The sequence below is a fragment of the Mya arenaria genome, chromosome 2, assembly GCF_026914265.1.
Source record: "Mya arenaria isolate MELC-2E11 chromosome 2, ASM2691426v1".
NCBI classification, from domain to species: Eukaryota; Metazoa; Mollusca; class Bivalvia; order Myida; family Myidae; genus Mya; species Mya arenaria.
In genome coordinates, this window is record NC_069123.1 from 61,155,175 (window position 1) to 61,275,722 (window position 120,548).

The 120,548-nt window shown below is 35.0% G+C and overlaps 6 protein-coding genes across 29 annotated transcripts; 2 read left to right on the plus strand and 4 right to left on the minus strand.

The window, feature by feature from the left end:
- Positions 1-12,797: 12,797 nt before the first annotated feature.
- LOC128243521 (uncharacterized) lies at positions 12,798-15,564 on the minus strand. The gene is made up of 2 exons (XM_052961341.1): positions 14,651-15,564; positions 12,798-13,628 (listed from the first exon to the last, which is right to left on the minus strand). Exons 1-2 carry the CDS (start codon positions 14,706-14,708, stop codon positions 13,225-13,227), a joined length of 462 nt encoding a protein of 153 aa, XP_052817301.1. The 5' UTR covers positions 14,709-15,564; the 3' UTR covers positions 12,798-13,224.
- Positions 15,565-15,868: 304 nt separating this feature from the next.
- On the minus strand, positions 15,869-42,157 carry LOC128207964 (small G protein signaling modulator 3-like). Of its 3 annotated transcripts, none has more exons than XM_052911204.1 (20): positions 41,858-42,157; positions 38,726-38,904; positions 38,192-38,258; positions 37,494-37,624; positions 31,938-32,132; positions 31,544-31,678; positions 30,908-31,024; positions 29,287-29,365; positions 28,744-28,889; positions 28,097-28,192; positions 27,547-27,678; positions 27,142-27,327; positions 26,661-26,816; positions 26,266-26,429; positions 24,719-24,812; positions 24,377-24,447; positions 23,909-23,957; positions 23,578-23,663; positions 20,835-20,957; positions 15,869-17,001 (listed from the first exon to the last, which is right to left on the minus strand). In XM_052911204.1, the coding sequence occupies exons 1-20, from the start codon at positions 41,922-41,924 to the stop codon at positions 16,866-16,868; spliced, it is 2,409 nt and encodes an 802-aa protein (XP_052767164.1). In that variant the 5' UTR covers positions 41,925-42,157; the 3' UTR covers positions 15,869-16,865. The 3 variants fall into 3 exon arrangements, with proteins under 3 accessions (XP_052767164.1, XP_052767155.1, XP_052767173.1); XM_052911195.1 differs by lacking the exon at positions 15,869-17,001 and adding an exon at positions 17,011-18,166; XM_052911213.1 differs by lacking the exon at positions 15,869-17,001 and adding an exon at positions 18,694-20,371.
- A 2,057-nt stretch (positions 42,158-44,214) lies between these two features.
- On the plus strand, positions 44,215-68,616 carry LOC128217471 (uncharacterized). 16 transcript variants are annotated; one of them, XM_052924750.1, is made up of 28 exons: positions 44,215-44,307; positions 44,515-44,579; positions 45,398-45,488; positions 47,591-47,686; positions 49,254-49,325; positions 49,952-50,098; positions 52,022-52,128; positions 52,482-52,590; positions 52,853-52,924; positions 53,155-53,190; positions 54,983-55,051; positions 55,856-55,903; positions 56,053-56,094; positions 56,890-56,924; positions 57,124-57,150; positions 57,799-58,027; positions 58,320-58,502; positions 58,775-58,853; positions 59,006-59,158; positions 59,689-59,883; positions 60,167-60,345; positions 60,670-60,830; positions 61,177-61,345; positions 63,106-63,182; positions 63,460-63,654; positions 63,791-63,854; positions 64,217-64,266; positions 65,982-68,616. In XM_052924750.1, exons 2-27 carry the CDS (start codon positions 44,539-44,541, stop codon positions 64,238-64,240), a joined length of 2,700 nt encoding a protein of 899 aa, XP_052780710.1. In that variant the 5' UTR covers positions 44,215-44,307; positions 44,515-44,538; the 3' UTR covers positions 64,241-64,266; positions 65,982-68,616. The 16 variants fall into 16 exon arrangements, with proteins under 16 accessions (XP_052780710.1, XP_052780636.1, XP_052780588.1 ...); XM_052924676.1 differs by lacking the exon at positions 64,217-64,266 and adding an exon at positions 64,973-65,059; XM_052924628.1 differs by lacking the exon at positions 64,217-64,266 and having other exon boundaries at positions 64,973-68,616.
- Positions 68,617-70,267: 1,651 nt separating this feature from the next.
- LOC128203817 (transmembrane channel-like protein 5) lies at positions 70,268-100,601 on the minus strand. Of its 4 annotated transcripts, none has more exons than XM_052905353.1 (22): positions 100,481-100,601; positions 97,140-97,222; positions 95,961-96,176; positions 94,979-95,189; positions 93,750-93,822; positions 93,421-93,546; positions 90,890-91,036; positions 89,617-89,765; positions 89,051-89,201; positions 88,240-88,398; positions 85,757-85,899; positions 84,846-84,918; positions 84,347-84,441; positions 84,049-84,063; positions 80,016-80,111; positions 79,547-79,622; positions 78,863-78,993; positions 78,236-78,400; positions 77,533-77,611; positions 77,104-77,242; positions 74,459-74,551; positions 72,936-73,076 (listed from the first exon to the last, which is right to left on the minus strand). In XM_052905353.1, exons 2-21 carry the CDS (start codon positions 97,198-97,200, stop codon positions 74,496-74,498), a joined length of 2,361 nt encoding a protein of 786 aa, XP_052761313.1. In that variant the 5' UTR covers positions 97,201-97,222; positions 100,481-100,601; the 3' UTR covers positions 72,936-73,076; positions 74,459-74,495. The 4 variants fall into 4 exon arrangements, with proteins under 4 accessions (XP_052761310.1, XP_052761311.1, XP_052761313.1 ...); XM_052905352.1 differs by having other exon boundaries at positions 72,939-73,076; positions 74,455-74,551; XM_052905350.1 differs by lacking the exon at positions 74,459-74,551 and having other exon boundaries at positions 70,268-73,076; positions 100,481-100,600.
- A 183-nt stretch (positions 100,602-100,784) lies between these two features.
- On the plus strand, positions 100,785-105,792 carry LOC128220136 (uncharacterized). 4 transcript variants are annotated; one of them, XM_052928420.1, is made up of 9 exons: positions 100,785-100,851; positions 101,395-101,507; positions 101,731-101,855; positions 102,310-102,415; positions 102,677-102,765; positions 103,132-103,189; positions 103,858-103,985; positions 104,395-104,616; positions 104,853-105,792. In XM_052928420.1, exons 2-9 carry the CDS (start codon positions 101,399-101,401, stop codon positions 104,973-104,975), a joined length of 960 nt encoding a protein of 319 aa, XP_052784380.1. In that variant the 5' UTR covers positions 100,785-100,851; positions 101,395-101,398; the 3' UTR covers positions 104,976-105,792. The 4 variants fall into 4 exon arrangements, with proteins under 4 accessions (XP_052784380.1, XP_052784394.1, XP_052784387.1 ...); XM_052928434.1 differs by having other exon boundaries at positions 100,793-100,801; XM_052928427.1 differs by having other exon boundaries at positions 100,810-100,845.
- A 747-nt stretch (positions 105,793-106,539) lies between these two features.
- Positions 106,540-118,449, minus strand: LOC128221088 (dual adapter for phosphotyrosine and 3-phosphotyrosine and 3-phosphoinositide-like). The gene is made up of 9 exons (XM_052929539.1): positions 118,368-118,449; positions 117,307-117,399; positions 116,813-116,938; positions 115,912-116,045; positions 115,321-115,448; positions 114,622-114,669; positions 113,797-113,948; positions 111,260-111,347; positions 106,540-110,136 (listed from the first exon to the last, which is right to left on the minus strand). Exons 2-9 carry the CDS (start codon positions 117,348-117,350, stop codon positions 110,116-110,118), a joined length of 741 nt encoding a protein of 246 aa, XP_052785499.1. The 5' UTR covers positions 117,351-117,399; positions 118,368-118,449; the 3' UTR covers positions 106,540-110,115.
- Positions 118,450-120,548: the final 2,099 nt, after the last annotated feature.

The window sequence follows — 120,548 nt, forward strand, 5'->3', positions numbered from 1 at the left end:
GTTGTTGTAGCTTGTCTGTCTTGAACAAAAAGGTCCCGGTAGTGTCATAGCCTTGGTGTTGTCAGTGTCCGCACTGTTAGGCAAAAACTTAAAGCATGACCAGAACTCAAAAAGCATTCGAGATGATTAATAATGTTCTGCTGCTAGAAGTTACCTTATGCACATGTATAGCAATGAGCATGGACCATAAGTCTGCCTTTATTCATTGTTAAATACACTTTTATCATTACACTAAACTCAAAAGTGCACATGTACACATGTGAAGTAAGGTCTACAGGTCCTTGTTTTCTGTGATTTTTATAGCCGATACTTGATTATGTTCCCTATCATCAGCATTGACAAAAAGCGTGCTGTTTTTCCCCAAATGTAGATAAAAAAATTGTAAATGTTCTTGTCTCATCTATCGCTTTATAAATTTTCAAGTAATAATTCTTCATTTGATGAAAAATTCCTGCAAAATGTTAACCTTAAAGAGCTCAACAACTGTTCAACATACACATATTTTGCTCAACAACTGTTCAACATACATGTATTCAATCACACTGCTCAACAACTGTCCAACATACATGTACCAGTATTCAATCACACTGCTCAACAACTGTCCAACATACATGTACATGTATTCAATCACACTGCTCAACAACTGTCTAACATACATGTACCAGTATTCAATCACACTGCTCAACAACTGTCCAACATACATGTACCAGTATTCAATCACACTGCTCAACAACTGTCCAACATACATGTACCAGTATTCAATCACACTGCTCAACAACTGTCCAACATACATGTACAGTGGAACCTCGCTAAACCGGATCTCCACAAAACCGGAATCCTCGGGATACCGGACTTTTTTCAGAGTCCCGATTTTTCCCTTATATACTTTTCAATGTAAAATAATCCCCACAAAACCGGAATTCCGGATACCGGACAAAAAAATCGAGAAAATTTGTTAGTTGTCAACGTAATTTTACCTCGCATAACCGGACGTTTATTTGTTCAAACATGTCAAAATGATTTTGTGTATTAGGAATTCGCGAATCGCGTGTCACTTTGTTTTGACAGCCGGTGCGTCGTTAAATATTGCACCTTTGATGTTGTGATAACTCGATAATCGATAATGATGATTCCGCTGTGGATTGACTGCCGCGCGATAATCAAACGTTAATCAAACTTGTGAAAAGAAAAATTGCTTGAGACATTAATTTGTTTGTTGTAGAAAATAAAGAACTAGAAACGGTTATTAAGTGATCACTTTGGGGGGTTGTTTTATCTAAAGAATTCTATGAGTGAATCAAATAAGAGCGGTGCGTTGATTAAAATATCAATATACTTAACAAGCATTAAATTACGCGAGTTGTTTTATTTTTTTAGACTCGGAAAAAAGATGATTATAAAAACGCAGAAATATGTTTATCACTTTTGCATGTGCTTTAATCATGTCTCAACCGCCGTCTAAACTTACTCCGTACATCAAATCCTCACTAAACCGGAATCCTCACTAAACCGGAAATTTTCCCCGGTCCGGACCTTGTCCGGTTTAGTGAGTTTTCACTGTATCAGTATTCAATCAGACTGCTCAACAACTGTCTAACATACATGTACCAGTATTCAATCAAACTGCTCAATAACTGTCCAACATACATGTACATGTATTTAATCACACTGCTCAACAACTGTCCAACATACATTTACATGTATTCAATCACACTGCTCAACAACTGTCCAACATACATGTACCAGTATTCAATCACACTGCTCAACAACTGTCCAACATATATGTACATGTATTCAATCACACTGCTCAACAACTGTCCAACATACATGTATCAGTATTCAATCAGACTGCTCAACAACTGTCCAACATACATGTACAGTGGAACCTCGCTAAACCGGATCTCCACAAAACCGGAATCCTCGGGATACCGGACTTTTTTCAGAGTCCCGATTTTTCCCTTATATACTTTTCAATGTAAAATAATCCCCACAAAACCGGAATTCCGGATACCGGACAAAAAAATCGAGAAAATTTGTTAGTTGTCAACGTAATTTTACCTCGCATAACCGGACGTTTATTTGTTCAAACATGTCAAAATGATTTTGTGTATTAGGAATTCGCGAATCGCGTGTCACTTTGTTTTGACAGCCGGTGCGTCGTTAAATATTGCACCTTTGATGTTGTGATAACTCGATAATCGATAATGATGATTCCGCTGTGGATTGACTGCCGCGCGATAATCAAACGTTAATCAAACTTGTGAAAAGAAAAATTGCTTGAGACATTAATTTGTTTGTTGTAGAAAATAAAGAACTAGAAACGGTTATTAAGTGATCACTTTGGGGGGTTGTTTTATCTAAAGAATTCTATGAGTGAATCAAATAAGAGCGGTGCGTTGATTAAAATATCAATATACTTAACAAGCATTAAATTACGCGAGTTGTTTTATTTTTTTAGACTCGGAAAAAAGATGATTATAAAAACGCAGAAATATGTTTATCACTTTTGCATGTGCTTTAATCATGTCTCAACCGCCGTCTAAACTTACTCCGTACATCAAATCCTCACTAAACCGGAATCCTCACTAAACCGGAAATTTTCCCCGGTCCGGACCTTGTCCGGTTTAGTGAGTTTTCGCTGTATCAGTATTCAATCAGACTGCTCAACAACTGTCTAACATACATGTACCAGTATTCAATCAAACTGCTCAATAACTGTCCAACATACATGTACGTGTATTTAATCACACTGCTCAACAACTGTCCAACATACATTTACATGTATTCAATCACACTGCTCAACAACTGTCCAACATACATGTACCAGTATTCAATCACACTGCTCAACAACTGTCCAACATATATGTACATGTATTCAATCACACTGCTCAACAACTGTCCAACATACATGTATCAGTATTCAATCAGACTGCTCAACAACTGTCCAACATACATGTACATGTATTCAATCACACTGCTCAACAACTGTCCAACATACATGTACATGTATTCAATCACACTGCTCAACAACTGTCCAACATACATGTACATGTATTCAATCAGACTGCTCAACTGTCCAACATACATGTACATGTATTCAAACACACTGCTCAACAACTGTCCAACATACATGTGCATGTATTCAATCACACTGCTCAACAACTGTCCAACATACATGTACCAGTATTCAATCACACTGCTCAACAACTGTCCAACATACATGTACATGTATTCAATCACACTGCTCAACTGTCCAACATGCATGTACATGTATTCAATCACACTGCTCAACAACTGTCCAACATACATGTGCATGTATTCAATCACACTGCTCAACAACTGTCCAACATACATGTATCAGTATTCAATCACACTGCTCAACAACTGTCCAACATACATGAACCAGTATTCAATCACACTGCTCAACAACTGTCCAACATACATGTACATGTATTCAATCAGACTGCTCAACAACTGTCCAACATACATGTATCAGTATTCAATCAGACTGCTCAACAACTGTCCAACATACATGTGCATGTATTCAATCACACTGCTCAACAACTGTCCAACATACATGTACCAGTATTCAATCACACTGCTCAACAACTGTCCAACATACATGTACATGTATTCAATCAGACTGCTCAACAACTGTCCAACATACATGTACCAGTATTCAATCACACTGCTCAACAACTGTCCAACATACATTTACATGTATTCAATCACACTGCTCAACAACTGTCCAACATACATGTACATGTATTCAATCACACTGCTCAACAACTGTCCAACATACATGTACATGTATTCAATCACACTGCTCAACAACTGTCCAACATACATGTACCAGTATTCAGTCAGACTGCTCAACAACTGTCCAACATACATGTACCAGTATTTAATCACACTGCTCAACAACTGTCCAACATACATGTACCAGTATTTAATCACACTGCTCAACAACTGTCCAACATACATGTACATGTATTCAATCAGACTGCTCAACAACTGTCCAACATACATGTACCAGTATTCAATCACACTGCTCAACAACTGTCCAACATATATGTACATGTATTCAATCACACTGCTCAACAACTGTCCAACATACATGTATCAGTATTCAATCAGACTGCTCAACAACTGTCCAACATACATGTACATGTATTCAATCACACTGCTCAACAACTGTCCAACATACATGTACCAGTATTCAATCACACTGCTCAACAACTGTCCAACATATATGTACATGTATTCAATCACACTGCTCAACAACTGTCCAACATACATGTATCAGTATTCAATCAGACTGCTCAACAACTGTCCAACATACATGTGCATGTATTCAATCACACTGCTCAACAACTGTCCAACATACATGTACCAGTATTCAATCACACTGCTCAACAACTGTCCAACATACTTGTACATGTATTCAATCACACTGCTCAACTGTCCAACATGCATGTACATGTATTCAATCACACTGCTCAACAACTGTCCAACATACATGTGCATGTATTCAATCACACTGCTCAACAACTGTCCAACATACATGTACCAGTATTCAGTCAGACTGCTCAACAACTGTCCAACATACATGAACCAGTATTCAATCACACTGCTCAACAACTGTCCAACATACATGTACATGTATTCAATCAGACTGCTCAACATCTGTCCAACATACATGTATCAGTATTCAATCAGACTGCTCAACAACTGTCCAACATACATGTGCATGTATTCAATCACACTGCTCAACAACTGTCCAACATACATGTACCAGTATTCAATCACACTGCTCAACAACTGTCCAACATACATGTACAAGTATTCAATCACACTGCTCAACAACTGTCCAACATATATGTACATGTATTCAATCACACTGCTCAACAACTGTCCAACATACATGTACCAGTATTCAGTCAGACTGCTCAACAACTGTCCAACATACATGTACCAGTATTTAATCACACTGCTCAACAACTGTCCAACATACATGTACCAGTATTTAATCACACTGCTCAACAACTGTCCAACATACATGTACATGTATTCAATCAGACTGCTCAACAACTGTCCAACATACATGTACATGTATTCAATCAGACTGCTCAACAACTGTCCAACATACATGTACCAGTATTCAATCACACTGCTCAACAACTGTCCAACATATATGTACATGTATTCAATCACACTGCTCAACAACTGTCCAACATACATGTATCAGTATTCAATCAGACTGCTCAACAACTGTCCAACATACATGTACATGTATTCAATCACACTGCTCAACAACTGTCCAACATACATGTACATTTATTCAATCAGACTGCTCAACAACTGTCCAACATACATGTACCAGTATTCAATCACACTGCTCAACTGTCCAACATGCATGTACATGTATTCAATCACACTGCTCAACAACTGTCCAACATACATGTGCATGTATTCAATCTAGGGATGCAAACGAATGTCAAAATTGATATTCGAATATTCGGTAATTCTTTCGAACGAATATTCGAATATTCGATTACCAAAATACATCTTTTAAAAGTTGTAGTAAACTTTTATAATATTCTCTAAAGTAATAGCCGGGGCATTTTAGCTTTTCCTTGTCGTAATAACTACGCGTGGCGGACCCTGAATAACACCAAATGAGCCTCTGAAATTCTTCATTTCAGAAAGACAAAAAGTCATACTTTATCAACAGAGAAAAATTAACAAAAACTTTTTATTAATATTCCTCTGCCTTCATATTTGTAAACAACGTGAACCTAGATGGATTTTTGGTCAAATGGCGTTATGTGCCAATGGAGAGTCTCCGTAGGACGAGCAGCCTCGTTCTGGGATTGACCTATAATATATAAACTACGGAAAAACTAAACCAACTTGGGAACTAGTCTATTTTAGATTTTCTTAATTGGTAGAAGCAATTTACCTAAAATAATTGGATTTTTTTCTGTCACTTGTCGTTTTCTGTCACTCCCCGTGTTTTTAGATTAAGCTAGTTATTGTAAAAACACGGGGACTTTTTATAGTACCCGACGATATGTCCCTAAATGATACATGCCGCGTGTTTAGTGTATTGTCATCACATTCACACCTCTGGCATTATGGGCCAATCGTTGTTTAAACAAGACAAACGAATCTTAAATACAACAACATAGTTGTAGGCAAAATATTTATTATTATTATTATTCAACAAAAAAAACATCGAATATTCGAATACCAATTTTGACATTCGAATACCAAACGTTTGATCGAATATTCGAATATTCGTTTGCATCCCTAATTCAATCACACTGCTCAACAACTGTCCAACATACATGTACCAGCATTCAATCAGACTGCTCAACAACTGTCCAACATACATGTACCAGTATTCAATCACACTGCTCAACAACTGTCCAACATACATGAACCAGTATTCAATCACACTGCTCAACAACTGTCCAACATGCATGTACATGTATTCAATCAGACTGCTCAACATCTGTCCAACATACATGTATCAGTATTCAATCAGACTGCTCAACAACTGTCCAACATACATGTGCATGTATTCAATCACACTGCTCAACAACTGTCCAACATACATGTACCAGTATTCAATCAGACTGCTCAACAACTGTCCAACATACATGTACATGTATTCAATCAGACTGCTCAACAACTGTCCAACATACATGTACCAGTATTCAATCACACTGCTCAACAACTGTCCAACATACATTTACATGTATTCAATCACACTGCTCAACAACTGTCCAACATACATGTACAAGTATTCAATCACACTGCTCAACAACTGTCCAACATATATGTACCAGTATTCAGTCAGACTGCTCAACAACTGTCCAACATACATGTACCAGTATTTAATCACACTGCTCAACAACTGTCCAACATACATGTACCAGTATTTAATCACACTGCTCAACAACTGTCCAACATACATGTACATGTATTCAATCAGACTGCTCAACAACTGTCCAACATACATGTACATGTATTCAATCAGACTGCTCAACGACTGTCCAACATACATGTACCAGTATTCAATCGGACTAAGTACACATACTGCCAGAGATGATAAGCGCAAGTTTAGCAAGGCCTAATGATCTCACTTGAATAATATTCGAGTAATGTCCCTTTTTATATTAACCTTTTCAAAAGCATTTAGTAAAGTGCAAGTTTAACATGAACCTTGGTACACAGTTGTTAAAACAATGGCAATAGACACATTTGTAAGTAGACTTATGAGCATTTACCATCGACTTAAATTGCTTTTATTTCTCTTCCAAATGTATGCAAGTACTGAGGTTTAAGCTGCATGAAGATTCTGGTTTGCAAATAATGCAAACCTGTGATTTTCCAACAAAATCTAAATAACTAAAAATAAATGATATGGTGAATGGTTCAATGGTTGTTTAGTCTTGAACTGTAGAGCCAATGTATCGACAAGCTGTCCTGTTACCAATTAGTTTTCTTTAATTGTACATATTAATTAGTCAAGTGGCATTTTCAGCTGTAAAGATCAAGAAAAACAAGGATAATGTGAAGTTCAAGGTGCGCTGTAGCCGCTTCCTCTACACACTGGTCATCTCTGACCGGGAAAAGGCAGAAAAGCTGCGCCAGTCTTTACCTCCTGGTAAGTTTATGTCTACAAAACAATTTTGTACGTCAGAAGAACATTTTAAAATTATCAGTCAAACATCGGGTGATTTCATAGGTTTAATGCCATAAGGTACCAAGCAATATAAAACTGTACAAGGTGTTGGTACATTCTAGCTTTGAACTGTAGCATGGCAAACAATGCAGGTAATGACGCTTGTTGTCCATTGTCCGAATTGAAATTTCTAATGTGTTTTGTGTTCAAAAACACTTAAAACAAGATTACAAACATAATTCTAAATAATACATGATGATCAAAGTCCAAAACAAAGTGGATGATTGCAGTTTGAAAATGTTAAGTTATGTAAATGGTTCTCAATCTCTTTTTTAAGTTGGAGTTAAAAATGCATGCCAGTCAAAATTTATTTCTATGCAGTTGCACAACCATTTACTTTGGTAAAAAAGCATACTAATAACATTGATCTGTTATTACATTTGATTTTATTTTTTGTCTACTGACCCAGCCTCTGTTTAATTACACAAATTCAACGGATTAAAATCGATAATGGCTGACTGCTGATATATTAAGATAAATGTAGATCAGATTTGAAAAAAACCTCATCCCTTTAGACAAAATATAATTTTGACCACTAATAAACATTCATGCTTCATTTTGAAAGTTTAGTAAAGTAAATACAGCCATGTACTTTATCAGGCCATTATTAAGCAATGGACTTAATTTCTCCCTGCTTTGTCCGAAACTGCTGACTTTTTATAGCCAAAAAAAAAAAAAAATGTGATAATTGTTCAAGACAAAAGATGTAATGACTGCTTTTATCGTTTCAGGTCTGGCTGTTAAAGAATTGAAATAAACTGTTAGATGTCGAAATAAAAAGAGAAAAATCCAAAGCAGAGTTGTATTTTGTGTGTGGTAACTTGATTTGTCTTGTTAATCTGGCAGTGGTGAATTCAAGAAGTCTGCTTCATGCAAACTTAAAAAAATGAGACACTATTTAAACGGTAATGCTCAAGCATAATCTAAGATATTGTGATGACCCATTCCTGAATTGCCAAAGGTTAAACACAACAAATAGGAGGCAGGAAGAAATTGCACTGGACGTTTGTCTGCTTTGTTCACCTTTTCCCAAACATTGCTTAGTTACCATTTATGGGATTTTTATCAAACTTCACAGGAATGGGAAGGTCCAGCCTTGGAAGTCAACCCAAAAGGGATGCAAGAGCAATCCTTGACTTAGTTATCTACAAGGTGATAGTAATGACTCTTCGACATGTGCATAATCAGTTTTTATCAGATCAATGAATTACTTGGAGGTCAATGCAATCCAAAATGATGCAACAGTCATGAGTGAAGACTAAAAAAAAATTCTGTTCACAAAGGATTTGTTTAAATAATTACATTGTAATACTGAAACTGAATGGTTATCAAGTCTGGCAGCAAAGCATGTTTCGCCATAAATGGTCTGCAAGAAAGAACGTTGCAACAAACTATGATCTGCTTTTTCAACTTTAGTCGTGTGACAGTAAAGTCTTGTGGTTAAATATTCACTGCTATATATGTTGCTGTGAAGTATCTCGACTAGTCTTTAAACTTGAATAAACCGCGAGGCAATTGTTTGATAATGAAACATGATCATGGGCTATCAGTGTCTACTTCATTGATGTAAATGTGGAAATAAACTTGTTTGTTCCGAGTCAGTAATCGGACATTGTCATATAGCAAGCTTTTTGATTGGGTGTTTGCCGTCATATACAACCAACGTTACCTGCCACATTCATACCCCTTCATCAAACTGGGCTCGCACATTTTTATGGCCATGAAAAATTAACTTGGACAAATCTGATCTCCAATACAAATCATGACCCTTAATTCACTTAAGAGGTGTGCTATAAGTCTGGAGGGGGCAAGTGGTCATCGTTAGTCTTGTCTCCCAAACTGTTCATTCAATGGTCTTGATTCTTCACACTTGTTCAGGGTCATCTGACAGTTAAGTTGGATAACTTTTATGATTACCAATACAAATAATGGCCCCTGATAAATCTAGAAAATTGGTTAAAGATAGTCGGCACGGGACTAGATCATCTCTCAAAAAAAAAATCAGTTTACTTCATACTTCACACCCATCAGACAATTAAGTTTGGACAACATTATTATCCTGTATGCAAATCATGGCCCGGTTGACTTGTTCTGGCTGCAACTTTGTCAAACATTGAGGTTTTTATTACTTGAAATGTTCACCATGAGAAGCTGATGTGTTACGTGCATGACGTATGTCACACTTCGGGGTCATTGGTCAAATCCCTTGTATTTTGGCTTTTCATGGCTTTAACCTGGCCATGCTTTGCATGATTTTAAAGTAACTTGGCACAAATGTTTCAATCCATATCAATGTTCAGGGTCAAGGTCTCATTGATGGGACATTGGTCAGATACACTTGTATAATCGCCTTTTTCGACATATCTGTTATGCATAGCATCCAAGTTTCCACCGATTACATTACCAGTCAAAGAACAATACGAGTTCCATGTGCGAAAGAACACCTTGATATTTACTTCAAGAATTTCACATAACTTATATCATTACTATTCAGCGGCAGACTCGAGGTTGATGGAATATGTCAATATTGTTCGATAATGAGTAATATCTAGTCAAAAAGTTTGTCACTGGGTCAAATGTTTGAAAGAATAAAACACTTTGTAAACAATGTCAACATTTCCTACCTAATCTACGAAACTTGGGATGTTTATCAATATCTTTATAAAATCTTTGTCAACTTCATGGGCCGTTTCTGACTTAACAACCTTGATAATAAATAGTAAGATGACTCCTTATAATTTAGTATCAACTTACCATACACTTGGTCAGAATTAACGTTGTTTATTGGCTGATTGCTGTGAAAATATACGCCTATATATGGCTTTGAAATAGTTTTTTACATTCTATATGCCTCATGTGTTACTTAACTAAGAATGAAACCGTAGGCCCGGTACAAAAATAGGATCGGTCGGGTCAGCGGAAGTAAACAACGATACGCGTACTCGTATATAATACGGTGAATTATAATTTGAATATCTGAAGTCTGTTGACTCTACCTTTCTGTCAAAGTCAACTTAATGATGTTAAAGCATAGGCGTAGGGGCCGTAACTACATTGACCGCGGCACCAATATTTCGGCAAGTCTCGCGGCTTTAGGAATATTGAAGCATTGATGGATCGCGCGTCCTGTCCTTCCTCAACAACTTATCACTAACAAGCAGTGCCAGTGGTCCTTAAATTTAGCATTTTCGTGCTAGTAAGGGTCCCAATTGCTCCAACCTGTCATGGACGTTCCGGTCAGCCCGAGGAAATTTCTTCCCAATTTCCCGAATCGTTACAAAACTGCAGCAGTTCGTAATTGTATGTAATATAGATATACGTTAAGAGAGAGTAAATAAATCATACTTAATTGGTATTCGGAGTCCAGTTCAAAATTAAGCGGTATTCCGGATGACGGTTCAAATTTAAGCGGTATTCCGGAATCCAGTTAACAATTAAGCGGTATTCTGGATGTCAGTTCAAAATTCAGCGGTATTCCGGATTCCAGTTCAAAATTCAGCGGTATTCCGGATTCCAGTTAAAAAAAATCAGCGGTATTCCGGATGTCAGTTCAAAATTCAGCGGTATTCCGGATTCCAGTAAAAAAAAAAAAAAACAGCGGTATTCCGGATTCCATTTCAAAATTCAGCGGTATTCCGGATTCCAATTCAAAATTCAGCGGTATTCCTGATGTCAGTTCAAAATTAAGCGGTTTTCCGGATGACAGTTTAAAACTAAGCGGTGTTCCGGATGTCAGTTAAAAATTAAGCGGTACTCCGGATGTCCGTTCAAAATTAAACGGTATTTCGGATGTCCGTTCAAAATAAAGCGATATTCTGGACGTCAGTTTAAAATTAAGAGGTATTCCGGATGTCTTTTCAAAATTTAGCGATTTTCCGGATGTCAGGACAAAATTAAATGGTATTCCGGATTCCAGTTCAAAAATACGTGGTATTGCCAGAGCCACTAAGAAATGCTACATCCGAAATATATAAGCTCTTGGCTAGGCCGGGCGGGGCCTGTTTTGACCCCATTGTCACGACTTGAATAATTTTGGTAGAAGACCACTACCAGGTAGACAATGCCATATATCACATATCATAGCTCTAACCATTGCAGATTAGAAGAAGAAGAGGGTTTTTTTCCTATATAGCAGTGTTCGCTAGGCCAAAGCCAATTTTGACAGGGTCACCATTTTATGACTCGCCCGAGTGCCACTAGACAATTAAATATACCACATATATTATCTCTAGCCATTATGGTTCATAAGAAGATTGTCTGTTTCCAATATAAGACTATATAGAGCCAGTGACATTTATGAAGAGGCCACTTTGTACCTCATTATCACCATTTGAACAAACTAAGAAGACCTTTAGACCAAAAACCATAGCCATTTTGGTTCATGTATATAGGATTTTTAGATGTGTTGACCCCATGATCACCATGCATCTCACCAAATTTGTTAAAGGACCACTTAACTTCAATGCTATACATTGTCGTTAATGAGAAGACGATTTTCGAAGTTCCTTTCTTGTATCAGTCTGTAAAACAGGTGGTTTCTACGACTTTGCTCGTTTTGATCCCAGGGTCGCCATTTGAACAAACTTGGTTGAGTAGTTTTAGACAACGCTAATACATGTATATGTAAAAGCTTTTTTTGCAACATAATTTCTGCGATCTAATTTTTGTCAGCAATCTTATATAACTGGTGTCCATGCATTCTCGCAGAAACTGGATCGTTCCAAGACAAACATAAATTTTTTTGTCAAAACGTTCAATCTGTGAGAGTGCAGCTTTTATCACCCAAAATGCAAATGTCTTAAAAATTGACATGAATTTATAAAAAAAAGAATTGTGCGAAATATAAGTAATATGTTTGTGCTATTTAAGTCTTGTTATGTGACGCCCATAAATCTCAAAATCGTAAGATCTTTTGTACCAACGTTGAGCTCATATGCATGCATATATATATAGCATGTTAACGTGATCAGCACGTGTTCATATTACTTTATCAGGATATTATGTATACAAGTATATACTATATAAACCTGTACAAAGACTGGCGTGATATTTTAGCGTAAATTTATTAACAAGGTCGTCCAAAAAACACCATCGTTTGTCATTATGACATGTATATATAATTTTATGTGTCTCTGCTCTGACAGACGGCGTTAACAACGATGTCTTTGTCAAATGAATAACTTTGAAATGAAACTAAACGAAACGTGAACGAATGATGGAATGCGAACAATAAATAACATGCAAACATATATACAGATGACAATGAATGATTTGAACACGCTGAACACGTGAAATTATCAAAATTGCCTGCCAATCGCATGCAGTCTCAAATAAAATTACATGTAATTGCATCTTTTCACAATGTTGTGGAATATTTTATATAATAATAACAGCAACAATATGTTGCCTTCTCAAATACAAACAAGTCTTTGGCACCATCAGTTTTCGTGACCTTATACTCAAGGTGAAGGTCAGCCGCTATGGTAACGGTCACGAATACTTCCTTTGCAGCGCGTTCTGTCCTGCCGCGTGGGGAGTCGTCTGCACCTTCGCCTGTCGTTCAAGTAAACAGTCCTCAAGTTACAAGCATGCTCGAAATATTTGGAATACTCAAAAGAGCACTGACTGATTTTCTGCGCTATGTCCCAAAGCTCGGTGTCATCTTCACTAGGGATAATTCGGGACATGTGAACTCGATTTGACAGAGTTTCATAAAAGTTAACGTCGGCTGCGCATGAAACACGTTTCCTTGCCGCATGCTCGCCAACACGTCGGCACCGCCTCGCCGACGGGATGAAAACCCCGCCATCATCATCCGCCTCTGATGAATCAACGATTTTAGCCTTCACCAGATGATGGGGGTCGATTGCGCTCACTGAAAACAACGTCATATGCGTAATGTTTAATCAAATAAATAAACTAGTTATTTATGACTCAGTACTCTACGAAATGGCCTGCTGCTTCAGCCAATCACTGTCATAGCTTGTTGATTCATGATTGTTAAAGTATGGGATTGATATCATGACTGGAAATCACACAATCACATGCAGGCCTATCCTTTCAGTTTTGAGAGCAGAATCTCGACTAAATACTTTCAAAAAAATCCTGGTTGACTTTCAAACTTCTCCGAGAAGATGAAAATCCTCTTTGTATAAATGGTTGAACTATTAAACGTCGATGGCTTTCTTTCTTTTTAAAAAGTTTTTTGTCGGTCGCCAGTGTAATTACATATTACAGTTTCTGGTGTAACATTTGATATTTTGGGAAATAGTATTTTAAAACATGCACAGTTTTTCCTGAAGCAAATTTTCATGGAATTAGTTATTCGATTAAAACTTGTCTAAGAACTCAGTATCCATATTTTCTTTTTATATGCAACAGGAAAAAATACCCTAGAAGCTAGTTATTCTCAGTATTTGAAGAGGAATAATTAGTCCATAAAACAAGGTCGCGCTTACTGGTGCCAAGAAAATCAGCTGCTGTTGAGGAAGAAAATGTTCGCACTCATATCTAGTTCAGTCGTTATAATATATGTTCGAATAGTTTACAACCTCTTCGATCTGAAAATTTCATGATTGAATTGTGTAAGCATTTTTTTTTAAGAATTAAAGCACATGCGGCGCACATGCACGGTCCATTTGATTAAAAAATAGCCCGAAAGAACAGTTTCAAGAACAGAAATTGAGTAATATTTAATTAAAAAAACTATGAAACTAAACCATGGCAGAACATTTCTAGAACGACACACCGGCATCTATTATATTCGACATTTATGGTTGAATTTTTAAAGATGTATTTAGAAATACATTGAATATTAACAGTAAATATTAACGCTTACGTAATTGAATAAATAAATATAAAAATGCTTTGATTAAATAAATTCTATGAAATAATTACCTGTAAAGGCCAATCCCAGCATCAAGATGCATGTGGCCACAGATACAGATACTTCCATGGTAGACAATAATTATGATATGCAGCTCGCTCTGTTGGTCGATGGGTGATTGATAATTTCTCTCTATTTCTCTCCTGAAGAATTCCGGCTTTTAACTTCTGTCAGTTTCCTCCACCTTTTACACGTTAGAGTTTTGCAAATAAAAACAACTGTTTGAAGCCTTCTTCCAGTGTCTTAAATATATACTTACTGCGTTTTCTCACGCTATCCGGCCTATCATTCTGGTATTTGTATTGTTGAAGTTAGAAATTAATATCTTAGATATCAAAGCAATCTGTTGATATGTGTCAGGTGACAAATCGTACGATGTTAGGCTTGTTACTTCAGCACTAGTTACAAAATGCAGTGTTTTCATTCACCTGTAATAGTTCAGTAGCGACTTAAGGCACTTTATCCGGTGTTAGCAGGTTAAGGTCACACGATCACAACAACCGGATTATATTTATGTCCAAAACAAATAATAAACACTTGGTAGAAAATAACAAACTTAAGAAGTGTTTATGAGGTTTGTGGGTTCGCTAATATCATAACACAAATGAATGCCACTCCTTACTGTTCATTCATACTACGTGTATAAACTTCCTTCGCGTCCCAATGGCGCGTGTCGAGCAATCGAACGAGCGAGTCGCGTGAGTTGATCGCAACAGCTGATTGGCTGACAAGATTGGCTAATTTAACTCGGGTACTAGGATATGGGTGATGTAACTATGTTTGTTTAAAATGATTCATTTCACAACTATTGCAATATCTCCGGCAATGGACAAGCTTCTTTTTTTTTAAATCCAACAAAAGTAAATCTGTGTAGAGCGGTGCCTTAATAAAGCCATACATATTCAGATGTGCCACCTTAAAGCAGGGTTTGTTCGCTTGCGCGTCTGTATCCTCATTCGAATAAAGTGTTTTGATGGAATTATGATATTGACATTGGCACACGTTAAAACCTGGCTATCAGTGTTACGGGTACATTCCGATGAAAGCTAATTTCACGTGCATTCAATGCTCGTGACGAGGGCGGAAAATAAACACAATTTAAGATAGTCAATAACTTGTTTATTTCTTTAACAACGGTTACAACGGGCAATATATCAGTTGTATATATATATATATATATATATATATATATATATATATATATATATATATATATATATATATATATATTATTTAGTATATCATTTTTTTTCTCACGAGGGGTATTTGTAACATCATTTCAGTAATAATAAATAAATAAACATCGTCAATTTATAATATGGTAGAAACTCGGCAACAACAAAATGCTCTTGATTTTAAACTGCTTGAATTAACTTTGCTATAACCTTTACGTTAACAGTAGTCAGGCGACAGCAAGAATGAACACGGTTATATGAAAACTGTCACCATCCAAGAAACTTAAAACTTGTATTAATCAATATATTTCTAAAGCTAAATTCCCAAAACCAGCGTAAATATAGTTTGTCTTAAACGTGAAAGAATGAATTAAAGCGTAGTATCTATAAAGCTAAAGGAGAAATTATACCAGGGGCCAGTTTGGGGATAATTTCAAACACGATCGGCTTCCATACATGGTAGCACAGGTAATAGCAAAAACACCACCAAGTTGGTGAAACAAGTTTTTAAATGTTGTATTTTCATTTATATTTCCTTCGAACTTATCGCAAGAGTTCAAGTAAAAATATTTTTATTACAGTTTGCTAAACATTTTCGCTGACGCACCTCACGCTTTGTCAGAAACATATGAAGTGAAGAACGGACAAAGTTTTCCTTAGACTGTTGACCGTGACCTTGACTTTTAATATACTATTCCCCCTATATAATGTTTAACTAGTCAAGGACAACATACCACTGACGCTCCATTGTCTTTGGTCAAACACGTCATGTACTAACTATTGTTCGGACAAAGTTCTAATAAGAATGTTGAACGTAAACTTGACATTTGGCCTAAAAACAATAGCGGCCAGCTTATGGCCAGAGGCCTCTGAAGTTTCATGGTCCAATGTCAAACCATTCACGGGTTATTGTGCGGACCAGACATGGTATTTACACAGACTTGCTGACCGACATTAGCAAACCTATATGCCGCATTATTCCTCCTCGAAGGGAGTTGATTATACGACGGCGAGGCTACAGAACAACAGAGTTATAAAGCGGCGGGGCCTGCTACAAGTCCCAGCTGAACAGGTGATGTTTAACAAGCATGTCCTTGACCCCTTCCTTGAGGGGTCGCGCCGTCGGTTCCGTTTTCCGGGGCAGCTCCCAGTCCAGCGACAGGTTGTACGCATACTGCGAGATTAACCTGAAACATCGCAAATGACATCTTCAGAGTGCACCCTCCACCGTTAGCTTTATATAAAGCGCCCTTGCACCAAACACTAGGCTTTTATGGGTGCATGTCAGCAAGAAAAAGCATGAGGAAGAACTAGTTCTTTTTTGCCTCCGTATTTTGCATTAAACTACATAAAAATATGGGAATGTAAACGCATTAAAAAAAATCTGTAGAATATATTAAAGTTTTAGAAAGTTAACTACCGAACTAATTATCATACTGGAACTTCTTTTAAAAGTACTTATTTTATAATGGTATGGTGGACTGGTTCGTCTATCTGATCATAAGGCAGAGTAATAGGTAAGTGGGGTGTTGGTGTTTTTTATGAAAGAAAATGTAGGCCATGGTCAGATTAATATCTTAACCGTATTTTGAAGATGAAAACAAAAATAAAAGTAGATGTTTTTCTAAGTTGAAATGGTGTGAAATGGATATATCAGATATAATCATAGCTATCATGACATTGTCAATATTAACATGATCGGTTATCAGTTAAGCCCAGTACCGTTATCACCCAAGGGATATCGCGTCGGTTTTAAAATGATAAATAGATGAAAGAATGCACTGGAATGCAAATACGCTCTGACACCATTCTAGCAATTCACGCGCGCCCCAGTTACCCATACGCACCATAATAAAACAAGACCTAGTAAAAACGGAGCATGCGAAGATAATCATACTTCTACGTCGGAATAATTTGTTTACAATGTTTGAGAATTTAGACAGATCTACGCCTTATTTTCATATGCATATATTGTTCAGAATGTCAAGATCTGACGTCTGGCACGGAGTAACCGTGTCATGTTCTTGAATGCATGCACTTGTTTACAAACATGTAATAATTCATCACCCAGTACAACAAACAAAACACTAAAGAAGCAACAAATAAAACTAAGCAGTGTGACTCATGCTAGCTAACAGTGTGTCTATGACGACGCGGCAGCTGTTGTAGCTACAGTAGAGCACGGCATTCCCAGTCCTGCTCGGGCGGGTCTAGAGGTCCCAGCTAAACAGGTGGTGCTTGATAAGCATGTCTCGGACGCCCTCCTTAAGGAGGCTCGAGCGCGGACGACCGTCTTTTCCGGTGGGAAGTTCCCGGGCCGCCGACAGCGTGAAGCCGAATTGCGAGAGAAGTCTGCAACAGAGCGCGCAGGGTGCAACACAACACAGTCACAACATGGGGGATATCGGTGCAATGAAATGATTTCATTTATATATGGTATTTTGAGGAAATGAACAAGATTAACAGGAATACATGCGATTATAAATACAAGGGTTAACGCCGAGTCCAGAGCCTGTTACGTCTGCTGTGATGGGACCGAAGCGCACAAGTGGTCATTTGCGTATTTCAGCTGTACATTTAGACAATAGAGGTTGCGAAACACGACGTGCATGTGTATGTGTAGCTACCAGTACATGTAAACGTTGCTGTTGAGTTTCAAAGTAGTATGCGAACTTTCACCTCAAGCTCGCGGATACTCACAAAGACCACTTTCCCCATGATTCCGTACATGTCATTCTACACTAAGACAACGCACAGTACCTGGATGACGTTGTGGGCAAAAAGTAGCCCACACATACACGCACCCGTACAAGTTGTGTTTGGCAACCTCTCTTATAACTCAAATTCCAGGAAGCTTAATTCGAGTAACGAAACACACACAACATCTATAGACTTTATTTCCACCATAACAAAGGAATAATAAGTAAGGAAAAAATGTTATAACAAATGAAAAGTAAAGCTGGAATTCTACAAGTACTACAAAACCAACATATCCATTAGGCAAAAAAAAAAAAAAATGCTTAACATAAATACATGTAAAACAGATCAGATCGAAAACGAGGTTTCAAAGTAACAAAACAGAATGTAAATAGTGTCAATCTCCTCTAGAAGTAAATATAACCAGTAGCAAACAAAACAAAATTGGACATGGTTAACATGCTAGAACATAAAAAGGTTGATTTTGCACCAACAAAAAGAAATGTGGAAGAAATTAAAATAGGTATTACAGAGCGAATCTTGATTTCAAAAATAAAAACATTATTTTTTAAGTATTATAAACTTAAACTCTTTACTCAGACCATTGTATAAACAAATGTTAACAAGCTTTGCTGGTGCGGAGTTGTCTGTTCTAGATACTGTACAGAAATAATTCTCATCAATGATATTTGTATAAAAACCTGGCACAATCGTAATATTGCACTGTTAACAGGGCATTAAATGCATTCAATGAAGGAAACAATTAAAACACACTGTTTACATTATGGAAGAGTTTGTGTGTTTTTTGTTCACAGCATCATTCAGCGCACACACACTTTTCATGCAAAATGAAAGGAACACTCATGACTTTCACATGTGCAAGGTATTCTATGTTCTATTGCTTGTGGGCCCGTTTCTCATTCAGAGATTTTATTGCACAAAGGAGAAAGCCTGCAGTATATTGACAACCAGCCTTATGATTTATAGCCAGAGGATGGCAAGGTACATACACTCTGTGAAGTGCCCATCTTGTAAATGTTTAGTTTACTTCAAGCGGTGACTGACTGGCACATTTATGTACACTTTGTGATGGTTTAATTTTCACAACAATTCACTAATCAGGCTGTAAATTAAAAACAGAGAGAAGAATTCAATTCACTTAAATTGCTTCATAAAAGAATAAATAATTTGGTAGTGAATTTTAAAGCTTTTCAAATTGGTAAAACATAACAAAAAATATGCTGAAGAACTCTTGAAAATAAATAATTCTCCAGTAATTATGACAAATGGCAGATAAACACAATAGTGTAGTTTTTACAGTTGTGCTGTAGTTGATTATATCACATTTATTAGTAAAATTAAGAAAAATGCAAGAAAACAATGTGACTGGCCAGCAGCCATCTACGGATTTCGTACATGATAAAACGCATCAAGAAAAATATTATGTTATATCATGTCAAACTCGAGACCTCTTCTACCCTACATGTAGCCCTATCTGTCATGAAAGGCATGAAGGTCATGAGAATACAACAATCAAACTTAAATAAAATGTAGGTGAAAAACAGTTTTTTAAATGAACACAACCAAATTGCTATAGTAAAATAAATAAAATTTAGCTCTACAATAAATGCAAATGAAGAAAAATTAAAATGCACATTGAAAAACTTCTTTATCTCCAACAACCAGAGAGACAATAGAAAAAAACTAAGGTATAGAGTTAGCATGTATCACATTTCCCAGGAGAAGAGATGGTGTGTTATAAGTATGTCTTTGACAGAGTCAGTGATGGCCCGCTCTGGGTTACTCTTCTTGATCAGCTCGTATGTGTACTCCAGGTTGAAACTAAACTTTGCTAGAGCTCTGAAATACAAGGTCCCCCAAGATATCACAACATTAAACACAAAAGCAGACATGCAGTAATAAACAGAGTATGAATTACAACAAAATATTAATTAGCATTGAGACAACTTTTATTTCCACAAAATAGGTGAACTGAAAATGTACAATATCCTGTTCCACTTGCATAGACAGATTATTTAAAAACAATTTTTGTTTCATTTTCATGATTTGAGCTAAATATAATTATGTTTGTGTGAATGAAAAAATAATAATTAACAAAAGGCAATTCATGATCCCCCATACAACATGCCTTATGAAATTAGGAGGGAAGTCTCATTTTCAGTACAACTAGCAAGCAAGCAATAGACAACAGAAAGTCACCACAAAACAACAAGTACAAATTAAAATCAAGCTAATAGATGGATGGAAATTCAAAATAAACTTTGTAATATTGAGTCAGCTTCAGTCGTACAACACAAGTTACCTGAGTTCACACTTGATCTGTACCCAGCCGGGGCTGCGCATGAATGACCATGGGTGGTACCACTTCTCCACAACCTCCGTACATGAACACAAGGTCTCCAGCCACAGGTGTAACACCTGCTCACTGTTAACATACACCATAACATATAGAATCACACCTGCTCACTGTCAACATACACCATACCATATAGAATTGCACCTGTTCACTGCAAACATACCCTATACCATATTGAATCACACCTGCTCACTGTAAACATACACCATACCATATTGAATCACACCTGCTCACTGTAAACATACCCTATACCATATTGAATAACACCTGCTCACTGTAAACATACCCTATACCATATTGAATCACACCTGTTCACTGCAAACATACCCTATACCATATTGAATCACACCTGCTCACTGTAAACATACCCTATACCATATTGAATCACACCTGCTGACTGTAAACATTCACCATACCTAATGAAACACTCCTGCTCACTGTTAACATACACCATACCATATTGAATCATACCTGCTTACTGCAAACATACCCTATACCATATTGAATAACACCTGCTCACTGTAAACATACCCTATTGAATCACACCTGCTCACTGTAAACATTCACCATACCATAGTGAATCACACCTGCTCACTGTAAACATAAACCATACCATATTGAATCACACCTGCTCACTGTAAACATACACCATACCATATTGAATCACACCAGCTCACTGTAAACATTCACCATACCATATTGAATCACACCTGCTCACTGTAAACATTCACCATACCATATTGAATCAGACCTGCTCACTGCAAACATACCCTGTACCATATTGAATCACACCTGCTCACTGTAAACATACACCATACCATATTGAATAACACCTGCTCACTGTAAACATACCCTATACCATATTGAATCACACCTGCTCACTGTAAACATACACCATACCATATTGAATAACACCTGCTCACTGTAAACATACCCTATACCATATTGAATCACAGCTGCTCACTGTAAACATACACCATACCATATTGAATCACAGCTGCTCACTGTAAACATTCACCATACCATATTGAATCACACCTGCTCACTGTAAACATACACCATACCATGTTGAATCACAGCTGCTCACTGTAAACATACACCATACCATATTGAATTACAGCTGCTCACTGTAAACATTCACCATACCATATTGAATCGCACCTGCTCACTGTAAACTTACACCATACTATATTGAATCACAGCTGCTCACTGTAAACATTCACCATACCATATTGAATCGCACCTGCTCACTGTAAACATTCACCATACCATATTGAATCACAGCTGCTCACTGTAAACATTCACCATACCATATTGAATCACACCTGCTCACTGTTAACATACACCATACCATATTGAATCACACCTGCTCACTGCAAACATACACCATACCATATTGAATCACACCTGCTCACTGTAAACATACACCATACCATATTGAATCACACCTGCTCACTGTAAACATACACCATACCATAGTGAATCACACCTGCTCACTGTAAACATAAACCATACCATATTGAATCACACCTGCTCACTGTAAACATTCACCATACCATATTGAATCACACCTGCTCACTGTAAACATACACCATACCATATTGAATCACACCTGTTCACCATACCATATTGAATCACACCTGCTCACTGCATACATACACCATACCATATTGAATCACACCTGCTCACGGTAAACATACACCATACCATATTGAATCACAGCTGCTCACTGTAAACATACACCATACCATAGTGAATCACAGCTGCTCACTGTAAACATACACCATACCATATTGAATCACAGCTGCTCACTGTAAACATACACCATACCATATTGAATCACACCTGCTCACTGTAAACATACACCATACCATATTGAATCACACCTGCTCACTGTAAACATACACCATACCATATTGAATAACACCTGCTCACTGCAAACATACCCTTTACCATATTGAATCACACCTGCTCACTGTAAACATTCACCATACCATATTGAATCACACCTGCTCACTGTAAACATACACCATACCATATTGAATCACACCCTCTTTTCTAGATTTTATTGTGCATCATGATAAAACAATGAATATAGAATAATGTGTTACAAATATGTAACACTTTAATGTAAATTGTGAGTTGATAGACATAAAGCAAAAAAAAATCCTATTGAAGTTCAAGATGGGTTTTAAATAGTTGCAATTTCAAATTACTGCCGATTTTTTGTATTTGTGACAGGTATTTTATGCTAATGTACACCAAATTAGTAAGTTAAAGAGAGTAGAGAAAAAAAGCTTTTTGTCAGTAAAAAGCTATACATAGCTAATGTTTCAAATATTATATATGGAATCTGACAATAAACAAATATTGACTTGACTTGACTTGAAACATTGACAATGTCAAAATGCAGGTGGAAACTCAGCATTAACAAGAGATGTTTGTCAAACATTATGCCCCCTTGAGCACAATGTTGTCAAGAATATTTGGACAATTGAATGGAAGATGCATGGACTGAAATGACAGTTGATTTGTCATTGACATTGGATGCTTTTGAGGCAGTTATAATTTCAACTACAGACATCGATTAACAGGTTTATGATACAAGATGGGATTCATAAATTTAAGTGAACATTATTAATTCTGTAAATCCCTGCAAGCATTTTTACTATTAATACGATTAACCTACTTGAGACCACAACACATGAGGGATCTGAGTTTGACGTCCATCTGGGCATGCACGGCATCATGGGAAATATTCACGGCTTGGACAGCCTGCAGAAGAGGTAATTCAATTAAGAGAAATAATACATGTGAACATGTCATAGAAGAAACAATATTAAATGCATCCCTGATTCTTCTATCTTTACTTAAATGAACCATATGTTCCTGAAAATAGATGGATGTCTTGCTTTTAGTTCTTAATTGTTTATTAAACACTATCTAAAGTCGCCCTTTCTCATTTTGTGTGAAATGTAAATAGAAAAAAAATGGTTTACAAAGATTGGTCATCAACTCACCCTGTACAGAATCTCTTCTGGGGTAAGGACCTTCCCATCCTCATCCAGTCTGAATAAGCAGAACACATATATCAATACATGTTTATTTTCTTATAAATATTCTTACATATTCTTACATCAGTTTATATTTTGATTCAAATGTAAATAGCTATACTTAGCAGTGTGATTTGCAAGTATTTCAAGCAAATGTTTCATTTATTGAGTATTTAATTTGTAATCTGATAATTTTTTCTTGTAATGAAAGTCATCTCCAAAATCCCCAAATAAATTTATATGAAATGGACAATATTCCCCCCCCCTCCATAAAATAAGTTTTTTTGCCATTATCAAAGGTTATTTATGTTACAACACTTATTTTCAAAACCAACAGGGGGAGGGGGTCCTAGGTCATCTGAAGCCCCCTGACATATGCCTACTATAACACAAACATATTAATCTTGAGAAATAACAACATGACAGCTGTCTCACCTGAATGTTTTACACAGCACTAATCTGGAGTAGACTGACTGGAAGTCCTTTTCAACCTCATGAGATGCTGCCTGCAATAGATATATACTTATACAATCATGGGCTACATTTTTAATGTGTTCGGGTAAAAGAAGTGAATCAAATAACTTCTGTTTCTAAATAGGCAACTGTTCAACTGAAATAATCTGAGGGTGTTGACATAGCTTCTATTCTGATACAACTTCTGCACAGTCAGATGGATGTCTTTAAACCAAGAAAACGGAAGTCCATGGCTGATATCCATCAATAGTCAGTCCAATACATTTATAAGTCATGCATTAAGTGATTGTAATTTCTACTCACCTCTTCAATGAAGAGCCATGGGTGACAAATACTGCCCAGTAAAGAGTGTCTCTTTAGACCGTGTTCAAATACTGCTTTCAATGCCGGGCACAACCTGAAAATAGAAAACCGGCCATAATAAGCTGAAAATACATATACTAGCAGCAGGTCATTCCAAGAGTACACATGTTAATGCAACTACAAACCCTTGCTTTAACCCTTTAGCGCATGTATACGAGATAGGCCGCCATAGCTCATTAGCAGATGCAAACGCATCTGGCCGACCCTATACACTACTGGATGTATACGCATCTCCCGCATATTTCAATAGGGTCATTTCAATACTTCAATTTTGCATCTTTCTTTTTGTAAACAATATCCCGGATGTTTATAAAGCTAAAGTTTAACCTTTTGTGTATTGATTTTCCCTCGAAAATGTTGTCTGCTAAAACTTGAAGGTTATTATTTATACTGCCAATCACAGGTGTGAGATCCCACTGTGACGTAATAAAACCTCAAGGAATAGCAGTACTGTACAGTATGGAATTTCCCCAAAAACATTTATGCGTAAATCATTGAATATATTATGTCAGTTGAATAAACCATAAAAATCAATAAAGATTATAATTATTTGTAGATAATATTTTGTGTTACAAACAATAGAAACAATAAATAGCTGAGAAAATGATGAGTAAATTTTCTGCTGAGCTAATTGATGGCCAGCATGGTTCCGGTCGTAAAATAAGTCAAGTAAACAAATTTGTGCAAGTGTTTGATGATTTACCGTAGCTCTTTTTTATTCATTACTTTGAAAACATTTCCCGGCTTTCTTTTTGTAAAGAATTTTATGAGGGGGTAATAAAGTTAAACAGACACTCTGGCCTGGATCTCTCAGCTGGATGACACCAGATATTCCTGCCACATTTCTGTGTATTATACACAAGAACATCAATTGTCGGATTTTTAATCCATATGGGTCTTTTTTATGATAGGGGTAATAAAATTTAGATCGATCCCAGCATTTTACTACCCTTTGATTTAATGCAATTATGACATTTCAAAGAAATTTTACAATTCCATCTTGGAAATGCATTCACAGACGAAATAAAATAATTTTATATGTCATCATTGACACCATTTATTAGATAATTTAATTATCTATAAAAATGTATGCACATAAAAAAAATTTGGAAACAATTATTTGGAGTAATATTGATTTTAAGGTCATACTGCTGTATTCATTTGCTCATTTTCAAATATCCTGAAAAGTACCTATGTAGATAAGGACTGCTTATCAGTAAGTTGGCTAATGACTGGGAGGTGAAATCTGGCCACTTGTCTATGTGCTAAAGGGTTAAAAAGTCTTAATACATGTAGCTAGAAAACTAAAATCCAACTATCTAAATATGTAAGTATTAAGTGCTGTATATTTCAATTATATGCTCAGCACATTAATAACTTATTAAAACTTCACATGATGTTGGTTACTTTTAAAAGTTTCCTTATTTCTTCAACCTATCAATTCAGAGTGCAAAATAATTGGAACAAAAACAAATAAGTAGCCATACGTTCCCCTGACGAGGTCGGTGATGGCCTCTGACACGCCGTCATCCCCAGCAAGGGAGTAACTCTTGCTGCGCTCATCCAGCAGCTCAACAAACTTGGCAGGGAACCAGCCCCGCAGGCCGTTCAGCTCTCCCACCCAACAGTGTTCATCTTTCATAGAGATTATCTAAAATAAGGAAAATTGATATTTGATAACAAAATTGCTTTTGCTTTAAGCTCAAATTTGATTTGAAAAAGACCTGAAAACAACTCTTTGGTGCCATTTTCCCAAAAGATTTTCTCACAAAAGTTGTCTCTGATGTACTTGGACATGAGAAACTCAGTAAGTCACTATAAACTTAACATGCTATGACAATTTTCAGAAAAATACGGATGTCTAATACACAACAGCACTAACGGTTATGACATCATTTTTCCTGAAGCCAAGTTCATCATCGTCATGCCTCTCAAAGTCCAGGAGAGCCTTGGCCCTGCGTCGCCGGTTCCTGGCCACATTCACATAATTCTCCAGGTCCTTGGCATGGCTCTCCATGGAATAGTCAGCTTGTAATGTCTGGAAATACCATGCTTTAGTACAATACATCTTATTTTGAACACATATCTACATTGCATATGTGAAATTTATCATATATCAATAAAGTCTTTTTCTTCTATCTGCATTTTAAACAGAAACTGAAGATTGAACAAGAATGCTTTGTAATTATAACAGTTAAACTCAGATTAAATTCATGTAAATTCTTAAGATTCCTGAAGATCCCTCAGATGAACCTAATTAAACATTGCTTGTTATTTACTATACTGTATTGCAAAAGTACCTCAATCTTTTTTCTCGTTCATTTCTCCCTACTATTACTACAATATACACGCTGCTCACATACCACTCTCGTGTTCTTAGGGTCAAGGGACTGGAAGTGTCTGGCCACCTGCAGTATGGCCTCTCGCAGGTCAACAAGGAGCTCAGTCTGTCGAATGTTCTTTGCCTTCCCATCGTCATCCTCTCCTTCCCCCCACAACAACAATGATACCAGAGACTTGGTCCGACGCAGGTGACGACGATTCAGTTGCTAAAATGAGAAGCTAACATGAATAAAAAATATCAATGAAAGTAAATAAATGTATTTGTTGTAATTGTAACATTTGAATAGCAACTATTAAAATATGTCATCTTCTTTGTTTATGCATTCACATACAAACATTGGAGGTTCTTTCTATTCAATTATTTAACTAAGTGCTAATATGTAGGTTCTCACTCACAAACTGACCCCTTGACCAGCCTAACACACCTGTTTTGGCAAGTTTTTTGCAGACTCCGGATTGACGAGGGCTCCCTGGTCAGCCATAAGATAAGCAAGGTGTTTCCGGCGACTGGTGTCCACAACAATATCTGTGAGAGACCCGCACACTCTGTATGCCAACTGAAGTATAAGGGTATATGTCCTTTATAATCTGTTTAACACTTATCACAGAAAAAAACACTCAAGTTTCTACATATGCCATAGTACTAAATAAACTTTGTTTAGCCTTCAGGTGCTAGACATTTCAGTAATACAGGTGCACATCTCTTAAGGATTTTTATAAAATTCCTACAAAGAATCACTTTCGTCTGGTCAGGTGGTTTTATATTGTGAACATAAAATTGCAAATTTTACTGTAAAGCGGTACAGTTCTCACTAATCAGCACAGTCCCCAGACAAACAGAAGTGACATGACTTTGTGTCAAATGCCAAAAAGTATTTATGTGGCTGTATCTGCATAAGGTTAATTATGTATCACTAACAAGCAGTAAACAAATATTTGTAGAATCAATGTAGCCTCACTGGTCTATGAAATTACCTCAATCAGTTCATCGACATCTTGTACATCCCCAGGAACATCAGACAGGGCGTTGAAAATCTGAGCCGAGTTATCAAATGTCTTCAGCTCAGGTTCCTGTTTAGAGGTATACATGTATGCAAAAATAACTCCGTGATTTATTGTTATTTATAACACACTTGACCAATGAACAAAAATATTATAAGAGAACTACTTCTTGAATGAATTCTGCTTCTTTCACTGCACTTACATTTTTTCTGACTACAAGGATTGCACATAAATTAGCATCATATAGATTCAAAAGCTTAAGCAATGGTTTGTGAACAATTAGTGAAGTTGTAAAGTAGTATAAAACATTTTAATCTATCAAATAGATAATTAGAGCAGACATAATCAATATTCTGATAATGTATCATTACATTTTTATCCATATCTTTATGTATACTTATGAGATAATGAAATCTCAGGTAACCATGAAAAGAAATCTTGACAGCTTTTAGCCCCCGTGCATTGAAGGTAGTACCTCATGCGCTCTTGATACAAAAGCTTTACTGCCAAGTATTTCATAGTGAGTTTGTTAGTACATGAACCCAGATGCAAATCACTTCAAACTCCATAGCACACGGGCAAACAGTTGCAAATGTGGAGTTAGTGTGATGATCAAGTACCTTGAGTCTGAGCATGCCCATGGTAACCTGGAAGAGAACAGTGGATCCCTCGTAGAAGAAAAGGTCCCAGAGACGGAGAAGCACCTTCATGTGGACGACGCTTGCAAACAGTGTCAGGAACCAGTGCAGGCTGATCAGGGATAGCTCTGGAATGGCAGGCCATGCTTACATGCAGGAAGGGGCCAGGGGAGGGTTTGGTAGTATGATATACATGTACTGAAGGCTGAGGTTTCAAAGGCATTCATCAACCATAATTGCTTTACTCAAAACTCTATAAATATAAGAGAAGAATGAAATTTATTACTTAAATAAAGGTTTTGAGCAAAACAAGCCATAATGAGTTTGACTCCGAAACTATCATAAGATTAACATTGTGGATTTTGTTGATAACAAGCAATTTTACATAAGCCAACTCCAGTCTGTAATGATGATTTATTGTGCAACTAACACATTTGGTTAGTTTGTATTAGTAGGAATCCTATTTCCAATGCCAACACATCATTCCTGTGCAAATGAGATATGTGTTAGTGCCTGTATACCTACCTATGTCATGTTGCTTGAGGACGATGTCTGTGTCAGGAAGGTAGCTCATGATTAACTGTCGTAACACTCTCTGATCTGCCTGCAAGCCACCAAGAAAAAACATCCGTATTAGCCACTATCCTATTAAATCCCCATAAAAGATTTCTTTCATATATATGGAAATAATGATGATAATGATCTCAAATTAGGTACAGCCCTATATGTTATCTATTTTTGTATACATTGTATACAGCAAAAAATGGTTTAAACAGTATTTATTTTTGTGATACATAATATATATATAAATTTATAACAATACATAGTTAGGATTGCGGCGAAAGCTGCGGGCTTATATTGAACCCCTTTTCTTGCTATGAGCAAACATAAGAATTGATGAAATCCAGTGAAAAGCATTTATATACTGTATTAAATGAAAAATAAATTATGTATGTTTAAAAAGGTAAACATAGTATAAATCTTGCTAGAAACATACTACAAATGTTTATACATGACAGAGACATAATAGAAATGTAGAATAGTAAATACTATATTAAGTGTAATTATAGTTACAGTACATGTACCATATTGTATTAATAAATACCTACGGTATCTAGGAATCATGTTACTCGTTTGAGTATATTAAAGCTATACAGTATTTTGCTATGGTATTGTAGATCCATGGGGAGGCGCACCTGGCGATGGCCACTCTAAATTAAAATAATCCAAGTTTACTTTTTATTTCAATATACTAGAACTTTCAATATAGGAGAAAAAAAGTAATCAAATATTCCAAAAATGCATCATTTCGGACTAAATTTTTTTGTTTTCTTTTAAAACACCTTTAACCAAATTATTTTTTGTTCCAAGAGAGATGCAGGTTAAAAGCTGGCACCCATAAGTTACCATGCTCTACCCTGCTCTATTGTCAAATCGCTGTTGATTTTGAAGTAACATTTAAGATTGGTGGAAATATGTTAAAACAGAAGGTGAGATGAAAAAGAGAGCAGAAAAGGAAAGCGAAATATGGTCACTTAGCCCCACAGGTCAGCAAAAGCCTTCCAGAAGATAGTGTGCAGTTGTCTCAACTTCACCTTCATACAACATGGGTCTTTAATAATGTTTTTAGAGATAAGATCAAATTGCTACAATGAGTTCTGAGCCTTGTATGCTGAATATTCGGGAAGTGTTGACCATAGTAAAATGTGATGGAATCAAAGTTGTTCCGAAGTGACTAAAGGAATTTATAAGCATCCAACCGGCAAAGAGGATAAAGTAATGGTAGACGTGTGTTTGTTTGTGTGCGTGTCCGGACAATCTTGTCCGAAGCATAACTTAAGAATTCTTTGAGGTATTTACTTCATATCCAGATACATCTCATTGAGGAGAAGTGCAGCGCACAAGGAACATAACTCTGAATGCAGTATTTTTTAGTTATTGCCCTTTGTTAAAATACAGACATATTTTTTGTCCTGAGTGTAACTTAAGTCATAAAGGTAATAGGAGGTGTGCAGCAGGTGATGGTACACATCGCCCAGAATACCATCATGAGCTACCTGCATACACAGGAGGGTGCCGGAGTAGTAGGGTGGGAAGCATGTCTTATATGATGGCACAAATCATCTAGAATACAATCACGACCTACCTGTATACCAAGGAGGGTGCTGGAGTAGTAAGAGGCAGGCAGCAGGTCCTCAATGATGGCACACATCATCCAAAATGTGTCCTCTTCTTCCATGAACAACAATAGGGAGGCCGCAATCTGTGGGGAAAAAAATACATGTTCAGCAAAATATACACTTGTATATTTTTCATATTTGGTATGCTAAAAGTAGGAGGAATTAGATCAGTTTGGCAATAAACATGTCCTAATTTATTTGTTGTACCGTACTATCCAGGCATTTTATTGAACTGGCAGATGAAGGGTTGAATCCATTTTGTTTATGGGTTCTGTGGGCATTTTAACCTCCCAAAGTGGATTAAAGGGTGTGAAGCACCCTGCCGCAGAAGCAAAACTGGCTTGTCAGATGCCCTTTTGAGGGCCCATCTGACTTAAAATTTGAAGAAAACTGAAATGTCAATACTCACAACAAATAGTAGCAACTAAAATCAATCTGTCAACTTCTTTTTTTAAATCAGATTATAAAAAATGTTTATATGGGGGTCCTCGAAGTCCTTGGATCAGTGTTAATCTTATATAAGATAACAAAATAAAATCCATCAGTATGCTACTAAAATTTAATTACAACAGTTCCAGATAGAACAGAATAGAAAAGCATACCACGCCAGTGCCCTGACAGTATCCTATGTCTGGGTAAAGCCACGCCAGTCCTCGCAGTATCCGTCTCAACCTTGGTATTCCTGTACTGTGGATGTTGCAGTAGCATGCATTGCTCGGCATTGTCCGTAACAGATCCTGAAATAAACTCTAGCTTGAATACCTTGGCAAGCTAAGTGTTTTTAACTTACATTATTTCCTATGTTCACAACCAGAATGAAAAAATATATCATGTTCTAAAAATCTGTATTTGTTTGGAATATAATTTTTGAATGTTAATGAAACACTTACCTTAGTGCAGGTTGTAGTTGTGAACATATTATTAACCCACTGTTAATATTGCTGCATTCAATAAAAAGATAACTGATCGCCTAGCTCTTATGTATGCAGAACAAACCTTCTCAATTTGCTTAGAAGTCATTAGGTGGTCACTAGAGCTGGCCTTAACAATATCCTTGTATGTCAGATCTGATTTGCGCTTCTTGTCGAGAGCTCCGGAGAGGCGTATCCACATGTGGGGCCTGAGAGAGTGCGGGATTCCCGCACGGTTCATCTGGCGGAGCTTCTCTGTCCTCTGGAGACGGCTGTCAACCTGATAAGGCAATACATGTATCAACATAATTATGGGTCATATATGTGAACATGACTGTCATTTCTTTGTGGTTGGCAAACATAAAACGCAATCAAGCACAAAGTTAAGACTTCCCAAAAAACATACTAGACTACCATTTTTCAGTCAGGAAGTTGGATGTGATACATGAATGTCTGAGACCAGCAGAATGGAAGGCCTGATGGGTGTGATACATGAATGTCTGAGACCAGCGGAACGGAAGGCCTGTTGGGTGTGATACATGAATGTCTGAGACCAGCAGAATGGAAGGCCTGATGGGTGTGATACATGAATGTCTGAGACCAGCGAAACAGAAGGCCTGATGGGTGTGACCAATGAATGTCTGAGACCAGCAGAATGGAAGGCCTGATGGGTGTGATATCATACATGAATGTCTGAGACCAGCAGAATGGAAGGCCTGATGGGTATGTTACATGAATGACTGAGACCAGCAGAATGGAAGGCCTGATGGGTGTGATACATGAATGTCTGAGACCAGCAGAATGGAAGGCCTGATGGGTGTGATACATGAATGTCTGAGACCAGCAGAATGGAAGGCCTGATGGGTGTGATACATTAATGTCTGAGACCAGCAGAATGGAAGGCCTGATGAGTGTGATACATGAATGTCTGAAACCAGCAGAATGGAAGGCCTGATGGGTGTGATATCATACATGAATGTCTGAGACCAGCAGAATGGAAGGCCTGATGGGTGTGATACATGAATGTCTGAGACCAGCAGAATGGAAGGCCTGATGGGTGTGATACATGAATGTCTGAGACCAGAAAAATGGAAGGCCTGATGGGTGTGATACATGAATGTCTGAGACCAGCAGAATGGAAGGCCTGATGGGTGTGATACATGAATGTCTGAGACCAGCAGAATGGCCTGATGGGTGTGATACATGATTGTCTGAGACCAGCAGAATGGAGACCTGATGGGTGTGATCCATGAATGTCTGAGACCAGCAAAATGGAAGGCCTGATGGGTGTGTTACATGAATGTCTGAGACCAGCAGAATGGAAGGCCTGATGGGTGTGATCCATGAATGTCTGAGACCAGCAGAATGGCCTGATGGGTGTGATACATGAATGTCTGAGACCAGCAGAATGGCCTGATGGGTGTGATACATGATTGTCTGAGAGAAGCAGAATGGAAGACCTGTTGGGTGTGATACATGATTGTCTGAGAGAAGCAGAATGGAAGACCTGTTGGGTGTGATACATGAATGTCTGAGACCAACAGAATGGCCTGATGGGTGTGATACATGATTGTCTGAGACCAACAGAATGGCCTGATGGGTGTGATACATGATTGTCTGAGAGAAGCAGAATGGAAGACCTGTTGGGTGTGATACATGATTGTCTGAGAGAAGCAGAATGGAAGACCTGTTGGGTGTGATACATGAATGTCTGAGACCAACAGAATGGCCGGATGGGTGTGATACATGATTGTCTGAGAGAAGCAGAATGGAAGACCTGTTGGGTGTGATACATGATTGTCTGAGAGAAGCAGAATGGAAGACCTGATGGGTGTGATACATGAATGTCTGAGACCAACAGAATGGCCTGATGGGTGTGATACATGATTGTCTGAGAGAAGCAGAATGGAAGACCTGTTGAGTGTGATACATGATTGTCTGAGAGAAGCAGAATGGAAGACCTGTTGGGTGTGATCCATGAATGTCTGAGACCAACAGAATGGCCTGATGGGTGTGATACATGAATGTCTGAGACCAGCAGAATGGAAGGCCTGATGGGTGTGACCAATGAATGTCTGAGACCAGCAGAATGGAAGGCCTGATGGGTGTGATACATGATTGTCTGAGACCAGCAGAATGGAAGGCCTGATGGGTGTGATACATGAATGTCTGAGACCAGCAGAATGGAAGGCCTGATGGGTGTGATACATGCATGTCTGTGACCAGCGAAACGGAAGGCCTGATGGGTGTGATACATGAATCTCTGAGACCAGCAGAATGGAAGGCCTGATGAGTGTGTTACATGAATGTCTGAGACCAGCAGAATGGAAGGCCTGATGGGTGTGATACATGAATGTCTGAGACCAGCAGAATGGAAGGCCTGATGGGTGTGATACATGAATGTCTGAGACCAGCAGAATGGAAGGCCTGATGGGTGTGATATCATACATGAATGTCTGAGACCAGCAGAATGGAAGGCCTGATGGGTGTGATACATGAATGTCTGAGACCAGCATAATGGAAGGCCTGATGGGTGTGATACATGAATGTCTGAGACCAGCAGAATGGAAGGCCTGATGGGTGTGATATCATACATGAATGTCTGAGACCAGCAGAATGGAAGGCCTGATGTGTGATACATGAATGTCTGAGACCAGCAGAATTGAAGGCCTGATGGGTGTGATACATGAATGTCTGAGACCAGCAGAATGGAAGGTCTGATGGGTGTGATACATGAATGTCTGAGACCAGCAGAATGGAAGGCCTGATGGGTGTGATACATGAATGTCTGAGACCAGCAGAATGGAAGGCCTGTTGGGTGTGATATCATACATGAATGTCTGAGACCAGCAGAATGGAAGGACTGATGGGTGTGATACATGATTGTCTGAGACCAGCAGAATGGAAGGCCTGATGGGTGTGTTACATTAATGTCTGAGACCAGCAGAATGGAAGGCCTGATGGTGTGATACATGAATGTCTGAGACCAGCAGAATGGAAGGCCTGTTGGGTGTGGTACATGCATGTCTGAGACCAGCAATATGGAAGGCCTGATGGGTGTGTTACATGAATGTCTGAGACCAGCAGAATGGAAGGCCTAATGGGTGTGATACATGAATGTCTGAGACCAGCAGAATGGAAGGCCTGATGGGTGTGTTACATGAATGTCTGAGACCAGCAGAATGGAAGGCCTGATGGGTGTGATACATGAATGTCTGAGACCAGCAGAATGGAAGGCCTGATGGGTGTGATACATGAATGTCTGAGACCAGCAGAATGGAAGGTCTGATGGGTGTGATACATGAATGTCTGAGACCAGCAGAATGGCTTGTTGGGTGTGATACATGAATGTCTAAGACCAGCAGAATGGAAGGCCTGAGGTGTGATACATTAATGTCTGAGACCAGCAATATGGAAGGCCTGATGGGTGTGATACATGAATGTCTGAGACCAGCAGAATGGAAGGTCTGATGGGTGTGATACATGAATGTCTGAGACCAGCAGAATGGCTTGTTGGGTGTGATACATGAATGTCTAAGACCAGCAGAATGGAAGGCCTGAGGTGTGATACATTAATGTCTGAGACCAGCAATATGGAAGGCCTGATGGGTGTGATACATGAATGTCTGAGACCAGCAGAATGGAAGGCCTGATGGGTGTGATACATGAATGTCTGAGACCAGCAGAATGGAAGGCCTGATGGGTGTGATATCATACATTAATTTCTAAGACCAGCAGAATGGAAGGCCTGATGGGTGTGATACATAAATGTCTGAGACCAGCAGAATAAAAGACCTATTCACACACCTGGAACCAAATTATATGATATTTTTGAAGGCATGTCACTTACTTTTTATCATGTGACCAGTAGGATACTCTATCACCAAAAAATTGGTGGGTGTCATGCAAAATTTCGCCAAAACAGCAACATGTGTTTAAACATTAATTTATCATTTTACAATTAATTTAGAATAAATTTGTAGGCTTTGTGAAGCCTTTTTCTAGTCTATTTTTTCATTATTGGAAAATGGCCCTTAGCATCATGAGCACCACTTATCGATTATTCATAAAATTAAATACTGACAATTATCTTACACATGACAATCACTTAAATAACACAAATAAAAATAACTACAGCATTATTTAATGGAGACTTGCTTCTATGTATGTACTTAATTAACCAAAGCCTGCAGATGACATGCAGAGGACACTGCCCCAGACATTGGGTTTTAGTACATTCAATGATGTCACACTAGGGTGAGTCTGCTATTTACATAAAGAATTGCTAATTTATCAGTATAGGGCAAAGAATTACAGCATTATTGCAGTGGCTAAATGTTTCTATTTGGTGACCCTGCAGGTTCCCTAGCCAATTGACTGTGGTAATCCTATCAGTATATTGGGTGTAACGCGTCACCAGTAACTGTAAGTGTCAAGCTCTGCTTTTATCAGTTGCCCACAGGTTGCAAGTACTGGTATATTTGGGGAGAGTTTGCACATTTAGACTCTTTTTATGCATTTTTGGTGAAATATCATGAATTTTCTTAGCTGTTATTTTCAATGCAGTGAAAATATTAATTTGACATTTTTATTGCTCTTATAGATCAAGGTTTTCGATTTGTTTAACAAAATTTGGGTTGAAAATGTTTGAAATGACGTGGCAACAGTATGTAAATCTTGCATTTTTTCAGTTAACACCAAAAAAATAATTTTTATTCTAATTTTTACTAAAACAAAAACAGGACAAATGTCTTAAATTGGTGTAAGATCAGAACTTATTTCACTCATACACTTTTACTCATGGTTGCACCACTTGAGTAAATATGGCTTAAATTTCGATCTTGAACCAAATTTAAACAGAAATTTATTATCTATTTAATTGGTGAATGTAATTTATAATTTCATAAATATAATCAACTCAAAAACATTGCAGATTAAACATAGCAGAAGCATATATGCCAGCTGCTGATCATGCAATATTTTACCTCCTTATCATAACTTAAAATGTTCTAACTTGTTCAATCTGACTAAACTCTCATTCCTGATACTTATCATGCCATGCTGATAATTGCACAACAATAATGTTATACAGCTTAACAAAGGACATCAGTGGAACCATGAGAACTGTGATATCAACCATTTCCAATAATGTCTTCCTCTATCGCACATTTTCACTTGTGAATATGACCATGCCTAGATATGGACCATTTGATATTTGTTTGTACCCCCCTCTCCTCCCTGCATAGACAAAAGGCCTCAATGATTCTATAATGGAATAAGATGTCTATCTTTGATTTCCCTAGGTCAAAACTGTTTCATTTAAAACTTATATTTCTTTGAAGTGTAATGGTGTTCAGAAACAAGAGGTAATGAAAATATTTTTTATATGATGCTTAATCAAAGAACGGTACATTGTCATCTTCAATGGCAAAACAAATACAATACCAAAACTTCAAAACAAATACAATACCTCCAATACTTTTGAAGTCTCAAACAATATACATTACCAGTATTAACATAACATACATTTTATTGCTATGATCCTACCATACAAATTTTTCGAACCATGCAAGCAAAGAAAATCAAAACACACCTTTTGAAACCTTCCTTCTTTTCACTATGCAACACAAAGTAAATGTACCTTATCCCATGTGAGGTCCTCCACCTCTTCATTGTGCGTGAACTCGAGGTATGCCACCCAGCGGAGCCGGTGACTGGGGTCCTCCACAAATGGCGTGCTTAACAGCTTACTTGAGTTCTCCTCAGGACCATCTGTAAGGTAACAATTCACCACGGTCTGATATTTACTTCCTGATGTCTTTTTTCAAACAATTTGACATATATGTCACGTTCATAAAAGGAGACTTACCATCCAGGGCAGGTCGTGTGCTACTACAGGGGCAAATATGTGTATATAAACCAAATTACCTCAGTAGGCAAAATTTCCAATTATCTGGAAGTGAATTTGCCCACCATGGGTATTTCATGTCATATAAACGCAAAAACTGATCATCCCTCAGAGGCATTTTGATTTTGGCAGGGGTTAACAATAAATATTTGGCAAAAAAAAAAAAAAAAAGATATTGAAAGGAAATTGTTATAAATACAAAACAATTGTTTGAATTTCTTAAATGGCATCTACACCAAGAGGCAAATACTTGGAAAATATATACAGCAAGAGTGATAAACCTGCTGTCTATATTTACATGTAAATCACACATATTAAACAAAACTCAAAATTACCAAATGAAACTCATTTATAATTAACAATTAAAGATTATCCTGTTTGCTAGCAATATTATTCTGATTGATTATAAAAGTGGTCAACTATATACAGACCTTCTTCTTCCACCTTGAAACCAAATTCATCATACCGGTAATCAAGCTGCCCATTGCTATCCTCAGGCTGAAATGACAAAATACACAATGCTTGTAAATATTTTTTACATAACAGAACAAACTTGGGCTGCAATGTACATAGACTCTTTCTAGACATGGTGAGCAGTCATCGAAACTAGACTTTTGGATGAAAAACCTGATTTCTTATACTATTGCTTAGCATCAAATTTTTTAACCAGCCTCGCTATATAAAATTGAGAATTTTAGCAAGCCCGGATGACATTTTACCAGTGCAGGGCTCGTCGGCTTGTGTTAATTCTGACTATTGCATGAGGAGGAAACTTATTTGCAAGCTTAATTATGAACAGTGTATGTACCACCCACATTTAAGACATAATAAAACTGGAAGAGTTACAGTTTTACACAAAAAACATAGTTATTTTTATTTGCGCAATGTCTGTTACTTAATATCAAGAATAAGAACTGGGTGGAAAGGTCATAATGAATCAGTATGCCAGCAGCAGATAAACATACCGGGTTTGAGAGTTTCACCATGATGTCCTGGGGCCACATAGATGGGGTGAGGGCAGAGAATGGTCCCCCTGGGGTGGGGCTGAACTCAGACGAGCTCTTGTATGGATAGGTGGTTGACACACTCACACATTCTGTAAAACCTTCAACCATATCTTCCTCATCCTCCGATAGAGTATCCACTGAAAGAGAAGATAAAAATCAAGAATCAAAACTTCTCCTTATGGTGAAGACATAAAATATTATAGTATTTAATTTTCATTTAAAAAAACAACATGAAATAATGTTTGAATAATGTTTTTAAAATCATCAATGTATCTGCACATAAATACAGGCTTAAACTTTTAAATCCATTTTTTAATACTAAATACTGAATAAGTACTTACAGTGTTTTTTCTGGCCAATTTGGGGGTATATAAAATTATACATATTTATTTCCTCAAATTATGAAGAGCAAAACAAATTTACAATTGATAAACACTTATAATATAATAATGTTACATAATATAGGCGTACAGTACATGTTTGAGCTGTTAAATATTTATATAAGCAATTTAATGTGGTTGATAATTATGCAACTCTACACATCTAATAATACAAAATACAGTATTGCATAATTTTTATGTGATATGGTACAACGCACACTCGTAAATTCAATGAGGCGCTATAGTTTAAGCATAACACTGCTAAAACATATACTTTTTTCCCCAAATGTGAAAATCAAATTCTCAGTTATTGCTTTAAACGAAAAAGTGGACCATTCTTTGGGAGAGTTGAAACAAACTTTATCTCATTCTTTTAACTTTTCTGTCTGTTTTTTTTTAACGCATCCTTCTTCACTTCTATGCAAAATTTTCCTATCTGAAAGGTTGCAGCCCCATTCCCAAGATGGTAAGAGAAAAAACACAAGCCTCATTCAGGACACTTAATGAATGTGGATAGAACAATCATGACTGTGACATTTTACCTAATAATATTGGGTTCATATTTCACATTTTCTAAAAGATTTCAAAACATTGCTCAGCATTTTTTCATATTAAGCTAGATAGCATACCGTGTGTAGCGTAGTGCCTAAATATTTGGATAAAGTTATTCAAACCTTTTATTCAACAAACACCACTGTTGTATAATGGGACCTTTATCCTTAGTTACAATCGCATATGATTGCGAAGTAAACAGTAAGTCTTAATTGATTTGGGTAACATAAATTTAGAGTCATATTTTTTTGTTAATTGATCCCGATTCTGTTTCATAATTGTCCTTTTATTTACCAAAAATCAAATTGCAATTGAGAACCATGGGTGAAGAAAAGATGATACCTTTTATTTTTCTACTAATTTTGATTAAAGATAAATAAATCTTAAGAGACACATTTGCATTACCCTAAAATCAAGCCAACCCGCCTTTAAATGATTAACTGTTGCAGCTTAAAATGCACGCAAGTGCAGTCTCCTTACATGAAAAGCTAAAGGTCATAGTATAGTTGCCGTAATTTTTGATGATTTTACCCAACCCAGTGCTCCAGCTTGGTCCAAAAAGCAGATAAATAAATCAAAATTATTTTCACATTAGCCAAGGTATTCATAACAATTAGAATTGAAAGAAGTTACAACACATGCTCAATTTGTAAAACAAATACCAATTGAAAATTGGCCCTTGCTGTTGCTCCAGGCTCATTAAATGCCCATCAAAAGTGCCCTTTCTGACCTAGAACACTGCCCTTTTCAAATCCTGGATGGAGCACTGCAACCTCTTACTGGTAATAACCTTGATGTCATAATTCAAGCGCTCCACACTTTTGTGTTCCAGCAAGAAGAAGGTTTTACAAATTTTGCTGTGATTGCACCAGTTTGATTAATTACTAAATACTAAAGTAAAAGAATTGACAACGAGGGGGGGGGGGGGGTCACACCATTCTCGAACCCTCCCCTCCCGAAACACCTTATGATATTTTTGGCGGAAATCCTGATGTACATGCATATTTCAATGCTCGAGATAAGATTTGAAGCAATTGGGTATGTCACTCAAAACTAAGTGAAAATCAAATAACAAGACACTAAGTGAGTTGTTTTGCATTTAAAAAATGAAATCATTATCTATTCAAAATCAGTACTGTGGTTTACATCTGAACAATCGGGGGTCCCTCTCATGGCCACACATTCCAAGTTTATGTTTTTGTACATTACTCAGATTTCAGATAGTCATTGTTAGTTAAAACCAACCATGAGAAAGACTGCTTCCAAGACTTGGGGGTTTTAATATCCTTTTTTTCGCAATCCTGCTTTTTGTTTTTGTACGAGATATTTTTTCCGTATCAACTGCTTTAGTGATAATGTCATTTAAAAGTAAACTTAACTAAAGACTAATTGGAGCACTCTGCAGCTGATCTCTCAAATATTTTTTTGAAATGTTCATCCTTATCTGTTATGATTGAATACATTGTTTATTGAAGCGTTTCAACATTATTTCTTTTCAATTAGTCAATGCATACTCAAAATCTGTGTATGAATCCTGGGTAAACACTCGCTTAATAGCAATTTTTTTAATCGCCTTCATTTATGAGCATCTGCATGTGTGATACAAAAACTGATGTGTTCTGGAAGCAAGCATAGCAGGCTTTTATTAACTAAGTTTGTTTCTACACATGAATTGGCAATAAATCGGGTGAATTTAAAATGTTTTATTTTAAAATGTTTTACATTTCTTAGCTCCTTGATGAAATAAATTGCGTATTTGGCAATTTCTATTGAGTGAAATATGCAGCTTATCTCTGGATTGGTATTGATTTTGTATGTATATATAACCGAATAATACTCATGAATCATAACATATTATTTCAATATGCCACATTTTTATTGATTTTAAGTAAATATTTTAAGCCATTCTTAGTTATACGCTTCCAGCTTTCACAGCCTGGCATCACTGCATCTTTTATACTTAATAAAAACCTTTTTCCTTGGGAGGATTTTCATAAAATAATAAATATCTTAAGACAAGATACAGAAAAAACATGTGAAATTTGCAGTATAATATATTATTGCAGATAGGATGCTGACCCTGCTGCTGTGTCACAATATTTACATTATTGTCAATAGAAAAACATGTTAAAATTAACCAAACTCTTAACGTATTTACCCTTGGTTGCCTTATCGGTGTAACCATCACCAGGTCTCATTCCAAAAACTGTTTTTGCTATTTCCATTATTAGTGTATGTATGTTTACTTGGAAAGATAATTTAATTCATTTTGTGATTTGCCATAAATCGTGTGGGAGGCTGAGTGCGTAGTAATATTCAATAAAATAAAAACAAATACGATGCAAACTGAATAAAATAATGATTAGTTCCACATCAATCATATTTAGCATGAATTAACTAAATATTGATGTTATTGGAGTTTAAATAATAATTGAGAGGAGGTCACGAGTATTTTACAAGGAACTATTTTTTAATACAGACTGGTTTTCCATTTGGATCTACTTTGCAAACGTCACAATAGTAAATCTCGTTACATAAATGGGACACACAATACCTTTTTCAAACACAACACTGGGCATTGTGTACACACCGGTCTTACTGAGACTATTTTTGAGACCGGTGTGTACACATTGCAACCCTGGGCCGACTCTCTTTCCTGTATACAGTAAATGTAATTATGCTGGCATGCACAAAGCGTGTTGATGATCAAAATTACGCGACATGATTTTTGTTATTTTCGCCAAAATTAACCCTATTTTCAGATGAATGTAGGACGAAGTGAACGACTTCCCAAGTGAACCAGGACTAAGTGAACCACTTGATGAGACGTAGTGAACCATCTATATGTTATATAGGGAATATTGTCTTAATGTTATATTATGTTGGTGAGACGTAGTGAACCATCTATATGTTATATAGGGAATATTGTCTTAATGTTATATAATGTTTCAGAGTTTATTTTCCTGGTTATAAATGATATAATAGGTTATATGAATACATTTTTAATCATATCAAAGTTTTTAATTATTAGAATTTTGTATTTTGATATAACAATGTTTTGAAAAAAGAAAAGAAAAATGAAAACAAAATACCCTTTTTATTCAAATTCTTATAATGAAAATATTATCAATACATCCTACTTTGTTGAATATACTCATTTTATTTATGTTACTATCATAAAGTGAAAATCAGTACTATTTTAATTGTCATAAAGCTTAAAAGTCTTAGGTTTCAATTTCTAACAGCTTAATAAACATCTTTAACGGTGTATAGCAAATGTGTGAAGTCTTGCATTCAAATGGCGATAATTACTAGTTATTATCACCTTTCAGGCAGTGTGCCATCACACAATAGCCACTATATAATGCATATGTGGTTCACTTGGTCCTGAAATGGTACACTTAGACACTGGTTCACTTGTGAAATGGTTCACTTCGTCCTGCACCCTTTTCAGATTACCTATTCATATTCGTGAAAAATAGCCTATTTGAGTCATACCCTTGTGAATGTATTGCTTTACCTGAGACAGTCTCTTTTACAAAGCGGTAAAGACCAAAAACATAAATGTCATGCAACAAAATACTACTAAATTGGAATGAAATGCACTGTCAGGGTGTCGAAAAGAACAAGGTGATCAGGGAGACGAATCAGTTTTTAGGACTAATAACAAATGGTAACAACATTGATGCCTTGAAAATCTTGTCGACTTCTGTCTTTAGTACAGTGAATTTACGTGTGCATTTTTCAGTCTGTCTTATGCACCAGTCAATTAATTGTTACTATGCCACCCCACCCCCAGGTCCGGCGAATAACGGGGACTTTGACTTTCAGTCCAGCCAACCCCTGGTAAAATCCCCGCCCTGCGGGGACGAACTGATGGTAAAATCCCCGCCAAATGCCCCCGCACCCAAAGGACCCTAGGTCCATTCCCCGCTATATTTTGCGCGAAGACAAAACCACCGCATTCACCCGGCATTGCGGGGCCACCAGAAAGGTAAAAACACGGCCCATTTCCACGGTTATCCCCGGTATACCCTCGGACCTTGGGGCCGTGGCTACAATTGACTGATGCATTATCCTAGATTGATTTTATCTTTGATTTACTTTAATGCAATACGCTTGTTGTTGTTTCTAAATTATTTTAGATTTATTTTTTGTATTATTTTATATTCCAGCTTTTTACTGTGCTGTATGGTATGTATAAATATAATTCGTAATTAAACTGTATATACATATCATGGATAATATTCTAGGAAAACAGAGTTTGATATGATTAACTTAAACTGAAATTTTAGTTTGTTATTGCATGGTCCCTGTTTGAATTATTGATCTTCACCAAAATTTTGTAGAAAAAAATATTAATAAAAACAGTGATTCTTCTTTGATAGGTCAATTAAAAAATCTATCGTTTGTTTTCTTATGAAAGAGAAATTGAGATACAAAAAAGTCTTTGAACAAATGTTTAAGTTTAAGCTCATGTGTTATTGTCATCGAAATGAAACTGTTGTCTGCTACCAAAAATGGCATAACCAGTCATTCTTCATAGAAACCAAAACAATAATATTATTTTCTTTATAATGTTAAAAGTTGTCCAAATCGATATCTAAGGTATTGATTTACAGATATACTTCTACATTCCAGTTAATGATATCAATTATAATTGACGGTATTTATCGCATGTTTCGAAAGTATACGCGCACTATTTTGTTGCATGTGTTTTTTGCGGAAGCTGCTGTATACACTTGATGAGTGCAATGTCTGAAAGGAATTATTTTTGACATGTGTGATATTTTCTATATTTGTGTATCATTATAGGTCGGATAATTCTCAAGGAATACAATGTCCTCAGAAACAGTGGCTAAAACTGTCGGCAAAAAGCTGTAAGTATATATTTCTTGTTTCAATTTGTTAATTGAATGAGATATTCCAATAATTCATAAGATTTAATTGACAATTATATGCATTCATTGTCTCTCATCATAAATGTACATCTATACATGTCAATATGAAGGTATATAAAATTATTGTTGTGGAAACTTAAAAGAACGAATGTGATTATGCTGCCTTTACATGACTTCATTTAAAAATGCAATTGAAATGACTAGTCTAAAATAATAGACCTGTTATACGGGATTCTTCCAATCCCTAACTTTGTGATGGATTTGCCATATCAAATATCGTAAAAAAAATCCGGCAATGTACAACATTTGGACTATCGAAATGACCAAGTGATAAATGTACATGTATGGTATGGACTCATTACATGTATGTTATTTATATATGTTTATATTATATATTATATCAATTTATATATTCATGAAAATATAGCTTTGATTTATAGTGAAATGCCATTCAAAGTGATGTGTTAGCTATCAGGTGACTTTCCTCTGGTGTGGTTTATCAAGGAACAGCATAATATTCCTTTATGTACAAAGTTTAAAATATATGCATGACAAAGCTATGAAATTAGATAGTGTTTGGAATTAAACTAAAAAAAATATATCAAATTATCAGAGATTGAATACGTGTTTTTACTTTGGCTGGTTAATACCAAAGAAATGTATATTTTGCATTTATAAATAATGTGCATAGTTTTATCTATAAAATCAGTAAATAACACATCTGTTTTTAGACCTTGAGCATTATATCAAATTGAAATAGTACATTACAGCATTAATCAACAGTATTTATATTCCAGGCGATATTACTTCGAGGTGAAGAGACTGGAAGATGGCTTTGACCTGTCTGGTACCCATTCTCCACAGCTGAATCACCCACCATTAAAATCAGTAAGTCTGACTAACTGTAACTTATATGCTGTTGCTCGAAGGATTTTCATGGTGCATATCAACCCTTACATAGATATTCAAAACTGTTAAACCAATGAAAATATTTATTAAAAAGACAAATGATAACCCTGGAAAAAATGCATATGGCCTTGGATAAAACATATTCTTTTGTGAAACAAAGTAAGTACATAAAAATGTTACAAGTTATCGAAAGCGGTCGTAATCCATTTTAATTATTGACGTACAAGTATTATCGTACTCATTTAAGGCAGTAAAAGTAGTTTGATCTGTGTTATATTTATAATTAGTTCTCCAGAAATAGGTTCTTAAGATGTATTGGTGTTGTCATGGTTATATAATATCAGGTAACAAAGTTGTAGAAATCATAAGTCTTGTCATTGAGTGTTTAAACTTTGCGAATAAATGGGACACTCATGTAATAGGATTTTTTTACCTCCCCTCTATAAAATACCTAAATTTGTGGTTTAGGGGAATATTGCTAGCTACATGTATATTTGCCAGTGGGGAATTTCAAATTTATGTACATGTGCTTTAGAGAATTATCTTAAAATCAAAATGTATGGCATTAGCTACTCATATTGCAAGTAGACATAACATACTTAAAGTATTGTTGATGCATACATACATGAGATTTACAACTTGTATATTTCTTTAGAAAACATTATCTACATTTTAAGCCAATGAAATCATTTTAAGTTCTTGACTTATTCATTATTTCACATTTAACGGGTGTTTAAAGGTCCTCCCACTACAACTCATCCGATACACACTCCCTGCATCAGATTTTGCTATGCTCACTCCGCCCATTCTTATTCATTAAGAATTTACCTCACTTAGATTTTTACTTAGATTAGTTATTTAAACTAAATTATCTCCCTTTAAGTCATTTAAAAATCTACAAACAACTTACATACACATTCTGTAAAGATTGATACTCTTTTACTGGTGTCAATTGATAAAGTTTATTGCATGTTGTACAGAGGCGCAAATGGGACAATGTAGTTCAATCATCTCCGTACAAAGAAAATCTAGTTTACCACGTCAAAAGGTCTTACAGTTTTACACAGGTTTGTTCAACACACAGGAACTTGAAGCACCATTGAGTGAGTGAATTGCCTGAAACATTGGGTGTAATTTGGGTTCTCTGCATTTTGCACTAGTATATACCATTAATCATGGCCATGTAACTGTGTTTGTCTGGTTGTGAATATTTGTATTATGAAAGAAATAATAGCTCATTTGCTGCTATTTTTGTTATTGTTAAGCCTACAGAAATTGAAACATACTATTATAGCTTCTGATATCTTGTGTTTTTAAAGAATGACAGTATTCCTTATATTATAAAAGTTAATTTTATATGGCACAAAATTGCCAGTTTCTTTACTAAGAAGCTTACCCTTTGATTTAAAGACTTTTGGTAGATGGATTCTAATTTAATTATTTAGAAAGCCTCTGATGAAAACTATCACTTATTCATCAATTAATTTTCTTAATTGAGTTATTTACTCATTCTCAATTATATATCAGTTCCAGTATGCTCATAATTAAATATAGTAGAGGTTTTGAAACTTGACGTGTACAGGTTATTATACAAAAAACTTTGCGTTCATGTAAAAGTTCAGCTTACTTGAAATGGCGTTTTCGAAATTTGACTTTCACAACTTGTACTTTTAGGATTGCTGTTACTTGCATTTGTTATGAGTTTCTCATGGTACATGCCATACTAATCTTGTGCACAGACCTAAATGATATAGTGCACAAAACACAGCCTTCATGTACCTGTACAATTAGTTTTCCAAGCCCTCTCTATGAAAACACCTATGCAAACACTTAAAACACAAGACAACATGATTGTTATGTCATATAAAGTGGCCATTGAACCAAATAAAGATCATTTTTATTGTTTGTTATTGATTGTTTCATCAAAATTAAATATTTACATAATTAAACTTGACCTTGCTTGATAATGACCCAAAGCAAGTTGTACAAAAAATGCCTGTGAATGTACATTTGTGAGATGTTTTTGGTGTGTCATGGTGTGGTATTGCACAATTGTGTGAGCGTGTGCCGTGCTGTTTCAGCGCCCGACCCTCCAGTATGACGGGCTTCATGACCGGGCTCTTAAGCACTATTTCAGCCAACCAGATGTGAAAACTCGGCTCACACAGATGCACCCGGTAACTATATGGAAATTTATGCACTCCTTTTGATTATTTCATTTTTTTTGTTTTGGTTGTAATTTTAATGTTATAAGTATTATTTCTTTTTAAGTACAATGTTTTTTTCATTGTTGTTTGGGGTTCGGGTTTTTGTTTATTCATGAAGCACAAATAATATCTTTGTTTGTTTAATATTGTTTCTGACTCTTGTGTTTATTTAACATTTTGCATGTGTGAGAAATGTTTTTATAAGTTTGGAAAGTAAAATCTTAATCAGATTGAACCAGATTAAACACAAGCAATGACTACGCAATGACCTTGTATTCCCATTAAATCAAGTCTTGATCAATAAAAACAGAATAAAACTGATTTAAATAGCACAATGTTGATGCTGTTATTGTGTTTCCGACACTGTCACGGCAGTTGCTGAGAAGCAAATAAAGATTGCTGTATTGTTTGTTAACGCTTCCATAGATCGACCCTTCTTTGTTTGCTGTATACTCTCGACTTACCAATGCTCGAACAGAATGAAATTCCTGTTGTTTGCCTGATTGGTATATGAAGACATTGATCTTTGGTGGAACTTTGTATTGAATGTATAAACTGGTGCAGGATTAATTTATCAATCTTCAAACAGTGTTTTTAACACTTTAACACACTTTTTTTACAAACTTACATCAAATGTGAATTGAGTCCGCCTTATAATTGATAAGATAAATGGCTTATTTTGAAAGCTGTGAACTTTACATTGATATCAGACTAATACCTTGAAATTTAATGTGGCTGAAAACTTAATAGTTTCTGTATGCATTTAAGTTTCATGTCTTTCTACATTTGAATAATCAGAAACACAATGAACTGAGGTTATTTTGTTTTATGTTTTGATAACTTATATTTTCATTGTAAGAATGAGTTGTTTCTAGGCATTGTTTTACTGATGATGTCATCTTGTTATGTCTTGGCAACATTTTGTCTTCATGTTGGCGTCATCTTGTTACATCTGGTCAAGACTGTGTTGAGAAGAGTGGGGCCTTACTTACTATTCGGATGTATTACTAATAATGAAATGATTTTGTAAAATTTCCTCTGGCAAAGTGTTTTTAAAAATGAAAGTAATGAATGATGTTTAAAGCTGCACTCTCACAGATTGACCATTTTAACAATTTTTTTATTTTTTGTCTTGAAAAGTGCAAATTTTTGCGTAAATATCTGCAAACCAATGATAGAAGATTGCTGACAAAAATCAGATCGTAGATTTTCATATTTTTGTTCGAAAATAAATGTTTAATGGCGTAAACCGTTACTAACGGTTTAAGAAAAATGCATAAAACATCATTTTTTGTACTTAAATATAAAAATCTGCGATCTGATTTTTCGTCAGCAGTCTTACATAACTGGTTTCTATGGATTTTTGCAAAAATTCGCTCGTTCCAAGGCAAACAATAAAAAAGTCAAAACGTTCAATCTGTGAGAGTGCAGCTTTAAGTGTTATAAGAAGCCGGTGTAACATTCAATTATGCCCTTAAGCTCCATATCAATGTTTGAATACCAGTGTTCTGTTATGTTGATTGGTTCTTCATTGCAGACGGGAGGTGACTTACGTGAAGATGATCTTAGACAGCTTCTCAAACGATACATGTACAAATATAGGTTCATTGTAAGTCAGATTTGGACTTATGTAATTATTTTCCCCCACCGCATCAGCTCTTTTCTGTTAGAAATAGTAAAGGTAATACTAACTCTGACCAAAAACTAAACACTTTAGCGTACATTTATAGTATTTTTAGCATTCTCATATTCTTTTAAAAAATATTTTTTATGAGCTGAGATTCTGCTGTTTTTAATCTTACTGGAAATCATTTTTCCCATCTTCTTTACTTCATTAAACATGAACTATTTTCCATATTCTGTAGTTATGCTATGAAAAGTATAGAAGCAGCTTGTATAGATTGCTATTGACATGCCTTCTGATACTTACCGTAGTCTAAAGTCCCTCTTGAGACTTCATATAATTGTGTTTGTTAGAAGCTGATGTTTATCAGAAGTAGTTTACTATTAATATTTCATAAACCCACATAAATGAAACTCTGACCGCCATTTGAACTGTCTCTAACGTTCTTAGACTGTTCATAAAGTTTTTTTCCAATTATGCTATTATCACACATTTTTTTATAAAACTTTTTAGTTTTCATGAAAAACTGTAATGATCATGACAGTCTATTTAACACTCAGTGTACAGTGTCACTTCCAATAACCGCATGTTTCACTTATCACCATGCTAAGACTTCCCAAGATGAGAGCACCAAGTTACAGGTTAACCAACCACTGAAACTGGTGGGATTTGACAACCCACCAAAGAAGCCTGATAACCATGGCAACAAGAGGTTTCCATGGCAACGGCCTTGGGAGCAGCAGCCGGCACACAACAAGGTTTAAACTGCAAGCCTGAATGTGGCAGGGGCAAACATACTTGTATCATTGTTAATCATTTACTGTATTTAGTCAGTGTTCTAGCATGTTTGTTTTTTGAGAATACTGTGAATGCATTAATCTCAGATAATACTTTCGATAAATTTTAAGTCGCAACTATGAGACTGCAATATAATCAAATTTATGTTTCTATAGAGATATTCTGTATCTTTTTGTGACCTTCCTGTACTCACAGTATTCGCGTTGTCTCTTTTCAGAGTATATCGAATGTCTTTCTGCACGTGTTTATACTTTTTTGTACATTCCATCAAGAGCATGCAAATATTTCATTTGCTAATTATAACAATTTTGTACCAAACCTTTACCTTGTTGGTTTTACCTCAAAAGTTTGCCTGATATTTTAAATTAACTAAGACTAAAGGCTATGAAGCCTACGATGTATTGGTATAAGTTTACTTCTATAATTGTTGTCAGAAATATAATGTAATTGATATATCATTGGAAAGAGCTTTTTGCAGCATTTACTGAAATAGTAGAGAGTTTAGAAATATGACATGTATGTGTACATGTAGCTCTGTTTCATTCTAAATGTGTACAATGTGCATATACCTTGCTGACTTTGTTGATTGCTCAACTTAATAAGATTAAATTGGATTACAACCAATGTAATGTTACCATCAGCTAGTGTAGTATAAACTATATAAGATTGAATAAGAAACAGCTATAAGCAACTGGCCGAAAGCGTTCAAAAAGAAGTCCACAGGTACACGTACAAGTTATATTTCTCAACCTCTCATCGTTTCTTCATAGGTTTGTACAGCATGAATCAAAAGAGATGATATGTTTTTTATTCAGAAATGGTTCCTTGCCCAGATGTTGTGTTTGTTTTATTTGTAACTAAACAGAAAAGCCCCTGTTTTTGCCCTTAATCATGTATCTTGCTATATGAACATGGCATGCTGATTGTAATCCATTTCACAAATCTAGAATATTTAATATAACTGAAAAAATGTCAGGTAAAACCATTGTTTGAACTCTTTAGAATCATCTTTACAATTATGTTTTTGTTATTATTTGCTTAAATCCTCTGGGTATTTAAAATTGATCTCTACTTCATGTTCAACCGACTGTTACTTGATTCATACTTCTTTAATAGTTACAAAACATCCTGTTATATGTCCATTTCAAATTGAATAGAAGTCTGTTTTGGTGATTTTTCTCTCCAATTTTCTCATTAAATTTTAAAGATGCATCAATTGTTTATTGGGTTTGATCCCCGACTGGAGAGTTTGGTTGTAGACAGTGAACATAGGAGTTTAAGCAATGTCTCCGTATTAAAACTAACTGTTTATTGGGTGATATGACTGTAAATTGTAATATATATTGCATCATACTTTAAAAACTTTAATTAACTTTAAGTTTAAATGGCTAAGATATTAAGTAGGCACAGTTGAAATCATTTTAAAATTAGCTCCCATGCAACGTAAAAATCATTGCACGGTTAATTTGCTTAAAGGCATGATATTCCTTTATTGATATTTCTTCTATTTCGATATATTTTAATGTTAACATTACTTTCAGTGTATTTGCATTTCACCTGATTCTCAAAGGGGAAGGATATCTCTAACAAATGTGTCTTAATTAAATTTCCATTTAAGGAAAGGGTATGGCAGGTAACACTGATAAAAAATAAATATTCTATTTCAGTGAAATAAATTGATTATGTATCTAGTCATATTTATAATAAACCAATTATAAACCTGAAATAATCCAAAGCATAAGAACTAAATCTTCAGCAATTTTTCTATAATTCATGAGTTTTACACCATATGTATTGACAGTTTATAAAGTACACTATGCATATATTTTTATCATTTGTTACAATATCAAAATACACCACCATCACCATTTTGTTAATTTTAGCACCCGACAATGCCAGAGTGGATGTATCGCAACCATCCAACACAGGGGCGGACCATCAAACCAGAGTTGGTTGGCTTTGGAGTCGGTCTCAAGTCTCAAAAACACAAGTATGCCATTCCATTTAAGGAGATACAAATCTCAAGATACTCCTTGCAGATGCACGTCTTCTTTACATTCATGTCAGTGACAAGTGATTGTTAGTGTGCACCTAGATACAATTGGTGAAATTGAAAGGAATCAAAGATAACAGATAATGAGATTGAATGAAATGTTTACAGGATCAAGTCACACTTGATTTAAAACAATAAACCTAGAGAACTACACTGATTTTGGAGTGCTGAAAAAAATGGCTTAACAAATTTATTCATATTTCTACATTGAATCTTTCTTATACTTATACTTTTCAAAAAAACAAACAATCATGTAATTTTAAATGCTATAAATTTTGCTCATTTTTCAGGCGTATCAAAGGTGGTTTTCCTGTGATGCGCTCTGTGCCGAGCAGTAAGGTTACGAGGGGAGAGGCCCACAGACTCATTGATGTGGCAACAAAGATACTCGTTGCTACAGTAGGTTTATTGATTGTATTTAACTGTGATTATTTCTGATGTATTTCGTCACCTCATGAAGTAAACATTAACTTTTGTGTATAAAAATAGCTGGCCCTACAAATATCGTTAAACAGTAGTTCTAGACAAAGAATTACCTTTGTCAGGGGGTTCTGTTTCTAAGCAATAGGATATGTTATGGTTACTGGAGAAGTACAATTGAAAGTGCTAGGTATCTTATATAATGCCACTTATATACATTTGTTGGTATGTTTTCTTGCAGGAGCGTGTTCAAGACATGAAATCCCGGCCTGGCAGCCCCACACGGAAACCTGCTGCTCCAGCACCGTTTGAGGTATACAATATGTAGTAGTCTCTTAACATTTGACTATAATAATGTAGTATACTGTAGAAATTCCCTTTCTTCTGTTCACTCAACTACAGTTTCCAGGTTTACACTGTTCTGTACTTTATACATGTACAGATATTCTTTTCTTAACAATAGAAGCATAATCTCTGTTAACACTTTTGATTAGAATGTTTTAGTTTATGTTCATCATATAATTTCCCTCATTTTGTTACCAGACCAGTAAGCCCCTTCCAGATAATACACGAGGACAGGTAAAGCTCCCACATTTGAACCAGAGTCTTGTGTGCTCCTAACTTTACATGTTTGTAGCTGCAGCCTTGGGCCAAATCTATACGTATAACGTTATGCAATACATTTTATAAAGTAAATTGATTAAAATGTAGTAATTTGGAATAACTGTTTTCCTTTAAACTTGTTTTTAAGGGTTGGCAAGAATTTTACATTTTATGTGTGTGTTTTTTTTGCTCGCTTTGTTTAATACAGCAGAAATTTGTGCTTGTTAACATACTTGAAGTTTTGAAACATTAGAAACATTTTAATCATTTTAAAATAAAAACACTTTTAACCCAAGGCTGTACATTGACAATGATTAATTGAAGTATATTCAAATATTGACTAAAGAGAAGGCATTTGGGCAAATATTTGGTAGTTGACATCTTGATTAGATATATCTATCTAACTTCAAACTGGATTAGACTTTTTGTCAGTTTATTTTTCTATTTAAGGTATCATTTTATCGAGCGAGAATTCTTAATTTTGATAGCTGATGACTTGGTATTATTTGAAAGGGTATTACTTACTGATTATTAATACGTACACTTAAAGATTGAAAATACACTGTTGTTAAAGCTATTGCAGTTTTAATTCTTTATTTCAACTGCACTCTTACATGAAAACTAGCTATTTTTCAAATTCTTAAGGTCAAGAATACTTAAATGTTGAAATAAAATTGGAATGTTTGTAAACATTCTTTCTATACATAAAACCCTTTCAAATGAAACCCAAATAATATGGTGACACCAGGCATCCGAAATTCACATACTTGTACATGGGATACTGCAATATTTTGCTAAATGATGAAAACAGTAAATTTATGCATATGTGTGTTGTCCTTAAATGCCTTTCTTCTTTTGTGCTAATAAGACCACTACAATAAAATGATATTAGTATGTGCTTGTTGTACACTGTAAAGAAGTATGCTAAGGTGTTGGAAAACTGTATGTGTATTATTCATGTTATTATACGATGTAGGGTTTGTCTTCGATCATCAAAAACACAAATAAAACAATGCATTAACAGAAATAATCTGAAAAAAGAGAGTTTTTGTTAGGTTTTATTCACAAAGATGTGGAATGGTCATTAATAGTTAAGTTCTATGAATTTTGATATGTTGAGCAATTTTGTGATCCTTTAACAGTTGTGCAAGATTGAAATTAAAATGCAAATAAGCTCAAGTCTCATAAAAGAATTTTTGTGTCTATCTCAATTTGTACATGTTCACTTTATTATGCGTTTAATTTGTTCCAATATATGCAGACACCGTTGCTAATAAAAATCTCCTATAATTCATTTGATACAATTGAAATGTTTATTTTGTCATCAATCTCCAATATAAAGTGGTTTTAAATCCAATCCTTGCTATAAAATTGTAATTCTAAAATGTTATTTGTCAGATCACTATCAACATTTTATGGTGTAGCTTTCGATAAATATTTATAATTTGCTTTGTCAATATACATTTGCTGGGTTCATATTTAATGAAGGACTTACGAAGCTTAACCCTTCAAGATAAATGGTTAATCAATATGTGTTTTGAAACATGTTCATTATTTTATTCCAGGGGAGTTTTAAGTATTATAAACATTTTTGTGTTGCCTGTTATAACTCAAAAAGATGTATACTCACTCACATAAACAGAACATTTTACCGTATCACTTATCATTAAATAATTTATGAAAAAATATAAACGCCCCCTCGAACATTTAGATTCTGTATTTACTTAAGTGATACTTTTTGAGTCTAAAGGCATTTTTTTATTTACAGAGGAAGAAGCGACCTTCAACAGCCAAGTACTCGTGGGATATACATGGCAGAAGGCATGTCAGGGTCAAGGTCAGTACTGCTGGGCATTTACTAGTATGCTTGGGGAAGAGCTGTCACAATATATATCATATATTCTCCTTATTAGCTATGAAATAATTTATTTGCAGAAGTAATACTAGAAACTGACCTTTTAAATAATGAGTAACACTTCTAGAAAATATCCTCATTGCATGTAGATAGTAAATTTCTCCCACCTCAGATAAGTAGATCTAAAAATTTGGCCATGCTGGAAATTCTTACCTTGCCCATGGGCTAAGATAAAACGAGTACCTGTATGGAACTTTTTTATTGTCATCACACAATTACCTCCCTTGTTGACTGTTGTCTGTAGCATCATGGAAACCTTGTCTTGTGGCAATATTTAAAATCCTAATTAATTATTTCTCGCTTCAAATGACACCATACAAACTGTTTTCACGCTTCTTTCAAGAAATAATGCTGCTCTCCTCAGAACTATTTAAGGAACAATTTGACTATTTGCATAATCTGAATCACTGCGCGCATATCCATGACAGCCAAGAATTATCACATTTCTGTACGCAGATTATTTTCACTACGCACAAAAGAGATTCAGCAAAAAAATACATTTTTACTTTTATATATTGTTTTTCTGATGATGGAGGAAAGCATCTACCATAGCCCTTTGTGCAAGATAGGTTCATCCCAACCCTTGCGCAAGGTGTTGTGCGAAAACTCCGTAAAACACCAACTTGGGTTTGAATGAACCTATCTCACACTCTTGAGCATGGAAGATACTTATAATCTACAATACAGGAACATGTAGTGGTAAGTTGCCATGGAAACCTTTTTCAGGAAGAGGAAGCAGAAGATGGGAACCATCCTCATTCTGACAGACCTCGGGTATTCAGATATTGTACACTTAACTGCACAATCTTTATTTCATGTCTAGTGACTGATATGCTTTTTTTATTTCAACAATCATATTTGTACATTTTAAGTTGTGTTGACCTAGTTCTCCTAGCATCCGTTGTCATGGAAACATATTTCAGGATAAAGATGACAAGGACCGGCCATTATCAGATAGACCCAGGGTACTTTGTCTGTAGAACTCATACAATAACTTTTTCACAGTGAAGCGTAGTATATGTCCTGTTGTTCTCACTTCAATATTCACATCAGTTGACCATGCTTTTAAGCTGCCGCGTTGTGTTCATCAGTTTTCAAATTCATCATCTTATCATAAACCTTTTATAGACTTGATAATTGAGCGAAATGTCTATTTTTATTGATGATTGTTTTACATGGAAAGTCAGATCATCTTCTTTAGGGTGTAACCTCATTGGTTTAATCGCATTCTTTTATGTTTCTTGGTTACCTATCAGAAAAAATGATAAAATCTCTGTCATTGAGAAGTATAAAAACTTAAGTAGCTTAATTGTATTTTATGGATGCTCACAGCGTGAATGTCTTATCAGTGTAAACAGTATTATGTTATGTTGCTTTAATTTAACATTTATTTTGCTTAGACAACACTCACTGCTGTAGCTTGACCACACAACACTAGAATTATTTATTTAATATTTTTATAAGTATTTAATAAACCATTCACAAATGTGTCCTTTTTGTATCTATGTTTAAACAACTGTACTGTTCTATCTATCTATCTATCTATCTATCTGTATAACAGAATGAACACATTGGTAGGCAATATCAAGAGACAAAACAAAATCTGAACTTACGTCTTGTTCATCCTTTTTTCATTGTAAAAGTTAATTTTTATTTCACTTGGTATTGTATTTGTACTTAATACAGTCATTTGTTAAAGGTTTTGGGAGTTAAAAAACAAGTGAATGCAGAGTTGAAAAACAGTCTTTCTGTATTTTCAGTCTTACGATGACAGCTTCATTCCTGACTGGATCATGTAAGTTTTCAATGGTCTTTTCCTTCTATGTGATACTGTTGTTGTTTGGTTAATTTACATGAAAGTATATCTTGCATGATATCAACATCGCCACCTAAAGCATGGTCCATGTTTGAATGTAGTAGGGGCATTATTGGTAAATACCATTTGTAACTGTCATAGATTCCGCATGAAATCTAAAACTGAAGACCTATTACAGAAAAGATATGTTCGCTTCCCGAAAAAGGTAAAACAGTTTAATACACAAGGTGCATGGCATTTTCTGCATTATAATTACTCTTAAGATAGTCGGTGTGCTTCATCCATTGTATTTATGTGCCAAGTCTATGTTACTGATTTATATTGAATGATAGAACAGAGAAGTATATATAATGCCTCACCCATGTTTTCTGCTTGCTGTTGCATGTCCTAGAATGAATTATATTTTGTCATAAACATTCTGGAAAGAATGTTCAATCATTCCGTGTGACATACATTGTGCATACCGCCATTTTTCTGTGCAGCTTCTGTTGAATGGGGCTTGTAGTCTTATGCTTATTATTACTCAGGGACATGTTCTGTGTGTGTGCTTGTTTCCATTCTTGGAGATGCAGACACTTTAATTATGCGGCTTGTTCCCTTCAATGTTTTTAATGACAATCTTTTCTTTTGGATTTTATCTGAATTTTGTACATAAGTGTTCAAAACCACATCGGTGGACTTGCTCTAAAGATGAAGGAAAATATATTCTGATTTTTCTTAACAAGTAGATATTTAAGCACTTTTAAGAAGGACACATTTGAAGAATGACTTCAAAGCATACAAATATTTTAAAGATAAATGATACCTTTCGAGAAAAAAACCTTAAGTATAAAAATGCAAAATGTTTTGATAGGACACAGAAGAAGGAGCACCCAGAGCCTCCTAAAGAAGAGCGTCCCAAAACACCCGAACCAAAACCTTCCCCACGCCCAAGGTCGGCCAAGTATCGTCATCGGGAAGCCACAGTGATTAATGTCCCAGAGCCATCAGTAAGGCGAGAGGTTGTAGTGAACCAGGGATCGCAGACGGCTGATGATGTTGGCATACAGACGGAGAAGAAACTACTGGAGGAATATGATCATGTATGTCTGCTTTTTTTCAAATTTCTTCTAATTTACTTGACTTAAGTCATTGAAAAGTTCTGCACACTGCACAGTTTAAGGCAGTCTCACAAAATGTTATTCTTTTCATATGAGACAATTTCAATTAAGATGTAAAAATAGTATGACCTATAATTGAAATGTGATCAGCGAAAATCGGTCCTTGAAAATATTTTCATGTGATCAATTTAAGACACAAATTTTTTCAAATGATTTTCTGCTTATGAGCCACCATACTTCAAAAGCTGAAATCATCACTTTTTTCTCCATCCAGCAAGAGGATGAGGTAAAGGATGGGCCATGGAGCGAGTACCAGGTATACGTCAGGACAGGTGACAGGGTTGGGGCCGCCACCAAGGCAGATGTGCGTATCACACTGTACGGGGAGCGTGGACGTACAAAGGAGATTTGTCTCGGCAACTCCTCCAGGAATAAGGTCAAGTTCCAGAGGGGAAAGGTAAGCATATCATTATATCTCCTTAAACAAATTCTGTTTCACAAAGATAATAGTCTAGATTTTGTCATAGCAATGAATATTGATATCATTATCACCTTGACAAAAGAAACATTTGTAGCAAGTCCCATAACTCTGGCTATAATATTTGGTGTAGATATGTCCCTAAATTGACTGAAAAAAGGACAAGCACTTTCATTCATTGCAGTGCAAAGATATGGCATTAACATCTCACTCAATTATGTGTAACTTTTTTCACATTTTTACATTTGCAGGAGGACATATTTTTGTTCCCAGCTCACCATGTTGGAAAACTTAGGAAAATCAAAATTGGACATGACAGACCAGATCTTAGTAAGTAATCATTCATTAAAGTCCAACTAATGTATTTAATTGTTTAACTTTTTAATTTTGTGCCAAGAAACCTTTCTGTGATATACAAGCAGTGTTTTTTTACATACAATTTTTTTTATAAACTTATAATCATTGACTTTGATATTTTCTAGGTTTTGCTTGGTTTTTGGACGGAGTATCTGTCTATGACATGCATGAGAAGCGGATATATGAGTTTGTGTGCGCCGATTGGCTATCAGGGCGTGATGGAGACAGACAGACATACAAGGAGCTGAAACTGGACTGTGAGAGGGCTTTTGTTGAAGGTACTCATAATACTATCAAGATTTTTTAACTATTTTTAACATGTTTTACAAAAATCCTGGTACTGGAATAATGTGCATATCTGAATCTACATGTATTTTACCATGTTTGAGCCTGTTTCCTTTGTTTTTGCCCAAACATTGTCTCCCATATTGGAATGGTGGCAAGCAGGCGGAGCTTAATCATTCTGTAATTAGCATGCAGTGAAATTACACTGCTATTCACTTCTACTTCATGTTAGTTATTGAATGTTGTCCTTGACGAATCATGACGAAGGTGTTACACCTATGACCCTCGTGATTAGAATTATACACTTATTTTAAAGAATGTATAATTCCAATAGCTCGGGTTGGAGATGCAGTAACTATTACTTAAACAATGATTAGCATCAATCTTAAATTCTTTGATTAAAATGTTTTGTTATTTAAAAGTATGTCTATGTTCCTTTTAGAATGAAATCTGTTGAGCCATTTTAGATAAAAGCAAGTTACCTCACAAGATTTTCTTTTAAATTATATTGCAACATTTGTAGCATATGATGATGTGCGTGAACGGTCGTACCCACAAGCTGGGCGAGACAGGAGAAAAGATGAGAACTCGAATGAGAGTAAGGCATCAAAAAATGACAAGCGCAGTGTGGAGTCCATACAGGGTAGTCGTGGTGAGCGACACAGTGACAGCGATGACACATCAACCTCATATTCCTCATCCAGCTCATCAAATTCAGGTAGACATTGGAAATGAATGATGCAGCTTTAATATTCAGTATACGCTCATGACTTAAGTGGCAGATTTATATTAAGTAAGAATTTATATCAAGTTGAAACTCATTTTATACAATTTTGTTTTATTATAAAAAGAAATGCTTTGCTTTGACATGACTTTTGAAGATGTTCAATGTAAGGGATAGATATTTTAGGTTTGTGAAGTTGGTAGTCAATCTTCCCTTGAAATGTTTAATTGTAATTAAACATGAGTAAAGTAAAACCTATTACTGAATTATATTGCAGGTAGAGGACGAAGATTATCTCCTCGTTCCAAAACTCCAACCAAACCCAGGGAACCATCCCCACCAAGACAGGCAGCAAAGGACGACTTTTTCGATGCCAAAGTATCAGGCCCAACATTTACGTTCCGCAGCTCGAAGGAGGATGAAGTTATACAGGAGGAATATCTATCTGGGTACAAGGTGGGTACATACATACGGCCTACTAATGAAATACGCCAAAATAGAGAAGCGCTCAGGATTTATTTGTTAGAAATTTGTGAGCAGTATTTTGATGATTTAAATCTAATTAGAGGGTCGGATACACATTATTGAGCCTGATAAGGTCTGATATTGCTTCCTGTATCTCTCAACATAACGGCACAAAAAAATAACTGAACTGATATACAAACTTTTATTTGGAAATAAATATTATTTCCACTAAATAATATCAATGTAAAAAAAATCGTAATAAATGGGGTATGTTGTTTGAAAAGATGGGGCCTATAATCTTCAATGCACACACAGGCTGGTCTGAATGCAGCATCAGCGGAACAGAAGCAGGAGCACAAGAAAGAGGATGCTGCCAAGAAAAGTGTACTGAAGGGGCCCACTGTGCATGATGCAGCACGCTCTGGAGACCTTGACAGGATGCAGACACTCCTCAACTACTATCCTGAGATGAAAGAGTAAGCATTATATGAATAGTTCATAGGGGAAGAGAATATTGCAAATAAAGTTACCCTTAAGGTGAAACTCTAATATTTTGCCTACATGGCGAATTTGAATTGATAAATAGAATTTCTAAAGTGAATTAAGTATTCATGTATTCATATAAGAATATCCCAAAGAGTCCATGTTTGGTAATGGTTATAGAAAAAAAAGAATTAATAATCTGGAAAAATTAGCTCTACACTTATTTATCTCAAAGAGGATTTAGGATTTTTCTAGAAGATTTAATGTAACCTATAAAAGTTTTTACAGTCTGTCTTATTCAAATGTACTTTAGACCACTTTATGGAAAATTTCTTCCAGGGCCAAAGATGAGTCAGGATTAACTCCCCTGCATGTGTCGACCCAGCAGGGCCGACTGGATATCGTCAAGTGGTTAACTGCCCTTGGAATCAACCTCAACACTGAGACCCAAACTGGTTACACTGCCATCCACCTCGCTGCAATGAATGGACACCTCAACTGCATGATTGTAAGTCTAGTTCACAAATGGGCAGCTGTGAGTTTGGTTTGTGGTCACCAAGCCAGACAAATGAGTTTCTTCCCTGAGTACTCTGGTTGCCCCACAACACAAGACCACACTATATTGTCGTCACCAAGCCAGACAAGTGAGTTTTTTCCCTGAGTACTCTGGTTGCCCCACAACACAAGACCACACTATATTGTCGTCACCAAGCCAGACAAGTGAGTTTCTTCCCTGAGTACTCTGGTTGCCCTACAACACAAGACCACACTATATTGTCGTCACCAAGCCAGACAAGTGAGTTTCTTCCCTGAGTACTCTGGTTGCCCTACAACACAAGACCACACTATATTGTCGTCACCAAGCCAGACAAGTGAGTTTCTTCCCTGAGTACTCTGGTTGCCCCACAACACAAGACCACACTATATTGTCGTCACCAAGCCACACAAGTGAGTTTCTTCCCTGACTACTCTGGTTGCCCCACAACACAAGACCACACTATATTGTCGTCACCAAGCCAGACAAGTGAGTTTCTTCCCTGAGTACTCTGGTTGCCCCACAACACAAGACCACACTATATTGTCGTCACCAAGCCAGACAAGTGAGTTTCTTCCCTGACTACTCTGGTTGCCCCACAACACAAGACCACACTATATTGTCGTCACCAAGCCAGACAAGTGAGTTTCTTCCCTGAGTACTCTGGTTGCCCCACAACACAAGACCACACTATATTGTCGTCACCAAGCCAGACAAGTGAGTTTCTTCCCTGAGTACTCTGGTTGCCCCACAACACAAGACCACACTATATTGTCGTCACCAAGCCAGTCAAGTGAGTTTCTTCCCTGAGTACTCTGGTTGCCCCACAACACAAGACCACACTATATTGTCGTCACCAAGCCAGACAAGTGAGTTTCTTCCCTGAGTACTCTGGTTGCCCCACAACACAAGACCACACTATATTGTCGTCACCAAGCCAGACAAGTGAGTTTCTTCCCTGAGTACTCTGGTTGCCCCACAACACAAGACCACACTATATTGTCGTCACCAAGCCAGACAAGTGAGTTTCTTCCCTGAGTACTCTGGTTGCCCCACAACACAAGACCACACTATATTGTTGTCACCAAGCCAGACAAGTGAGTTTCTTCCCTGACTACTCTGGTTGCCCCACAACACAAGACCACACTATATTGTGGTCACCAAGCCAGACAAGTGAGTTTCTTCCCTGAGTACTCTGGTTGCCCCACAACACAAGACCACACTATATTGTCGTCACCAAGCCAGACAGGTGAGTTTCTTCCCTGAGTACTCTGGTTGCCCCACAACACAAGACCACACTATTGTGGTCACCAAGCCAGACAAGTGAGTTTCTTCCCTGAGTACTCTGGTTGCCCCACAACACAGACAAGTGAGTTTCTTCCCTGAGTACTCTGGTTGCCCCACAACACAAGACCAGACTCTCGCATAATATCTTGACCATGAGAGTGATAAATATAAGACTGTAATAACTTTTTTCACAATCTTTGGAACGAAATAAACTATAAAACTATATTGAGTTTAAAATTAATGCAAATTTATTTTGCAAAGATCTAATTCGTAACAGCAAGTGCATTATGAATTGCTTTCCGTTAATTCCTAATATATTAACAGCCTGAAACAAATTGCAGCCATAATTGCAGTGACTGGATAAATGCTTTAATCATATAGAACCAAAACATATACAATTGAGATTCCAGTTTGAGAAATATACAACTTGTTTGCCATGTGTTTAGGTTCTGGCCGCTATGGGAGCTGCCCTGACCTGTAGATCTGTGGACAAACAGACACCGCTCCATGTGGCCGCTATGAAGTGAGTTGTGTACTACAGTTGGTTAATCTCTGTCATATCCTTCCAATTATCAGCGTATGCTTACAAGCCACTGTATTCAATAAAGCAAAATAAATAGAAGTTTTAGAATGCAATATTTCAGCATCCATATGAAGTTGGTGTGTTTTGAAAGTATTTTTTATAATCATTATGATGCTAATATTTTTTAAGAAAAAGAAATAAAACTTTATTCTTTATGTTGTGCAGTGATAAGAAAATAATTTGATAAAAGTGTATACAAACATTTTCTGTTGTTCAGTGGTCACCTGGAATGTGTGAAGTGGCTGATAGCAAACCGGGCAAGCTTGACAACGGAGGACCAGCTGGGACGGACGGCCCTCGCCCTTGCTGATGAGTACCAGCACAAGGAGGTGGCTGAGTTCATACAGAAGTGTATTGACGAGGCTCGCGACCCCAGCAGCAGCCTCTATGCCATGAGGTCATCCAGGAAAGGGTAGGAGCATTTTGATGCTTAGATGTTACTGCTTCTTTATGCATTAAATAAGTTAAGTTGTATAATACATATATCCTTCCTAGAATATAATAAAATATGACATGCCTAAATTTATATATTTCATTGCGTATTTCAGGCTGGGTACAATAGAGGAGGACAGCAGTCCCCGGCAAGAGCGCAGCACTATGTGGCAAAATGATGTAAGTTACTTCCCTTCCTTTCAACTGCACTTCATACTTTTTTCTTTTATTAATGTATTTAGAGCATCAATTTTTCTTTAAATCACCTTAATTCTCTAAAAATCTCTTGTTAGAAATTTTATGCATAAATTATTGAATAGAATATACAACTTTTATTTGTAGACAATTATTATTCATAGAGAATTACTTCATTAATAGGATTAATCATGTAGTGTAGAGGATTGAGGAATATAGCAACTGTTTTATACAAACAAATAGGTAAAAGATGAAAATAAGATTAGTTTGATACATTTTAAAAATGTTTATTTAATGATTTAAAAAAGAAATGATTAAAGGTAAAGGGAATTCATTTTGAATTATAGAAAGAAGGCTTGCAAAGACATTGAAAGTAAATGAGCAATAGAAATACATGGTATACTTTTAAACAGAGTTTTGCTAGTGTGGCTTTTATGCAATTTTTGTGCCATTTTTGCACAGAATATGGTGTTGTGGCTATAGGGTTTTATATGTGTTAGAATTAATGATATTATTTACATGCATGCATAAATGTTGCTAGATACCAGTTTGTATAGATTGTCTTGATCTCTGGGTTGTTTTTTTCAAAATATTAGCTAGAAATTTAAACATTCTTGCATAAAAGTATTAGATAGTGAAGGCATCTGCATAATGGAAATTATGTGATCAGGTTCTGGTTTGAAAATAAATTTCCCAAAATGAACAGTATAGAGTATTTAGATCATTTTAATTTAGATACATACTTAAATGAATATACTTTTGCTCTCCAATTCTATAATTACTATCAGATTTCTTGTTTCCTGTCTGTGTTTTATGAAACACTGCTGCCTCACACTAATACATACAGTTTATATGGTCCTGTAATGTACTGTAGTCTCAAAGATAAAAAAAAAAACAAATTCCATGTCTTGCTCAACAATAGAAACGTTTTGGCGTTATTATTATTATAAACATTATACATTTACATGTACCCCCAATTTTTAGCTTACCGTACGTAGAAAGACTTATTATGTCTTATATTATTGAAAGACAATAATAGAGAGGAAAGAGCATTTCAGCTGCAAACTAATGGCTGGGTGTTTTTTTGGCTTGCTCTTTTACAGACTAACCCAGACTCTGCATGCGCAAATGTGGGCAGTGAGTCTGAAGGTAGAAAAGCACGAGAAAAACATAATTCTCAGTCTGTACAGGTCGGTCACTGTTGTACACGTTGTGCACTTTGTTTGTGTAAGGCACATTTTGTATCAGTTTATATAAATGTATTGAATGAACATTATATTATTACCCATCATGTTGAGTTTCACATTTTCACGGACATATTCCAGAACACCACCTTTTGGTTTCATGATGTAATTGTTTAAAGACATGATACCTTTCCTAGATTTGTTTCACTTCCCTCCTTCAAATTTAAGTACTGATATCTAACATTTATAAGTATGCTTTACATATTGTAGTTACTTTTTCCTTTTCAATAGCAATGAAATCATCTTCATGTATTTCATGAGTTGAGTGAAAAGCTTGCTAAGGAGAGGAACTTATTATCGGCATGTTCCGGCTGGTGATTTTTCACCTCTCTAATTGTATATCAGAAGTCATTTACATTATTAATGTTGAGGCTGTTTTTTAGCAACTACATGCTTCAATTCAATGAAACTACTTAAATAGGAAATGTGCATATTATCAGTACATTACAGTCTTATAATTTTTCACTGAGTTATTGCCGTTTTAATTACAATATATTGTGATTTTGGTCCTTTCTTGTCTGGACTGTTTCTCAGCAACTACCAGTTTAAACTTAATGAAACTTTAATGGGAAGCTTTACTCACATGATATGTGCATATTATCAGCTTCTTCCCTCTTAACGAGTTTATACATACAGCATTTGCATGGATAACCTTGTTTTGTTACTTTCAGTGAAATTTAGATAACATTTAACATCTTTTCTTTCATATTTTAAAAATAAGTAATGACATTTGGGAAATATCAACTGCTATTTGACAGTACTTTAGCAAAGCTTTTTATTCTTTAAACTACTAAGTTTTATTTTAAGCGGCTCTTAATAGTATTAGATTGTCCAACCTGTATTTAAGAGTAATTTTTGTGTATTGTAGAAGCGTCGCCTGTATGAGGATCAGCAACGCCGCATGGAGAGTACTCACACATCCTTTCTTGACTCAATACGCTCCGAGGCCACAGAGTGATGCAGCCTAGGACACAACAATTAGCCACCCCTGCAAGGCACCTCCAGACACACACCCTTGACAAGCCTCCATGACATGCCCACATGATATGCTCACCAGACAAACCATTGATTTCTGACATGAACACATGACACTTTATTAATACCTATTTTGCTGGCATTCCTGCATTCACATGGACTGTTAATGTTATTTAAGGTATTTTCAATGTTAAGCTTTAAAGATAAGTGGGCATTACATATTATAATTCTTTTAAACTATAAATAAAATATAAAGTAAAAGTAATTTCATTGAAGATTTGACTGATTTTTAAATGCAAACAGCATCACTGACTTCCTATAAAATGAATGTCAACAGTTGATGAATTAAAATAGTTTAAGATCTTGGATAGAAAAACTCTACTTAGTTTTTATGTATTTGTTCATTTAAGTAGTATGTCTCCAACATGTTTATTCTCTTACGCAAATCATTTCTTGTTTGAATGTTTTGTATCAATTTTTGACTGATATTGTTCAGATAATTGCATTTATTTCATTTAGTGAACACAAATATTTTGCATCAGTGACAAATTATATTGATGTTCTATACATGTACTTTAGATGGTTATTGGAAGTTTACATATCTATAAAGTAGTATTTGTTTTTTTACATACAGATCTTTTATTGAAGAAATTTAAATATTTGCTGTAGAGTTTTTGAGAATATTGTATTAAGTAGTTTATTTTATTTTTAATACAACTATTTGGATATAATCAAAGTGTGGGACTCTTGTTTGTCGCTCTGTTTAGTTTAATTTTAGTCCATGTTTTCATAGAAGGAAGTCTGTCCTTGCTCACGAGGTTTGTTCACTATACAGTGTATATGTACAATTCCGTTTGTTAATATTTACTAGCGGAAAAAAGTAACTGTGCATTACAAGATTTCCATGAAATAGAAGCATGAGAATAAATGCTTTTTTGGAGTTATTTTAGAACTCGTATGGTTTGGTATGCACAGTTGACTTTATTCTGCTAGTTTAATTTACAGTATTTTCAGGAGGAATGTCTGTTATTTGTTACTTGTTATATTTTGTTTTGCGCTCATTACTATGACATTACGTAGATGTACATATTTAGTATCAGGTACTGTAGATATATCTTGCCTCAAACAACTTTAATTGTTTTGTTTGGCTAACATTCTGTGATATACATGTACATTGTACACATAATTTTCTTTAATAAACTATTTGCATATTTTGTTTAGGCTTATGAAAGATTTACATTCAATAGAGTATGTTTCAAATATGTTTCGAAGCAGTCAGTAGGTTTTTTTGATCAAAAGAACAACATGACAAGTGTTATGAATATCATGCAGTTTAAGGAGCCATTGACCCAGTACTTAATAAGGTAATATGATCTTTCAGGGATATTTCTGAAAGATATACAATTCATTTTATGTGTTGGAAGATGTCTACAAAAACTTTCATCTTGTTCGAAGCTTAGTTGTTATTAATGTTTCATTTCTATGTGAATTCGGATGTATGGGTTTTGCAATATACTTGCACACAAGGTACAGTTATGGTTGCGGTCTACTAAATTGAACAAATGATGATTTATAATCTATTGCCAGTGTTATATTTTACATGGAATGTGTTGTTTTCTATTTCATTAACCCTGTGGTGGACATGATCCCTATGTTGTGGACATGATCCCTATGTTGTGGACATGATCCCTATGTTGTGGACATGATCCCTGTGTTGTAGGCATGTAAACAAACATGTTATTGAAAGAAGTAGAAACAAATATAATAAATTATTGTCTTAGCTACTTAGTTTATTGCTTTTTTCACAAAACTGAAATATTTCGCAGTGACTTTATAATGCTTATTAGTTGCATTCTGGGTAGGAAATGTTATATATTTATCAAAAGCTCTTTATTTAATCAGCGTATTTCAGTATTATTTAATTTATTATCTTTTTTTCTAACTTGGTTTTACGCATAGTATAATTGTGAGCGTTTCATTTATGAGGAGAGATTGTTTTGGGTAGTCTATTTCTATTAGAGTTTACTGTTACTTTATGATTGTTTACAAAGCTGTTAGATTTATATGATTACGACTAAGAATCACTGTTTTGAACAAAAACATTTTTAAATCTGTTAGATTTATTCGGTTATGACAAAAGCATCATAATTTTGAACAAACTTCTTTTTAATATGGAATCACATGTTTCCATTTCTAGTGTTTGTTGAATGCACAAATCAAACTGTTTATTAGTTTGATAATTCAATTCTGTCCAACACAGTGATGTTGAGGAAATGTTGGGTTTCTGAAAATGATGTTAACAGATTAAAAAGATATACTCATACATATGATCTTACTAAATGTATTTTATATTTATTTATCCATGAAGAGTTAAAATAATAGAATTGAAAATGTTATACAAGGAATCTTTTGTTAAAGATGTGATATGTATATTTGAACTTTTTGACTGTTTTATAGCGTCAAATTGTAAATTTAGATTTCGTTTTATTCTTTTGTCTTTATAGGAATATTAATAAAAACTTAAAAAAACTAAACAGCTTTGGCTTGTTTTTGTTGCATTGCATAATTATATTGTACAATATGGCAATAGTTTCAACTGTTTCACATTCAGAATTCTTAATAGTACTCGGTGGTTATGTATCATTAAAAAGTTAAAGAAAACTAAAGAAGGAAAACATATTGGAAAAAAAAGTTCTGTCAAACATGAAATGTACAAATATTGTCAGAACTATTCAATTAAGGTAACAGCCAAACACTTTATGATTTCGAAATCCCTTTGGTTGTAAAGTTGCAGGGCAGACGAGAATATTTACTGTCTGACCTTTCACCCTTGGCCATGACCTTGACCTTGAAGGTACATAAACTTAAAAATCTTGAAAATTTGTGCCAAGATTATTTGTTAAAGAGTTTAGGAGTGAACATGAAAGACCCTTAAATGTTACTTTGACCTTAAAGTATGTTGCCCAAACATGAGAATTACATGTCCGCTTTGTTAGCATAACATAAAATTTGCGTATTCATGTACGTAATGTTCAATGAGAGCATTTAAGGATACCATTTCAACTCGTGAATTATTAAGCCATTGAATATATGTGGGATGCATTTGTTTCTGTTTTTGCCGATAACCAGACACATGCTAGGGTCTTTTCCATATATTCATGTATGTAATCCACATATCCATTGAAAAACAGTTCATTTTTTATGAAAAATGATCTTAAGTATGAGGAAGTGCATACACCTTAAGACAACAAACAAACAACTAGGAAATGTAATTTCTGAAAGAGATATATTAGTAAGTATAGGAAATGAAATCATATTGTGCTCAATCTATTGATAATGTTTCAATGTATATAATGCACACAACCCTGATATGTATCCTGGAAGTTGTCATAATAGTTAATGCATTCAAAATTATTTTATTGTTTGGCCATATCAATTTCCAAATTCCCATCTGCAACTGTTTCGTTTCTTCAAAAGAGCAAATATTTGGCAAATCTGCAATTCCTCACAGAAGGTGTATCATAACCCGAACAGGTGACAGACTTATGAAAAGCCCCTGCAATTTCTTCTCAGGTGATATTTTACAACACCAACAGTGATGTGGACTACCAACACATTCTGATTTATTAAAAAAAAAAATAGTTCACATCTCAAGAGACAAAACAGCATTACAGCTGAAAGAAGATGGTTGTCATAGCTATATGCTAAACAAGTGATTATACTTTGTGCATCTGGTGAGGATTGAACCCAGGACCCAAGCTTGCTTCACAGGCAGCCATTCGACCGCATCACAATAAAAAGCTCAATAATGAGACAATACCAAGTTGCAAACACCCCTCTATTTTGAAAGTTGACCTCAAATTTCATTGCCAAAGTCAATTAGTTTGACCCTGTGGCTTATTGTATATAAACAGTCATTTTCAACACATATATAGTTTGCATTTGGTTGGTGATCGAGCCCATTAATCTGTAAATCTGCCAGCAAATACTACTGCATCAGTATAAAAGCTACCTTTAGGCTTAGTAATGAAACATTATGTGCTGCTATATACGCAGTGTCCAGTTACGTAAATAACCATGAGGAGGAAACCAACATAGAAATTGACATTTGTTCCTTGTTCACCTTGACAAGTGTGTGAAGGCACATCCATGGGTTAGCACTTACAATGAAACACTGTATAAGGTTATCCGTTTATTATATATATAAAACTATTTGGCCATATACAAATATCAACGAAACAAATAGAAGGTAATAAACATTGTAACAGTGTTAAATTGCACATGAATAGATATGGATACTAACACAAAATATAAGTGGAATTCATTGATGCATTCTGAAGATTTTTTTAATGGTACATTTTTTTATCAGTAACTTGAAATACAGAAAAGGAGATCACGGCATTCTTGTTATTTTGACACACAATAAATCTGACACTGTTTTAAGAGAAATTACTTATATTTCTTAATAACATATATTCCATAACAGTCATTTTATGTGCCTTTTTTCACAGGTCCTTCTTGCAACGGACTGAATAAAATAGTTTGGATGAAGGGGAAAGGGACATCACTTAATGAAATCACAACTGTAAACAAAGAAAACTTCTGTAAAATTGAAATCAAGAAAAAGTGTAGGAGACTGGGGAAATACTGATATAATGCAAGTATGACAACAATAATGATAAAATGGACAAACAAGGAATGTAAATAATGATCATTGAAAATCATACAATAACTTAAACATGAGATTGCATAGTTTGTGTACTACAGAGCACTTCAATGATAACAACTCAATATAACCTGCATAGTGAGCAATTAGGGGTATTTCAAATGTTCCAATAGAACATGAGAATAGAAATGTGATTATATACCTTTAATTGATATTTGTGTCTAAATTTCATAACATGGTCCTTTGATGCTCAGAATCAAGTCATTGCAATGGGTGCCATACAGTGTTTAATGAAAACAAGGCACTTGCAAACAGCTATATTGCTGGATCCGAAACATGCTTTAGTGTGACTTGTGACCTTGACATTTAGTTATGTGCAGGCTGCTAAAAATCAGTGAACTTTTCCTTAAAGCATTGTTTTGTTTGGAATTGCAAGCAATTTTGTTTTGTCAGTAAAGCCTTGTTTGACTATATTGTTCCACTTATATATGTAAACACTAATTGGAGCAGAAAATGATAAAGAGAAGGTCATTGATACAACCAGTTTAATAATAAATAATAAATGTAACATGGACCTTTTAGTTTGCTCTTAAAATTGAAACTTGCATCCAATCCATTTTTTGAATGCCTGTAAACATTTTAAACAAAATTATTAAAGAATTTGCAAGGAAATGAGACAGACTCTGAACAACAGTTGTCAAGAGATATAGGTAGATAAATGTTAAGATATGTTCTAAATATACAATCAATAATTACAGAAGATTTTCCTCATTTGTCAAATTTATCTCCATTTTATTTGATCAAATATTACCACATAATGACAAAAGAAATCAAGTTTTGAAATAATGTGACATGATTTCAGTAGTATTAATTCAGACAAGGGAGCTGCAGAGTAAACGCCAACAGTTGTCAATGTTTTCAGTAGAATTGTGGAAATAGGTCCATAATTACTCAATTCAGAGTTATGGGCCTTCTGATATATTGTCACTGGTAAAATTTGTACTAAGTTTCATGGTGATCTTAAACAAATTTTAAGTTATAGCCAAGTAAAAGATTTACAGGACTTTTTCCAACTTTTAAGGGCATTCCTTGAACATTATTAATGCTGAGAGTTATGGGTCTTATTACACATAAATATTGTCACTATTTAACATGTATACAATGTTTCATGAGAATATCTTGAATGATAATTAACATTCTGCCTTGTTCAAGTTTTTGCATGACCTTTTCAAAGTATCAAAGGGCATAACTTGCAAGAAATAAAGCCAGAGTTGTAGACCTGGATACACATGTGCATATTGTCACTATCAACATGTGTACAAAATTGATTGAGAGTGTTTTAAAGGATTATCAAATTATGGCCAAGTTACAGTTTTGAAAACTATCAAGGGGCATTACTCACCAACTATTCATGAGAGAGTTATGGGTCTTGATACACATGTACAAAGTGAGAGAGTTATGCGTCTTAATACACTTATACAAAATGCATATCTGTAAAGTTTTCTTTAAATAGCTTTTCAGTATTGGCCAAAGTCAAAGTGTTTGCCCAATTACGCCAATGCCAACAAAAGGAAAGCTTTGCCCAATTACGCCAATGCCAACAAAAGGAAAGCTTTGCCCAATTACGCCAATGCCAACAAAAGGAAAGCTATGACAATATTCGATATATTCCCTTGGAAAAACAGAAAATTAAAAATTGGATTGTGCTTTGGATAGTGATTCTTTGTTGAAAGACAATGTAACAACGATAATGATGACAGCAACAACAACTTTGAGGATGATTATGATGATTTATGATGAGCTTTGATGATGATTATATTATTATGCTTACAAAATTATTTAGTCTGTTAATTCATAGAATATATACCAGTATATATACCAGTATAGCTAACAACCTTTTAAAACAATTTTCATCATGAAAATTGTTTAGTTGCTAAAATTACAACCTAGTGTTGCCTAACTACCCAAGTTTGTACAGGTACAAAGTTGTCCACATATTCATAGCTAGAGGAATATAAATTCTACAATAATCATACTAGATCTTTGATAACTTCTACATTAAAATATATCTGTAGTAACTCAATTGTTCAAAGCTATGCCGTTTGATTATTCTATCATGCTACAGCATTGTCGAGTTCTTTGGTCAGAGTTCAAACTCTTAAAACACATTTAAGGGCAGAAGGGCAACCGAGCCTCATTCTCATGGTGATGCTGCTCCAATTCCGCCACTCCGGTTCTTCCGTTGCTGTGGTAACGAGGAAGTGCTCTCTGTGTTCAGGCGTTCTGCTGTATGCACCAGTTGCTTTGCAAACTGACGGCCACCTGCAAACAGGAACAAAATGTCAGTTTATGTTTTTTATAATATGTTCATTATTTTTTGTATCATGTTTTATATATAAATTGTCTTTGTTAAATGCTTTTTGATGAAGGGAGAAGTTCTTTCTGAAATGTTAATGCCAAATTAATATTTCAGTATTAATAACCTGAAACAGTACATTAATGTTTTTGTATTCAGTGTAAATCTTCTCCCTATTCCAAATTACTATAACTATGTGCAATTATTTGCTATATGTAAATTATACATATATGATGGTCATTATTTCATTCTGTACTAAAAGTACTCATGTTTTGAACACAAATTGCATAGAAAACAAAACAGACAGCAATAACAATTATGAAAACTCAATTGAAATGTGATTCAACACATGTTGTTTAAAAATCATTACATATTATGCATGTTAATTGATATACTGGATGAAAGGTCTTCACTATAACATTTTGTAATAACCAAATGATCCAAACACTAATGAAAACACATGCTGATTATTTCAAGTCATTTCAAGTCAAAGTGTTATAATCTGACCAAAACCTTTTCACAAACCATATAGACTAGGCATTAAATATAGCTAATAAATCTTTCCATACACCTATATATCAGCACATTTATTTGCATGTATAATGAAAACCACCAATTGGCATCATGGTGAAAAGACACTTGGAAGCGGCAATATACAATACTGGTACACATACATGCCATATTTCTGGGAGGCTTCCAGGGGATTTTGGTCTGAATTCCAGGGGATTTTGATATTACACCAGGGGATTTTTATGCGACGAAAATTTGCGCAATATCTCAATTTATAATATAAGAATAAATACAGAAATACATTTAAATTACAATAATTTTTGGACTAATTCATAATGGTCCTTTATGGAATTTCACACTCATAATATTATTGATGCTTTCCACTGTCAACCTTAACAAGTTTTTATTTTTTTTATTTTTTTTTAAAATCCAGGGGATATGGATCCCCCAGCGGGGGACCAGGGGATGGGTAGAAATTCCAGGGGATTTTTCCCCGCCGGGGGATATGGCATGTATGGGTACAAATGTGAAAATGGCATGCAAAATTTATGACTACATGTTTGCTATAGGCATTCGAGTTAGTAATGCACATATCAACCAATTTTGCTGAAACCACATTCTTTAATCTCAACAATGCAGTATGATTATACAAAGGAACGTTACAAAAATAACATTACAGCGTGGCCTCACAGCTCCATGCATGCATACAAGCAATCTTACACGATAACAAATATTCAATAAATATTTCTAAGAAAATGCCTACAGCTAGACCAATGACAACTGACAAAAGCACAGCATGCTGTTTCCATGGCAACCAGATGTTACCCTAGTTACCTACTCTACGGATAGTGACACAGTCTATGCTGTAGACTGGGCTACAACACTGCATCCCCATAGTTATACACGTCTGCTCTGATCACTGCATGGCCGGCTATTTTAGCAGTAAAACAAACATAATTTCTTGCTCTTAAATATGGTAATAAAAACAAAATGCTAAAGCTGCTTCACCTAAAGGGAATTATCTTCATTTCTACTTCTGAATATGAGAAAACCTGGAGAGAAGAGGCTTCTTAAATCTTTTAGGGATATTAACATATAACAAACAGGGACAAAAATAATTTTTTGGTTCTGTGATTACAACCAAATTAACAAAGCAGTATAAACAGTTTAAATTTATAGTTTCCTTAAAAATATCACATTTGCTAGCATAGTTAGATCTGTAACTTACTACTTGTACATGCACTAAAACATTCTAATTGATTGGTACATTCGAATATTAATAAAACCAAAGATTATTATTATAAGGCTTGGATAGGAGTCTATGAACAGGGTTCCAAGATGTTTTTCACAGCTATGAATTGGCAAATTTTGGCAAATAAATAAGGCAAATATTGGTAAAAAAATGCTTATCTTAGGCATATAAATAGGGCAATGTTCATGCTAATTCTAACTTATGTTTTTGCAGCATGATGATGTCAACTTAATAGATGAAGGCTACATAGGCTTCAACAATATCTTTTTCAATTGAAAACAGACCAGCAAATATTAAATGAATGCTGAATTTAACAAAACCTTTACAATGTACATGCTTATAATTATGTTATCATGAATTTTATGCATTCATATTGTAATAACTTCAACATTTCTGTTTTATAACATTTTATAGTGTCGTAATGTTTTGACTTATTTTATGTAAGTTTTCGAAAGCCATAATCATCAGCTGTTAGTAAAACTGTGATAATAAACAAATAAGTTCATAATAAAACATGCATCAATATCAAACAGTAAAATACATACTGTGAAATCATTTATATTCGTTGGCATGAAATTTCCTGGTTTTCTGAAAATTTACATTTTTGTGGGTACTTGAATTTGTTTTTGTTTTATTTTTGAAAAAAAAATCCGAAACTACGATCGCCCTAAATTGTCTGCAGAATATCCACGTGCTGGGCACGTGATTTCCGTCTTCTATGTGAAACTGTTTCTGACACTCACTATGGTGGTACAACATGCCAATTAGTGCATACACCCATGTCAATTATCCATTTAATTGGAAATTAAGGTCATAAAAGAAGATGCACTCTGATCAAAGATATAGATAGGCAAAGCCATTGAATGCCAATTAAGAATTTTGCAAACTGTGAGAATACCAAGAAGGTGCGTATATTTGAGTAAACAATCAATGTAATTGATTAAGTATTTTAATAAAGAAAAAATCAAGTACTGACATTCATCACGCACATCTTGTAAGCCTGGAGATTTTGGTTCATAAAAAACCCCACAATGAATTGATTTGGTTTATTATTTGTTAAAGGAAGATATAATATATTAACAAAACAATAATAGAAAGATATACAGTGAGTTCAGTATTTACACTGCATATTGCGACCTCTGTAAAGAACATACTTGAGTATGTACATAACATGGCAATTGGAATAAAGGGTTTATGTTTCGTGGGATCTTAAATTCGTGGATCACCCAACCCACGAAAACCACGAACATTAATGTCCCATGAACATTAATGATTTCACAGTAATTAAAATCAACAATATCAATGAAATAAAACTGATATAAGTGCAACAATTACATTGAATGAATTTTATATACATACACCTTCCAACTGACTCCTTACTATATACTTTATTACATTCCACTGTCATAATGATGCTCATATTAGAACATAATAAAAATATACCGGTAACACCACAAACAGAGTTTGAAGGTGGGTATATTAAAGTCACTATTCAGTCCAGGGCCTTTTTATCCTTCTTTGCTGTAGCTGAAACATGGCTACTTCCCCAAGTGTCAGACACATTGCTGTTTACCAATAGCCTCTGACATTCCCCATTTTCAAAAAAATATATAAAATATTTATTTTTTCAATTTTTATATAATAAAAATCTTACGATTCAATAAAATGATGTTTCTGAGTGTTATATTTACTGCCTTATTAACATTAAAATGTTTTTGTTCCAAAACTGAAAAAAAACGTTCTTTATCCCCCACAGAAAGGGCTAGGGTGTCTTCCCAATAACTGGTAAAAAGGCCCTGCAGTCGGTTGGTTGAACAATTCGTTGGTTTATCAGGCGGTATGTGGGGCTAATGACTCAAGACAGTTTAAGAGGTATCACTCTGATACTTCTACACTTACCACCATGATGGGTAGTAGTGCCTGGTATATGTTTCCTGACCTACTGCCATATCGTATGGTATGTGCCATTGAATACGACTTTACATTCTCCTTGATTTAATTAATTTACTACATCTGAATTATGAAGACATATTATGTAAGATGATATGAATTACTCTGGAGTCTGTTTCTCAGATAATAACTAATACTGGTGCCCTTTTTTAAAAGCCAAAAAGAATGTGTTGGGGTTTAAACCACAACCACTTGGACGAGAGGTGCACACCTACACACTGGATGACCCACACATAATCAACCAACATACTAGGCTCCATACTGTGCCCCACCCAGCATACCTGGTGAGATGGAGTTGAGCGTGCCTGATGCCTCTGAGCCCGTGGATAGAAAGCGCCCATTTCCTGTGGCCCGCCCAGGAGTAGATTTCTTGTTGGCGTGCTGCAGCATGTTCAGAAGGTACGCCTTGTCACGCCCTTCCTGGGGACAAAGAATGTCAAGATGAGCTGGGGTTAAAACCTTTACAATAGAGATACTTTGGGATATTTGGAATGTTGAATGAATTTAAAAAAATGTATGAAATACATGTCTTTTAATCTACCACGGTATCAGTTTCTTGGGGTAGAGCAAAAATTAATTAATGGGAAACCTTGCAAAAAATATTTGTTGAAATGAAGTTTATCATTGAAGATTTAAAAGATAATCATATTTTTGCATTATTATAACACATTCTATTCAAACTGTGTTTTACTAAGTTTTCTGACTCTTACCGATGCAAGTTGTTGCCGTAGCAGATCCACCATTTCTTTATGACCAACCATCACAATCCTTGTGTAGTAGGTCATTACCCTGAAAATTCACATTCAACAATCAAAAACAAATATTCTTTATTTTACTATGATGACATTTAAGTATCAATGAATTAAATATTAAATAAATGGCAATGTAATATTAGTTGTCTTTGTAAAAGATTACGTTACAGGATCATTACTATAACATGACAAGCATGAAACAGCATTCAACAATATATTGGCTTATCTACTGGTATATGAACTATATTTACATGCATTATTTCCCCCAGATCTATTTCGGTCCAACATGCAACATGATTTATCCTGCCACACTTCACATCATAAATGTTCCAATGGCCATTGTCAACTATTAAGACATGCTGCTTGCCGATAATTGCCTCATTAGGATTGTCGCCACAGATAGAAAGGGTTTCAGAATATCTACAGTTAAGGTCAGCAATAGGTTAATCGATGTCATTAAACCTAATTCATCCAGTGCAACATGTAAAGGGTAGTAACATGTATATGTTTACAAAGTTCTTTGATTTGAGTAATGGCCAAGGTTAAAATATTTGCACGCCATAGACAATAAGGCTATGACAATTTTCCTTCCAAAATCAGACGATTTTAAAATGGCTATCGTAATAATCTATTGATAAATGCGTTTTATTCTGTGACTTACAGCAGAAAGCTGAGGAGTGCAGCAATAAAGCCTGAAGATGAGATGAAGTTGATGATGTCGACAAGCACCGGATAGTCCTTCTTCCAGCTGTCAATCAGTATCACCACGATTTCGTAACTCGTAGCGTGGTGCTTGAATGGACCACAGCCATCACTAGGCTTCAGGCTGAATTAAGAGGAGATACGGTTATTCCGTACATTTTGGGGTATCTTATCAATGAACAAGGATCGTAACTTGAAATAGTAATTGCATGATATACCTTTAATTTCTCATTAGAAATGCATGTTGCATACAAAGTAAAAGCCTGCTTGTATAACTTGCTGAAACACTGATGCCATCATGCAGAATGTAATGACTTAATTGTTTAAAATGAACATGTATTGGATAGTTTGTATATCTCAAATAAATTTTGATGATTTACTGATAAAACATTTCCAAAGTACCATAAAGACCTGAAAAGATCAACTTAATTGCAAACCAAACACTACAATTACCTTATCCATCTAGCACAAACTTTATTTATGAATTTTTGACAAGACTTTGATGGGACACTTTGTTCCAACCCGATCTATTTTTGTTAAGAAGCATATTTTGAAGTGTTACATAAATGCTAATGAATATACATACAAGATGATGGCGTAGGCGACGGCCCCGAGGGTAAGCAAGAAGAAGAGGAACAGGAATGCCATAAATATTGTGTGAGCCCGGGACGCTCGCCATGGGCGCAGGGATGGCTTACAATTCTGGATCACACTCACCTAGCAGACAAAACAATAAGAAATGAAATAAATATTGTATGACCACAGGAACGGCTTATAGTTATGGATCAAACTCATCTAGCACAGGACACAATTTTTTTAATATAGTGAGATTTTATTAAGCATTTGAATAACCTTACCTGCGGAGAAAAATACAAGAAATGTTTGAGGCGATCAGAATTTTCTTACTGTAAGATAAAAAAACACACCCTTTTCAGGTATATGGTATCATAGAAAAATTCATAAACAGAAAAAAACTTGCACACTTGTACTGACAACATTAAGTGCTGTTACTGACAACAGTAAGTTTTTACCAATCTATTTTAAAAGATGACAGCTTAAAAAATTCACTGTTCAGTCCATTTGCTGGACAGAAACCAGTACTGTGTCCTTTATTGAGAGGCCACAATAGTTTAACCCCCCCCCCCCCCCCACACACACACACACACACATACACACCAATGCTTTTGAAAATTCCAAAGCTATAGCAGATTTCAGTTTGATTTTTGATAAAATGCTAAACCAAGTAAAGATTCTAAATGAGGAAACTCACTCTTTTTACATAGAAGATGATGAAAAGTTTGATGATCATGATGAGTGACAACATCGGTGCGAAGTAGGTCCCCAGCCTGAAATCACATTGCTTTATGTAATACAATAATGAGTGTACAGCATCATACCAAAAGAACAACAATTTTGGTTAAGAATAAGATAAGTATTACAGACTAATGGAATGCTGAACATTTTAAGTCAAATAAGCTTTATTTTATGTTACCAGCCAAAATAAATAACATTATTACTGTTCAAAGTGATGGTAGAGCGATCATACATTACCCATAAAACTATCCAATGATATTGGTGCAAGGGCTAATCTTACAATGTTTCTAAGATCTTTGGAAAGGGTTACACAGTGCAAGATATCCATATCGACCTGTGCAAAGATTGTAAAATTAAGTCTTGTACTTAGTTGTTATGTGGAATGTACAATTTAATCCCAGACTAATTATCCTCAGAAAACCTACCAGCATAGAGCTTGGGAGTAGATGAGGTTGAGGGTGTTCCTGCCAATCTCAAACTCTGGGTCGCCCAGGGACTTACAGCAGAACTGCTTGCACAACCTTGGCAACAGAGGACAAGACATGTTAACAAATCATGCGCATAATTATATTAACAAATCAAAATGTGACAAAGGCTTTACAGAAAACTTTGACTTTTTGAATTGTGTTATCTGTGTCACTGAAGTAGCTAGCATGGCTTTAAATGCATGCAATAATGTAGAATCTCTTAAAAATTAACATATAGCCATGTTCTTAATAAAACTATGTACTGTTTTACCTGTTAAATGTATGCTTGTAATAATATTTAAGCCCATTTATGCCAAAATTTGCATTGAAATATCAAAACACAGTGCTTTCTCCGTGTATGGAACATAATTCATTCAATGTGACAACTACTGTGTACTTTGTTACATGACGTAATCAACAACACACCATTCCATTCAAGAAATAAAAACCAAGGTATGGGATGCTCTGCAAGGCAATGCTTAAAACAAATACCGCTAGGGCGCCATTAAATAGTTTTGCATGTTCTGGGCCTGTCTAACAATATCTAATGGATTACAGATGTCTTAAAATTATTTAGTGTGGATTTGTGATTTTCACAATAGCGAAATATTGTCGCAAATAAATATGTAAATACATTTTAAACTAGAGCTATCACTAAAGGTGATTAATACCCCCGAACGCCGCCCTGATATGAAATTGCAGTCAACTATTTGGAAAGCCAACCTATAAATGACAACTTTATTTGATGGACTATTGTCAGTTATTCATTTTTTTATTATGTTTTTAAAAGTTAGAAAAAAGGCTTTAAACAATATCAGTGATGCTAATACTGAGATGTTAATACTGATATATTTGATGTTCTAAAGCACAGAATATACGATTGCCTATGACCATCTATAAATGAGTTAAGTTACTTTTTTTATACCAGTAAAAGTAATGGTTTATAAAACATATTTAGAAAGGAAAACACAGAAAAAGGCAATATCTCTGTAATTTGCTAAAATAATGTAATGATTCATGTACACTGAACTCCTTCTCATTGTGCTGTACAATTGTATAAAGTTTTATTACATTCCATCCGATAGTTTTCAAGTTATGCTCTGGACAAGAAAAAAGTAACAAAGGGCAATAACTCTGTAATTGGCTGAAATAGAATTGCGGTTTTTGTACACTTCACTTCCTCTCATTATGATCTATCAATGTATGAAGTTTTATTAAATTCCATCCAATAGTTTTCAAGTTATGCTATGGACAAGAAAACTTAACAAAGGGCAGTAACTCTGTAATAAGCTGAAATAGAATTGCGGTTCCTGTACACTGCACTTCCTCTCATTATTATCTATCACTGTATGAAGCTTTATTAAATTCCTTCCAATAGTTTTCAAGTTATGCTCGGGACAAGAAACAAGAGGCCCAAAAGGGCCTATACTCTACTGGCATGGCTTTTGTGGTCATATCAATCCAGAGCATGTATGTATGGGTAAAAGGCAATATATATAGTTTATGTTTTGTGTTTGGGTTACCTGAAAACGTAGCCCGTTCAACATTTGAGCCCAGAAAGTATTGTAAGCAGATTAGTTGCATGAACTATTTTAATATGTGCCAAGTAAAAGACATCTGACAAAAAAAAAATGATTTCAAAACTGTACTCATAGTAAATATTTCTGTAGTTTTAAAAGTTAAAAAAAGTTGGTCAAAAGGTCAAAGTCAAGGGCAGCCTAGGACAACATTGATCAATTTGAACAAACATTCACAATCAATTGTGCTGATATGGCAGGGCTTTTTCTATAGTACCCACGGGTCCGACTATCAGACCCATTCCCAAAGCAAAATATAAGATATTTTTCCCAATCTTCAGAAAAAAATCCAAATCAATTTTTTTTTTTTTTTAGGAAGTCTTTTTACCTGTACTGGTTCATTTTCAACATCCTAATAAATTATGTGATGTAAAGTTTGTTTGATAATTGAACTTGGAAATCAATGATTTTCATCACATTCAGAGATCAGTATGAACTATTTATTAACTGTCATGATTTATTGCAATAGATATTACACCCCAAGGATTGATATTTTTGGGGTCTTTTAAAGGGAAAATAAACTAATATTAAATCATTTCCTAATCGCAGGAGACTAGATGTTGTTGTTTTTTAACTGTAAAATTTACAAATTTTGGCATTTTCACGACACAAAATTTCCCAAAATGTCTAGGGTCTTTTTCCCAAAATGGGCAGAAAAAGCCCTGTATGGATGCACGAACACACATAAAGATTTTCAAACCTTTCCAGATTTATGTTTACCAAACCTGTGAACCCTTGGTGTGGCCAGTAATGACACCTGGTGCATAACTTAAACATTCACAACCAATTTTGTTAAGATGAATGTGCAAACTACAGAACTTAAAGCTAAAAAATGGCCTTTGGGCTTTAAACAAGAACAAGGCAGATTAATTCACAAAATCAACTGCAGAAGCAAAAAGCAAATTGTCTCCCAAATCCAAGACTTGCAAGTTGTCTCCCTTACATCTAGACTTGAATTTACATGTACATGTAAACTTGGCTAAAAATAGAATTCGCTCATGCAGACCTGGCTAAAAATAGAAAGCATTTCTTTAAAACTTTCATGGCCCATAATCTAGGCATTCATGGGCGGATCTTGCTGGTTTTCGAAAGGAACCGAGCTCTAATGGATATCTAGATACTGTACAAGTTTCATCGAGATACAATCAAAACTAAAGACTATATCGTGTTCACAACCAATTGTATACAAAATAGCATTTTTTTATACTATCAAGGGCCATAATGTAGGCATGCATGGGCGGATCTAGCTGGTTTTCGAAAAGAACCCAGCTCTAATGGATATTTAGATACTGTACAAGTTTCATTGAGATACAATCAAAACTGAAGACTGTATCGTGTTCACAAGCAATTGTTTACAGACGCACGACCGCACGGATGCACATACTACGTACACATTACCATCGCATAAGCTCACTGGCCATTGGCCAGTAGAGCTAAAAAGTGTTAAAGGCCATAACTCTGTAATTAGCTAAAATAGAATTATGGTTCTTGTACACTGCACTTCCTCTCATTGTGCTTTACCATTGTATGAAGTTTCAATAAATTCCATATAGTAGTTTGCAAGTTAATGTCTGGAAAAAAAATTGACAGCAAAAAAAACAAATAAAGGGCAATAACTCAGTAATTAGCTAAAGTAGAGTTATGGTTCTTGAACTGAACACTGCACTTCCTCTCATTGTGCTTTACCATTGTATGAAGTTCCAATGAATTCCATCCAGTAGTTTTTAAGTTATGTTCCGGACAAGGTAAATTGCCAGACCCAGACCCACCGACAAACCGACCGACCGACCACAGGGTGACTCCAATATACCCCCTTAAAACTTCGTTTGTCGGGGGTATAAAAAAGGTTGAAATGTTTGTGCATTATTTGCTTTGTTCAATAAAACACATCAGAAGCGCTTTTATGATATTGAATGGTTAAATCCAAGGTGAATGGCTCTCCCCACATCAGTCCACATACACCTTCTGGGCTGTCTGTCCATTATTTATGACATATCACATTAGTTGTGATCAATATTTCTTAAATACTTTTTAGATACTTTTTGAGGGTTTTTTTCCAAATTGCTTTCATGGACTGTTAGATACAATATATATATATATATATATATTCTGAATGGTTAATTTCAGTTCTTTTTCTGTTAGTAACATAAAATTAGCTGAAATAAAATAGAAATTCTTTGTTTTATATTATTATTTTATATATTTTATGACTGTCCGAGATCTACTTCCCAAATGTTAAACATGCCTTGAGAAAACTGCAAAATAAATCAATCCAGACATTCCCCGATCTAAATGTGTGATACAAGCTGTAGATACATGACACGCATATTCAAACATGTAAAAAAAAATATGCAATACAACCAAAATGGCCACTGACTTCTGTACGTACATTCCTGTTCCATGTAATACCTTACCTCTCCATTATCAAGCTGTATATCATACAATTTAGAATTCAGTATTTGCAGGATTGATTCAATCTACATGTATGTAAAATGTCAATCAACAAAAAATATTTCTTGCCAATGATTTAAGGAATAAGAATTTCATCAATAAATTATTACTAGCATATACATGTCAGAAAATATTGACAAAAAGGTATGCTACTTGTAAAACTTCAGAAGGGACAAATGTAAAATATTTACTTTAAAGATATTTACTACTCAAAATTTACGTATATAAATCATATGGCAAGCAAAACAAAATGTTGAGTACCTTCTCAGAAACTCGAAGAATGTGGTGAGGAGTATGAAGATGAAATCCACAATCACCAGTTTGTATATCTGCTGGCCTATGAACGTCTCTCGACACTGTAATGGCATAGGTTATTTAGTTATCAGACAATATTGTACGGAACACACAAATCCAAAATAAAGTAGTAAGCAAACTAATGTTCATTCCAGCACAACTGTCCATAAATTCAGGCAAAAAAATGTGTTAACCTCAACATTACTCTTGTCATTAAATTCAAATCTGTATTAAACTTAAACAATAGTGCTTTTCAAATTAAACTGCAGAACCTAGATTTTTGTTTCCCATTCAAATGTCATCAAACTTGGCTGAAATGAGTCACATTTTTTTCTAAAGAAAAATGTAAAGGACCCTAATAAAACATCATGCTTAAAAGTCAAAGTGTTGAGAAAATTGTACGGTAAAAAAACTGTTTCCACATTTTTAAAAAAACTTAATAACACAAGGAAAGACTGCCTCTTACTTCAATATTGTCAAGCCTCTCAAACCAGAAGTAGACAAGCACACCAAGAGTTACAGCCTTCAACAACATGGTCCTGGAAAAGAACAAGGGCATGAACGACAACATTGCTAGAACAAAACAACAAGCCTTTATTTATCTACTCTGAATGAACATGCCTAAAGTAATTGCAATTTACTCTTTACTTTTTAAGATTTCCTTTTCATTACCGTAATCTAATTTCAATTCATGCATTATGTTTATGATTGTAAAACAAATAAGTTTAAACTATCTCAGAAAGTGAATCAATTAAATGATTACTATAGGTATTTCATGTTTTTTTTTGGTGGGAATGGGAAATCTGAGTAAAAGGACATGAGAACCAGGATACACATGATGGATACTGATTCTTGCATACCTTTAACATTCAAATCTTTATACAATATAGCGTTAAAAAAAACAGTTTTTGTACCTTTTACTTACATCATGATACAAAATTATTTGCAACATGCCATAGTAATCGTAAGAATGTCACATTTTTACAGTTGTTGTAGTTTGAATATTTTGTAATCTTCTCTTTTTCCAAATAGTTTGAATGTGGAAAAGTCACAAAAATAAAAATGCCAAATATTGTACCAAAGTAAAAGCACAGCTCTAAACATAGGTGGGTAAAATATGCAATAGCATATTTATCACAAAGTTACAATTACCACTCTCTATCAGCAAAAACAAATATTCTATTTCATGCACTCTGTTTGTTTTGCAAATAGGAGCTGACCACCAATTTCAAAGCATGGCCTGGCGGTGGACACTTTAGTGGTAGTCTCAAAATAGCAGTTTTAAAAAAAAGCAGTTTCAGGGGGCGACTCAAATGTAATTTTATTCAATAATTTGTTTTTACAATTTATTGCTTTATCACTAATGCATGATCTCACCTGCCCATGTTGATGTAGAGTTCATTCTTGGGTTTCTTGTACATCTCTAGTCTTGCTATGAGGGAGAACACAAAGGGTAGGATGAGGTTCACCCCGGACACACACAGGGGCATGGCCATCTCACTCAGGATAGGGATGTCGACCTATACAACACAGACTGTATGTTAATATTTAAAAACTAAATGGTGAATCTATACTTTCCTACAAGAATTCGAGGAGCGGTATTATACCTAAAACAGATTTTAAATGGTGCAGTATTAACTGTTGAAAATCTCTCCATGCAATTAGTAGGTACAATTTACATGACAACAAATATTTCTAATGAATATGAGATGATAATGAACATCAAGGTTATATAACAAACAATAAACACATGCATTTAAGTCATGCTTGAACTACTTTTGAGGCAAAGTTGTTTCATAGGAATAAATTAATTTTCTGATAAGCAAATACCTACTTTTTCAATGCTATAAAAATACTTCAAGATAAAAATAAAAAATAAATATATACATAAAAATTGGTAACTGATTTGTTTATATTTACATATTTTAAAGTACATTTCTATTAAATAAATAAAAGCAAAAATTGCATGTTTATCACAAAAGCAGCCTATAATACATTGTGCATGTATACATTTGCCATACATATATTTCTCACACTACAATGGATTAGATGAGCCGAATATACCCTTTTCATACATTGTTTCCCAAGGAAAAGAGATTTTGCCATGCAAAGAACACATTTGGCTAAGCAAGATTTGTTTTAATTGATGCAGATGTATGAAATGCAAGAATCTACCAGGACTTCCCTCCTATTCATGTCATCTCAGCCAAGTAATCATTTTCGCTTGTCCAAATTCTGCCTATCAAAACTCAGTCTTATATTGATGTCATTTAATATTTCATGTTGAAATGGTTGACAAGAGGACATGACCCTGATTTCCTTTGTAAAACCTGACCTTATGTTGCACTCTCTGTTTGTAAAGCAAGTTTGCATTATACATGTTAGCACATGATATATTAATTTCTGAACACACAAAGTACATTCACCAAACAACATTTAAGCCTAATCCAAAATGAATAACAAATGAAATAAAATTGACAGACAAACAAGAGTGCGGCTGGCAAACACAAACACTTGTCTGTTGTTTTTTTATCTGAATAAGAAGCATAACTAGACTATAATCAAATTCAGAGTTATGGGACTTAGTGTACAAAATGTATACCAAGGTTAAAAATTTGCACAATGCTGCTGCTGAAAACCATAACACCAAGGCAATTACAATAACCCAACTTTTTCCTTTGAAACAGACCAATTAAAACTTGTTAGAAGCAAACCATAAGCTGAAAAACCAAACACTATGAGTCATCTTTGCAACAAGCATTCAACCACACATTGTGAGCTCAAGAATAGCAGTTACTTGTGAAGCGAAAGTCATGAAGTAAAATAGAAGTTTCTCATCCAAATCAAATAAAAATTGATTAAACTGAACAATTACGGTATGGCAATCAAATTTGAAATCAATTGTATATATTAAGAAATATCAAATTCAAAAAAATGATTACATGATAAGTGTGCTGTTTATCTAAATCTTATCTTAATCTAAATGATTCCTGGAAAAGAATTAGTTCTCTTCATTTTTAAAGAAAGCTGCAGAGTTTTATCCACACATTGATTTCTCCTATAATGCAAGGCCAATCCACAACTTGGTGAGAAGAAGAAGCAAGCAGAGATGCTATACATCAGTGCGTAACTAGCATCACCTGTTTTTCCTAGTATAATGAAATGTTAAACATCAGTTTGGAATACAACATGTGTAAAAAGAAACATATATAAGTTTAAACATTATACACTTTACAACAATTGTGGAGAAAGTTATGATAACTTATACAAAGTCATTCTTGTTGGCACTATGTTGTGAAAGAATATGGTCTTGTGTTGTGGGGAAAATCGGAGTACCCGGAGAAAACCCACTAGTCCTGCCTGCAAACATAAGCCAAACTCGCAGTGCCCAGGCCCGGAATCGAACCCAGGTCACCTTAGTGAGAAGTGCCTTACCACTGCACTAACAGGACAACCAAACACATAAATGGACATTCTGTTAATGATACCTTTTTTCTGCTGTTATAACACTGATAATAACATTAATATGCTGATAGAAATTATAGATGAGCACGCTATTTTTTCACTGATCCTACATTAAAGAAGCAGTGAAAACATCATTTATGACTTGAATGAAAAGAATCTAAATAACCTTAATAAGGCAAAAAAGAAATGATTTGGTTACAGTTACATCCTTATCAAGAACAGGAAGGGTAGGTAGGGTTTTTATTTTTTCATTTTATTTTTTATAAGGCTTTATGTAAGAACGTTATGGTCATCTTTGAAATCATGGGAATGGTACTAAGGTATTCTTCTGTATAAAACTTTAAAGATTTTAAACTAAATATTAAAAATCACACTTAGTGCCTAAAAGTACTCACAGCGATGGACTGTTCAACAGAGATGTAGAAAATGAGGTAGGCAGCTCCACCAATCATGGCAAGGACAAGGAAGTTGGTAGTGAGACGGATAAAGAACCATTTACACCGCGTTCCCAGTAATTCTTCATCCTCATCCAGTTTAACACCAGATAGGTACTCCTGTGGAAATAACAGTGGGAACATAAACATCTTGGTTTGGAGCCAATAAGACTGTATATGTATATTTGATACTTAACACTATTTGCTTGTCAGCTTATCCTTACCTAAGCTTGCTGGCAGAAACTAGATCTGGTTTCAGAAATAGGAGGCTACAACGGCATACAGGGATTGGACCAAGGACTTTTTGAATATATTAAAATACACCAGCATACACATTAACATCATTTCTACATGGCATAAGGCAGATCTAAGATCTAGTGGTACAGCACTGGAGTGACTTCACTGTCATCCAATGGGTCGAAAGTTCGACACCCAGTCTTATCACTACTAGAATAATTAACCATCCCTCCCAAGGATGTTAAAATAGAGTCATGTATGTTTGTGATATAAATCAAACCAGGCGAAGCTCTAACAAGGTTAAAACCTTGCACTGGGGGCATACACCCATAATGACATCTTTAAATTGAAAAATATACTCACTATCTTTGTGTTATTGGTTTTTACTTAGTATATTGCATATTTAATATTTAGTATGAGCACTCAACATGCTCTATTTCAAACATATTTTATGTTTATATTCAAGTATTGTACCAGCTAATTACCCAATATAAGACACCAGACTGAATTATATGACTGGTTAAAGTTAATGTACCTTGAGTTCATTATAAACACCCTTGTGTTTCAATGTGGCCGAGTCTTTTGCTGTTATACCATAGTCCCATCCACAAAACACACGGCTAACATAGTAGAAGTCAAAGGCTCCACTCCCTTCTATGTAGTTTTTCTTGTAAGATTTTGATATACTGTAACGCAAATGAACAATTTAATGTTTAAATTGGCTTCTTTAAACACAATGACATGTCAATCTGCTCTGTATTGAAGTAAATGAACATTTATTTATAGTTAATTTACTAATGTGGACAAGTAAATGAAAAATAAACGAAACTAGAAACACAAGTTTTGTTCAGCAAAACATAATATTATCTTCCTACATAATAAATACGCTTCCCAAGAATCATATACTAACATATTTGAAAACCTATTGACCTAATCCAAAAACCACTCTTAAGACTTCCAACATGAAAGTTTACCTTCTTTAAAATAGGGTCAAATATGATTATCTTATAAGGAGAAATATCTCAAAGAGCAGACTCAAAAGTTCTTCTATTTCTAAGGATACTAATAGCCATTTTGTTCATGTATTGAGCGGTGTTGTACCTGAATGCCAGTATGAAGAGACAGAGGAGGTAGTACCCAGCGCAGGTGAACAGGTAGGCATACTTCATGTTGTATCGTGAGTCACCTGCCAAGCTGAACGTCTGGTTTGTGTAGTACCCGTAATACAGCTCAGTGTAGTTAAACCAGTTCTGGGAAGTATCAACAAATTTTAAGTTGATTTATGTGCATCATTCATTTTCCATTATATACTTAAATGAATATTGATGTATGTACACTTGTTATGTTGTACACTATTTTATTTGTACAAGACTGTGTCTATAAAGTTTTATTACTTCTATAAGATGACACAAATGCTTCCCATTAGGAAATCAAAAGCTTTTACTTGTAAGGCCACATCTAATACACCGTTTGTTTGGCGTTCCCCAACTCACAAGATACCTGCCACCCAATTCCATTGCAGAAATATTGCAACAGCTTCAGACTGGCATGCTTTGATGCATTCTCAGTCACTGTTGCGAAACATCAAATAAGGTAAAATAAGTGTAATAGCACTGGGAGGGAACCTTTGTGGTGAGATTAATAAAATGCCTTTCAAAAAAGGCCACTAGACGCTGACTAACTTAAAAGTGAGGGTATATTATACACTGACACTGCGATGTAAAACATAAATGAATACATCTTCACAGTAGCACAGGCGGTAAGGTAACTGACTACTGGTACAGATCCTGAATTCAAATCCTGCTGCAAACAAAACTGTTTGTGTTTTTTTCTCCTTGACTTTTCCTGATCTTTAAAATTATAGAATTAATTTCAATTCTAACTGTCTTACATAAAAATGATTGTCAAATAAAAAAAATGTGAGAAAACAGCTAAAAGTAATGATTGTAGTATAAAATACACCACAAACAGAATACGGTAACACATGCCCTTTTTGAGGCATCTGATCGGTCTTCACTAAACACTTTTTATTGTTTATCCAGAATAAAGATTTTTGGCTCATTTTCATATGGTAACCCAATGATATCGAGAAATAAGCATTCTCATACTTTTTTGTAGTAGTATTTATAAGTATATCAGTACCTAGTGTGTGTTTTTTTTAATTTGAGCGTGTTTGCATACAAGTTAGAACTTATCATTGAGGTAACATATTGGACATTTGTTGTGACATATTCAACTGACTTTTATATCAAGCCATTTACAAAAGGCAAATAATAAATAATAATAATAACAATGATGTCATATCTTCGGTAAATTACATTTGTACTGTATTCATGCATCAAAACATAGATGTGACAAACAAAGGCTCACTTACCGATCCTGTGAGTAGTTCCTGGCCGGTAAAGGTGACATTTTGTGTGTATCCTGGGGGGTCCTGTACCTTGTGTCTGTACAGAATCTGAGGCAAGATGACAAACCCAAACGTCAGCACAAATACTGGGATGTTGATGTAGAACAACCACTGAAATGCAGGATAAAACAGCATGTTTAATCATAATACAAAATACAATTCCAAATATTTTCACTAATATCAAGGCAATTGGAACATGCACAAAGCATTTTTCATAGTGGAAAGCTGATAATCACAGAATTAACATACAAATTGATGACCAGTTTTCGCAATAATATTTTAAAGCACTAGCCCAGTAAGGCGAGTAACCTTTCGAAAATTCAGTAGCCTGATACAAGTTTCACAAGCCTGAACCAAGGTTTCATTTTAACAGAGAAACATAAATATTTGAGTAGTAAGTTGAAGATAAATTCTCTCATGTACTCCATTTATAACAAGAGGGCCAAGATGGCCCTATATCGCTCCCTCAGTAAAACTTTGTGCTATAGACTTGTTCATAATTAAAGGGCAATAACAGGGATTTGGCTTCTCTGATGTATGAAAATGTTACCTCAAGAGTGTTAACAAGGTGTTTCCATATTTGGGCTCTGTGAACTAGTTTTTGACCCCAGATGACCCATATTCGAACTTGAGCTAAAAATCATCAAAACAACCTTTCTGACAGATTTCCAGGATAATTGGGCTGAAAATGTCACCTCTAGAGTGTTAACAAGGTATTTCCATATTTGGGCTCTGTGAACTAGTTTTTGACCCCAGATGACCCATATTTAATCTTGAGCTAGAAATCATTAAAACAACCTTTCTGACAAATTTCCAGGATATTTGGGCTGAAAATGTTACCTCTAGAGTGTTAACAAGGTTTTTTTTCATATTTGGGCTCTGTGACCTAGTTTTTGACCCCAGATGAACCATATTACCGGTAGAACTTGAGCTAGAAATCATTGAAACAACCTTTCTGACAAATATCCAGGATATTTGGGCTGAAAATATTAACTCTAGAGTGTTAACAAGGTTTTTTTCCATATCTGGGCGCTGTGTCCTAGTTTTTGACCCCAGATATTATGGGTTAGGGTTATCGAACCTATCCGATTAATTACTGGGACAAACAACCTGACCAAGTTTTGTGACAATTGAGGCAAAAATGTGACCCCTAGAGTGTTAACAAACTAAGTGTGGATGGACGACAGACGAAGGACGACGGATGACGGACGACGGACAATCATCGATCCTAAAAGCTCACCCTCAGCCTATGGCTAAGGTGAGGTAATAAAAACACAAGGTGTTCAGACATTTCACAATCCCTTTCTCCACTGTCACTAACCCCGTCATCATACTCCAACCTTCCTGGCAGGGCAAAAAGTGCTTTACCAGTCCTACTCTGGAGCAATGGATCGTGTTCAGCAGTTTCCCTGCTAGTAGATCTAATGTTACATTCACTAGTTTTATCTGGGACCAATAACAAATGTGCCTTGTTTCAATAAACTAGACAGACTGTTGGTATTTGTTTTATTTAACCAAGGCATTATTGAAAGGTTAATACACGGCGAAGATGGCCGGAGTGTCTCACAACAGCCAGAGACGTATTAAATCACGCAAAAAGCCCTGCTACGCCATATTACATATGTTTTTTCTTTTGTAAGTTTACTATATATTTTGTAAAGTTTACCTTCAATTGCATTTTTATCACCTTGTAGCTTGACAAATGATTAAACTTACTGTCAAATTAAATACAGTTTTTGAGAGAAAGCCAAGTTGGAAAAAGTAAACAACACTGATGCTAACTCATTTTTCTATCAATTCCATTCAACACTATTACTGTAAGCTAGAAAATTTCATAAACCCATCAAATTTTGTTCTGTACAAATCAATGACACTCCTACTGACAATAAAAGAGTGCTGCTAAAAACCACTGAAACCCTGTACAAATGTGTTACATTATATAGTAACATATAAGTGATGGCGAATAATGTTGGAAAACAAAATATCCTGATTTTTATAGGAGTTACGCCATGAACTAATTACAGCCCAGGATGACTGAAACTTTCATTTTTCGTATGTTCAGATTTCTATTAACCTCTTTTTTTCTCAGTTTTTTTTCTTGTAGCCTTTCGTTTCAAAGTCCAACATGTTAACATGAATAGACTGTTGCTTTCGTTCAATTTTTCAAGCTCTCAATTACACTATATGAGTTAAATTTGAATAAGCTATTATTGATCTACTGTCAATTAAAACAGTCATAGTGCAAGGGTCAGCTATGCACATTTCAATAAGCATCCAGACTGTTGTAGGATATGGATAGGTATAAATTTCTGATAAAATGATTTTCATAATTTTCTCCAAGAAAAAACACTCCACAGGTTGGGCTAGTGACTTAAAATTTTCAGTTGACTAACCAGAAAACAACTCAGTCGATGGTCAACATATCATTATCAATGAACGACACACTACTTATAATTTCAATGACCTTCACAAGATTTCGTCCTACCACGACCCACCTTTAAGAAGAGGAAGTATGAGAGCACGGATGTTCCAAAATGGCCCTCTATCTTCTTGAGATGGCCCCGCCAGAGCTTCAGGAAGTAGCCAAACTCTGCCATATTGTACTTGAAGTGCTTCCAACTCTGAAAACAAATACAGGACAGTAAATCATATACATTTATGAAATATTTAGTTTCTTAAATAAATAAAAAGAATGAAATTTATATCAAATTCAAAATGTATAATATTGTGCAAAAAGTCTTCATTTACTATTGTTACTGGTTATTCAGATTCAATGCACGTATTTGTGTGATTTAAAAAGATTAACATAAACAAAGGTTCCTACAATGCTGCAGTTGTATTTAAGCTGCTTCCATCTTGACACTCCCTTTGGTTTACGCTTAAGACTCATTTCACTCCTGCAATCAAAAAGCAATCAAATTCTGTAGAATTCATCAAACTTTTCTCTTAAAAGAAAATTGGTGAAATTTGCTTGAAAATAGAATTGTTTATACTGATTTAAAATACAAAAAAGAGCACAACTGAATGAAAGCCAATACTCATGTGTTGTTTCTCAATAGAACAGAAAAATATTATAAAACTACTTGTACAATGAATAAAGGCGAGTTGTGGGCTGTGTGTATTGTTCCTGGGATTAAAGCAGAATTGTGGTAAAAACCTTTTTTCTTCGAAAAACAGACCAGCTAACAATTCCCATTCTCATTCATAAGAGGTTTGATCATGATAAATCTAACCTCTGATTCACTCGCTGCCAAATTGAGTGCAAAACTATAAATAGATTATTTTCCTGATGTCATGGTCGTCCAATCAAAATGCTTGTTTTTTTACTAAACTTGTCGATACTAAACTATCGGTCACTTACCATAGATACGCTGTTTTCCCGTGATCTAAATTATTCAGATAAATTGAGATTCATGTACAATGTTGAATATCGAAGGACAGTTCTTGATACCTCTATATCGAAGGTGTTCAAAGAAACCTTAAAATGGACCAAAATGTTAATATACATTGAACATTAAAAGGTATCCAATAACATATTTTCCTTTATACATCACAGGAACTGGAATGATTTATATTAGTAATAATTAAGCTACGTTGGTTTGAATATTTTTCTTCAACATGAATTCTGTATGAGCCAAATGGATATATACGGCAAATTTTTGTCCTTGCTGTTGTGTTGCAATGTTAATGGATTGAAGATTTAAGATTTAAGTACAAAATATGCAGTCATTGTGTCATTTATAATCATACAAGAAGTATGATTCGCTTGTCTCATATCCGTTGTCCTTCAAGATTCCTAATTTTTTGTGTTTGTTAGGCTCTTTTTCATTGGCAATATGCAATCGCAACAGTTTGCCAACTCCAAGAGTATCTTTAAAAAGAAAACAGCGATACATCTCTGATTGGCTTAAAGTTTGCACTCAGAGTCATGTCGATTGAACCAGAGTGTGGTACACATAGCATCATCACTCTGATGAACGAGAATGATAATTTCTAAAAACTCATGTTTAATGGGAATTCATATATTATCTCTACATTACTGTCTACATCTACCTAATTTTCCTCTTAGCAGATAGTCTCAAGGTCATGGCCTTGATTTCATCATCATCCAGCCCCGACCCGTCAGGGTCATCCTGGTACTGTCGTAGCAGCTCCTCAGACACATCCCGCCCAGCAGGAATGTGAAGAGTCCCATGGTGAGACTTACGCTTTGACCCTCGATGTTTAATGGTGTTACCATGGGCTATTTCACTGGCAAGTTTCTCTGAAAAAAAAACATACAGCTGAGCACTCAAGCTTGTCGTTTACTAATGTAAAATGTATTTAAATAATACAAACAACCATAGACAATCATGACCTTTGAAGACAAAAACAAAACATTCATAAGAGTTATGGCAATGGTGTTATTGCCAGGTTCCTTTGATCCATAATTATATTCTACATTACATACATTATTATAAATCAATAAAATTAAAACAAGTCACAGAATATTTCTAACAATACAATACAATAGTCCCATAATGATTTTTTTCTCCATGGTAACATTATTTTTAAATGAAGTGTTTAACTTTTGTTATTTTGTCCAAATTCACTTGTTCACCAAGTTAAAAATATCTTGTTTCTTGAGTTATCACAGGATACATTTTTCTGGATAGAGGGAGACTTTTAAACTATTTTTGTTCCACTTGTTTTGTCAAACAAAAATTGGTATTTTCACTATTATTGTTGCCATAGCAATCCCCATGTTTGACTGACTAACAATACATTGATGTGCATAATGCCCTAATCAATGTACCAAGTTTCATTAACCTAGCTAGAACACTTCTTGAGTTATTGCAGCATCCGGTGTTTCCTGATAGACAGTGGGTTAACCTGTAATACCCTCCGGTGAAACTGATAGGGTATTATTTAATTGGGCATATAAGCTCTAAAATAAGTATTTTCAAAATATATTTACAGGGACATCACCAATAAAAAACATATACAAAATGTTGTCAATTAGTAAAACTTGTGAAAATAAGTGATGGCAAACTACCAAGTTGTTTGCTTGGCAAGGCATCCAATAATATTGCTGTATCCCTTGGTGTCTCCTCCTTTGCCCAGTGATGCCCCTGTGCTCCATCATCCGACAGGTCCCGCCTATCTAGGGGAATGACTGGCCCATCCTCCGGGTAGTAACTCCTCCCACCTGACTTTGAAGGAATGGGCGGAGGGAGATCTGACGGTCCTGCTTCTTCATAGCCAGGGTTTACTGTAATGTTTAAGTGAATTTTTAGTATATATGGGTATGTACACAAATGTTTTCTTTCTATCAGAATAACATAATTGTAATGAACATGGACTTTAAAGACTAAGTGGATTTCTTGGATTTATGGATTTTAGGACTTTAAGCATCATTTGGGTCACAGAGCTGCTACATAGGGCTTGAGCTCATTTATTCTAGATATTATGCCCTTAAAGAGTGTAACCCAACAGACATAAGTTTCATATTTCACTTATCTGCATGATTTTTTTTTGTAATAACAAATGACAAATTAATATTGGTTACTTATAAATAAACAAAAGATTGTAGTAAAGTTTAGTGTAGTAAAGACTGGATAACAAGAGTCATATTTTACTTATCTGCATGAACTTGTTTATTTATTGTAATAACAAATTAATATTGGTTATTTATGAAAAACAAAAAAAACAAAAGATTGTAGACTAGTGAAGTGTTTTGGTCAACCTTATACAATTCAAGGGCCATATCTCTGAATTTAATGATCTTGCTATTAATAGAACTTTAATAGTCAAGGTATTATGCCCATAAATGTTGTAAACAATCTTGGTATAGATTTGATAAGAAATGCTCAAGTCAGAGAGAGGACAAAGTGATTTTGGTCAAATTTTGACAATGCTAAGACATATTGTGACCAAGTTTGGTAAATATAATATAACAGGTGCTCAAGTAACAGAGCGGACATAAAAGTGTGAAGCCGCGGACAACTCGATCAGAGGTGACAATATGACTTTAAAATACAAGCAAATAAAACCTTTAATGATTTGAAATCACCTCATTTGCATTATTTTAAAGTACTTGGTAGATGTAGTTAATGATTTATAGCAATTCCTTTTGCTGAAAGCCAAAATTTGACTGCTTTGCATTTTATACGAGTACTGCGTTGTCTTTTACAGCATATTTAGTGACTATAATATGTATGTAATATATTTGTACTGGTTGTGAGAGGAATTTGTTCCCTTCTTCTATAAGGATCTCTTCTTCCTGCAGCATCCATTTTCTAGGCAGTTGTTTTCATTCTGTAAAGGATAGATAATTCTAAAATTAACAAAACAATACATATCTTTTTCATCTTTTTCACAATGTAATCTATGCTTAACTTATAATTTTCTTCATTACAAGTTCATACTTATAATAGTAAAATAAATCACTCTGTTTTAGATTTGTATTTTTCACACAAGCACCCAGTCAACACACACATGTCTGTTAGTACTAGTAGCTAAAGAACTTAAGTGAACACGTTATATAAACCTTTTGGGACGTGTTGGCTAACTTAAATGCGTAGCAAACATCAAAAAAATGAATATCTACATTAAAGTAATGGAAGCCTGAATTAGTTGGTAAGATATATCAGCATCTGCTAAAAATGTCTAAGGCGCGTAGGAAGCAAATTGACATTGGGGCCACGGAAGGGGTGGGCTCGGGAGTGGTGTGCCCTCCCGTCGAGATTTATTTTTCAATTTTAAGCATTGAAAGACTTGATTTCCAGTGAGTTAAGGTTTTATTTTCATGTTTTCTTCTAAACTTTTTTCGGTATAAACAGTTGATAGTTATAAAACTAATCTCGTTCAAGAACTGTATCTTGCGCAGTATGGTTATGAGCTGTGCTCTTTTGTTGGCTTTCGGAAAATATTTCTCCGATGTCTCCAGTCTGTGCAGGTAGGGTAAAATGTCTCTCAACGGCCTCTTTGACAATCAGACTGTTCATGTTTTCGGAACATTTGCGTTGTGTCTCTCCTATTGGTGAAGCAGATGCTGATGAACCCGCTCTAAACTTTTGTGTTGCCAATCTTGCCGCCTTTCATCGCTATTCTTGTTCACCGGAGTGATGAAACTATGCATGTTAGATTTATCATTATCAAACCTCTGATGAATGAGAATGTTGATCGCTGAAACACATGTAAAGCAGACACACAATCTGTAGCCTGCAGGCATAAAGAATAACATTTTGAGCAACAGCAACTTATTCATTATTTTTCAGTCATAAATACACCAGTATGTATTTACTTTTAAATATTCATATTCACGCAGTCTCACATTACACAATGTATGTTAATTAACAAATTAGTGCCGTTTACCTCTTCATAGTGAGGCCACAAGTGACTTGGGAACCATTGTGAGTTGAATACTCTGTGTTCAGTTTTTTTAGTCCTCAAAAAAAATCTCTTTGGATATTCAAAATTTTAGGCCGATTTGGAATATCCATTTAAAGTCAAACTTTAATGTGGCATGTTTGAAATATACATTTCCTGGCTATTTAATGACAATTCTGATTGAATGGGTAAATATAATTATCACAATCAACTAGTTTTTGAAACATCAAATTCAATACAAATAGTAATTGTCTTTGTGCATCTTCTTCTTCTTCCACTAACCCGTCTTAAATAATCCACCGACTGTGTTAACGCCATTCACATGCCATTTAGCTAGATGGTGTAATCATGCACTGGTGCCCTATATATTCAATATCCTGTCAGACCAGTAAATATTCACAGCCCCATTGCCATTACTGGCCAGAATATTGAGGCTGCGGACCCAGCTCCTACGCGCCTCTGTCAGTCTTCCCGAAATTGTAAAAATTCTGCACTTTGGAAGTTTTTGCATGTCCAAAAAAATATTTGCCTGTCCGAACAAATATGTCATAGTATACATAAAGAGTAAAAAAAATGAATGTCAACTGTTTTTAATGCTTTCCTGATTTAGTTCACAAAAGAAAACAACAACATATAAACACTACATTGACATGTTGTTTAGTAAAAATAAACACACTTGGTCTCGCAAAAAAAATATTTAAACACCGCCGCCATTAAGGTGCTTTCTGTTTTTTCGGTCGTCCGGTAATTCCACCAACCGTCGCCATTTTGACTGCAGATGAAGTATATCGAGCGCCGACAATTTTGATTGTACTTTGTTGCAAACCAAGAACCTATCAAAACTGTTGTAATTAAATGCCTTTTAATACTGATGAATCGTATTTACTCATTTATCACCGGGAATCAAAATCATGATAGCATATCGGAAATCCGAAATTACAGACTTTTGGCGATGTTATGTGACGTCAATATCAGTATGGGATCAACTAACTACCGCAAAGGCAAATAATCAGCGGAAGTTTTTATAGACATTTTGCTTTCAAATACCTTTTCGGTATTTAGTCGTCTCAAAATATGTCGGTCGTCCGGACCGTCATTTTCGTAAGACCTGCCGGACCCGTACAAAATTTGCCGGACATGTCTGGCGGACCGGCACATTTCGGGAAGACTGCTCTGTCTTTAGTTAGGTTTTTTAATGATGCGGTGCGCCATCAAACCTGCGGCCTCTGGATTGACAGTCAAGTGTGTAACCACTAGACCACGGATCCGCCATTGTACTTGATAATGATATTGCAAGTGTGAATTGTAAGCGAATGGAAGACTGAGAAGCCATACAACTGTCAGACCATCAGCTGAGTGTAGTCTAAAATAATAGACGTGTTATACGGGATTCTTCCAATCCCTAACGTCTAAACGGGAATGTGCAAAAAACGGGGGTGTTTTAAAAATATTGAAATTGTTTTAAGTGAAGTATTTTATGGTTGAAATTGATCATAAATAGCTATATTCATATTTTACCATGTAAGTGAAATGTTATTTTGCACTAAACAAGCATTTAATGCATTAAAACAAGTTGTTTACCTTTCCAATAAAACGAAAGTTGACTGACACAGACAACAATTATGCGAAGGGGAACAACTAGATACAATCGTAATAACTCGGCCTCCTCCGACAAAGCTTCGAGATAGACCTCGTTATACAATCGTAACAACTCGGACATGGCCGAAATGTTCCGAGCGATTTAAAACTGTGCCCTGAAGCCTTGCAGGTGCCCTTCATGTATATATCGTTATGTTTTGACAGAATGAAATGAAGAAAAGCCGTCAAACTCATAATTATAAGTTGGATATTTATTTTTTGTGTACGGAACTAATATAAAATAACATTATCTGGTAATATTTCTTGTTTTTATATTTTATATACGCTATATGCTTTAACCCGGAATCCTGATCGGAACAACTACCCACTTTTGATACTAAACAATTTGTACTTGAAGGATTTGCCATATCAAAAATCTAAAAAAAAATCAGTCAACGTACAATTATTTGGACTACAGCTGAGTGTTGATCAGTGTTGAAGTGAAATTCTGATTTTGACAGTTCCTGTAAATAATTTGTTCAAACAATTAGAAAGAACGAAAAAACACGAAGAAAACTATTTCGAAAGCAGACATAGAGAGCAAACCTGAATATTTGGTCGAATATGTTATAATTTGTCTACTTCCTTGATACCCTGATACTTCTTTTTGATCTGAGTCACCAAACGCTTTAACTCCACCCAAATTGTCGTGCCCTATTGTACACGGATTGAATACTTAGCTCTTCTTCCTTGACTTATTTCTGCATTAAACAGTCAAAATGCATACATGTCTTTCTTTTTCAATAAAATAACCTGCTATGCTGATAAGACTCATTGGAATATTGCAAATATGTAAAACTTTTTTCTACGGACTTTTTACATTCGACAATGTTTACATAATCACCGATCAGGGACTTCCTGGATATTGTAAACAATCTGTCAAATATTTGTTCCTTCAGACACATTTATCAGTAAATGTGAGATTAAAACAAGGCAAATTAATATAATGAAGCAATAAGCTGGATAACATTTTGAATATTTAAAACTTATATTAATATGTCACTAATACTTTTTTAACAACTGTCTCAGTTTAAACATTTATCCAAGAGTATACAAAGCTATTCAATTGTAGCACATATTTTAAATAAAATCAAAGGCCCCTCCCCCTGTTTTCAAAGTCTTTTTAAGAAGTACAATACTCAGGACTGGAGTAGGTGATGTGCTGAAACCCCAAAATGGCATTAATTCAGTATGCAGACTAGCAAAAGTGCTAATTATTTTGCAGGAGTCTGGTTGAAAATGGAGTATTTAAATTTAAATTCTGAGCATGTATATGGTATGAAACAATCGAGAAACTTTACAAGAAACCATCCTACTCTATGGTAGTGCATAGAAATGACTGCCAGAACCTTCTGCCATGTTTCACTCTTGGCAGTCTATTCCTGTGGCCTTTGACAACAAGTATATTTTTCTTATAGTCTTTATTATTGCGTAGAGAAAATGGTATTCTTTGTTTACAGCAAAATGGGTCAGTATGCAAGTATTTTCATCACCCCTGCAAACAAAGCTGTGAGCAAGAACACCCATCCAAGAAAACCCAACTGGATTACTGCACATGCCATAGCTTCAGAATGTATGTAATCATTCTGACAAAGACAGTTACATTGTATATAAAGTTCAATTTTATTTATTTTTTAAAACATGTCAAGTGTTTTAATAAATATTATAATAGCATAAACAATGATAATTTAAGTAATTTTTAATTTATAAGATTAATGACTTCAAAGTAAAGAATAAATACACATTTTTCTATTATTTTACTTGCAAATTCAGCTGAAATAAACCCTGTATTCCAGTAAGTATAGCGGAGGTTGAGCGTCTGTGGGTGCGTTTCCAGCAGTTGGGATGCAACCCAGATGGAGAACTCACAGACAGCACCATCATGAAGGCAGACTACAGCCAGGATGTTTTCATGAAAAATGTAAGAGCTGTAAAATGAACGATAATGCACTCAATTGCTTTCATATGAGATCGCTTTATGCACAAATACATAAATCACAAATGTGTTTAAGAATACATACATCATCATGCTAATCTATAACTTAATATGCTTTCTAGGGATAATGACACAATTTGGTGCAAGTATAATTATGTAACTTTCATCATAAGAAACAAAGTGAAATTATAAATTAACCACTATCATGCAAACAGTTGTCAAAATAAAAGCAATTTTGAACTATGTCATTTTTGTTTCAGTATGAATGTTTGTTTTAGAATGTTTGGCTCTCAGTCTGTTTCAGCATATTTGTTGGTTGCACCGGTTTATATGTGAAATATTTTGAACTTTATAATATAATCATCAATTTCTTTAGCATTGCATTAATTGTGCTCACTATTCAAATCCTGTGATATACATTGTATTTCTTTTTGATTAGATTTTGAAGAAGTACATGGAGGGCAACACAAAGAAGGTCACATTTGAAAATTTCCTTAGAGCACTGAAATGGGTTGAGCAGTCTACTATTGATGAAAAAATCAGAGGTTAATTTGGCATTTTCCTTTACTGTAGGTTACAAATTGCGATCAAGTTTGCATTATATTTATGGAAATTAACACCTCTGATATTTGAGAAAGATATCATTTTATGAAGAGCACTGTTGTTTGAAAATGACAAAAAGAAATAAAAAATATTTTTGATAAAAGATACAAAGGTTAACATTAGAATGAACTGTATTGTAAATAGTTCCTAAAATGTTATTCCTCCATATTTCACAACCACATTGTGCATTTATATGATTGCAGCCATGTACCACTTCCTTGGTAATGGCCAGCCACTCACACCAGACCTCATGGTAAAAATCTTAGAGAGAGTTTATCCACAGGATAAGGGGGTAAGACTTACATTTTTTGACTTTCAAATATAAAAGGGATTGGCTTGTCTCATGTAATAAATAAATCCAAGAATTTAAAGGGCACATCATGGTCACATTCCTATGGCTTCTCATAATGCACACTAGTACACTCTATCATGATTCCATAAGCTAAAAGGGGACAAAAATGGAATAAACTAATGAATTAAATAGTGCGACATACAGTCTGTGTATTTTTTAGTAATATTATTAGTAATATTACCAATTTTAGCATCAACAGATTAATGATCTCCAGACTTTTGTATCAAAAATAATAAGTTTATTCAAAATATTCTTTTCATGTGCTTTATTGAAATCAGTGGCTTTTTATTCCTTTTATAAATACAGGAACCAATCAAAAAAATTGTGGAGATTTTATTCCAAGTGATGGACACAGATGGTAAAAGTAAGTATCTGAAGTATTTATCACCTTTTCAGTATTATTATTAAAATACATCTATTGTAATGAATTGGCAATTGGTTTTAATTTATAAGAGAACATGCAGTCTATGCGTCATTTACTTCTCACAATGCTGATATATTCAGCAAAGATTTGCTGAGTTTGGTTTGTGGTCATTAAGCTGGACAAGTGGGTTTCCTCTGCGTTTGCTGGTTTCCCCAACAACACAAGACCACACTCACACGTTATTTCATGTGAGCGAAAGTGATTAATATAATGCATCTTCGGCAGAGTTTCTTGGTTCTTTGGGCATAGCATGTGGCTGCCTCCAGTAAGAGTAGAAATTTGGCCATTGATGTGGTTAAATATTGCATATAATGTGTCACCATTATCTGGAGAAGTATTTTAGCCAAAGTCATTAAACAGGAATGTTGAACAGCAAGTGAACTTGTGCATCTGATATTTTGTTTGTGAGTTATGGCCTTCACAGAATTAAAACAAGGCAAACAGAGCATGAAATTTTGGTATTACACTTACATGTGTATCTAAAACATACTTTAGTTAGAGTCAAACCCTTCACAAAGTTTTAGTCTGCCATATTTCTGCTTATAAACTTTCATCAATTTAACCATCTCGTACATCTGGACTCTTTCATGTTTGTATTTGTTTTTCAGAGGCGCTAGATGAGGAGAAGTTTCTCCGAGGAGTTCGGAAGATCCCGCCCCAGGTACTTGACCAGTACCTGACCTTCCAGATACTGCCAGACGAAATGAAGGAACGACTTCATAAGAACCTACAAGAGGTCAGAACTTTACTTGTATTGATAGACAGTTCTGTTTGTTTTTTCCTAAACGTATGTTAAACAATTGTTCTTTGATGGAATCTAGGTCAATACTGGATAATGCACTTAATTAATATGAATTATTTGATAAAATAATATCAGAATTAACCACCAGAGTTAAACCTCCATTATTTTGTCTATATTACCTAAACCTACCTGTAAAATGGTTGGATGCAAATGCTTCACATAGTATTGACATTTTTCTCTTTTATCTACCGGTAAATAATGTTTTTAACTAAGATACTGAAAACATTAGCTGACAGGCCAATGAGAATATTATTTTTCTAAGTATCTTACATTGTCCAACAAAATCAGGATGATGCATACTGTACAGTGTTCACTTCAAATAAAGGAAAACCTTTTAATCCAGTTCAGGTCAGAGAGCCAGATAGCAGGACCATCAAATGCCCCCCAAAACAGAACTCCAATGAATGCACGTCGGGCAAAGCAGGTTGTCCCGGACCAAGCATGCCGAGAAGTGTCAGAGAAAATCTTCAAGAAGGACTGGCTTAGAGTGGCTAATAAGCTGGGCTTCTTTACCCAGGATGTTCAAGAAATACAGAGTGCCTACCCCAACAATGCACAACATCAGGTTCTCTTCACATTTATCAATAAGCTATTATTATTTCTTGTCTCAAGTAGCTCCTACAGGTACTTCATACTTTTCTGATTTTAACTGACCAAAGCAGACCTTTTTCTGTGATCAACATGGCTGCCATTACCTGAAAATATGTTAAATTTTTTATTAAAAATACCCATAACATAATTATACAGATCATATGTGTCAACTAGGAGCCTGTATACATTATTGTATTTTTTTATTTATAGGTGTACCAGATGTTGAAGCAGTGGAAGGAGCGAGATGGAGACGAGGCCACACTGGAAGTCCTGGAGAAGGCTCTCGCGGACTGTGGCATGCACGACGCTGCCATCATCCTCACCAGCTACTGATTACATCATTTTCTCAGCTACTGAGTGTTGTCCAAAGCTCTAGCTTATAGAAATGCTAAGGACTATGGCACATGGCACTACCAATCATTCTCACCAGCTACTGAATGTCAGCCACCGAGACTTGCATCACCAGGCACTGTCAGTCACTATGACCACTGTCACTCAAGTTTCTTGAATATTTAAGTAAATGCACTCACATCTGAGATCCTCTTATCTGTCACAAAAGCTGTCATCATTATCTTCCATAGGTCTTGTTAAAGGCTGCGCCTGTGACAAGTAATGTCCCTTAGTGACTGTTGAAGATGAAAAGATTAGATCACTGAAAACTGAAACAGATTTTCTACCAAACTGAATGACCAATTCATTGTCAAATATCTAGATTGCAGAAATGTTTGTATGTCATTCGCATATATTTGTATTGATGTGAAAACTGATGTGACTGATGTGTTGAAATTTAATTTACCGTTATCAATTATTTGTTTACAATGTATGGAGTATTTTGTTGTATAGCGTTATTACTGTTGCCTCTTCTGATCTACCTCATTTGTGTTATGATCATAAGACACTGGTTGAAGACCCAGGTAACTGCCTGTTCTCTCACCCTGTGTGTGTGTGTGTGTGTAAGCTTATTTATACTCACACTCAGGGAAGGCCCATTCAGCGAGTGCTTTGATAAGATTTGATAGTCATTTGGGAGCATAGTGCACAGACAGAATGGCATGAAGCAAGACATTAAATGTCAATCTTTGTTAAACTGAATTATGTTGAATTTGTATGTTTATAATGATGTCAAACATCTGGATTTTTAAATAAAGTTAATAAAGGAGTGTTTTTCTTTTCAACTAAGACAAGAATTTTTCATAATTAAACAGTTGACAAAATATATATTTATTTCATTTTAAGTGAAAAATACAATTTGAAAATCCTTGATATAACATACGCTTTTATAAAAAAAGACAGTTCTGAAGATTCAAAACACAAACATTTTAAGAGTACTTCTATGCAAGAGACGCTTGATCAGTCTGTCTGTGTTCAATTCTTTATTTCCAGGTGATTGCGCATGTTTGAGCTAGTCTCCATGGGAAAACCTAGATTGTCAAGCACATACTGAAAGTTTTGAGCTTGAAAACTACCATGTGAAATGTTTGAACAAAAAAAGATCGCTTTTTATATAAATTTTGTTCAACAGTATGCATTATAGCATCATCCAGGGTTGACGGAAGTGTCCAAAAAATGTCAAGTCACATCTTTATATCTAATTGTCTATCAACTTTATGACAATTATCTGCAGAATATCCAAGATATTCTCCATACCCATCAGGAACCACTGCTATACACTCAACATTTATGATTCTTGAATTGCTTTCAACAGTGGTCATGTAACTGAAGCAATTGTCAAATCTTGACAGAATTTCGTTACAATGTGCATATGTCTCTGATAAGTTTGATCACCTTCCGAAATGTCCAATACTGAAAGAAAGCCTTTCAAAAAATAGTGTGGAATTTATTTTATTGAACAGCAATGTTTTACAGCATTATTAATGCAGAATCAAACACAGTAACGTCCAGATTACTTTTATTAACTTTCCGTACAATTGCATCTATAAAATAGCACTAAGTGGCAATATAATAACACTTGTGTTAATATTTATTCCCAAAATACCGTTACACTATGTGTAAAGCCTAATACATGAACACAGCAGATCTGGTGCATGGAAGTGAAGGCATAAGTTTGTCAATTAATGTTTCACATATCCTTCTGCACATAGTATTTAAACATACAATTAATATACCTAAATAAGGTGTAAAGTAGAAATAGTTGGACATTTTCACTTTACAGCTTATTTTGATATATTTATTTAAGCAGAAGCCAAAAGTTTCAATAAACATTTCAGGAAAAACATGTTTTGCAAAACAATCCAAATATATTGTACACATGTTGGTTAAATACAAATTTGGCACATATAAAATAACAATACCTACAAGTAGGGGAGTAAATCTCAGACAGGAGTAGATCACAGGAAGTCACAATTTTGCTTTGTTTTTCAACAAACATCAGTCATCATGGAAAATCAAGTTAGAACATCGTTATAAAGGAGGCATAGGGTCGGCTAAACAGTAATATTTCAAAGGCAATGGAAAGCTTCAAATTTACTATTAATAAAAAAATGTCACAGAAATAACGAAAAAATATTTGTTTTACGTCATTTTCAGAAAAAAACAATACTATTCAACCAAAAATTTACCCCATTTGTACACCTATTTTGGAACCATAGAAAACAAAGACAATTTATTTCATTTCTGCTTATTTTGTTTCTTTATATTAGTTGAAGAGGTGGGCCCTGTTTCAGTAATGATCATAAGACTAGATCATAAATTTCAAGGCGTAACCTGAATTTTGGCTTGCACTATGTTAACTTTTAATGAAAATATTGTAAGGACTTTCATCACATAGATTATGCCCTAAACTTTATGGGTATCCCTGAGCACACTTATGTACGGTTTACAAATTAGAAATGTTACTGAAACAGGGCCCTGGAGTTGACCGTTCTGATTTTTTTTATCCAATATCTCAACAAATCAGAAGTTGAGGATACATAAAAAAAACTTGAAAAAGTGTCCGACTGATCTTCTCCCCTACTGGTTCAGTAGTAGTACAACTTTTAAAGATTCAATATCCTTGCGATGTTCGGACTTATTATTAGGCATTATAGTTGGAGTTTCAAATATTTAAAAGTATTCAACATCACAGTAAAATATTAATTATTGAGAAATGTGTGACCATATGATCTGAGATAACTGAGAAGTGCAAATAATCAAATTTAAACAAAAAATCTAAGATTTAAGGTTATAATGAATAAAACAAAAATCTTTAGAAAAAAAGAAATTTTAGAACACAAACTGCAAATTTCTTAAAATGGTAAATGCAGAAAACTGAATATGAAATTAAATATCATTAAAATGGAAAAATAAAATATTACGAAAGACATATTTAACAAAGTTTGGCAGATTCACTATCTTGACTACATTTTACAAGGCTTTTTAAGCCATGTGCATTTCAGAGATCGCTTTCAACAACAACAATTATGTAATATAAAATAAGTTAAAATATTTTTATAATAAAAATAATCTGTTGTTGGAACGATGTATGCTCCACTGAGTCAACTCCATGGTGAATAGATTCAGAGGAAAAAAAACACAATGCTTTTTGCATAAGTATAAAAACGGGTTTCTCTGGAAAAAATTCAGACCATTTATATTCATCAGAGAATTGTCTGTATCAACTACTGAGCTAACTGATTTAAATTATTAAACATTAAAACGCTAATCAAATACAATAATAACTATCTGCAATTCCTCTTTTGATAAAATGTCATACAAACATATTTCAACTGCTATTCATTACAATTGTCAAGATACAAAAAAAAGTTCTAATACTATAAATACAATCATTAAAACCAGATATTTGACGCTGAAAGGCCATGACGATATAGAGCCTACTGCTGTAATAATCACGTAAATCTTCTGAGACAGGTTGTTGTTTGATCCTGAATGTAACTATAAGCAAGTTGATTACAAAAAATATAAATCATATGTGTTACTTTGATGTATAACCCATCGTCTCGGGGTCAACCTCTGTGCAAAACTATTTGAAAATTCCTCAATGTATGGCCAAGTTACAGACCAAACAAGTCAAGATACAATAAATTGTTTGCCCATGACTACTGAACATGACCTTGACCTTTGGCCAAAAGATATGGAACTTTTACACAACATGACGTCTTCTCATGCTGAGCATTTGTGCCAAGTTATTTTCAAAACACCAAATGCATGGCAGCCCTGACAAGCCGAACTCAGACAATTTGATCTCTCACTGCTATTTACATGAGACAAATTGAATATTTTCTCCAAAAAGTTCTGAAATGAAATATGTATGCTTGCATAAAGTTTGACCTGTAATTGGGACCTCATGGACTGTCATGGCACTTCAATGTGTGAAACTATTGTGTGACAAGTCGTTTCAAAACCCATCAAAGCAAAACAATTATACCATCAGGACACAAAGGTTTGGTGAGGATGTTAAATCCTGTATGATGGATTTCTGGCCCCAGTTCTCAAATATTCTCAAGTCTCTTCTCAATTGGGTATATTTAAGTAAATCAACCAAAAAAAATTTGTACCATGCTAGGCTCTTAAGTAGTTAAATGAGTAGAGTTGATTAAATAGGGCCTGATCTCTCAAGCTATGCAATGTTAGGCAGGTGATATAAAATATAACAACAATGTCAATGTAAAAATATTGATTGCATAGTGAACAAAATACTGCCAACAACATTTGTAAAGAAAATGAAGTATTCAAAATTGAAGCTTAAAGTAGAACAGCAGAAATGTGAATACAGAATAATACCTTAGCATTAAAACTCAACACACAATGAATGTCTTTGATGATAACAGACCTCTAAAATGCAGCTGAGAACTATTGCAACCTGAGATGGCTATTTCACACTCTTACAACATTTATAAAAAGAGTAAAAACTGTACTTTATATAACAATAAAAAAAAGATTTATAGAAATTATTGCTAACTAGAACAGAAGGAACAACAACCTGTTTTCAAAATAAAAACAACAACAACATGATTATACTTTGACATCAATAAAGTTCTGACATACATTCAGAAAAGAACAAATTTCAGTAAAAAGAACAAAACATTTCAATTGTGGAACTTTAAAGAATAACTATAAATGAAAGGTATACTGTACATGACTGAAATGGATTTATAATCAAAATGAAAAGGCACTAATTGTTCAAAACATGAGCACTAAAATAGTATAAATCTGTATATGTTAAAAATACACCATTTGCAATGCCTCAATGAGTCATGACGTGTACCTATATACATATGGACTAGTAGGAATTGCCAAACACTATCTTCAACGTCTTTCTTTACTTTACATCCTCTTATCAAAAGAATGTTTTTATTGTTGTTTTCTAGCTATTTGTTGTTGTTATAGCTGTTCTTTGTCTTCCCAACAAATATAGATGATTTCCATCCATATTGGCACAATGATGAGTAGATGCTGGTGAGCCCTACTGCAGAATGAAGGTCGTGATACACCACCACCCTGCCTGGCTCTCTGGTTACCCCTTGTTCATGTTATCCTGAAAAAAACATGTTCAAAATAATTAAACGGAACCATTTCAGAACATTGAAGGGTCAACCCAAGTGGTTACCAAGACTCATCATTTTTTGTCAGTTGATCAATGGACAAATTTCAACAACTTTGTGATAAAGCTCAAGTTAAAGGTTTTGATTCACATCTGCATACTGTCTCTGGTAACATGACTGTGTACTATGCTTCAGATGCATATTTGCATATCTTAAAATATTTTTTCAGTTATGACCAAAATAATTTTTTGCATGATGGTAGCGTCACCAAGGCTATGACATTACATATACTTCTTTTCTTAAAAAAAAATAAGCTATCAAAAATAAAGCTATCACAGAATGTTATAAATACCCCCGAACACTCAAGCGTTGGAATGCCGAACAATCTGACCTTGTATAAACAAGGTATGGATCAGACACAAACAATCATCAGTAAGGCTTATATAGCAAAACATGATCAGTTAAGAAGGTTGCTATGACCTTGACCTCGAAAGTAAGGACACACAGGTCTGGTGTGCAAAACACTCTGGTACTATGGAGGTAACCTCCGACAAATGATTTTAAAATCCAACATTTAATGACAAAGATATGGACCGGGCACAAACTATTATCCGTTAAACTTACATAGGAAAACATATTAAGTACAGAGGGATTGCTGTGACCTCAACGTCGAATGTAAGGACACAGGTCATAAATGGCAACATATCCTCATCCTTATTTAAAAAATCAGACCATGAATGAGAAAGATTTGGACCAGACAAACATGGGACTGACAGACTGACCGATGGATGTCATGTATGGTTCATATATAACCCCCATTTCGCTATGTGGTATAATTACTGGCTAAAAGAATTAATCAAAGGTATCTGTGAATGTAGTTGACCTTTTCAATTGACTATTGCATAAACTGGATCCTTAGCCATAAAATTGTTGGTTAAACATATATTATACCTTTAATATAATATCGATCAAAAAACCAATGTCCTAACCTTGTACAAGGTCAACCTGACAAAGGAGCAAGTGATCAATCCATATCTGCTAACATACAAGACAATTGGACAGGTACTTAAAATCTACACTTAACATACAACAATATTAAAGTGTAAATTAGTTTACCAGTCTCCACTTAATCCTCTCCACCCAGTCTTGAGATTCATCATCATTCTTCCCAAACAGGTAAAATGTCCGCCAGCCAAACTCTAAACTATAAATAGAAAGAAAGAAAAATAATTATTTGAATCAGAGGCACCTTTGCATGAATTCCTAATAAGGTCAAGGTTGCATTAAACAAACAGGCACCATTTTTACAAAGCATCTTAAGTCTCTTATAGCAGTATTAGGCTAAGCTCATTAATTTTGCTTTGGTATAATTTTTTGTAATATTAAGATTCTTAAAGGTATTCCTATCACAATGAACTATCATTTATTTGATAAAATCAAGATTAGGTAAAACATTTGGTGTCCTGAAATAAGGTACCTCAGCTTGTTACGATTAAGATTTTTCAAGATATTAGGACCAGTTCTTTATTTTTACTAAATTTGGCAGCTAACAATACAAAACCAAGCAATAAAATAGACAGATTAGGAGAAAAAGATTCATTATAAATTCAGTAACGTCTGTGATTAGAAAATCAAATGTGCAATATCCATTAAAGCATGATTTACTTTTTTTGTTTCATCATTGCTTTCAGTGAAATATAACATTATTTTCAGTGCTGTTTTTCATTTTTGATATCCAATAATTTTCACTGCTCTTAAAGATTTTGGCTTCCTAAATGCTAAAGAAAAGTTATGTAGTTATGTAGTAGTATTCTGGGAAGAACTTTTTTAAATGATGTCACCAAAAATGATGTCAGGAAATTGGATTTCTTACATGACTTTCCAATTAAACTGTCAATTTTCTTAAATGTAAGTATTTATGAAAAAAAAGTAGTTGGATCTAGTTTTAAGATAAAATCTTTCCCAAGAAAATTATATTTAAAATCTTAATCACAGCCACTCATAAATTATTGCTTACTCTTTGGTAAAATAAAAATCTATCTTGCACAAAAAATCAGCATTTTTTTATAGCAGTAAAATCCTCAATTTCTTTCATGTTTTTTGGTAAAATATCATAATAATTTAATAGCAAGCAGTGAAAATATCAAATTAGACATTTTCACTTCTCTTATACACTTTGCTTAATAAAATCAGTGTATTGTTCACCACTACCAGGTTGATTTTTTTAAATGAGTCACAAAAATGATGTCACAAGTTAATTTATCTTTATGTTAATTTTCAATTGATTCCCAATTAAATTGTCATTCTTCTGAAATTTAAGCATGAAAGAATTGAAAAGAATCTTACACTGAAATCAATCAAATACAGTAAAACTGCGATTTCTCGAGGTCGCCAGGGACCGAGCCAAAACCTCGAGGGAACCGATGTTTCGAACGACCCGATTTTCAATTTTCCAGTTTGATATGAAATATCTTTCAGTGTATTTTTAGTTTGAAGTCGTCAAACAGACTGTTTACCAAGACACCGATTATGTGTTGCGTTGTGGAAATCGCTAATATGTTCAAAGTTTGTCTTAAACTAAATGTAAAACGCAAAAGAAAAAAAAATGAATAAATAGAAATGTTTATTTTAACAAAAAAGCACATTTTCGTAACAAGCAACATTTGTATCACAGTACATATTGTAGCATTAGTCAGATTTAAGTTTCACAAAATCAAGGATTGTTGATTGGCGCATCTTGTGACAAGATGACGGTTTCGCGAAACTGTTCAATCCAATGTTGTATTGATATGGTAGTGTTTTATTCATATTTTTATTACTTATTTAAATTTCTCACAATTAACTTCTTATCAGTAACTTCTCATAATTATCATCTCAAATGCCCATATCAACTAATATCGGTCATGCATTAACAATGAAAAACGGTTTTTCACACCTTATCAAATTGCCTTTCAACTGTCATTGCAATTTTTACAACTTAAGAAAATTTTAACACCTAGCAAATGTTTGTTTATTTTGGAACACGCGTTCGGGAAAAAGTGTGAAATTATGTCCTCGAGGGAGCCATAAGGTTTTGTGCACGATTTGTGTACTTGGGACCAAGGATATTGCTCGACTGCTCGACATAATTAGGTTTCGAGGCAGCGTGGGTATATTTTATATGAAAATAGAAGGAAAAAAGTTCGGGACCAAGCTCCGACCTTGAGGGAACGCCGGTTCTCGAGCGACCGCTTGTTCGAGGGAACGCAGTTTCACTGTACCTCTATCTTTTTTATGCTTTTTAATGAAATGTTATGTTATTTTCACTGCTGTAATGTTCACTGCTCTTATAAATTTTAAGTTCACTTTGTCAAGTTGAATTTTTTTAAAATGATGTCACCAAGATAATGTCACAATGTTTTGTTTCTCACACAATTTTTCTATTAAAAAATAAAATTGAAAATAACAACATTTTTTAAAGAAATATATAATTTTTAGAATTTTGGTGTAAGCTTAACATTTTGTACACTTGTGATCATATCCTTTTATATTTTCACTCAAGGCTGCGCCACACATGAAAATATTGCTTTCTGTAATCATTTGGTGAAATAATCTTAAATGTTGCACTGAAATTCATAAAATATCCTCTACATCTCATTGTATCTCCAAAGTACCTGAACACATGCTCCTTTCCGCGGAATTTGCCCAGAAACTTGCAATCCTTGCATTCGTCCAGGTCAAGTGTCCGTATTGGGTGCCGCCCGGATGTGTCCTTGAAATACTTCAGCTCATTAGACTGCAGCTTCCAATACCGAACCTTCCATGTCTGAAAACCACGAGAGTTAGTATAGACTAGTAATACAGGGATTGAAAAATATATATCATCCAAAATCCATTTTGGACTGCTAAAATTCCATGATACTCTGAAGCTTTAACATCTTCCATAATCTGAACTGTGCAAAAACAGGTATTGGATACAAATAGTCGCTTACAGATTAAAGTTTTAATAAAAGAACTCAGGGATGTGATTGACCTGGCAGCTGAAGGGCTGAAAAATTTTCGGCCATGGGTTTACAGTCATTGAAATAAGACTTTCAGATAGACAAGCCCGAATTCTTATACTAGTGCTTGGCGTCAAATTTTTGAACAAGCCCTGCTATATAAAATTCAGAATTGGAGCAAGCCCGAAAAATATTTTACCAGTGCAGGGCTTGCAGGCTTGTGTTAATTTCGGTTTATGGGGCGCTCTTGGGGTCAAAAGCGCACTGCTGTAGAAGAAAAAATGGCTTTAAGAAGCTTTTTTGAGGGCTCTCCCGACTTTAAATTTGAAGCAAACTGGAATATTAACTTAAACAACAGAAAGCAACAAAATAAGAAATAAAAATTCAGGATTTTTTTTTTGGGGGGGGGGGGGGGGGTCTCTGGGGCCATTAGATCCGCGGAATTCCGCGAATCCGCGGACAAAACACATCCCTGGAACTCCATTATTAAATCCCTACCTTAAATATAGCGCCAAGTTTAGTGAGATATCCATCCTTGGAATTGATCTGTAAAAAATAATGATATAAATTAAGACAGTTGCAAGAAATAATTTAAAAAAATGTGAAACTGAGTGGACTTGTAGCATTACAGGCATACATTTCAAACTTTTAACTCCCAAAAACTTATATATTAGAATTGACAATTCATTTCTTTAATAGGTACACAATAAAAAAACACCATTATGTTCAATTCAAAGATGCAGATTAAAAAACACATGCTGATAGAAGAACTTCTCTGAGAATACTTATATTCAAATACACCGATGTACTTGTATTTGATGTCCAAATATTCACATGTACGGATGATTTTTTATGAATGACAGTGCATAGCATAAGCAGTATGTAAATGTGGCATTGAAACATAAAGAAAAAAGTGAAAGTTACATGATATTTGTCAGGACACCATGGAGTGACTCTATTCTTTAGCTTGATATTGGTGGAAATGTACATTTTTTCTTGCATGCAAATAACTTACACTAAGGATGTTCTGAAGTTAAATACCAAAAGGCGATTAGATTCTAATTCAACTTAAGAAATATAACTGAGTTTACATTTAAGCATTTATGGAATATTACAATACAGATTTACAATTATAAATGGCTCATGACAATTAATGCCTTTCCATATGTATTACAATGTGGAAAGGTATCGGCTTACAGAGTAGTTGTTGCGCATGTGTTTGTCCTCTACCACGTTACCCCCCTCTGCGTGTACGCACACTGCATCATAGATCTGTGGCTCAAGAACATCCCTTGGGTAGGGGTGCTCCAGCAATATGGATTTACCTGTCAATATCTCATGAAATTATAATTTGAAATCTATGACCTGATAGGAAAATTATGACATTTGAAAAATGCACCTGAAAAATAATCAAAGTACAAAAAGTAATGTTTTTTATGTCTGCAACACTTTCTCGGAAAATGCTTAATATTTCCACATTGTCATACCAGGATAATTTATTAGTTATATTGTCAATAAATTTCTTTTTGATTTGACCAATTTCTATTTTTATCTATAAAAAGCAAGAATCTGCTGCTTTAACTGTGATTTGTCAGAGAAATTACAAACCCCCAAGAAGGACACACATGGCCATAATTGGCCTGACTTGGTCCTACAAACCACAGAAGTTATGCCATTGAAGTTACTTAGTTACTTTACGATATCATCTCAAGAATTATTTTTGAAAAGAGCAATCAAATGCCTGTTTCGCCATGTTTTGACAATAACATGAGATTGTGTGTAACTTACCCGAGTCTCCTGCCAGCAGGGGTTTGCTGCTGAAGTGGCGGGTCAGATCCTCGCAAGTCAAGTATGTGCCATGGCCGAACTGGAAACCATCCTCCGACCAGAATAACTCAAAATTCTTTACTGCATCATCCGTTCTACAACAATATACATGTAGTTGCTTTAATGATCACCAATAGATAATATAGTAAGAACTGTCCTTATTATACATAGAGCCTAAATAAATTAACCTTGCTAAGGGATCTTAATTAATGTAAATGATATATGTTTTATATAATTTTTGCCTTTAGAAATCATTTAACTTTACAGAGATATCTAGGTCAAAGTTTAAATGGTGACATAATTTACATCTTTGAAATGGCATGTTCTTAATAATAAAGTAACATTTACAAATAACTGATAAACTAATGCTAAAATGAATGTATAGATCAGAGTTACATGAGCCAGTACTTGAAGTACAACTTTCTTATTTGCTAGTGACCATACCTGACTGAGAGTACTTCTTTATTTGCCCATTACTCTACCTGACTGAGGGTACCTCGACATATGCTCTTAACCCAAGCTGACTGAGAGTACCTCTATACTTGCCCATTACCCAACCTGAATGAGAGTTCCTCTATACTTGCCCATTACCCAACTTGACTGAAAATACCCCTACATATGCTCCTAACCCAATCTGACTGAGAGTATGTCTACATTTGCCCGTTACCCTACCAGACTGAGAGTTCCTCTGTACTTGCCCTTTACTCTACCTGACTGAGAATACCCCTACATATGCTCCTAACCCAATCTGACTGAGAGTACGTCTATATTTGCCCATTACCCTACCTGACTGAGAGTACGTCTATACTTGCCCATTACCCAACCTGAATGAGAGTACCTCTATATTTGCCCATTACCCTACCTGACTGAGACGGCAAATTCGTTCGGGTTGGGCTTGGAGCTGTTCCTAATTAGAAATGATCCCTGCTGACCATTTTGTAGGAGCATACACTCTGCCTTGTGACGGTTCAAGTCTGTGTGGAAAAACCTGAAGGAATGTTTGTATTTTATTATAAATCAAAGACACATACACAGCTGCCAAGATAAAGAGTAGGTAATGAATTGAAAATGCAATTGCAACATTACTCTAATATATCTTAGCTTCTGTACTTTAAAACCCAACTGAGATATGTTTTATTCATATTTATTTAGAATTTAGAGGTTTCCAACAGCTGTGTGCAGTCAGTATATCAACCATATTGTGAAAAAAAACTCAATTTTGAGGAAAGAGGCTACTTCAAATGATGAGCTTAATTGTGATAAACTGGTTATAAATTTAGAATACCGTTACATTAATTATAACAATATTGAAAAATTAGAACAATATTGAAAGGAATGTGTATAAAAGTAACTTACTCAATTTCCTTTAATAGCCGGACTTCGTATGGGTCATTGGCCATTTTTAATCATATTCCTTACTCTATTGGCAGAGAGTTACAGGTACACCACCTATAGCAGAAAATCACTGATTTTGTAATTTTTAACGGAAAATTTGTTAGGCTTGCATTACAATGTGAAGCCTTTCCTTGTACTTCATTAATATTATGTAGTGAAGCTTTAACTTAAGCTGCACTGATACACATATTACATGGACTGTGGGACATAAAATATATACAAATCAAAATAACTTATATGCATATTGAATTTAATTGAGTTGGCTAGTTTCATTGGCTTAAGTCAAATCAACCAATAACAAACCTTCTCCAATGATAAATAAGTCAAACAATAAGCAATTATACGTTTGCGCAGATTACTTTACTATACTGTATAATAGTCTATATTTCACTGAACCACTCCGTTAAAAATTGTATGAATTTGTCATTTTTGTAAATTATTAAATATTTATACAGGAAATCATTATCTGAAACCAATGTTTGAACATTTTGTAATTAGTAAACATGAAACGGAGGACATTTAAGTGTTGCACAACATTAAAAGTATTGTTTACAATAATTGTATTGAAATGATAAGTGAACTTCACAAAATAATACATGTTTCATATTTTAATACACCTTCCAGATTGGCCAGTCTTTTATGCCCAACTTTCTCTTCCGGATCAGTACGGAGATTTCCGTTGGTTCGGAATACGTTCGGTCCAGCGAGTTTTTTATACCCAGCTGCCAAATGTATTGTTAACAGATTTATGATGTGTACATAATAAATTCAACTATTAAGGACATAAAGGCAGTGACAAGCCATTATCCTTGGCCATAGAATAACCCCGCGTAACGAAGGCATGTTAGCTTAAAATGCTCTTAACAATTCAAAAGTGATAAAGGAAGTTGGACTTCCCTTCATTAGGAATTAGGTTTTTAATAACTTATCTTTTATACAAAACAAACAAAACCACTGTACTATATGATTAAAATATTTGTTGAGATGAAGGAAAAGTGTATTCACTATAAAACTAATTATACCTTGCGTTTTTTAGGAGTTTAGATTTGTTGATAATATACCTGTCTGTTTACATTTTTGGATAATAACAATAATAATACAAATTAGTATAAAGTTATAACGTCCTTCGCAAAAAAACGGTTATCATAATACTTTATGTACACTTTACATAAACAATGGTTCATTCCACACGTAATTTACCGTAACAGTCAGGGGCGTAGCTTGGCCTATTAAAAAGTATAGGCCCACTTGGTAGGGGGGTTGAGGAACCTCTGCCTGGATTTTTTTTACTCCAGATCGAATATGGTGCGTTTTAGCGTATATCTGGAGCCTTTTTAGTCATCGAAATTTGCTTTATATTGCACTTCACTAAACTTTATTGTTGTCTTGCTCATGATGTACAATAACAGAACTGAAATTCAAAACTGATTAGAAAAAAATATGTTATTTAACCTGTAGTGTTTACTTGAATGTTAATTCAGCTGTCACCCCCTTTCCTTTCAGTTATTATTGCAGATTTGGACGTTTTGTATTTTTCATTTTTGGAAACGAAGTGTAGCCCCGGGCCTACCGTGCCTATTGGAGCTACGCCGAGGACAGTGGAATCATGCAAAATACTTTTTTTAAAAGGTTCAAACAAACTCACATATTCATTTATATTACAAAATATTGATCATATAAGACACGTTCAGAATCCCCATTTGTTATACTTTTTGTTAAGCCTTTTTTAAACAAAGTAAAGCATTTTTATCAATTCCATTCGTTTCCAATTGTTATATCAAATGTCGGCCTACTTCAGATCAAACGAAAGTTTGCATAATATCTGCACAACCATTCTACGTTTGAAACGACCAACTACAATTTTCAACCATTTCACAGCGTTTTGATTAGTTAAGTGTGGAAACACACTATGTCAGTTTTTGCACACATTTTCTTTAATTAATGCCAGTAAGAACAAAACATATACAATTTTTGCTGTTTTGAATTTTCCACATCCGTACCGACAAGATGCAACTGCTTTGTTGATTTCAAATAGATTTTGAGCGTTACATGCCATTTCTCACGCTTCAACTGCAAATGTGACAAATATACACCGGCATTTTTGCACCTCTACAAATATATACTGTTTCATTTTCCCAATTATTTCACATTTTATTATCATTTTCAGTCCATTTAGAACGAAAGCAAAGCATTTTCATAATATTCCGTACCAGTCTCCATATTTCATTAAGTTAAGCCGATGTCACGCCTAGCGGGATTGCCACTGCGATTGTACGGCGTTTTAAAATTCACAGAGCTCCGCGAGATCACAGGAAAAATGATATTAAACATGAAGATGGCGATGTCACAGCGTTTTTACGGCGACTTTGGCGTCTCCATGGAGTTCCATGGCGTTCTACTGCGTTCATACGGAGTTATAGCTGGCGATTGTCTGCGGCGCAGACAATGCATACATCGAGTTGTCATGGCGCGCGCAATGCATGTGCAATGCGCTTTCACGGCGCTTTCTCATTCTAAGACGATGACGGAGGCGTAGGAGGCCTTAGGTCCGACCATGGAGAAAGACAGGCGGTTGCAGCAATGTCTCAAACTGTTCGAGAGCAAATGGAAGAATGGGGAACTGCTGGAGCTATATCGTTTTTGTAGGCATTGCAAAACAACACACCGAAAACGCAGTGTGAACGCCATGAAAACTCGATGCACGCAGTTGAAGCGCCGTGAGACCGCAGATAATTGCCAACTAGAACTCCGTAGGAACGCAGCAGAATGCCATGGAGCTCCGTAGAAACGCCAAGGTCGCCGTGATATCGCCATCTTCATTAAATATCATTGTTTCCAAGCGATCTCGGAAATTTAACAACTCCGTGCAATCGCATTGGCAACGCAGCTTAATTTGTGTGACAGGGACAAGTGCGCGCCGTCGCTCGGCGTTCTATTCAACCTCACCGCGTTCACTGGCGATGCCACTGCGTTGCCACGACGATGCTTGCGGTTCCACTGCGCGCAGATTGGCGTTATTGATTTTTCTTGAACGCCATGGGAACGCGGCCCTAGTGTGACAGAGGCTTTAAGGTTGAATTGGGGCTATCGTCGACCCAAATTGACAGTTTAATAAACACAGGCTTCCACGTTCAAATTAACTTCAATTGTCACCATTTCCTAACGGCGTTTGTTTGTTGCGAATACGCCCATCGCGTTTTTCA

What these genes read in the sequence shown, in the direction of transcription:
- LOC128243521 (XM_052961341.1), bottom strand. Translation starts at nt 14,708, where the DNA reads ATGGAAGTATCTGTATCTGTGGCCACATGCATCTTGATGCTGGGATTG. An exon ending in GCTGGGATTGGCCTTTACAG is followed by an intron (nt 13,629 to 14,650) that starts GTAATTATTTCA and finishes CGTTGTTTTCAG; the next exon opens with TGAGCGCAATCGACCCCCAT.
- LOC128207964 (XM_052911195.1), bottom strand. Translation starts at nt 41,924, where the DNA reads ATGGAAATAGCAAAAACAGTTTTTGGAATGAGACCTGGTGATGGTTAC. An exon ending in CCTCAAGCAACATGACATAG is followed by an intron (nt 28,890 to 29,286) that starts GTAGGTATACAG and finishes CTGCCATTCCAG; the next exon opens with AGCTATCCCTGATCAGCCTG. An exon ending in ACCCTAAGAACACGAGAGTG is followed by an intron (nt 26,817 to 27,141) that starts GTATGTGAGCAG and finishes TGGTATTTCCAG; the next exon opens with ACATTACAAGCTGACTATTC.
- LOC128217471 (XM_052924628.1), top strand. Translation starts at nt 44,539, where the DNA reads ATGTCCTCAGAAACAGTGGCTAAAACTGTCGGCAAAAAGCT. An exon ending in TGTACAAATATAGGTTCATT is followed by an intron (nt 49,326 to 49,951) that starts GTAAGTCAGATT and finishes CACCATGCTAAG; the next exon opens with ACTTCCCAAGATGAGAGCAC. An exon ending in CAAAGATACTCGTTGCTACA is followed by an intron (nt 52,591 to 52,852) that starts GTAGGTTTATTG and finishes GTTTTCTTGCAG; the next exon opens with GAGCGTGTTCAAGACATGAA.
- LOC128203817 (XM_052905350.1), bottom strand. Translation starts at nt 97,200, where the DNA reads ATGGATGCTGCAGGAAGAAGAGATCCTTATAGAAGAAGGGAACAAATT. An exon ending in CTCTACATCAACATGGGCAG is followed by an intron (nt 84,919 to 85,756) that starts GTGAGATCATGC and finishes GTTCTTTTCCAG; the next exon opens with GACCATGTTGTTGAAGGCTG. An exon ending in GCACTCCTCAGCTTTCTGCT is followed by an intron (nt 77,612 to 78,235) that starts GTAAGTCACAGA and finishes GTGAATTTTCAG; the next exon opens with GGTAATGACCTACTACACAA.
- LOC128220136 (XM_052928411.1), top strand. Translation starts at nt 101,375, where the DNA reads ATGGTATTCTTTGTTTACAGCAAAATGGGTCAGTATGCAAGTATTTTC. An exon ending in ACATGCCATAGCTTCAGAAT is followed by an intron (nt 101,508 to 101,730) that starts GTATGTAATCAT and finishes CCTGTATTCCAG; the next exon opens with TAAGTATAGCGGAGGTTGAG. An exon ending in TTCATAAGAACCTACAAGAG is followed by an intron (nt 103,986 to 104,394) that starts GTCAGAACTTTA and finishes CTTTTAATCCAG; the next exon opens with TTCAGGTCAGAGAGCCAGAT.
- LOC128221088 (XM_052929539.1), bottom strand. Translation starts at nt 117,350, where the DNA reads ATGGCCAATGACCCATACGAAGTCCGGCTATTAAAGGAAATTGA. An exon ending in AACTTGGCGCTATATTTAAG is followed by an intron (nt 113,949 to 114,621) that starts GTAGGGATTTAA and finishes CGTGGTTTTCAG; the next exon opens with ACATGGAAGGTTCGGTATTG. An exon ending in GGAAAGGAGCATGTGTTCAG is followed by an intron (nt 111,348 to 113,796) that starts GTACTTTGGAGA and finishes TTCTATTTATAG; the next exon opens with TTTAGAGTTTGGCTGGCGGA.